We start from the raw sequence: 144,179 nt of genomic DNA on the forward strand, positions 1-144,179 counted from the left end.
ATTTGTTAACCTACTCCTCGCTTTCTTTACAAATTGGTGCCAGAATTCCTATCACTGTGAGTTGTGATCTAACATCATAAATTAAAGGCAGGGCTGGCCCTTGTCAAGTTTTGGGTAAAACTCCAAGCAAAATACAGATGCTGTACAAGTTAAGCCAAAAAGACCACCTACTGAGTCAGTCCTGATTCTTCTTTTGAGTTAAGATGCAGAATGTTAGGACAAGAGCCAGTTTATTTCAAATTTTAAATCAGTTTCCTGATCACAACTAGTTGTTGATAATCATTGGCACCACTGACAAAAAAGTAGAAGAAAGCCAAAGTATTTTGTAAAACTGTATCCAAGCAACTTCATTTTACCCACCTGCTATATTGAAGAACTAATGATTCAGAACAGAAAATGAGCAATTTATGTGTGCTTTTTCTATTACAGCTAAACTAACCCTTAAGATTCTTTCAGTATTATATATATATATATATAGAATGGAACTATCTATTGTGGCAGGTCCCTTCAACCTCCTCGCTATTTGTGGCAGGCTCAGGCAGCCTCCTAATTATACTTGGCAGGTTTTCCCTCCATTTCTATGACTGAGCTGTTTTGATGGTACCGTATGAGGTGTTTAAAACTCATCTGCTCAGCCTAAAGAACTCCAGAAAGGTAAAGGGAGTCTATTTTCCCTATTGCAAAGGCACCAGAGAACTGAGGCAAGTTCAACAAGTTCAACAAATAGAAGTACAATTTATTGAATAAGCTAGATGGGACGAGGAGATATTTTAAAAGGGTGGAAATCAGGCAAGAGATAACAATATACAAATACAGTTCTTAATTCCAACTTTATATGTTTCTTCAGTTGCTCTGATGTTATGAGAGGTTCTTTACTTAAGATGGTTTAGATGTTACTGGCTAATGGATTCACATCACAGGCGGAGCGAGGAGGAACTGCGCCTGGGGTGTGCGATTGTCCTGCCCCCTTGGAACGCCCCCACCCACTCCTGCCCCGGAACGCCCCACCACGCCCCTGCCCTGTCATAGCCACACCCCCACAAGGCATGTGCCCGAAGCATCACGCCCCACCCGGCCACTGATTCACATTACCTTTGGTTATAAGAGGTTGGTACCCTTTCACACAGTACACATAAAGCCTTGTCACTGTTAGCTATCCACTTTCTCTTGAGGATACTTTAGCAGAACACTTATAGTCCAGACTGGGAATCCACTGGTCTTTTATCATTCCTATTCTAATTGGTTTAGAAATTCTTCTTCACCCAGAAGATATATTCCCATCCCTTTTATTAATGGGCACCTGTAGAAAGTCTCATTACTATTCCACCTTCAGCTTTGACCACTAAATAAACCTTATACTATTCCAGCATTGACCACACATTGAATCCACTATATTTCAAGGCAGATCCACTCCCTGTCTGAAATTCTCTCAGAGTAGATATTTAACACACAGTTAAGGGACTTGATGTTAAGTTGTGGAAATCCAAATCCAAAAGCTTAAAAAAATGTCATAGAGAGATATTACTCTGAGTCAGCTGGTTGTTCCACCAATTGGAGCACACGTCAGCTTACCCAATTGGAATCCTTTCCTGTTCCTAGGATGTTTTTCCCCACTTTGTTGTGATAGCACCTTGTTCCTTTGACTGACTTGGACTTGTAAACCTCTTTTTTTGTGTGCAGTCCATCACATCTATCTATCCATTCATCTAGCTTTCAGAAATAGCTTGTGTCATTCAGTTAAAATACTTATAATTTAAAAATCAAAATAATAGAAAGGATGGACCTATGCTGAGATATGGAGGAGGGTCAGGACAGGAAGTGAAGAGCAGTTTAGAATACTGAATTGAAAAACAAAGTAATAAAAAGTAATAAAAAGTAAACAAACTTCCCACATGTGAAGAAGGCCTAGTTCTGACAAAGACAGAGCCAGCATGATACAGCAGTTAGTGTGCTAGATTAGGATCTTGAAGACCTAAGATCAAATCCTCACTCTGCCAGGGAAGCTTGTTGGGTGATACACTCTCGGCATAACCTACCTATCATAAGATGGTTGTAGAGAGGATAAAATGGAGGGGGGGGGGGAAATGGTGTTGTAAAGTAACTTGGGACTCCATAGAGGAGAACAATGGGATACAAATATTTAAATAAATACATTAGATGGAGGAGGAAAGCAATGGAGGTGGCACCTCTAAGTTGAGAGTGGGCATGTGAAAGTCTCTTGTTTTGCCCTTGTTTTCCTGGTTCTTTCACACAACAGTTAGTTTACCCAGTGCTTAACTGAAAGCAGCTATTGATCACTCTTGCACATAATGAAATGGGATGGATCTAAAATGTGAGCCTGATGGAACGCTGTTCATTTTTTAATTTCACCTTTTTCTGCAAACCTGGACCCGATTTCAGGCTTGTAGAAAGATATGTCTTGCCTAAGATTCCCAGTCACCAGATTTAAGTATGCTCAGACTTGGCTAACTACACTATTAGCATATAGACAAGTGGGGACCTGCAAACAAACTTGTGAAAAGGATGTATCTCTTTGCTTCCCACTCTCTTCCTATCCCCTATTTCCCCCTTTCTCCCCTTCCCTTATCTGTCAATCTACCCCATCTCTTCCCCTTTCTCCCATACCCCATCAATCTGCTCCACCTCTTCTTTACCAACCTAGCTCCCATTTCCCCTTCTCTCCTTTCCTTTATCTGTTAGTCACCCTACCCTATCTCTTTCCTCCTTTTCTGTCAATCTGCCCCTCCTCTTCTCTGATGACCTGTTTCCCCTTTCCTTTCTCTAGCAACCTACTCCATTTCTTTTCTCCCCTTATCTGTCAACCTACTCCCATCTTCCCCTCTTTTTCTTTCAATCCATCACTCCTCTTCTCTGTCATCCTACTCCCTCTCTGTTTCTCCTGCCTCTCTCTTGTCAATAATTTATCCTCAGCACTTGTGGTGTTGGGAAGCTGCTTTAGGCCTACCAAGCTAGATACGGCTCTCCTGATGCCCAGTCAGGTGCAGTTCCAAGGCCAGTTATTGATATTGATATCTGTGGCAGAATTGACATCTGTAACTAGCAGAGAAGCCTGAAGAGGCTTCTGGATACTGACACAGCAAGGCCCAGAAAGGCTCCCAGATGACACCAGCGCCATGGCTGGGTCTGGAAAGGCTCCTGGATGCAGCTGCCACCAGTGGGGAAGGAAAAGGTAAGTTGAACTTTGGAGGGAATTTAATTATGCCACCCCAATAAAAACATATTTTAAGTATGTCAGATTTTAATGCAAACTTAGGTTATCCTCCAAAGTTGCAAAAACATCTGTTTGGGGTATGTGTGTTTCTGATTCATGGATTTAGATATCTGCACATAGGGGGCATACTTGGGAAATAATATATTGATAATATGCTGTGCCCCAAGGGGCCTTGTTCGCTGGTAGAGTATGTGTTTTACAAAGATCTGTGGAAGATCCCAAATTCAATCACTGGTACTCCAGTGAAAAAGTATTGGGTGCTGTGGATCTTTCTCTGCCCGAATTCTGGAGTTGCTGCCAGAAGGGCAGACAATAATGAGCATAGAGGAATTAATTATTTGACATGGCATGAAGCAGTTTCATATATTAGATACTATATTAATCTGATCCAGAGGACTCCTCACTCTAACAGAGCTTGGCCTGTGCAATACGGCAAACTCAATACACACAATTTGGCTAGTTGCACAGTTCATGAACTATATGAAATGAGTTATCTCACCTTGTGCTAAAAATCGAATCAATCTTTGCACATTCACAATGGTGCAGTCAGTGTATTTGGCACATATTTATCTGCAGTGAGTATTGAACTTACCATGTTAAATATACCATATGGAAGAATGAATCAATCTTGCCACATCCACAGTGGTGCTGCAATCAGAGGATTTGGTACATATCCAGCTGCAGTGAGTGTTGAATTCACCATGCTAAACATACCATATGGTCAGGGTTAGTTTTCAGTCTCATGACATACTTAAAAAAAAAAAAGGTATTGCAGGAAACTTAGTGCTATGGAGATATGGAGTCCAGAGGTAAAATAACTGATACAATGATGGACAATGCCCTGGCTTTGTAAATACCACTGTAAATAATTATTCCGCCTCTCCTAATTGGTCTTTCTGCAGCAGATCCTCAAGAGGCAAGCTTGCTTGATTGACCCAAGAGTGGCAAGAAGCCTCAATCTAAGAGTGGAAGTTGGTCTGCTTCCCCAGTCTGCACCACTGAATCAGAGGAGTTATTCTCCCACAATCTCTCCCCCATCAATGAGGAGACCATTCAACCCAGCAACTTCTAAGACCCAGGTAAGGAGGACCACATCTCTCCATTTTATTTCAATGTTGCATGTTGAGGCTTCACAACACACAGGGAATGTTGTTTCTTTTATTTTCCAAGAAGAAATTCCTTCAACCAGCTCATGGCCAAAGGGGGCCACTGAGCCTGAGGAGGAGAATGATACCACCCAGATTCAAGGATGGGCTGATGAAGGGGCACAGGAAGGTAGGTTATATTCTCATGTCACATTAACTATGTAAACTTCCATTCAACTGAGACACATTTATACAGAACATTGCAAGGGTAAGCTGGAGTTATCTTGGGATCACAGCTGATTTGAGTGTGAACTGTGTTACCCAGCTTTCACAGGTTGTGAACTTCCTTTTAAGGAATCTCCACCAGCTGCTAAGAGTGTAACAGCACACAACTATTTTAAGTAGCAATGGGGAAAATAACTCGGCTTGGCAATGCTAGAGGCAGGCTGGGTAGGGATCTTTTAAGACTATGTATACCAGAAACGGCTTGAAACTTATCTGCAGAGAATTCACAAAAGACCAAACTGCCGTTTAAATATGTTTATATAAATGTTGTTTGCAAGCAATCATACAGTAAGAAGTCAAGGCACATACACACAGTTCCTAGTATATAGATAGGGAGGAAAGATAGGTGGGAAGATAGAATGGGATTTGGGAAAGCAGGGAGTCATAAGTTACCTAAATCAGCTGAAGAAAGTCTAGAAGAAGGCAAGGATTCAAATGACCAGCATCTGAATCCAGGCGAAGGACGAATTCGTGTCTCACACCAACAAGACCAAGGGAGGTTCAAGTTAGCAATGAGAACTGGAGTTGGGGTGCACAGTACTTTTATACCCTTCTGCGTGGATAGGGGCAGGAACAGATAAGTTTAAGTTTCATTTTCCTAAATTCTCTGGAATTTCCCATGCTGGTCTTGCTGGCTTGAGGTAATCAAAAGCTCATTTATTGTTCTAAGAACCCGGGACAATGGGGGTCAATTGCTCTCTTAGATTAAATCACGAAGCACAGAATGGCTTTATGCAGAGTAACTCTTTGGAGCCTCCACTTAGGTTATTCAAATTTGGCAGAGGCATCAGATTAGAAAGGAATTGATTGGTTTTTAGGGAGATTGTATCAATAGGTTGAGGAAATGCAAGGAAGCAACCATTTGTTGCAGACCCATTTTCTGAAAAGGTGTAGTGAAATGTAGCATCAGATACCAAGGAGGTTTTCAGTGTCTATTGTGTCAAAGTAGTTCAGTGAGGTGTGGTAATCAAGATCATGTCCATAGTTAATGAGGCTTCCAGATTCACTGGAGTAACTCATTCATTGATTTTATCTTGCTAAACAGACCTTTTGCCTGTGGCCTGCTTTCAGCTTGGACACTCTGCTATCCACCCATACAAACAAGGAAACTGGCATTTTGCAGCACATAGCATAAGAAACAATATGAAATCCAATATTTCATAAGGCAGGGTATACAGGCCAGGGTTACAACTGTTTGTGTGTGGGGGGGGGTAACATTGGGTTTTTCATTTCTGTATGTTGTGGTGGTGGGGGGAGGTGGATCCTCTGTTATAGGATCCTGTACCTGTCTAGCTGATGGATCAGTCTCCTTTACACATTGTCCCATGGTGTGGCCAGGGGGGACGGTGAGAAACTTGCTGGATGTTCTGGTCTCAAATCCTGCACCTTTCCAGGTAATGCATCAGTCACCTTTACACAGTTGCTGCCAACTTATTCCTGTTCTCACTGTGTGTGCTGTTGTCATAACAGCATTATTAGAGAATTATTCCACTCCTCAATTGTACGTCAGTGGGCACCATCTGTGATTAAAACACCAAACTCACTTTCTGGTTTTCCCAGATCCTAGTTCAACACCTTAACCACTATTCCATGCTGACTCTCTAGGAAGATTTAAAAATATGTAAGTATAATGTGCAAAAATACTTCTTATTCCTTACATAGCAAATACTTCTTACTCCTTACATAGCAAATAACCTGTAGGATAGGAAAGGTTAAAAACAAAGGAAAATATTAACAATGCAGTTGTTCAGGACCTATAATTGAACAACAAGCAAGTGCTGTGTTTTTTAGACTCTCCAAAGGAGAAATGCACGTATTTGGTTATAAAACAAAGGTGGGAGGATAAGGTCTCAAGACCTTGCCATTATAATGGCAAATAAGCTACTACTTTTTTGTTGCACATCAGAGTAGAGATTAAAAAGAACTTTATAAAGTATTTATGAGGTTTTGATTTACCACAATTCTTTTCTCTGGCTCTTTGAATCTCTGCATAGTATCATAATGCTAGATCATATATTTTAACAATAGAAAACCAGATATACTGTAATGATTTGGCATTCTGCCTTTTGGAATAAAAGCTAAAGCTAGTGAAATAAATCATTCCACAATAGCAAGGAGCAATGATTGCACTGTAAACTTTGGATAAATCTGTGATATTACAGAAAGCAAATTGCAAAGAGGTGGGCGGGGGCGGGGGAGGAGAGAAGGGGAGATCCAACTTACAGAAGAAACATAAGCATATTGTTATGATTTAAAATAATCTTCAGTCACCCCAATCCTAAAATCTCAATACAGGAAGCCACAATTGCACTGTAAACTAGGGTTTCCAGGCTCAAAATGAAGCCTGGGGATCTCCCCAAGTTATAACATCTCCAGGCTTCAGTCCTCTGGAGAAAAATGGGCCAAGCTCAGAAGAAGCAGCTTGTTGCAAAAAGGAAAGGAAAGCATTGTTCTTTGCTTCCCATAGCCAACCATGGCTGATTCCGCACAGGGCAAATATAACAGGTGCAGGATGCTATATAACCTGTTTTGGTGAGGGGGGGGGCTTCGCACAGGTCCTGCCCCCCAAATGAACTTCCCCGTTTTATTTTTCCCAACCCGTTTTTTTCCAAAAATTGCTAAACTTGCAATCCTTTTGAAAAATCCTGGGTTGGAGTCACTCCTGGGTTGGATTAGGGATGGGTCCAGTACAAAGTTGCCAGCTTCAAGCTGGAAGACATCTGGAGGCTGAGGAGGGCAGGATTGAGGGTGGGGGACAGACTTCAATAGAGGCCACTTTCCAAAGCAAACATTTTCTCTAGGTGAACTGATCTCTGTCACTATCAACAGTTGTAATAGCAGATTTCAGCTACCACCTGGAGATTGACAACCCCAGACAAGGTGTTACTTTTTTTAATCTTATAATTTTTTAAATCTTTTAAATCTTATATTGGAATATTATAGTAAACAGATTCTACAACCTGATCACCACTCTCTCATTAACAATTTTTAAAAGATGTTTTTTGGTCCTTAATAGCTACGCCACATGCTAATAGGCATTATGTGACACATTTTGTGACTTTCAAGAACTTCCACCAAAGATGAAAGTATAAGCAAGCTGGATGTTTGATAGTAGATAGTAAAGTCATTAACATAGTTGGCACTTGATTATATTTTTGCTTCATTGATGACAGCCTGTTATGATGAATGGGGGAAGCTGATTTCTCTTGAAGCTATTGTTTTAGTGATAGGTTGCTGACTGCACGAGATGAGTGGACTTCGTTTACATTATAAAGGCTATCTTCATGAGCCAGAAGTTAGATACTTCCTTTGTGTATGAGAAAAGAAATTTATTGGTTGCAAGAAATTGTGTGTGTGTGTGTGTGGGGGGGGAGTACAGGAGTGTCTGTTGGATTTTATTTTATTAATTTTTTGCTTAAAAGTCACAGCTGATTCTTGGTGACCACACAGGGTTTTCAAGCCAGACGTCCTATTTCCAACAGTGGCCAGCAACATGTCTTTTCGAAGTTTGCAAATATGACATTCAGACAACAGCTCTCCCACTCTGTTTGTCCTTCTGGCAATTAGTATTCTGAATCAACCTGCCCTTGAACATTCAGCTACTATAAAAAATGTCATGTCCTTTTATTAGAAGTTGAATGGGATATTATTTGCCAGTTGATTTACCTGCACACCATGAAAAATTTCCACTGCCCTTTTCCATACATTAAGTTTCTATTAAAAGGAAAGCCCTTCTTTTTTTCTTGCAGGCTGCTGGCAACCTTTTCGACTATACTAGCTGCTGTAGATGACCTCAAGCCAGTGCTAGACCTGTCCTTGCCTAAGCCTTTTCTAAAGACAGCAAGCGGGGCCATTGCCACATTCTGTGACACGATTTCATAGCTATCTGTTGAGATTATTGTAATTCCTTCTATCCAATGAGAATTCACAATCTAAACTTCCACTAGGTGACCTCAAGCATTAGGAGAGAGGAGGGAAATCATACAGTTTTTATAATAATTTTATAAACCTTTGTCAGGCTTTCCCCATAGTAATCTTTTTTTCTGAGCTAAAGGTATCTGAACATTTAACCTGTCCTGGAAGGTTACCAACAGACTTGGAAAAACTGTAATGTTTGGAAATCAGTGACTGAAGATTTTTGTGGCATACAGTAAATAACATCCCATTAAAACTCTATTAAGGGGTCAGGAATTTTTTTTCTTCTGATCTGTTTGCATCTACTTCTTTGACAGAGAACTTGTTCCAGTCCTGTGATAATACGTCTCCTGCAGTCATTCTTACTTGCATAATTCATTCTTTTTAACTGTTACATGTTTGTAACTTGCCTTTCTCTCTGCTTTATATCGATCTCCTTCATTTTATTCATACAACACCCCCGTGAATTACATTAGAATCTGTTACAATTGAACTATTAATGAATCTGTTACAATTGAACTATTAATGCAGTATGTGAACTACTGCAGGATTAGAGGCTAGCTACTGTTAGTGACTGTAATATTGTTGACATACAAATACTGATGCTCTACCTCTCTTATCTGTATCTTTTACAGTATTAGCAAAGGGATTTTCAGGGGGGGAAAGCATGCAAGATCAGCTGAGTTCTTTAGGGTACTTACAATATAACTAGGTAACTCTGGGGAGCTATCAAGTTGTCTGTCTTTGGTACTGAAAGCATAACACTGGTTTAAGAACAGCAATTCAAAGGGAATCCAGTTACAACTGGATTATGTTACGAGTGAGCTGAAAATCAGAGGGAGATTTAGTCACAACAGCTGAAGAGCAGTATCCCAATTTTTTGCTGAAATGTTGACATCAAAATTGTTTTCATCCAAGTTTTATAGGAAATGGATACACTGGTCCCTATGCACAGTTATGGCATTTGTTAAATCATGTGCTGTGTAAAGAGAAAGAGATTTTGCATGGCAATTAGCTATCTCCACACTCAGTTCCATATAGTGGTATTTTAAACAGCTGCTTTAAAACTGAGCTTTGATAATTCAAGTAAAGCATTTAATTTTACAGCAAGTATCTGCATGTAAAACTATTTCTTTGCATGGATCATACATGGGGTTGTAGGCATTCCGTCAACCACAAGTACTGAACAATTCAGCAGCAGCTTATGAGACTGATACTTGTAAAATTGTAATAAATTGTGTCATCGTAAGTGGAAAGGAAACTTGCAATGCAATCTTGGGTATACTTATCTGGCAGTAAGTCCCACTGAACATAATGGACATGTAGGATTGTGCTATTAGAAGCACAGTATAAAATATAATGGAAATGCTAGTGTGCATAAAACTGGCTAATAATTTGTGTTCCCAAGAAATCTTTAGCCTGTCAATTTTTGCAGCAAATGACAACAGTTGTCAGTGGCAGTTTCCTCACAGCACAAATATAATAGGCTGAGGAAACTATTTATCCCATTTTGGGGAAGAACTTTGCATAGGGCTCTTCCCCAAAACAGGTTCAACCAGTTAAATTTCCCTCAACCCAGGTTTTACAAACATTGCTAAACTAGCAATCTTTTCTGGAGAAACCAAAGGAGCCACAGCAACCCGGACTGTTTGCAATTACTTTGTGGAGGGGTAAACTCTCCAGTGCAAAGGCAAAGGGTTAATTAATAAAATGTTACACACATTATTAGTGTGCTGTGCACAACCACCAATAGTCTGGAAGAGATGGGGAAAGACTTAATGTGTGGAAATGGACTATTGACACTTTTTAGGACATGCAAGTCTAACACCACTTTGGAAATAATATTCCATGAAGCTTGTGTTAAGGGGTCAGGACATTTTTTCTTCAGCTCTGCCAATAGACTAACATGGGTGTCCCTCTGGAATTACTGAGACCTTCTTTGTCCAGTATTCTAAAGGATCACAAACAAGACTGATACAATTGTTAATTGTCCTCTAGGTAAATACAGGCTTTTATAGAATATTTCCCTGGCAGGAAGGCATTGCAATTTATCAGAAGCAGTGATATAGCAAAGCATAGGGATTAGGCAGATCCTATCTCCTTCCACATTGGAAGCTTGCCAGATGACCTTTTGCCCATTACAGTCTTTTAGCCTAAATTACCATCACAAGGTTGTTGTTGTTGCAAGTATTAAGTGGAGCAGGGAGAACGATGTGACTAGTTGCTTTGGCTCCAGATCAGGGGGAAAAGCAAGGTGAAAAGATAAAAATGATAAAATATAAGAAAAAACAACAACAAAAAGCATAAATCTAGTCCCAGACACATTGGTGGATTCCGCACAGCACAAATATAACATCTTCAGGATTTTATAAATAGCGCTTGGGAGAAGAACTTCGCACAGGTCTCTTCCCCAGAGCTATTTAAGCTCGTTAAATTCCTCTCAAACCAAGTTTTTTTAAAAAAATCGCTAAACTAGTGATCTTTTTGCAAAACTTTTTGAAGGCATACCTGTGCAAACACAACAGGCAGGAGACACTTCATTCTTCCCACCCGCTAGCCGATTCTTTCCTACCCTTCCACACTTTCACTTTTGTGTCTGCTGCTGTCTGTCATGTCAGCAAGATTCTGCCCACCCACCCATACAAGTCCCCCAAGCATGTCTTCTCTCCATGGCAGTGAGTATGACCTCCATTTCACACATAGATCTACAGTAACACATTCCTCATCACCTGGCCAGGGCAAGACAGTCCCCTTTTCTCTCTTTTTGTTTATTTTGTGTGTTGAACATGTGAAGCTATGCAGGTGCAGCCAATCGGATTGTAGGGGAACTGGCTGTTTCTTTGCAGCTGTTTCTTTGCAGCTATGCATGCATTGACAAAAAATAAATAAAGAAAAGCATTTCTGTGTGAAGGCACAAAAGCAACCCAGATTGTTTCCATAGCCTCAAATAGTTTCTTGAATCGTTTCTTAAATGACACACATGTGAACAGAAAAAAAGAAAACAGGTTCATTTATAATGACTACAATTTGTTATAAATATACTGTGAGGAATCCACAATTGTGACAACACCATCACTAAGTAGGGATTTTAACCACTCAATTCAGATCAGCTTTGGACCAGATAGATCTGGTGTCTCATCTGTGAGGAAATAGTGCGAGGAAATATATTTTTAAAATCTGATATCAAATGCCTACCAATTTTAGATGTTGTCATTGTCTGAAGTTTCTGCACATATTGTTTCTTCATTGTATTAGGCTGAGAAGAAAATTAATTTTAATGTGAAAAAGGGGAACAACAATGTTTACATTTCAATAAGTAATTGCACTGAAGTACTACACCAAATCAGAGTCCAATGCTACGAAGCACTATGAGTATTACATACTGATTCCTGAGAACAACATTAATTATCTATCACCTATAACATCAGAAAAGACATAAGGGGTACTTTAAACCAATCACATTGCATCTAGACAACTAAGAAAAGAAAATCAGGATGTGAGTTGATGAGAATATTATTATTCCTCTCAAAACCTGCTAAACGGTTAAAGCTGCTCAGTTTAAGACATCACTTTGCATAGGGTTGCCTGGAGAAAAATATCCTGTCTCTTTAATACAGGCTTAGCAAGATGTTACTTATCTCCATGCTATTAAAAGCTTCATCTGTTTGTTTCCATGCATTAAACCTCCCTTCAAGAGATAGGACTTTTCCACTAGGCAACTCAAGTTGGCAACCCAAGTTGTGAAGTGGTGTATAATATGAAAACATACTTCCACAGCCTTCTGCCACATTCTATATACTACCCTCTTCTTGAAGAAACACTGCAGGACTTAGGTATGTTCCAACACTTGCTAGTTTTTCTCTTAACTACAGACACCAAAGATTGGATTTGGGACCTTCAACATTCAAAGCACGTGCTCTCCCACTGAGTCATGGCTCCTTCTTTTCCAGCCTGCCCACAATCAGTTCTTTGCTCGGCCTGCAGACTTCATCCGCCCCCCCACCCCACCCCAAACTGTCATGAGACCTGACAAGTGCACTGTGTGAAACTAAAACTTAAAATACACTGTACCTGTTTTTCCATTAAACGCAAATAATTGCTTAAAAAATCTTTGCCAAGACATTTTTCTTTAATATGACATGAACATCATATACATGTGAGGCTAAAAGAAAGTAATGATTAAAAAATGTGAATTATCTGGAAAAAAGTTATTTCTCTGTAATACAGTATCACTGTGACTAGCGGAAGAGGCCAAGGTGTTTTATGATACCATGCAGTTGCAGTAACAATTGGCATACAGCCCAATCAGCTAGTTGTGGCTTTCCGGCGTATTTCTGCATCAGGCTTGAGCTTGAAGTGCCCACAAGAGATTTAGATAACTAAACCAACACTTTTTTTTTTGCAAGAAGAGAATGTTAATATAATTTTAAAAGTCTGTTGTTTTCTTCTTGCCCATTACCCTATTCTGTAAAAAAAGTAAATAATTAGGAAGCTCCTTCTGGTAATACCTTGTGGAATTTCCAAAGTGGGCTACACTGAAGTCTGCTCAATAAAGTGTTAAATAATTGAATCCATAATTTTGAAATGAATATATAACATATTCATTCTACCTTGATTCAGTTCACTAGTCAGCACTAACTTAATGATCATTGTTGACCCCTATCCTGAACACATTTCGAATTTATCCATTTGCACAGCATTTTTGTATTATTGTGATGATTTTGATTTTGTTTAATATCACACCTGTCAGTTCTTGAGCTGGTTGTTGGCCTTTCATTACAATTTGAGCCGCATCCAGAGGCCTAGGAAGTTGTAATGTATTGGTGCTGTTATTCGTGTGGATCCCAGCAGGGCTGCCTTCTGAACCTGACAGATGTTAATGTTGTCAATTTGAAGATGTTTCAAGGATCTTGACCTTCTCATCTTCTCTGACTTTCTCTGGACAATGTTCCTACCCATTTTAAGCTTTTCTTTTGTTGTAATTCTTGCATAAATTCCAGTGGATCATCTTGGCCACTGAGTTGTGCCTCTGGGTGTACTTAGTCTGGGTGATCTTTTTGCAGCAGCTGAGTATGTGATCTACAGTTTAGTCAGCTTCCTTGCAAAATCTTCACTTTGTTGTTTATGGCCTGCCTGCCTGCTAACACAACAAGCTGTAAAAGGTCAGGGACAAACTCCTGACAGTGTGCAAAGAAGAGTCTCTGTGTTGCCCTCACACATGCAAGCAGTTGCATGCATACAAACAAACACCAAGCTATTGGTGCAATTCCAGCCAAGGCTGATAGTGCACTGGCTGGGTAGCCTTCCTTCCTTTCCCTCACACCCAATGTCACCATCCACCTTTCAAAGGGACTGGGAGGTTGCCTATGGAGATTGGGAGAACTCTCCTCATCTTCACAGGAACCCTCCTGTCTCTCCCTCCCTATTTTGCAAAGCCATGATCCACCTTTGCAGATGGTCTGTGGGATTGCCTATGGAGATGGGCAGAACTCTCCCCATCTTCATAGAATTCTCCCCATCTTCATCTGGTGCCTCTCCCTCATCTCCTACCAAAGCTGGGTTCCAACTTGCCAAATGTGTACAGGGGCTATGGAGATGGACAGAACTCTCTCCATCTGCACAGAAACCCTGCTGGGTTACCTTTCACAAAGCCATGATCCAGCTCTCTAAGTGGGGGCTGCCTATGGAGAACTCCCCCCTCCTTTCTACAGCCCATTTTATTTTCAGTTAAAATGGGCTTTGGTGCTAGTCCTGAATATAATAACCCACAATATAATATAATAACCCAAAGTTATAGAGCATCAAATGTTGCAATATCATTTGTGCACTCAAATACGACATTATAGAATGCTAGCTAAAACTAGAACACTGTGTAACGGACCCCCTAGAGTATCACAATAGCCTATTGACTTTCCTATGTGTTCATCTTACTGTGAGTTTTTTTTTTCTGGCAAGTAGAATACACAGAATTACCTTCAGGGTATTATTTAAACAGGTATTCAATGATTCTGCTATCAATATTTTTTTTTTGCAGAAGGTGTGCACTGTTTCTTAGTGTTAAAAAGAAGAAACTTGAACTTATGCTTTGGCTCAAACATATACAGCCTTCCTCTCTGTCAACCACCCCCACAAAAAGAGTGATACATCAGCATGGTAAAGTGACTTTCAATACATTTGGCTGGCCAGTTTTTCTCTTGTACTCTTTCCCCAGGAGACAAAATGAGAAAACCAACCAATCAATATTGGTGTCCCTAAAATACATAGGGTTGCCAAAAGGTCTGGATGAAAATATCCTGACACTTTAATAGCAGTTTAATGTGTGGAAATGGCAGGTGAAGCTTTTCATAGCATAGAAGTAAATCATATAACCTGATAAGACCCATTTAGGCCTCAAGAGATTGAATATTTTTTTCCTCCAGGCAGTTGGTACCCTTAATTTTCTTTACATTTCTTCAGTTTAGTTTCATTTGGAGAAAAATCCTAAGTAGGTCTACTTGGAATCTTACTTGGGTCTATTCAGTGAGAATTTCTGCCAAGACAGTATTCTTAGGATTGCACTACTATTTGCTCATTAGTCTGGTATTCTACTTGTAAGAGAAAGTGTTAAGAAGAAAAGAATTATCATTCCCCAAGGACTGTCCTTTGTGCTCATTTTCTCCCAATCCACTTTCCTGCCCCATGGCCACTGTTCCCACTGAGTGGAAAAGTCATTGGTTGCATGCTGAGAGAAAGCATTTAATGAAGCACAGAACACTACTATTTTTCTTGTACATATCCACATGGCACCACTAGCCATTTATGACAAAACAAGAATGGGCAGGAAAATAACCACATGAGTAAAAAAGTATATGATACAGTTATATGTTTTTATAATACTAGTTTTATACTGTACACCTGGGTAGTGGCTTTTTAGTAATTGGTTTATGGCATATTAGAAATATTTGCAACATTGTGAGATAGCAAAGACAGCTGCTTCCTATTTCAGCCAGTTTGGCTACAGTTCTCTTAAGTACAAAGGTACATTCTAGGCCTGAATCATGCTAGATAATATGTCAAAACGAATGAGACACTGGGAGATCACTTCACATCATTTACATGCATACACAGTACCCTAGTTGAACCACAAATTGGGGAGAGGGGGTTAACATCTTGCTGCCCTGTTGAATCTCATTGATTAAAAACTATCCACCAACCGATGAATTGTTATTAGCCTCAAATGAAAAAAATATATACAAGAGCCCTCCTTTTTATTTTATTCTTTGGCTGAATTTGATATGTAGTGATTGGGGTTTAGGGGAAGGGTTAAATCTTTCTTGGTTCCTCTCAAACCTATTATTTACATTTTAAAACTTCTTCATCCACCTTGTCTAGCATGACTTAAGTTTCGCCTGGATCTTGCAAGTATCAACCATTTTTACTGCACTCAGCCATTGGCCTTTAGAATCTACAAGAATTTCAAAACACATAAAAATCTAAAACTTGTATACTAAACATTAAATCTGCTAAAATTTATATAATACTTGAACATTTTACTGATAATGAAGTTAGGAAAATTTTCATTCCAAAAAAAAAGGGGGAAAAACCCCCAGAAACCCCCAGAATTAACTTGAATAACTTTGAATCTCTATGAAGTCTTTGATTCAGTTAATTGGACTATTTAAAAAGGGTATTAACTTTTTATGAATTTGGAAATAATTTTAACAATGTAATTTCAGCTATTTATTCAGCTATTTATTCACCATATAGAGCCAATATAGTTCTAAATAATTGTGTTTGGGTCAGTAAGTATTATTGTTGTACCAAACAAGGATGCTGACTGCTTTCCATCTTAGCTGTGGAATCACTGGCTAAAAGATTAAAATTTAACCAGGATATTAGAGGAATTAAACGTGTAGAAAAAAAACATCTGCTAATGATGTAAACAGATGGTATGCTGTGATCCCTCACACATTTGACAGAAGGTATACAACCTTTAAAGAAAGAACTTTTAAAATTTAATTAGGTTTCTGGCCTTAGGGTAAATTTTACAAAATCCAATATGCTTTGCTCCAATTTCGCCCCTATATTTGAATTCAGAGCCTCTCATACCAGAAATATACCATTAGTATATAACATTTTTGATACCTTGGAATATCCATCCCTAAAAACTTAAATAGAATGTATCAACACAATTATTTAAAAATGTGGAGACAGATTAAAAAAAGGATCTTATTAGATGGCAAAGCAGAAAACTGTTGTGTCCACGCAAGTTGCTATAATCAAAACGTTTGTTCTTCCAAAATTATTCTGTTTTATCTGTTACCACTTCATATTTCAGAAAAAAAATTCTAAAAGATTGGCAGTTAAAACTAGACCAATTTATTTTTAATTCTAAAAAGCCAAGAACAGCTAAACTCCCAAGGTATCACTCTATTCAAGAAAGAGGATGAGGCATTCCAAATATTTCTTTCTATTATGATGTATATCAATGGGACATCCTCAGCCCCATCCAAACAGGAGGCGGTGGCATGCAGTGCTGATGCAGCACCACCCCACTGTTCCCATAGAGGCTTCCTGGTGGTGTAGGGAGGCTGGCAAAGTGTAAGTCACCCCACCGCTTGGAAGCCTCAATGGGTCCAAATAGATGTATGCCATCCAAAAGGGTGGATTAAGTCTGAATTGCAGCCCACTGGTGTAACGCTGGCAAAGGCCAGGGGAGAGCCAACTAAGGCTCTGTATCTGTATATATTTAATAAACCATTTTTAAAAAAAAGAATGGAGTCTCTGTTATGGTGTTTACACTGCAATCCCGTGTAGAGTTACTCCAGTCTAAGCCCATTGATTTCTATGCCCTTAGACAAGAATAACAGCACAGAATTGTTTCGTAGGTTGCTGCTAGGGTCCAATGAGGAGATATTGATTTCCTGATATTGTTTGTAATAGGAATTTGCTTCCCTGTCTTACCTGTGATAGCAGTCTTAGAATATCAGTTTGAATCCCAGTGCCACAAAGAATGGGAGAGATAGCATTTGCAGACAAGAAACCACAAGGGATAAAGTAACTTCTGAGATTGGTGGAAAATGTTTTTACTACCTTGACAAAATTTCCCTGCTAATGCAAGCCAATGGATACAACATTGAAGTTACTCAGATGCTTGAAAGTCATTGCACTAACTATTGTACTGAACCAGATCTGTGAGCTAGAAAAGCAAGCTGAAAACAGCACCAAGGAAGGAGTGTGACTATTGAGGTCATGGTCCTATAATTCAGATGAGAGGATTGGACAATTAAGAGCTTGAAGAAGAATGTGGAAAAACTGACTCTGGAGCTCAGCAACTTCAGTGAGAACAACAAGAAGCCGCATCCTGGAAGAAACCCCAGAAAGCCAGAAAATAATTCCAGTCAAGGGAAAGTTGGTAACCCAAATAGAGATGGGTGGGACCTGGGATGAATCAGCCTATATTCCAAAAGAACAACTCTGCTGGAAATGCAATAAATTAGTCCACTTTAAATTAGACTGTCCGCACATTTAAATCAATTTAACAAGCATGGCAAGAACTACACAGAAAATCCATATGGGCTGAAGATAGCAGGGTTTTTTGTTTTGTTTTGTTTAAATTGTAAGGGACTTACAGTCACTATGGAACTGCATAATATTCTTTTACCAAGATGCCTGTTTGGCAGTATCCTAATGATTCTCTCTAGTAAAATGGAGCAAGATCGTATGATCCCCAGCATTCAGTGATCTAAAGAGGCTCTTCTTCCCTGTTTGCCTACAGCAGTAGTAGCCATATCTTTGCAAGTGAGGAGACTAATCCTTAATGATATTAAATAACTACTATAAGCCATTCATTTGGACTGGTACCTGACAAAATGGATTTATATCAATGGAATGAGACTCCTCATCTCTTCCTCCCACCCCAGCCCCAAATGATCCCTAGAATGCTGCTTCTGCAGTACTCCCAGAAACAGCACGAGGTGGGACTTAGAGGTCCACAGTGGAATGTGGGAAAATGGTCCCCTCTTAATTTCACAAATATTTTCAGCAGACTTTCAAGCCTTTGCATCCCATCCTTACTTCAAATTCAGGATGATGCACGTGGCTTTGTCATTCTCTGTTTTATAACATTCTTATTGGATGAGAGTGAGTGGCTCAAGATCATCCAGTGAGCTTCATAGCTGAGTGGGAATTTTAAACCTAAGCCTCCACCCACCACCCCACCCCACACGTTCTACTCTGAAAGGTTAACGACCACAGCATACCAGTTGTCAGCTACATAAAGGTTCACTAGGCAGACATGATGCTAATGGCTGTTTCTGCACAGCACAATTATACCGGGTTACAATCGGTATCTTACAATCCGGGTCTATTTTATCCCGGTTTCTCTCTTCACATGGCTGCCCATTTCTGTGAAGGAATCAAGTGAAGACTTGGAGGAAATACCCCACCTTTACACCTGCTTTGCAGTTTTTGGGTAGGAGCATAAACCCCTTTTTTCCCTAGTAGATAGGGCCTAGTACAGGCCTCAACACAGCAAGTGGCAGCAAAAAACGATGGGGCACAGCATCACATCCAATCCCACTCACATTTTCATATTTTTTGTGGAAAATATGCACCTCACCCCTCGAGCCCTTCGGGGGTGAGGCGGCTTATAAATCTCATTATAAATAAATAAATAAATAAAATGAAAGACTTCCCCCACCCCCCACCCCATGATATGCCCACCAACATTTGGCCCAAAGTGCACATTTCTCTAACTATACGTACCGAGCAACTAGCACATTTACAAAAAAGAAAACAGGAACATTTTGGGACTCATCCCCTGGAGGTCGGAGGACAGTGTGGGCGGGGCTGTGACGCCCTCAAGGCAGGCTTAACGCAGGGAGACGAGGGGCTGTGACGCCTTCTCGCAGGCTTAATTTCGAGAGGGTAGCGACACCGCGGAAAGTGGGCTGGAGATGGGAGACAGCTGCCGCTGCAGCTGCTGCAGCAGCGGGCGCTTCGTGGGTGGACGGGCGCCTGGGGGCAGCCTTACGCTTTGGCTTCCAGGTCAAGCCGCCATAAATGGGCCAGGGCAAGGAAGCGGCCTAAGAGATTACTACAAAGGAAACAGTACTTCTTTGCATTGCAGAGGATGAAAAGGTATCCTGGAAAAAGCAGAAGGTGCAGAAGTGATGCATCAATTTACTTCTGGCTAAATACTGAAGCAGATAATAGAAAGCAAAATGCTGTGAGATGTTCAAAGGCCAAGGCTTTTGATAATTGTTATAGATATGCAGAGACCTTCTTTTGACAAATAAAACTGTTTGTGATTTTTCAACCCAGATAACTGCCTTTTCAAAAAAACTCTGCCTGATTGAATTGCTGGATTTGATTTCAAGAGTGCACAGCAGAACTAAATCCATCTACTTTTGTAAGTTCAAGTGAACAGTATTATTTAAGCAAAATATTGATATAAAACACTATAGAGAAAAACACCTTTTCATTTGTATTGATACTTGGCACAAGGAGGGAAGGATGTGATATTTTATGTGAGGAATTAATTTCCTCAAAGTAAGTTACAAAAATATGCAGTTAGAATATATTTTTGAGCTGACTGGAAAGTAATCGTTAATGGATAAGTAAGCATCCAAGGAATCAGGAACATATTTAACAGCCCTGCTGTGAGAGCTTTACCCTTTCCTTCCTTCCCTTCCCACCCATGACCTCAGAGCAAGATTTTCCCTACAAATTTACTTGGCATAATAGGTCTTGACTCGGGCATTCCAGTCTCCCCCTGTATGTTCACAGAGCTTGTGCTAATGTCAGTAGGATACAGACTGAGTTAAACTGTGTTAACAGATACTTAAAAATCCTTCTAGATCGAATTCTTGAGGGTAGCAGAATTCTCCACAATGCACAAAGCGGATCTGAGAAGGTGCAGTTTGTCCTGAGAAAGGATAAGTTTTCAAGGCATGTGGTACAAAAAAGGAGGTGGTAGAGAATTTTCAATTCCAATCCACCCATTCCGGATGAGAGTGTCTGAGCTAATACCCTTGAGTATGGTGCATGCATGTAGCTATGGAAGTAGTGTTAAGACTTGCAATTGTTTGCCAGGAAATGTTTACTGACTATGTATAAAACGCCTTCAAGCATGCCTCTGCATTTCATGTCATGTGGTTTTATTTCCTAATATTTGGAATGCAGTGTTGCAAATATCAATAAAGGAATTTTTAACTGCAATATAAAACAAACAAGCTGTGCATGCCCATGTTTATAGTAATTAGTGGGAAATGTTTGGATTACAAGCATTTTGCCCACATCTCTGGATCCATGCCATTTCTGACATATCAGCAGTGAAATGTATGTCCTATTTTTAGACTCAGATGTTTTCATCATCAAGTCAAGGTATATTTTTAAAAAAGAATCTGGTTACCGCAGCTGCAGTGAAATGTTTAATGAAAGAAGGGTACTTACACTTTTAAAAGACTAGGTATAGAGCCTTTGGCAACAGGATGTGGCAATGTGTGTGTACCAAGGTAAGATGACAACTCGTTTTCTATTTCTTTTTACTGCAGTTTAAAATCTAAGAACTCTTCTGCACCTTATATCTAAGATTTTTCATCACGCAGATAACTATGTATCCATGATAACATTGGGATTAATGTGCTCAGGTCTCCTGTACGACAGCAGAATAATGAGATGCTACCTTCCAATGCCATTTTGATTAAATTACTGCCCAATCCAGGGAGGGGGGGTGTCCTTAAGGAGTGGTGAAGGGCCACACTGATGTGTTTTACCTGCTGTTGGACATAATGAACAACCATGTTGGAGCCGAGCCACCCCTCAACTCCGTGGCAGCAAAAACCCCAGAAGTCAGGACTGCTGCTGCAGAGCAACATGGGCATCTGATCAGATGTGTGGGGGGGGCAGTGCATTCCCAGGGGTGGAGCCAACTTTAGCCAACTTCCAACTGGGGTTAATGGCTGCGAACACTGTGGTTCAGGGTTCAGAGTTATGCCACCCAAGTGGCATAACTCCATTAAGCCCTATGGAGGCTTCTGAGCAGTGGGGCTTCTTTTTTCTTCTAGCTGCCCCCAAGCACTGCCTGGAAGTCTTCTGGAGCAAGTGCGGCAGCACAGCAGTGGTGCCATTCCTAGCCATCCTTGGGATTTGGATTGGACTGTTAGTCATGTAGATTGCATGGATAATAACAGGCAGTGCAATCCTGACTGGGGGGGGGGGGAGGAGCATAGTTGCACTATGACCAGGGATGGAACAGCCACACCACCTCCAAAGAGGCTTGCTGTACCACAGGCAGCAAGTCAAGAGCAACGCTTCCACTTTCCTCATGGAAGTAGCCTATGCAACTCAGTGGGCAGTGCCAATTTGCCAGCGTATGTCTGCACCGGCAAATGGGGGCATTCCTCAGCTCAAAGGTCTCAGGAAGTCAACTGAAGCTAGTCCCGCCCCAGTCCCACTCCTTTGGTGCTGGCTTGCACTGAAGGAGCACTAGCACCATGGCAGCACTGGTGTCCAGGCATCACACCGCTGTGCAACATTAGTGTGAGTGCATCTGCACTGGCATGAATGTCCCTTACACCAGCACAAATGGCATTTATGCTGACACTTAGGTAATGCCACCTCCTGAGCAGTTTTGCTCCAATCAAGTTTGCACTGTTATTCTATTACTATATTTTCAGTTTTTATAAATGTGATGCTTCTTTCTTTCTTTCTTTCTTTCTTTCTTTCTTTCTTTCTTTCTTTCTTTCTTTCTTTCTTTCTTTCTTTCTTTCTTTCTTTCTTTCTTTCTTTCTTTCTTTCTTTCTTTCTTTCTTTCTTTCTTTCTTTCTTTCTTTCTTTCTTTCTTTCTTTCTTTCTTTCTTTCCATAGCCAGCCTATCCACTCCCCATGTGGATAAAATATTTCATGCTGGTTGAGGTATAGGTAGATGATCTGTCTACAAACCTAGAGGAAACCCAGTTTTGCAGAAAAATCAAATATGAAAATGAAGGGGATATTAAAAACCCACAAAACTTCTGAAGTGATGTCTATACTTATGCAGACATAACAATTTAAAGAAGAAAACAAAGATTTCACAGTATTATGTTGCAAGATCTCAGCAATTATTTGGGGAATTGCCTAGCAATCCAAATAAACATTACCACTGTTTTGATAGTGGCAGGAAGTTTGGTGAGAAGGTGGAGGCGAAGTGGAGAAAGAATGAAGTACAAATGGAGGCTATGGTAGAAAGAGGTGGCAACATGGGGAAGGCCAGAGGGGAGATGGATTTTTTCTCCCCATGAGTTCCCTACAGGTGTCCCACTTATAATAGTAAACAGTAGTTTCTACATCATTTACTTAAATATTCCCTGACTTTGAGATATCCTCAGTATTCACAAAGATGGTTTATAGGTAATATGTGTCTCCTATCACAAATAATACAATTACAATATATTTATATGTAAACACTGGTGACTACATTCAGTATATTTTCCTGCTGCACCAGTGTATGAACCTCCACTCACATACTACGCTCTTATTTGGTCAGTATTACTTTAAATACAAACAAAAAATGTTTAAATAAAATAAATCTAAGTACTTAATTTTAGCTGGTTGTGGATGGGGCCATAAACATTATTTTTGGATTTATATGGATTTTCCTTTAATAAAGATATGTTGCACTCTGTGGGCAGTATTTTGTAGTTAGGTTCCATAATATTAGTTGTACACATTTTTTTTCCTTGATCTAATTTAAGCTACTAAATTGAAGGGAAATATAGAACAAATGTTGCAAAAAAACAGGTAAAATATATGGTATATCTTGCTTACATAGTTTTCAAGAAAGTCTGATTTATAACAATAGGACTTCAGCTACAGTATGTGGTAGAAAGTGTTGTCAAGTCACAGCTGGCTCACAGAGACCAGCACATAGGTTCAAACTCAGGCCCTCCAGAAGTTCATGGACTACGATTCCCATCAGCCCATGCAAGTAGGGCCAATTGGCCATGTTAGCAGGGGCTGCTGGGAATGGTAGACCATGAACTTCTGGAGGGCCTGAGTTTGACCCTTATGTATGGCATGGGGTTTTAAATGCCAGAGACATTCAGAGGTGGTTTGCAATAACCTGCCTCCACATCATGCCCCTGGTAGTCCTTGGAGATCTCCCATCTAAATACTACCCACAGTTAAAGTTCAGAGTATGTGACTGGCCCAAAATTACCCAGCAAGCTTCCATGGCATGAGCAGGGATTTGAACCTGGTCTGACAGCTTAACCATTAGCCCATTCTGCCTCTCTCCAATATTGTATATATAAATGTAACTAGTAATTTTTGCAAAGTGCAGATATATTATTAAATAGTGTTTTCAAACACCAATTCATTCAAACTCTGGTTTAAACTCTGGATAAGCTATTACACATTGAATTATAAATAGGTGTTTCATAAAAGTATTTCAATCTTCTACCAATTTTTGCTAAAAACATCTTTTTAAACATTTACATCTTGAATTATTTATTAACCCTGACCTGGATTGTCCAAGCTAGTCTGACCTTTCTAGCTATTGACTGCTATACAGGGCTAGCCCTGGTTAATATTTGTATAGGAGACAAGCAGGATGGTGCAGGGTTAAAAAGCAGAGGCAGGAGATGGCAAACTACCTCTGAATATCTCTTGCCTGGAAAATCCTATGGGGTTACTGTAAGTTGACAACGACTTGACTTTACCCACATACATTGTTAGTTAAGAATAAAATATGTATTAAAAAATAAAAACAGTAGCATCATGATACTTCATATTTTCTGGACAGAAATGTCAAGTTTTTGGGCCAACTAAAACAGCTCACATCAACACATTCATTTTCATTTGGTTAAATATGGCCCTTTCCACACGGCCAATAAACCTGGGATAACAATGGTAAAAAAGCCATTTTGGGAGGGAACTTTAACATGGATCCCACCCCTAAAGTGAGTCTGCCCTGTGTTATTTCCCCCAAAACAGGGTATTCAAGAATCGCACTATCTGCGATTCTTTTTAAAAATCCTGGGTTGCAGCCGCTTCCGAGCAAACGGCCAGCCAGGGAGGTGCTTTTTTCTGCCACACATTCCTTTTAAAAAAAAATCCCAGTGCCCATCTGCGAAGCTACGCAGGCGCAAAGGGTCATAATATCAGACAGAATGGCTGTGGGGGTTCACTCGTGCATGCCTGTGTAACTATGAATCAGTGGGAAGTAAATTAAAAGTAATAATATGCACCTCCATGTGAAGGCACATGCCCCGGCTAATTTGCTCTCTGACCATAGGACGACCTGCCATACAAACTGCCCGGGGCCTCACTGGATTCATTTATCCTGGCTGCAACCCACTTTATATTTGCTGTGCAGAAAGGGCCTGTGTGCCATTTGCAACTAGTCTGCTCTAGGGGCATATATGTTTCAGTTTCAGAAGGTAGCCATGTTGGTTTTCAGTTGAACAGTCAAATTTAATGGTTTGATCAGTCAGCACATACTACAAGTCAATCCTGCTTGGTTGTACATTCTCAGAATTGTCATTTTGAAATAGCCAAAAGAAAGGAAAGGTTTTCTCTTGTTTTATTTTAGTTTCTCATATGGAAGTGTTCCACTATCAGTAACATGAAATATTAACACATTAAAATTCATAGATATACTGCAATTAAAATACACACAAGAACAGTGCTCTTCAGCAGTTCATGAAACATTTCCAAACACATTTGGATCTCTGAGGGTTTTTTCTGTTTTGTTACATGCATCTTTTTCCTAGAAACTTGCAACTGCACTTAGAATTATAATTAAGAGTTTCCTCATATGGACCACAAAGACATCAACATCAGTGGCACTATTACTGCCTAAAAGTGAAGTCATTCTGTAACAGCAAAACTATCAAATAAACCTGTGACATGTTAAAGACTAAAAAAGGGGTTTTTAGCCCACTACTAGACCACTACAGATATAGCATTATGTAAATCCTGGAGTATACCTTACAGAAAACTATATAGCTTCCATGCAGTCTAGTATATAGAGAAGAAATTAGAGCCAAACATGACTTCTTGTCAGCCCTAAAGAAACCAGAGCATATATGAAATCTCCATGTTTAGATGCATTAAAACCTCTGAATACATTTTTCTGGAACAAACTCTTATTGGATCTACAGTGTTACTGGATTCAAATCTACCTGAATAAAACAGAGAATAGTCTATAATCCTATACCTTTATAAAAGCACCCTCTTCAATCATTCCATTATACTACAGTTCCCACCCTATATAAAAATGCACTTCTGAATATTTCTGTTTCACACTATTTGCACAACTGTGGCAAAACCCTTTGTGCATCACATGTTGGAATCCAATTGTCCAAACCAGTTCCTTTTGCACTGCTTATACCCAGTGGTGGGATTCAAATAATTTTACAACCGGTTCCAGTGGTGGAATTCGAATAATTTAACAACTGGTTGTTTACAAGCACCATTTTAACAACTGGTTCTGCCAAAGTGGTGCGAACCTGCTGAATCCCACCACTGCTTATATCTCACGCTGATTGCAGTATCCATGAATTCCTGTACAGCATTCCCTGTCCCATCCCCTTCTGTCCCTATACAGTTCTCCCCATCTACCGAGATATCACCCCATTTATTTATCTACATTTATAGCCCCATCATTCTTCCCAATGGGGACTTAATGCACCTTACATTGTTCTTCTCTCCTCCATTTTATCCTGACAGCAAAGCTGGTATGTAGGCTAGGCTGAAAGTTTGTGATTGGTCCAAAATCACTGTGAGCTTCCATTGTAGAGAAGGGATTCCAATCAGAGTGTCTCAAACCCTAGTCCAATACTCTAGCCACTATACCATGCTACCTCTATGGGTAGTGGTAGACATGAAAATTGGAGGCTTATAACATGTCCTGTAAACAAAGCATGTGTAGGATCAATTGCTGGAGTGCTGTTTCATCTCACCTAAGAACTTTTCAAAAGTACCTTTAAGTTGTTTCATATCAGGGTTTTTAAAAATATACTTTTTCAGGTACATTTTGGTGGAATAAATTCTCCCTTTAACTAGTATGAATACAAACATGGCAAAATGCTTAAGAGGCTACTTCAGGCAGAGACAGCCAACTTTTCATATCCAGCCTAGAACGGCTCCAGCTGAGTTGTGCGGGATAACTTCAAAGTCTCTACACAATGCAAGAACCAGCTGTGAGTTGCTGGCAGCCAAGAGAAGTGTGCAACTGTGCATGTCTAAAGGACAAGCTTGATTGTGGCTATAGGATTTTGAGGAAGGACATTAATACATTCTGTTTGAAAAGCATGCAAGATTCAGTTCTTCTCCCAGCCAGTTTTTAAAGATCTCAAATACATAGGGTACAAAAGACACTTACAGAGGTGTTGCTATCAGAGCAGGAAATACTAAACTAGGTGGACACATCCAGAATAGGTATAAGACAGCTTTATATATTAAGTTGATTGGGGTAAATTGCTACTTCTGGAATACAATTTTGCCAGAGTACTGGAAATTCTAAATATAGTTTAAGAATGACTGAAAACACAGTTTAAGAATGACTGAAGCTTGAATGAAATAGAGTGTTTTATTTAGAACCAGGGGAACTCTAATATCAAAGTTCTAATGGAGATCAGACTCAAGTAAATATGAATATGGAGAGATAGGTATAAAATACTAATCTTGTTACCCTGTTTATTTTTATGAAAAGGAAAAAATATCTTTAATATTTTCAGACATTTAATTTGGAATCTCAGCAGGATCTTGAAAGAAGATTTATTTTGGCATTGTTAACATTTCTAGGAATTTTTCCTTTGATTTTAATGGAAATTGGTATGTATTCAAAATACTTATATAAAAATAGTATTGCTTTACAAATAACCCAGTTCATGCAATGTGTGTTCAAAATCTAAAACCAATCTAAAACCAAGATCAAATCACATGATTTGGGGAAAAAAACCCATACATCTATCATGCTTGGAAATATTACTTAATGGAACTTTGTGCAAATGTTCAGGAGAGATTGTTAGAAACCACTAGTCTGAAAAGGTTTAACACACCATTGCATTTTTTTTTCAACTGGTAAATACGTTCCATTGAAATAAATTACTATTACGGTATTCAAGTAAAATGTTATTCAATGTTCAAAATCAAGATGCTTTATACTGTGCCTATTTATTAATTTCATTTCATAGTGCAAAAATAACAGCATTTACTGAAAGAGCTTTCTACTGTCCTATGCTGTTTTATATATGTGTATTATCTGACACAGACACACATATATTCAGGTTCACAGGGGTTTCTCTATCCACTGGAATTGTAAGATTCCATTCTTAATGTGCATCACTATTCTGTAATACAGGCTCATCATAATTAGGAAATCTGTACTCTCCATGAGTTGGATGAGTGCACCGGAACACTGCAGATCTTCTATGAAGAGTGTTGCAGATATGCTGAAAGTAATGAGTGCACCGGAACACTGCAGATCTTCTATGAAGAGTGTTGCAGATATGCTGAAAGTAACTAACACTCCGCGAGGGATGCAGTATGATATAGCCAGTGGTGGGATTCAGCAGGTTCACACCACTTCGGCAGAACCGGTTGTTAAAATGGTGCTTGTAAACAACCAGTTGTTATTTTTTTTTAAATCCCATCACTGGATATAGCCCTTTCTTATCAGATCTTGGAAGCTAAATACGGACCATATTTGGGAGAGAGTCCATCAAGGAGGATGCAGAGGAAGGCAATGGCCAAACACCTCTGGTTCCCCCTTGCCTTGAAAGCTTTTTGCAGTCCCATGGGTTGACTGTGACTTGATGGCACATCACACACATTTATATTCATAATTTAAAAATGGATACATTCATAATATAAAGATAGATATAATTGTACAATACAGTAGATATGTTTTGTTCACCTAATACAGTCTAAAATGAGTGAAAGAGCGTAAGGTTAATGCATAAGGGTAGACAACATTATGACTGTTTACTAACGGCATCAGCTTGTGAGATATATAGAAGGAAATAAACACAGAACTTATGTGACCCAAAATGTGGAAAACCCGAAATGAAATACAACAGCAAATGATGAAACATATTACAAAAAACTCAAATTCATATCACCTAAAAGTTTTCACTTAATTTTAAAGCATCTTAAGTGATTAAACTAATGATTTTGAGTTCTGTAAACTAAGAAAAAAGATTTAAAATCCAGAAATGGACAAACAAGTTTTTTTTTAAATCCCATCCCGTTCTGACTGCTGCCTCTCGTGGTTCATTGGAACCATTCCAGACAATTTCTCAACTTTCCATCATGTCTTTAGGAGTGGACCATGATCACACTATGGTCGGAAGGTTGCCTCAGAAGCCCCGGTGAATGCAACCAAAGTGCAGATGGAGTTGCTTCACATGGAGAAGTTCTGCCCATGATTCTTTGATTACAGATAGCAGATATTCTATTCTTACCAAAACAAAAATCCAGTCATGATCAACATCGAGTCTTTGTGTTTGATAAAGCAAAGATTAAAAACGTACACAATATTTTCTGTTTCAATCACTATGCATTACAATAACTTATGTTTTATTATTACTATTATATACCAATTTGTTTCATTAAGTCTTGTGTCAATTCAGAGTTACAGAGGTCAGATAGCCCCTGCTGAGGTTTTGATAGCAGTTCACAAAGACCCACTGTTGCATTGTATCCATCCTTTCCCCCAAAGATACCCTATTTAAATCATCAAGATATTTCACCCCAGCAATTATTGTTTTAAATAAAAATTAGAAGAAAAATAATAAATGATTTTTACAGTTATTAGATAAAATTTGATCGTTTATTTATTTCAGACATAAATTCATTTTGAGCTGAACTCAGTTCCAGTTTCCTGATTTCAGTTTGTATCTGGTCTTGGATAACTTATAGCTGAACTTGTGAGTGCTTTGCAGAAGGCTGCTGCTGTACCAGCTTTTGAACAGTACAAGTTAAGCGCATCCTGTGCACAAATAAATATAAAATAAACCAGCGTTAATTGTGAGTTTGGTTATGGAATAAAATATTTATAACACTCCTTAAAAAAATAGCTACCTATGCGTGTTGTACTACAGGATCCCATCCCCAGGGAAAATTGTTTGTCCTCCTCTATCATTATCTTCTGCCAGCAGGTAAAGATCTAATTGTTGCACTTGACATTTCATTAGTGACATTTCATTACTTCCTGTGTATGTTTTTAATTGTCTTTTTATACAGCATTATTTTTTAAAGTTGATTTTTAGTGTGGTTTAAATGATTCACCACCTTGAGGATGTCAATTGGATGGGAAGGTAGAATTGAAATATTTTAAATACATAAATGTTCTGTGATGTCAGGTTCTTTTTTTCTGTACAAGGGTGCTCCATATCCCTTAAACATGAACACTTACTGTTTCAACGTCTCCTCTCCTTGTCATCTGTAAACACATCTCATTTGTACAGGCCCTTATGCAGTTAAGTTGCACTTCTATTTTTGTAGCAGTGCAAACATCTTGGGTGTTTTGTTGTATTGGTGTGTACAACATGATAATATGAAGTACTGTCGAAGGTTTCACTGCCGGGTTCAACTGGTTGTGGTGGGTTTTCCGGGCTGTGTGGCCATGGTCTGGTGGGTCTTGTTGTTACACACTCTGTCCTGTCTTTCTTCTGTAACAGACTTCCCACAGTAATACACCTCTGAAGATGCCAGCCACAGATGCAGGCGAAATGTTAGTAACAAGATCCACCAGACCACGGCCACACAGCCCGGAAAACCCACCACAACCATAATATGAAGTGTTGTCTGGTTGTATTGCTCCACCTCATCCCAACCTTGAACCACAATGGAAGGCAAGATGTACATGGATGGATGGATGGATGGATGGATGGATGGATGGATGGATGGATGGATGGATGGATGGATGGATGGATGGATGGATGGATGGATGGATGGATGGATGGATGGATGGATGGATGGATGGATGGATGGATGGGTGGGTGGGTGGGTGGGTGGGTGGATGGATGGATGGATGGATGGATGGATGATATAGTTTTGCCTTGGACAGAGGGTCATAGGATCAGGCAAAAGGCTCTAACCCTAAATAGGCTTATCTGAAAGCAAGCTTTGTTTAAATCAGTAGGACTTATCCCCAAATAGATGTATTTGTCAGGAGGTTAGATGAAAGCTAACGCTGGCCATATAATTATGTTTTCATTAAATTACAACATGCTCGTAGAAGGCTACATATTTCACAGTGCAACACAATAAAGCCTTAGTAAGATAGAGAAATACACTTCTAGCAGGAAGTAAATGTCATGAAATCAGCTAGCTGCATAATTTTTTAAAAATCACACTTTTGACTAAAAAATCACTAAGTTTTGACAGTAGCCACTGGCTGTTTCTGAAAATGAAACATTAACCATAGCTAAATACAAACCGCACAATAAAATTATTGTTATTTTGACTGGTTATCCTTTATGGCAATGAATACAAATAAATAACATGCCTTAAAATTTACTGTTAAAAAGATCTATGAATATAAGATTTGTTAGATAATTTTTTATTAATAAGTTTTCAGTACTTTAATTGAGATGTCAAAGGTATGACACAGAAATTAACCCATTGAAACTTCTGTTATCTTAATACATCATGGGGAACACCCCCTCTGTTTAGAATTTTTGTTTCAAAGCTGGACTAAAATCGCAATGATTTTATTCATTAAAACATGCATTCCATTGGAATGATTCCAGAAAGACAAAGTATGATTTGCAGTACTCAGTAATTCTGAAGTTATTCTGCCATCATTATTCTGCCATCTAGAATACTACAAATGTCTATTAATATATTTTTATTAATAAAGTGAACTATTTTGTAAAATTGCATCAAAAACAAAAGATAATGTTGGTTATAATTTATTGGTATACCTGGATATGACTAAACAGCAATTACAGAATAAATTAATTTCTCATGTTTTATTTAATGGACCAGCAGCCATACTCCTATAGGAGATACATAATTCTGAACACGATTGATATGGTGACGTCTAAGAGACAGTAAACTCAAACAGAAACTACTGATGATGAAACACACTTTAATCTGTTTAGCATACAATAATTTTATTTTGTAAAAAAGAAAAAATCTCTCCCCATAATCTTTAGAATTTTCCCCTGACCCCTTGCCAAACAAGTTCATTTGTTCAGCTTTTTGTTTTTCTTAGACATTTCATTTGTGGACTCTCCTTAAGTCTTTTCCTTAAATAACAATTAGAGATCAAGTGTGACAGTATCCTTCCCATCTATAGAACTAAAAAGTCATATTTCATATTGTCCTTGAACTGGAACATTAACTACTCTAACCTTTTACTCAGCTGTTGAAGCATTTTATGGCTCAAACTGAGTTGTCCCCCTCCTTGCCTAGTTTTTTTTTGCTTTCAAGACTTCTTGTCCCACATCAATGGAGACTGATTGACAGCAACAGGTTGAGAAGAAATTTCTGGGCACGTCAACATCTGACATTGGGGGTGGGGGGGAACTCAGCCCAAACAGTGGGTGCATTAGTGGAAATCACACCTATTAGAGATGAAAGTTGGTCACTGTTTATTATTTACCTGAAACAGACTGAGTGCTATTTGAATTTGTGTCACTATTTAATGCAAACAATTTTGGTCTAGTTTTTTTAAAAAATAGCAGTCCGATTCTCCAACTGTATAACATGTGATAAGTAAAATGGAAATAGCAACTTTAAGTAGCTGAGAAAAAAGTTCAGCCATTGTTTATCCTATGTATTATATTATTAAGAAAGTATATTACAGCACATATTAAAATGGTAAACACAACAAAAGCACACTTTTTTCCAGTAACATTGTAATCCAAATTTCTTTCTTTTCTCCCTGAATGAAAAAAGGATGTGTAGCTTTGAAGTGGCCAGAAACTATGACCATCATTTGCTCTTCCTTAATCTTAAAATTGGTTTAAATGCAATTTATACAGTAAACAAAAGATCTCACAAACTGTTAAAATAGTCTTACCGGCCATAGATCTCTGCAGGTTCCAGCTCAATCTAAAACTGCAAGGCGTACTGAAGCAGCTGCTGAGCAAAACTTGTAGATTTTTTTAAAAGAAAGTCTGCAAAACTAATTTCCCACAAAATAGGGCTCAATTTCCGTTTAAGAAACTACCTCTTGCAACTCTCATACAAATTCTTGACTATTTTTTCCCAGTGGCAAATGAAATGACTCGTGTGTGTGTGTGTGTGTGTGTGTGTGTGTGTGTGTGTGTGTGTGTGTGTGTGTGTGTGTGTTCACTCAGGGAAGAATTCATAATTCTACTGAATGGAACCAAAAGTCCTGGATTTGGTGAAAAACAAACTCGCACAAACGTGGGCTAGAAGGAAAATAAAATAGCCCCGTTCTAATGATAAAAGCACTACTTGTATCCAAATCTGGCAGCCATGGCACATTTTGTTCTTTTAAAGGGCATTCGAAGTTTCCCCAGCCACCAAAACACAACCACCAACCACTACGAGTACATGAAACGTCCTGATGCTGAGAAGAGGGGGTAAAAAAAAGAGCAGAGGCGGGTGGGTTTGTTTTGGTGGGACAACAGTCTTCAAATTGTTTGTAAATGTATCTCTTTGTTTTCTAAGATTATGGGTGGGGGCTCACAACCTTCTAAAATCAGACTTGTGGCGGAATGCATTCTCTGGCTTTAGCTGGATCCTTGCTGGACTGTTGAGGTCGTCCAGCGCAGAAATTATGATCACTTCATTAATGGCACTGATGTGATGAAGTCACTCAAGATCGTTGCCCGCAAGGGACTGTTGTAAACCAACGGGAAGAGCAGCTAATTGTTTCGCCCTGGGCCATTCTCTCAGAGGCTCTCCCTCTGTGTCTGGCGTTCTTTCTTTGTCCCCCTGAACTGATCTCGAAGAAAAGTAAAGAAGGCAGTCGGATTATGGGTTCCCTTGAAGTGCATTTAGGCACACTAACACCCAGCTGTCAAGCGGCAAGAGACGGGTAGAGACCAATCTAGTGCAACGAAAGGGGTACTTTTGGCGGCAACGTGAAGCGCGCGATAGCCGCTTGGTCCATCTAATTGCTCAGGTGAGGGACTCTCGCTTGCTGCTTAGCGCAGGAAGCGTCCGCCTCGAGGTCACCACGGCTCGCGCTCTTTCTCATGCACCAGGTCTCGCTTATGACGATTTCGTAGTCCAACCTTAGGAACAACAAAGTTCATTGGTTTCAGCGCTCCCCCCTCCCCTCCCCTCCCCTCCCCTCCCCTCCCCTCATAGGACTGGAGCCTTAGAAGTTGGATTTGGGTGTCATCAAAAACTGATCCATCACTCAGTCTTTTCTTATAAAAATCACTTCTCCAATTTTTCCTGCTTGAAGGGCGGGGTTTCAAAGTAAAAACATTTTTTAAAAAAACCTAGCTGTTAAAGTCAAGCTGGTGCAATTAGACTTTGTTTGTGGCCAAATCTGATTATCTCTCAGCCAGTCAGTACTTTTAAAAAAGTATCCAGGGAAAACTGGAAAACTGGGAGGTAACCACCCAAATAGCTCTATTATATATGTTCCCATCTGTTGTTGTTGATGTTGTTGTTATTGTACTTTACCTTTAAACCCTTTAGTAGTTATGCATACATCTGTTAGGTGGCATCATTACCTGACAGACTATTGGATATTCATCTGGATTAGTAGGGAACAAGCAGATTTGTAAGAGTCCAAAGAACCGAATCCTGTCAGTGGTCACTCCACTATGACAGCCAAGCCATTTAGTCAGAGGTTAATTCTTAATGATTACCAGAACTTGGAATCCTTTAATAGGGACTGCATTTTCCCCAGAAATCAAAGTATATGTTTGTATATCCCTTTTTCATGCCATGACTGAATATTCACTTGTAATGAAGCCCATACTTTGTCAAGATGACAATCCAAGTAACTGGCATTCCACAACTGTAACTGCCAAGTAATAATACCTAAAACTCATTAAAGAAATATTTCCTTTAACTAACAGACATTTATATGAAGCATTTTTCACAGCTGAAGGTGATCATTATTTTGAATTAGAACATGACCTCGGGAATGGGAGTGATCACTTATACTGAATATATCACAGACCTCTGTGTTTATATTTGTGGCAATCTTTGTATCCATAGGGTGAGAAAATTCTGTACACATCCTTCTGACTTGAATTCCTTCAGTATATGCTGTACAAAGAGCACTGGCTATAATAAGAGGGAGTGTTTTATCCAGAAACAAATCACTGCTTACAATTTATACAGCACTTTCCAGAGTTGATAGGGATTCAAGGTTAACTGGGCAAGTTTAATAATCATAATCTTATGATTGCCAAAGCTGGGATATTTTGAGGACCATCTGTAAGAGAAGGAGTTTGACTGTCCTTTTTGAGGTTAGGAGTGGGAGAGGGTGCTTAGCCCAGAGATTTTTGTCCATCTAATAACTGCAAGGCCTAGGCAACAGCTGAATCATTGACTTCACAGTTTACACTCTTAGCCAATATCCTGCATCAGTCTACCTAGCTCCTGTTAAGAAAATAAGGCAGAGAGTATTCTGCTTGCCAGTGGATGAAATCATGACAGTTGCAATATGATATGTTATTATGGGAATCTCCCCCCCCCCCCCCCCCCCCATCTGAGAGAGATCTGTGCTATAGGAAATATTCTCCTGAGCTACTGGGTCCAGTGGATCTATATTTCAATACAGGTCTAGAAATATTGGATTCAAGACCCAGACTGTGCACATTACAAACACTAGAAAGGCTAGGAATTGAAAGCCAGGAGCCTAAGAGGTGCTTTTGACTAGTATATATTCAGTTCAGTTTTCTGAATTTCTGTCTTATTACCAAGATGCTTTTTAAAAGCCCCTCAGATTCCAAAGCAGACTGGGGTATGGTTTCTGCTTGAAAAATGTAAACGCCAAACGTCTTATGAACCTTCCCTCAGTGCAATTTGTAAACTATGGGTTGCCACATGTGGTGATGAAATGGGGATGCTACAAAACCTGTGCGCTTGGCCGGGATGTTGCATTTGGCATTCTTGTGAATGCAATCTGCAATAATACAATCATAACAAGTAATGAAGAAACTGACAATGTGAAGGGAGGGGCCTTAGGCGAGGAGGACTTGCTGAGCCTCAGTCTGCCAGTTGCAGAATGGAAATAAAGAGTCACCCTCTGAGAGCGGTGCCTGGAGGGGAGATAAAACGAACAGGAAGCGCTTGGCAGGGGGACAAGAGTGGTTGCGGTTGGCTCGTTCTCTCCCTCCATCCCGGCGAGCCCCCTCGCTATCCCCTACGGAGCCTGGCAGGGCGAGGCTGAGCCGGGGTCAGGGCGAGGGGAGCCGCGGGTCGCTGGTGGGGTGGCTGTTGGGCCGGGCGCTGGGGAGGCAGCTCGCCTGTGGTCAGCGCCGTGCAACTAAGCCAGCCCCCGGCTCACGTTACACACTCTTGTATTTATAACCTCGGCGAGCCGCTTCCCCCTCGGAGCACTTGTGCGGGACCACCTTCTTTTCGGGCGCCCGTCGGAGCGAGGCCGCGCGCGGGCAGGGCGAGTTGCGCGCGAGGAGCGGAGAGCTGGATTCCTCGCGCCCTTGCGCCACCGCCGCCACTCGCAGCCGCTCGCTCGGGGGGGTGCCTGGGAGTGGCCGGGGGCAGAGGGGCCTCTCGCCGTGGGGCTTGTGCCGCCGTTGCATGCCATGGATCACACGCTCTTCGGCTGCCTGCGCAGCCCTCACCATGCCCCCGGGCAGGGCTTGCACCCCTTCTCGCAGTCGGCGCTGGCCCTGCACGGCCGCTCCGATCCCATGTCCTACCCCGAGCTCTCGGCTTCGTCCTCTTCCTGCATCATAGCGGGATACCCCAACGAGGAGGGCATGTTTGGCAGCCAGCATCACAGGGGGCACCATCACCACCACCACCACCACCACCACCATCCCCACCAACAGCCGCAGCCGCAGCAGCCCCTGCAGACGAACTGGCACATCCCGCAGATGGCCTCGCCGCCGCCTCCCCCGCCGCCTCCGGCCTCGGCCAGGCACAGCCTGTGCCTCCAGCCCGACTCGGGAGGAGCCCCGGAGCTGGGCACCAACCCTCCCGGACTGTGCTCCAATTCGTCCAGCCTGGGCAGCAGCACCCCGACGGGGACGGCGTGCGCGCCGGGAGATTACGGCAGGCAGGCACTGTCGCCGGTGGAAACCGAGAAGCGAGCGGGCAAGAGGAAAAGCGACAGCTCAGGTAAGGGCGGCGCGCAGCTCGGTGGCGGGGAAGGAAAGGCGAGTCGGGCGGAGGAAGGGGCAGTGGCGGGTCAGGCGCTGGCGGGGCCGAGGAGCGCGCGGGGCGGCCGCTGCCTCAGGCGGGAAAGGGAGCGGGTGGACCGCCGCGCGCTCCCGGGGCCAGAGCAGGCGAGAGTCAGCATGAGCGCAGCATGTGCTTCTCTGTCACCTGGTTTTCCCTCCAGCCCTCTTTCCAAACATCTCGCGCCGCTTGTTCCTCTCCACCGAGGGAGACTGTGCACTTCGGCGTACTTGCCTAGTCCATGAGATGTTCCACTGACTATTCAGGATCGATCATTTTGACCCATTGCTAAATAGGAGGGAAGCCTGTGAGAAACTTGGAGAGTATTCTTCTTATGGGTTTTATAGTTGAGGACATGTTGTATGCAACTGACATTTTTAAATGGCAGTAGAAGATATGGACCACTGCCCAGGAAGGCACAGCACCATGCTGCATATCAAAACATTTCCACATGTACTGTGGACTATTTTGTACTACTAAATATCCGTGGGTTTTTTCAATGCTTATATAAAACATAGATATTCAAAACATAGATAGAAGAAGATGTAAATACCAATTCATTGAAGTAAATGACACAGTCGGAATTTTAATTTTAAAAGCATCTGTTTCTGAGACATTTACATTAAAGTAAGTTCAGTCAGTTTCGTTCTTTGCCATTCTGATGTTGAGCACAGTTACATGGAGGTTCATTGGATTCCAAAGGTCAGAGATTTTATTCTACCATTAATGTGGTTTATCTTTTTAAAAGTGTAAATGAAGTATGCATTTTAGCTGTAGAGTAAGTATTTTACAACAAATTAGTATATTTCTATGAAAGTTTAGAACAGCTTTGGTTATGAAAAAATTGGTTCCGGAGTAAAATTGATAAAATCAAAAGATTAATGACCAACTGTATTCCTCAAGAAGCAAAACATATTTCAGATATTACTAAATGCTAACAGCGGAAGTAATGACTTTTGAAAACAATATATATTTTAAAAATATTTCTAACAAAATACATCTAATTTTGAAAGCATATTTCCTTCTTGATGAACTTTCTTTGCAAAATTGTCATTTACATCAGGAAACCAAGACTACAATAAAGTAGGTTAGATTCTCATGATTCTGATGACTTGATTTCCTACAAAAATGGTCGTGAAAATTTTGATTTTTAATAAATAGCGGTTCTACTGTACATAAACTATGATAAATAATGCCTTTTTGAGTCATGTCATACAGCGTTTCAATTAAAAACAATAATTGATTAGTCCTTACTTCTAGAAACAAATTATCTTTAATTGGTGAAGGATAGTTATCCAGTTACACTTCAGAAAGCAAATTGCTAATTCAAAGAAAATATAATCGTTCATGTTTTATTGTACACTAACTGTCAGAAATCCTGGAAATTAAGAATGTATTGCGATGAATTACAGTATGATTCACATGTTAAGCTTAAGTGCACCCAATTAATTTGCAGGGATGGAAATCCTCTTGATTTTAATAGGGTTTTTTTTCCCAATGTTTAGGATTTCAGCCTTATATCCACATCCTATGAAAATCACAGAAACTGACTTGCCAATATTGAGAATAACATTGGACACTAGTCTTGCCAGAAGAAATTATCTCAAAAGCAAAAGCTTCCAATTTCAATTTGTATTATGCAAAAATATTGCTTTCAGAGGACAGTGCAAGATTTATTACTACTGTAGATGTCTGAAAAATATATTTAACATTTGTATAACAAGGCTCAGTAAGCTCTCAGGAATTGTGTGCCAGTATTTTGTAATAAATTATTGTGAATAGTATATATTGGGTTTCTGGTTCAAATCACCATCGGTGTGATATAATTTGAATAATGAATTTTTTGGGGAAATCACTTTTCCATACCAATTGTGAGCAGGTTTTGAGTTACTATTTCCTTTTCCCTGAAACATTTACTTATGCACTAATACCTACCCTATGAATAGATTCATCATACTTGCATATTAATAATTTGTCACATCAAAGGTGTAGAGTCTTGTTGGCCAAATGCTGAGTTTGTTAAAAGTTTTGTGTCCCAAGGATATCAATGCAGTTTTCCACAAAAGATATCTGTGTGTTTTCTAGAACTGTGTTGACTCTAAACAATTTTATGTTCTTCATTTGGCATCATTGTTGAACAAATCTGTGACCTCCTTTGTGTTAACAAAGCAGTTCGATCTCTAGGAATAGGAAAAAATGGTTTCTCTGTGTTTTGTTACAATTTAATTATAGCTTATACAATCACCTGAAAATACTTTTTGCAAAGAGATAAAGTGACTTATTTTTTGCTCTCGTCTTATCATTGCTTTTTAGCAGGTTGAAAGGACATCGCTAAACATGACTTGAATTGTAGCAGAATCATAGAGAAACTGTCATCTGTTTCCTACACGATTTGCGAATGATATCATGATGGGAAATACAGTCATCCAAACTAGCGGAAAACTGCTGACAGTTCCTCCATGTGCTTGCAGCAGCTGTATTTTGATATCCCTCTCTGCTTGAGTATTTCTACTTTTTGTGAGGTAACCTAGCTTGAGAGGAACAACAGTCATTTAAAAAAAATTAACTTGCTTTCTCTTAAATAATATGCATTATCCATCATCATTACACATCTTTCATATCAGTAACTTTGAAATGTATTTCAGCATAGTACTGAATATCTGTATAATCTTTGTACATATGGTATACTTTATCAATACAATTTATTGTGTGTTTGGGATGCTAGAAGCTTGTTTTTGGTGTGTATATCATTAAGTTAGTTTTCATTAATAAAATGTGAGTCCTTAATAACGGTACGGCAAATGTTTCCTTGATTTGCCGTCAACTTTGTTTGCAAAACTATAGTTTATGATTACGAAGGAGCTCAAGCAATTGACTATCACAATGCTACCACAGTAATTAACATCCCGCCCTTAGGATGTACTGTTGTACAGTTACCAGTAATGTAATTAAAACTTGTACAGGAGTCATCATAAACTTCCAGGCTCCATAGGATTCAATGGATCTTGCAACAGTAAAATAAGATAGGGACTGAGGTGTAAATTGTTGCACCTTGTGTTATATGTTTGCCTAGCTAGAAGATTCTTCTGAGATCTTATTAAATTTCATTAACTGTAACAAGCATTTGTTGGAGAGAATATGAAAGGAAATAATTTCATACAAATGTAAAAATGCCTGGAATCATAATTAGGAAATATTATTCAGTAAAATTTTGGAATAAAAATGAATATACAGCTTACAACCACATTTTGAGTTTCAGTTAGTAAATTATCAAAACAAATGCTAGACATTTTGTAATTGAATAATGTCTCTCTCTTTTTCTGTTTCACACACAAACACACAACTTTTAACAATCCCATTAATTTTCTGTGTGTGTGTATGTGTGTGCTGTCAAGTCATAGCTGATTTAGGGCAGCCCTGTACGGTTTTCAGGGCAAGAAATGTTCAGAGGTGGTTTGCCATTGCCTGCCCCTGTATAGGCTTGAAATAATTTTAATAGAACTGTGGCGGGTCAAAGATTGCCCAGCAGGCTTCATGTGGAAGGGTGGGGAATTGAACACAGTTCTCCAGATTGGAGTCCAGTGTTTTGACTACTGAACCACACTGGCTATATTAACTTTCTAACTAATTTTAAAATTCAGTCACATACAGACTGCCAGTTGCAAAAGTTACCAGAATTTTTATTGAGACACATCGTGTCTTATATATATATATATTTATATATTAACCTGCAATTTAAAGAAAAATATGAACCTTGTATTAAGTTGGGCCTATAAAACCTTTTGTGTCAAAGTTTTCCTATAGCTTTCCTATACTTTGATGGTAAACTACTCTATTTAATTAGTTAAATGATACATTTAGTAGCAAATTCTCCTCACCTTTATAGGATAATTTAAAATATACACATTTAGGAATCATTTATTAATTACCCATTACTTATGCATATAAAATAATTTTAATATTTTAAAGAAATTTTGAAATACTTTGTTCCATCATAAATGGTCACCTCTTAGCTTGATCTTAAATGTTTTGAATACGAACACAGTTAGGTACGCTGAAATGAATAGGCTACTTTTCTATGGGTTTTGCTCTATATTTTTCTTCTAGTGTTTGTTAAAGGGAAGCACAGAATGTGATCCCCAACCTGAATGGCCCAGGCTAACCCAACTGTGGCAGATTTCAATAGTTAAGGAAGATCAGCCCTGATTAGTACTTGGATGAAAGATTCAGGGTTGCTGTTCAAAGGCACACAGTGGCAAACCACCTCTGTTCATTTTTTGCCTTGAATCCTATGGGACTGCCATGACATAACATAGCTGCATCTTCATGGCACTTTCAACGCACAACAAAATGTGAGTCACGCACTGCTGCTTTATTATTACCAGTAATTTAACTTGAACTTGTATTGTATTGTATTTAGGTCTTGTCTAAACTCCATTACTCAGAGATTGCCCAGAACAGTGTGTGATGGATTATTCTCTATTTCATGTTTTTTTTCAAAAAAGTCTTAAATATTGCCTCTCACCAATGTACTTATTATAAAAAGATCACCACAGAGCAAATAATTTAATAAATGTGTGTTAATAGAATGTGTTCATTAGTTCTAAGACTTCTGATTGCTCTACAAAACATTTCAATAAGAAAAATGGGCTACATGTATATTCAAAACACACTGAAACAGATTCGTCAGTTAATTTTTTCAGCACGCTGTTAGCCCATGAAAGAAATATATGTGCGCCAAGATGAATGTTGTTTTTCCTGGACAGAACTAATTTGTTAATTATATTTGGGTTTTAATATCAAAATATAATTTATCAGAAATGAGCATGCCAAAACAAACAGACTGATATCCAAAGAGCTACTTTAGGTTGTCCAAGGGTGTGTCTGGTACTATTTTCCTTGGACAGTAGATGCCCTTACCTGTCATTTCACAACCTTTTGAAACTCCCTTCAATTTCAAAACCAGTTTTTGTATGTAGCAAGGCAGGCAGTTGCTTTTCAACAAACATGGCCAAAGTTCCTTACAGGGCCTGGCACTAGTAGCACTATTCTCTGGATCATGGCCTTTTTTTGCCATCAAGTCAAAGCTATCTATGGTGACCCCATATGATTTTCAAGTCAACAGATGTTCAGAAGTGGTTTATTACTGCCTGTCTCTGAGCATCCCTGCATTTCTTGGTGGCCTCTTGTCCATATACTAACCAAGATCTGCTTGGCTTCTGAGATCGAGTTATCCTGGTCTATCCATAATCTGTCTTTATTCCTTATTGAAATAAGTTGTAACTACAGTACATTAAAAATGATACCATGTGATAACATAGCACATAGGATATGTCTTAGAAACAAATAAAACCATAGTTATCATGAATTAAAGCTTTAGTAGATCACACGTTTACTTGAAAAGGAAATACTGTTTTATCTGATCTTAGGTCTAAGCTTGCACTGAGGGCATAAAGGCCATCAGTTTAAAAATAATTAACTTCCAGAAAGGTGGTTCGCTATATGTTTTGGAGAGCATTAGTATGAATGAACTGCTGCAAAACAGGTGAGCATTTTACCATTCAGCGTAGTGTTAAAGATAACTCAGCATGAGCAGTCTCATTATGTGTGGGGAGCTGCCCCAGATATTTCACTGAATAGGAATCCAGAGGCCTCTTTGAACTTCCAATGTATAATTGAATGCTTGTGGAATTTTGGATTAGGTTGGGTGTGTTTAGAATTAAAGCAATAGGTTGTGAGCCAAAACACACTTTCATGAAAATATATCTTTGTAGAATGAGTGAAATATTTTATTAAATTGGCTTGCAATTAAGGTGGCAGGAATTAATTAATATGAAAATTAGGCAGACAAAATTTATGCATATTTACAAATAATGTACTCTATTTGCCGTCTTTGTATCCCACACTTGTTTTTCCCTGATCGTAGGCTATTTCCTCTGGCAGAGAAAGAAGGCAGGTGATTTCCGCTGATTCCTATTTTCCATAGTGGATTCCTACATTGTGTGAAGTGCTATTCCTGTATATGTTGTCTAAATCTTGGGACAGCTTTTCATAGGGGCCCCATAATATACTACAAAAGGGTGAGAAAGGCCTGTTCTACTACGTTCATGATTCTGATTGGATATATAAGCCTCTATGATTTCTAACAGTAGTTATTACAATCATGATTATATATTCAAAGGTCATTACTATGCCTATATCTAGTGTTATAATAGGCTTTTGTTTTAAAATCACTACGTTATTCACATTGACAGCACACTAATTCTAATCCTAACATTTAGAGAAGTTAGATTAGCTCTTAATTCTAAACTCTGTCGTTTGACCTAGTTACTAGGGACCTGTTTGGAGGTGAGAATGGGATGTAGATATGGGGGAAAAAACATAGCAATTCTTTCTTTCTGGAATAAAGATCAATTCCTGATGCAAAGCAAGTTAATATAGATAGTCCAATTGATTTCAGTTGTCTTTCATATAATGGTCTCCAAAGGTCAGTTCCCGTGGAGAAAATGGCTGCTTTGGAGAGTGGACTCTATGCCATTATACCCTGCTGAAAGCCTTAGGGTTACGGTGGGCTGCTAGGTCTAACAAAAGATTATAAAGAAGTATATAAATAAGACAGACTTTTGTAGTGTGTGTTCAATTCATCCAATTTGATAGAGGAAATATTTTAAAATTTGCTAGCAATTATATACAGGCAATAGTACAGGGATCATTTCTGTAACTCAGAGGTTTGATTCTTTCTAATGACCATGAAATACAATAATCCATGGCTGTTTGCATTGAAAGCAGCGATGTATGGAGGGGTTCTTGGGTAGGGCCACACACCCACCTGCCCCTGGGAGTGGGGCCACACCTCCCCAAGTCCTGCCCCCAGCCTCAGTGCTTACAAAAGCAGCTCTCCGAGGCCAGGGACGGCAGACTCCACTGCCCTGCACATCCCGTCCCCCCCATTGGCTGGGCTATCAGCTGGCAGCCAGCAGTCCCTTCTGCCCTCTCCTCCAGGCAGAGGTGTGACTAGGGAAAATGGATCCCGGTGCAAAATCTTTGCACCTCCCCCGCCCCCCCCATGGGTGGCTGCTGTGATGCTGGAATCCACCCCCAAACAGAATCACTTTCAATGGTGTTTAAACTAGGGAGCCCAGTTTCTCCTTTTAAATCCACCTTAAAGGGGGAATCTGGGGTCCCCAGTTAAAACAACATTGAAAGTGATGGTGTTTGGGGGTGGATTATTCCCCACCCTGAAACAGCATCACTGTCAATGTTTAAACTGGGGACCTCAGATTCTCCTTTTAAATCCATGCTGAAGGGGGTGGATTTAAAATGAGAATCTGGGGAAATTTGGGGGGTGCCTGCTGTCAGGGGTGCAATTGTTATGCTAGCAGCACCAAACTTTCAGGGTATCTTTAGGAGACTCTCCTGATGATACCACCCAGGTTTGGTGAAGTTTTGTTCTGGAGGTCCAAAGTTATGGACCCTCAAAGGTGTAGCCCCCATCTTTTATTGGCTCCCATTGAAAACAATGGGAGATTGGAGGCACCCCCTTTGGGAGTCCATAACTTTGGACCCCCTTGAACCAAACCTCACCATACCTGGGTGGTATCATCAGGAGAGTCTCCCAACAAATCCCTGAAATTTTGGTGCTGCTAGCCTAAAAACTGCGCCCCCTGCATGCCAAAACCTGATTTTTTTAAAAAAAAACCACGAACGGGTGGAGCTTCGGACATGTAATGGGGGGGTTTGAACCTGAGAACCCCCCCTTACCTACATCCTTGATTGAAAGAATCAACCCTTCCATTCCAAGAACACAGATCTGCTTTAAATATGCTGTCTTCCAGCCTGTCATAAAAGTGGTCATTGTCCATTTGGTGTACTCAGTAATAGAACCCTTTTGAAATAGGTAACCCAATGGTATGAAACTTAGACTTTTTCCATTATGTTTAAGTGCTCTTTACCATTTTGATCTCCACAGAATTTTATGCTACTTTTTAATGGCAAAAATAATTATTAAAAAAGCAGAAAAAGAAGTCTCACAGGAATGAATCAAATTACTGAATTAGGAAAGAACAACATGTTTTACTAAAGTAGTACAACCAAATGAAAACTTACTTGAAGCCAAATAAACAGTTAACATTTTGCTGATAAAAACCTCTTTCTGCTTTTTGAGGAGAAAAAGTTATTTTATACAAATGTCCACACATGAGTGTACAGTCACAGAGAAATAAATGTGACTTGCCCCTTAATTTTGTTGCTTTCTGCTTTGCTGGCTTTTTCATATCAGATATCCACAGTAATTTCAAAGAGTGTTATGGCTATTCTTGCCTTTCAGAATGGAGTGTATATCAGATGACTGAGCACTCGAATACAAATTCTGTTCATTACTTTCGGTGTGATGTGCAACTGCATCAACAACTAATACAAATATTGTCCTTTGCATTTAGTGGGATGGACCTGTGGATTATGTTTTCAAATTCTTAAATCCTGAGTTAAATTGCACAAGTGTGTCTAATTGCCCATGACAGAAAACAAATCTGTTCGAACTTGGAGAATGTGGGATCAAGCATAATTATCTGCATAACTGGAACTATAATGCCTGCATTGGAGCCTGCAACATTATTACAGTATGTATCTAGACCAGAAAATTTTGTCATTAATAGGTAATCCTACTCCAAGTATTTAAAGAACTCTAAAGTTGAAAATGGAATTTTTTTAAAAAAAATGATGTAAATAATACAATTAATTGTTGGAAGTATAAAATGTTCCCCACTTCCACCAGTGAATTGTATACTTCACATCATTTTTCAAAGACATTAATTTATATACAATGTTGTTTCTGCCTTTCTCAAAACATTCAGTACAAGCTGGACTTGGAAAACTGGAAATAGAATTAAACTATGGTTGTCACAAATATATAGAAACATAATGTATTCTGTGTAACACTAAAGTTGTTTCAGAAACAGATTATCAAATGCACTAAGAGTTAGGCTTGATCAATACCCTAGAAATTCAGTAAAATACAGATTCGGATTTATTTGAGCATAAAATTATCTGTATGCCCAAATAAGACAAATAATGTATTCAGATTTTTTTGTATTTTTGGTGTTTTTGTGTTTTGGCCTGCAGGGGGCGCAATTTTAAAGCTAGTGGCACTGAAAATTCAGAGTATCTTCCAGAGACACTCCTGGTAGTGTCTTCCAAGTCTGGTGAAGTTTGGTTCAGGGAGTCCAAAGTTATGGATCCCCAAAGTGGGTGCCCTATCCCCCACTGTTTCCAATGGGAGCTAACAGGAGATGGGGGGGTCCCCCTTTGAGGGTCCATAACTTTGGCCCCCTGAACCAAACTTCATCAAACTCAGGCGGTATCCTCAAGACAGTCTCCAGATGTGATTCTGAAATTGTGGTTCCAGTACCTTTGAAACTGCATCCCTGATAGGCACTCTAAGAAATTGCCCAAGGTTCTCTGCTCTGCAGTGCCTTGGCATCATTGTACCCAATGGGAAATTTCTGTGTAGGCTGCACATTTTTGAAGATAGAGGCGCCAGATTTTCAAGGTAGCTCCAGGAGACCCTCCTGGAAATAGCATCCAGGCTTGGTAAACTTTGCTTCTGGGGGTTCAATTTTATGGGCCCCCAAAAGGTGTATTTTGTTTCCCCACTACTACACATGAAGCCTGCTGGCTGAGTTCTCTCAGAACTCTCTCAACCATCCCCACCACCGCCCCCAGAAGCAAAGTTCACCAAGACTGGATGCTATTACCAGGAGGGCCTCCTGGAGCCACCTTAAAAGTCTGGTTACTCCATATTCGAAAATGTGCAGCCTTCACAGAAATTCACCATTGGCTACAGTGGAGTCACTGCAGAGCTCAGAATCTGCCAGGCTCTCCAGCAAGTTCTATGCTGGGAAAAATCAATTATCTTTTCCCACCATAGACTTCAATGGGGCTTGCCCACTTCTGCTGGGGTTGCTATCCCTCCTTCCTCTTCATTGGTGGCTGTTGGTCCAGTCTCATTCCCATTAGTCAGGGAGGGGGTGGTACAGCTTGTCAGCCTACAGAGCCACAGGGGTGGGCCTTAGACTGGCTCTCTAAGTCTGCCTGGGTGGGATGTCACTGGCCCTAGCTGTGGGCTCAGCCCCAACCCTTTCTCCCTCTGTGGTTCTCTTCCTATCTTCCTGCCACTCTATCTCACTCCCTCTTGATCTCGTTCTCCCTTTCTCTCCCTGTCTCTCAGTTGTTTCTCCACTCTCTTCCTGTTCTCCCCTTGGCTCAGCTTTCTCCTCAATCTTATTCCTTCCCTCTCTGTCATCCTCCCATCCTCAACTCAATATTGGACCATGGGCCATCCATCAGGCTCTGCCAAATCCCTGGGTGGCTGCCTGGCCTGCAACCCCATCCCCTCTCCTGAGCAGGGGCGTAACGAGGCAGCCCTGGACAAACTGTAGCCCTGGGCAAAACCTCAGTTGGATGCCCCCCCCCCCATGGGCGGCCACTCCACCATGACCAAATTTATTTTTGCACCAGGACATTGGTGCAGGGGGTGCATTTTTAGACATATCAGCACCGAAATTTCAGCATATCATCAGGAGACTGTCCTTGTGCTACTCGCCAAGTTTGGTGAGGTTTGGTTCAATGGGAGCTAATAGGAGATGGGGGTACAGTTTTGAGGGTCCATAACTTTGGCCCCCCTGAACCAAACTGCATCAAACTTGGGGGGTGCCATCATCTCCAGATGATACCCTGAAATTTTGGTGCCGATACATCCAAAAATGCACCCCCTGCAGGAACATCCTAGAAATTTGCCCAAGAATCTTTGTTCTGCATTGAGTTTTCTGCATTGCTGTCAATGGGGGTTGCAGGCTGTGGGGGGGCACATTTCTGAAGGCACAGTCTCAAAACTTTCAGGGTCTCATAAGGAGACTGCCCTAATGATACCCCCCAAATTTGATGCAATTTGGTTCAGGGGGGCCAAAGTTATGGACCCTCAAAACTGTAGCCCCCAATCTCCTATTAGCTCCCATTGGAAACAATGGGGGATGGGGGCACCCCCTTTGGGAGTCCATAACTTTGGACTCCCTGAACCAAACCTCACCAAACTTAAGGGGTAGGATAAGGACAGTCTCCTGAAGATACGCTGAAATTTTGGTGCCGCTAGCCTAAAAACAGCGCCCCCTGCAGGCCAAAAATGGAAAACCACTAAAATACCCAAAAACGAACCCAGCATTTTGATGCCCCCCACAAGGTGATGCCCTGGGCAGCTGCCCACCTTGCCCAATGGGCATTACGCCAGTGCTCCTGAGGCAGGTGGATTCCTTCTCTTGTGCCACTGCTGGGCAGCAGTCAGCTGGTTGGGCAGGGAAGGTCTCACCATGTGACCTGTGACTCACCTGGATGCTTTCAACAGTCTGGGTTTCTCTGCCACTTTTCTGAGCTCTCCAAGGCTGTGCTCCCCAGCTTAACAGTGAACGAACATATTTTTGTAGAGCAATGGGGAATTACTCGGCTTGGCAATGCTAGAGGCAGGCTGGGAGGGGATCTTTTTAGACTGTTATATCAGAAACGGCTTGAAATGTATCTACAGAGAATTCACAAAAGACCAAATTGCAGTTTAAATATTTTTATATAAATTTTGGTTGCAAACAATCACACGGTGAGATGTTGAGGCACATACACACAGTTCCTAGGTATATAAACAGGGAGGAGAAGATAGGTTGGATGATAGCACAGGGAGTTGGGGAAGCGGGGGTCATACGTTACCTAAATTCAGCTGAAGAAGATCTTGGAGACGACAAGGATTCAAATGACCAGCATCTGAATCCAGGCGAAGGACAAATTCGTGTCTCACACCAACAAGACCAAGGGAGGTTCAGGTTAGCAATGAGCACTGAGCTTAAGGTGTGTAGCTCTTTTATAGGGTGGATTGCTGGTTTGGCGGGAACTTCAAGCTTAGGTTTCGTTTTACTTGGAATTTCCATGCTGGACTTGCAGGGCCTGAGCTAATTAACAGCTCTATCTAGGTTGAGGAAATGCAAGGAAGCAACCATTTGTTGCAGAGCCATTTTCTGAAAGGTATAGTGAAATGTAGCATTAGATACTAAGGAGGTTTTCAGTGTCTATTGTGTTAGTGAGATGTGGTAATCAAGAGATGTCCATAGTTAATGAGGCTTCCAAGAATCTGTTGCTTGGAGTAACTCATTCACTGATTTAATTGTGCAAGCAGACCTTTTGCTTCTGGCCTGTTTCTAAGTGGACACACTGCTACACACAGAGAGATATGAAAAGTTGGCATTTGCTAGTACAGTTTCACAGGAAAATAATATGAGATCTATATTTTAATAGAGCGGGGTATGAAGGGCAGGGCTAACAGCTGGGCCTGGTGTTCTGACCTGGCATGGTCCTGTGCTGTCGTCCCCCACCACTCTGGTGAGTATAGGATGGGGCACACAGGGCGACTGCAGCATTGCACAGGGGCTTGGGTGGGGTGTGTGGCAAGTCCATGGTAGCAACTCTGGAAGTCCCCAAACACAAGTATATGTGGAGACATATAAGTTTGCTGATGTTATTCTGGTTATTAGGGGGCTCTGATGAGGGGTGTGTGTGTAGAAGAACCAAATTTGGGTAGAAGAACCAAATTTGCTGCATAGCTGCTAGTGACTCCCCTCACAGGAACTAACTAAGTTTGTTGAAGTTTGGGTGGGTGGGGTCCAATTCTATGGGCACCAAGTTTTTCTTCACTTGGCTGTCCGTATACCAACCAAACTTCCACAAACTTGGTTGGTTCCTCTGAGGAGAGTCTCCAGCAGCCTTGTGGAAAATGTGGTTTCCCTACACAAAGACCCCCACCAGAGTGCCCCCACTCCCCCAGTTCTCAGGTATTACCAAAAGCTAACTTGCAGATCTAAATAAAATTTTGTAATTCTAATGATAACTTGTATAATTTCAAATAAGTGGTGAAATAAAAATATAGAGAAATATAAATGGAAAACTGCTTTTCTGCAACAACATGTTTTGTTTTTCTTATTGTACCAAAACCCTCAAAATGCCCTGGCCTTTGTAACCAGCTTGGATGCTTTGCTGGGTTTAGCTTTGGACTGTGATTCTCATTATTTAGTAGGGAGGACTGAAATGCACAATGCCTAGATTTTCAATTGCTTGGCTGAACTGATCCAGAGAAGGTCAACACAACTACTGCTTTAGTGAAGTGAGGGTATAGAGGTGGCAGGCATCCAGTAAGAGGAGGAAGATGGCATGCTGAAAAGCATGACAATACATATAAAGAAAAAAAAGATTTTGTGAAGAATAATAGTCAGAGATTTTATTCATTTTTTCACTCTACCTTTATGTTATGATTTTGTTTTCATCTTGTTTCAAAATATTTTAAATATTCTTATCCTATTGTATTAAAATTACTATCATTTATTGTTCCTTAGTATGTGTGCTGCTTTAATATTTTAGGCATTAAGAAGCAAGGCATCTTCAAGAACTTGTGGACTTATTATTCCTTTGTATCACTTCCCCCTACTATTTCTTTTTTCTCCTCCCCTGGTTGCCCGTTTAGCCTGTCCTCTTTCACTGCTTCCTTTTCTCCCTCCCTTTCCTGACCACCCAACATATCTGCTGTCCAAATCTTCAGTGTTTGCTCTTTTCCTCCTCTCTGACAGCCTCCCCCCTCTTCTATCCTCTTCCAATCACCTTTTTCTATCCTCCCATCCTTTAGCATGCATGGTAGAAAGAGGCTTATGTTTGCAGTGTGGTGTTGCGCTATGAGTTCTTCCTCAAAGGCAAAGCTACCCTGGAAATATTCCTGCACCTTCTCCCTTTCTCTGACCAACATTGGAAGGCTGGCAATATTGTTGTGGTTGCCTAGCAATGTCTGCTGAGGGCATTTGTTTCTTAAAACTACAGCTGCTTCTTCTGTCATTTTTGGAGGGTTTTAACATCCCAAGGGATTTGTTTGTCTGTTTTGGTTTTCATTTTGGATTTCAGATATTTCTTTAAACCTGTGGTTTTTATCAGGTTTGTGGAAAGATCTGTCTTATCTCTCCTAGACCCAAGGATTTAAGTATCCATGGATGGGAGCACATGGAAAATTTGGTATGTTGCTGAATTGATTAATGATTTTGGTTTTGTTTCTATTTTTATACAAATTGTATTCTGTTTATTTATTGTAAACCTATCTAGGTTTTCTTTGGAACGGAAGGCAAGGTAGAAATTAACTAACTAAATAAAATGCACAGGTATGTTGTAGTGGCATGCTATGCACACGAATGACAAACATGTTTTATTTGGATGCACCAACTTTTAAAAAACCAACTACACTTATGAAGGTCTAAACTTTTTTTTAGAAAATTTCCTTTGGATTCAAACCATGGAGAAGATGCATCCACACTATTGCCCATATATATATATATGCGAGCGGCAGTGGGTGAAAAGCAGCATTCGCCCCCTACCTTCCCCGAATGCCTTCCCTTCTTTTCCTGACTTCTGGCACATTGGAGAGGCCAGGGGACACACACCTCTGGCCTGCGACTCTAGAGCTGTCGGTCAGGCCAGGGTGGTATGTCCCTGGGCCTCTGCGATGTGCCGACAGCCAGGAGAAGAAGGAAAGGCATTCAGGGACTGCGCAGCCTGAGTGAAGGCTGCACCATTGCCTGCGCCCCTGCCGGGACCGTCTGTGCAAACAGTCCCGGGGGGCAGCGTCGGCTTTGTTTCTGCCGATGCTGCCCCGCTCAGCGCCCATGCGGAAAGGGCCTTAATGTCAAAGGTAGATTCTGTACAGTAGAAATAGAATGGGTCAACAAAGGGATATATCCCAGTTTTGAGGAAGTATTTCACATGGGTCCCTTCCCCAAAGCGGGATTGGCCCATTACATTTCCCTCAATCCAGATTTTTCAAAAAACACCAAAATTGTGATTTTTTGAAAAATCCTCAGTTGAACCTGCTACTGAGGGAATAGCATGGGCACCCAACTACTTTATTTTTCCCACCCCACCGACTGTTCTCCTGCCTTATATCATGTCAGCTTTGTTTCTGCTGCGCTGCCAACCAGTGTGATATCCCACCATTTCAGAAACGTCCCCCAAGCATGTTTTCTCCCCTTAACAGTGACTGTGAGCATCATTCACCCAAATGAGAAAAGCCACAGATTTGCAACAAATGGGGCCATTGAGAGCAATGGTCCCATTTCCTTTAATTTTTAATTTTTGGGTGCTCAGAGCATGTGGCGAGGCAGATGCAAAACTGGATATGGATGGGATGTATTGCTTTGATTCCTTTTTGGACAGATTTTTTTATTTTCTATATATCACAACATTTTGGGGGGTGAATGCTTCATGTTTACATGTCGTGGTTTCAAAGCCCTAATTTTTTTTTTGACACTGTAGAAATGGGAGGGGGAGGTCCTGCTTGGGTTTCCAGGGTTGCTGTAGATTCTCCACCAATTGGAAGCATTCACTTAGCAGAGGGCAGGAACAGGTGGAAGGGGGACTGTGGTGATGGATCAGCCAATCAGAACACAGGAAAAATGGGATGTTTGCACCTGCACAGCTCCATTAGCTTTGTAAAAAAAATAGTAGGTTCATGCAAAGGGGCAGAAAGAAAACAATTTGTGTAGAAATTGTCCATGTGCTTGTAGATTTCAATGGCTTTTCTGTGTAGTCTGATGTAATGACTGTCAGAGTGGTCCAGAATTTCTGTGTTTTCAAATAACATTCTGTGTTCTGCTTGGTTTATAACATGCTCTGCTACTGCTGATTTTTCCAGCTGAATTAGTCTGCAATGCCTTTTATGTTTTTTGATTCATGTCTGGACACTGTGTTTCATGGTCCCCATGTAGACTTGTCCACAGCTGTAAGGTTTGCGGTAAACTCCTGCAGAAGTTAGAGAATCCCTCTTATTCTTTGCTGAAAGTAACATTTTTTGAATTTGTTTGGTGGGTCTGGAGATTGTTTGGAGGTTATGTTTCTTCATCAGTTTCCCTATTTGAATAGTGATTTCCTTGATGTATGGTAAAAACTCATTCCCTTTGGGAACAACTGCACTGGAGCAGCTCTGGCACCCAGGTGTTGCACTGCTGTGAATCTCACCAATATTGGAAAAAGTGCCTCTGCCCCAGAGTTAATGCCCCTTCTGCCAGTGAAAGTGGCATTTATGCCAGTGTCAGGGACACACCATCTCCTAAGTGGTCCCCCCTTTGGATTACACTGCAATTCTTCCTCCAGTACCTTTTCTTCCTTAGGACACCTTATTTCTGCTCAAATGGTCCTGTTGGAATTTTCAGCCTTGCTTTGCATGCGGCAGCAGCAAGAGCAGCATAGAATTCTGGGAAGCTGCACAAACATTCTAAAGGTGACAGTTAAAATCCGTTGGTAGTGTTCTGTTCCCTCACACACACACACTGAGACTGCCTGACTAACTGAAAGAAAGACGCTCTGTATACTGTTGGAAACCAAATGATATAGAAATGTGCTCTGACTAGACTAAAATATATTGTAACGCAACCAAACTGTAACAAACCATGAGCCTTGCATGTAACTATTATTTGTGATACTGTGTATATAATGTATATATCTCTCTCAGGTTAAGTACAGTTCTGCTTATGTTTTCATGAACTTCTGAGGTAAAATGGCTGGTCTTTTGACAGATAACTATTCTAATTTGACGTGCCGCACAATCCACATTTCCGCCCGCAACTTTGCTTGACAGGATTATATACACCAAATATACCTGTTGCCCTTCACTGTTTTGGTGAAGGAAAACTACCGACTTTCCCCCTTAAGTCGTCTCCTCTTGCTGTGCAGTGCTCAGGAGCTCAGAAGACATTTTATTTTTCCCACCCAACTGTTAATGACTCTTGTCAGTTTCCTCCACTGCTGGTGCCTGGCATTTTGTGCTGCAGGGATTCTCCATGCGTGTAGCTCTTTTGGTGAAAATTACCCTGGACATTTGCTTTGCAGGCTTCGATCCTGGGTGGGGTTTTTTTAGCCCAAAATGTACATGGTTGTATTTAGCAGGTCCTGCCGATTCTGGCAATACATAGCTTTCCCTTTTTATTTTCAATGAGCTGTCTTCAAAGACGTGAACACACGATATAAAAATTGGCATGGATTTTCATACTTCGTGTTCGTGTCTTTGAAGGTAGCTCATCCAAAAAATTTTAAAAAGGAAAAGCTATATATTGCTGGAATCGTCAGGATGAACAGAGTACAACAAGAGGCTTTAACATTGAGATGGGGGGTGGGGGTGGGGGTGGAAGCCTCTTTCTCCTGTGATGCCCTTTTTGTCTGTCCTGTCCAAATAAAAAATGAGAAGGTGGCTTTTTTATGATATCCCCAGGATGTCTTATTTGTGCTGCGCATAATCAGCCCTTAATCACTACACCACACTGGTTTTTGTGTGGTGGTTACTGTTGAATAGTACAGAGCAATTGGGCCAGGATGAGTTGGGTCTGGAATTTATGAGGTATCTACTTGCCTGGAGACAATATATCCTTTCTCAAAAGCCAAAACAACCCTGAGAAGAAAAGTTTGGATTTGTACCCCACCTTTCTCTCCAGTCAGGAGTCTCAAGGCAGCTTTCAAACTCCTTTTTTCTTTTTCTCCCCACAATATTCACTTCGTGAGGTAAGTGGGGCTGAAAGAGTTCTATGACAACTGTGACTAGCCCAAGACTTCCCAGCAGGCTTAATGTGTAGGGCCAAGGAAATGAATCCAGTTCAACAGATAAGAGTTCACCACTAATATGGAGGAGTGGGGAATAAAACCTGGTTCTCCAGATTAGAGTCTACCTAACCTTAACCACTATACCATGGGCCCTGCCCATTTCCCCTGCCTTCTATTTACAAAAACCAAGGCTGGAAGGCTGGCTATACTGTTATGGTTGACTAGCAATGGCCATTGAAGGCTTTGATTTCTTAAAACTACAGGCACTGTTTCTTATGGGAGAGAGCCTGCATCAGCATTAATCAAGCAGATGCAGACTCTGAGGCCGATCGCACAAACGGCTCCATGGGATGCGCAGCTGTTGGAGCAAGCTCCGCCCAGCCATGTATTCCCCTCCCTTCCCCTCCCCGGCCCCAAACGCCTCCTTACCTTCTGATGGCAGCCATCGCTCTGTCGTCGCTCTGAGGAGGGAAGGGGGACACGCCCCCATGACCAGAGCAATGGCTGAAGCACTGGAGGCCAGGGGGCATGTCCCCTTCCCTCCTCAGAGTGACGACAGTGTGACGGCTGTTAGCAGAAGGTAAGGAGGTGTTTGGGGCCAGGGAGGGGAGGGGAGGGGAAAACACTGGCTTCTACCCGCTGCCGTTTGCATGGCAGCAGATGGAAGCCTGCGTTTGCAGGAAAACTCGCTCTTCAAGCGAGTTTCAAAACCACCGCTTGGGCGGGCACAGAGCACTGCTGCATCGATTTGGCAGCGGCGCCTGTGCGAAGGGTCCCCTCCAAAACGGTGTTTTACCAGGCTGAAGCCGTTGCTTTCAGCCCATGAAGAAACTGCCTAATGTTTGGGAGGGTCAATCCACCCTTTCTTTTATGTCAGATTTTTCAGGAGCTCTTCTTCGCTCTGTAGAAAAACCTACCCTGTCTATTCATGGCTCCAGTCTTCGGATTTAAGTATTCACTGATTTGGTCACACTGAGAAACTCATATATTGCTATTGTATGGTGAAATTTTGGATATGCCATTTTCAGTATTTTCTGCTGTTCATCCTCCTCAGCTGTGCCTATGTGGCATCAGGAACAAAATCATCCTGGCTATTTTTTATTATTAATTTTAATTATTTGAATTATCAGATATGCCCCTGAGCCAATCTGTTGCTTCCTATCTGATGGCCAAAAATTCATGAGATCATTAGTGCATTAAAAATATTGGAATTAAGGTAATTTCATGAAGCAAAACCATTATGTAAGAAAACACTGTTCTGAAACTTCTGTATGTCGAACTAATTTGAATGTATTGCTTTGATTTGCAATTTTTCTTGCTACACAAGAAGAACACCAAAAGAACTACTACAGGATGTAAACATCTCTGACCATTTGAAATCCTGAACATCTTCCCTTTGACTTCTGAGAATTCACGAACGATTGTTCATACCCTTTCAAAGTTACGTATGTGAATGTATGAAACTTCCTTATACCATCAAAGCATTGGTTCATCTATCATCTCCTTTAACTAGCAGCAATTCTCCATGGTCTCAGGCAGACAAAGGTCTTCTCAGCAAAAGCTAACTAAGATCTATTAAACAGAGATGTCAGGAATCAAACCTATAATTGATGCTTGCAAAGCAAATCCACTCTGCTGAGTTAGGATCCTCTCCATACTTACTCCAGCATCCATTAGGGCTAAATACTTCTGTATTAAGAACACGAATTCTGAAATTCTGAGGATACTCAACTTGATATTCAGTACTGGATTCCTTACCTTTATTATTAGATTGATATGACCAAAGATTTTGAGCATAAACAGATACATAAAAGATAAAACAGCATATAATATTATAGAATCTTAAACATAAACCTGTGCCTAAAAGGTAAAACAGCATTATAGCATTACAAAATACAAAACAATAAAATACACAACTCCTAAAATAAACACACAGCTAAAATAGACATATAACCTATACAATTCTGATATAACCAATGTTGTAACAAGACTTTAGAGACACCACTATTGCCAGATACTTTGCAACAAAGCTTGTTATTTCTGGAACAAAATCTGTTTATGATATAGCCTGCAATTGCTGAATATGCTTTAAATTTAATGAGAGATTTTGCATTCAGTGAGTATAACATCAAACACAAAAGATCTCCTAATTCTAAGGTTTTTATTTAAAAGTACTCCTAAATTTTGTAATGTCTTGCCTGTAACCTGCTTTTATTGTATAATGAGAATGTAGTATAACCCAGACTGGCATTACTAAATTAACTGTAGGTAAAGCCAGTATGCAATATAAGTAGAAAAGCAAACACTTTAATTTTTGAACTGTGCAAGATGACTGATAAAGGGGAAAAATGAAATTATTATGTTAGTCACAAATGTGATGCCCTAAGAAAAGTGCCCACACATTATTGCCATCGCCATCTGTATTTTGTTTAATATTGTATTGTGATTTTATTGGATCTGTGTATATTTTTAATTAATAATGGGGATTGTATATTATTCTTTGTTGTATGTCACCCTGAACCCTTTGGGGGAGGGTGACTCATAAATAGAATAAATAAATAAAAATTATTGATTTTATGCTGAGAGAACGATGAATTGTTCCAATGTGGCCATCACAGAAATAGTTGGTTGCTTAAATATAGTGAAGGGAAAAAGAGCAGTTAAGTCAATGGAAGTGACAGACCTAGCTGGGTTTCCAGTCTGCTTTCCATTTTTAAATTTCCTACGTTGCTATAGAACTGGCTTTATTTTCATCATTTTGAGAGCTCTACAATTCTTTCCTTTGGCTAGGAGACTTTACTTTCACTGAATGCAATGATTTGAGGTTTGTTTGAATTCCTACTGTGTGGAAATCTACTGTACTTTCCAGCAGGTGTGAGAACACCAAAACTCCTTCAGCTGCAGCTCATTTCCACTTACTGACTACTTTATCTCAGTGGATGAAGCAAAAGTGACTTTTGTGTTTCCTGGCAGTCTGCTGCTTCAAAGAATCTAATAGTGATTTGTTTATTTCAAAGGAAATGGAGGCCAGTCAGTGATGACAGATTTATTGGTTTTGTGAACATCACACACACACCAAAATTCCTGCTTACAGGCTAAATTCTAACCAGAATATAAGGAAACTGTAGTAAAAAGTGATGCTCTGCCTTTCTGAAATCAAGGATCACTATATGCATTTTCACTGTAATTTTCACACACTTTCTTGAAATTTTGCAGAAAGTACTGAAAAATCAAATTATAAAAGAACACTTTAGATAAGATAAACATGAAAACTCATGAAATCAGTATTAGATATTACGGTATGGCAAAAATATTTTTGTGATCATTTCAAGTGAAAAGCACTAGGCGTTTTAATTAAATTTGTATAAGCAACAGGGATTCTTAATTCTTGATTAGACTCCTTGGAATATGAGCATCAACAGTTTGTACAGAACTAGACAGTGGAGAATATTACACAGAAGCAATAAAATGAAAAATTAATATGAAACCTGTTAGGGAGCCAAGGTAAATTGAACAAGGTAAATTTAGGCTACAAAAAGCAAAGAGCAGACCTGTCAGCAGTTTTGAGGTGTTAAATTGGCAAAGACCATTTAAGGGAGGGGACACATATTATAGACACCAAAATGAAGAAAATGGGTACACTAAAGAACCAGCATAATGTCAAAAACCTTTTATTATAGACCCGAAGAATACTTTCACAGTTAGATCACTTCAAAAAGCTAAAGGTTGGAGTAGTAACAGTCTACAATATTTGCCAGTTTCCAATATACGTGAAGATGCTTACTGAACCAGGTAATGAAATCCAATGAGTTTAATAATCTTCAGCCAAACATCAGTACTGCATCTACAGATATGGTTAATGTATGTAGAACAATCTCATCAATAATAATGCAAATAGAATAGTAGGGTAATAAGAATGAGGCAGTAGAACAGGCTCTACCATTTCAAATTGCAAGTAGGAAAAGAGTATATCAGGGAGCAATATTTTAGGCTAGCCCTTTGAATGCTGAGATAATTTTCTACTTTCCAAGAATTACTATTGTTTGATCTTGCTACTGTGATAAATGTCATGGTGAAATGTAGATAACACACTTTATGTATGGTGGCCCTTGAAGAGTATCTGGAAACAACACCTGGTACAGAATGCTGCAGTGAAAATTCTTACTGAAGTGGGTCATAAAGACCATATCACACCAATCTTGTTTCATTTACACTGACTGGGCAGAATACAAATTATTAGTATTGACTTTTAAAACCTATATAGCTTGGGACAGGTAAAACATTTTTTCATAAGCTGTTCATCCTGTGAATCAGAGGCCCACTCTGCACAGGCCTTAAGAGTGACAGTGCACTAGCATACTTGATGTCGGTGCACCCCAGGGGCTGTTTTTGCACGCTTTTGTGTGCGTGGCTCTGGAGCCACTGCAGACTGCAGAGGCGCTTCCAGATGGAGGCATGCCACTTTTTGTTTTTACTTACCTCCTCTTCCCTGCATAGCTCTGCGGAGACAAGGGGACATGCCTTCATGGCCATGGTGATGCCTTGGGGGTCGGGGGCCAGGAGGCGTGTCCCCTTGCTCCCACAGAACTACACAGGGTAAAGGAGGTAAGCGGGGGGGAGGGAAATGGTGCACTGAAATACAGCGCCTTCCACCTAGTGCCATTCACTCAGCACCAGGTGGACACCACTGTTTTTTAAAAGACTCGCTCATTTAAAGAGTCACTTAAACACCGTTGTGAGGGAAATGGGTCATTGCGGCTTTGCTCTAGCAATGGCAGCTGTGCAAAGTCCTCCCCCACAACGGCGTTTTTACCGGTAGCACACCACTCTATATGGCCCAGCTGCATGCCACTGTACAGTAGCACACCACTCTATATGGCCCAGCTGCATGCCACTGTATACTGGCTGTACACCACATGTATACAGCCAGAAACACTTGTAGGGATCATGCCCTATAAAACCCAGCTAGGTACCCTGATCCTCTATCCTTTATTAGGTACAAAGCTACAAACAGAGATGTGCCACAATAGTTAAGTAATATCCTTTCTCAGGCAAACAGGTCTATTCAGCGTTGCTTGGGCTGCTTCCATCCAGAATTTTTAAATGCCCTACATCCAGAGGTGGGATCCAATCAGTTCTCACCATTTCTCTAGAAGTGGTTACTAATTTTTTCTGTGCCGAGAAGGGGTTAATAAAGCAACCTCCCTGCCCAATAGGGACTGGAGGTGCGTGTGTGCGGCGGCACCACTGTTGGAACCCCACCACCATCGGAACCTGTTATTAAAATTTGGATCCCACCGCTGCCTACATTCACCCTATTAACTGAACAATAGTATTTCACTGCAGTTATGTTGCAAGTGACCGTTAGCCCTTAGAAAGTGGTGTAGCTAGCAAGTGTAGTGCTATAATGAGCCTATATTATATGAGTGTTGTATCTATGTGTGGGAAAACAGAAAATAAAATAATATACAATATTAGCACTAACAGTGAACCATATTTGCTTCCTCAGTAGCAATGTGAATCAGCTATGTTCCAGATTGATGGGCTTAAGGACTGTAAAGTGAGGAAGTGAACAAACAGTAGGAATGAAAAGCTTTGTAAACATGTCAATGTTCCTTTCTACCCATAAAGACTTGAATATTTAAGCTATTACATTTTTGCTAGGTCTTTCTAGCCTCTCCATTATTTAATAACTGAGGTGAATAAAAACATTATTTCAACAGTATGTCCTTTCAGAGTTTTCTTTACATTTACTATTTCTTGCCTATTAGCAGACAGCAAGTTCAATAAGTACATAGGCACAGCCAATAACAAGCCATCCAAAGTAAGTATTTAAGAGGTATAACTGGTATAAAAAGTCTAAACCCACCTCTTTTGGCAAATGACTGCATAAGAATGTAGGAGCTGGGATAGACTGAAAAATCAACATGTAAAGAAAATGTCATAATTACTAAGAGGCCAGTGAAAATCCACTAAGACAGATAGATCGAAATGTCAAAATAAGGCATAGTACAGTGTCATTGCCTGCAATAAAGACCTTGAAGGGGAGCTGTGAGACAATCTTTTAAAGCAAAGGGGAGTGGGCTGCCATAAAGAAATGAAAACTGAAAGATATTGTAAAGCCAAAAATTTAGGAGTGATTTTGAACCAGACTGTGTTATAAGATACAGACTTATAGAGGAACAGTACCCATTCAGTTAATGCCAAGGCAAGGAGCTGGATCAGGAAAAGCAAAAGGCCTAGAATATCCACTCTCTCTAACCACTCCAGGACATCCATTTCTCCTAGAATACCAAAATGTATTTGAGGACACTGCCATTTCTTCCAGAGCAACTGATCTCTGTAGTCTATCAATCATTTCTATGCCAATAAAATTCTAGATCCCACCTTGAGGTTAGTATCCCTTGCTGTGGATGAAAGGTTAAAAATAAAATATATTAACTGAAATTTTAATATGATAGAGCATAGGATGGGCAAAAAATGCAGTTGTATACCCTTTGTTACACACACACACACACACACACACACACACACACACACAAACACACACACTTTGTCACACACACACAGCCATATTTGTGCAGTCTGAGTACTGTTAACCTGAAAACAGCAGGCCTTTATCCTTCATGTTGCTAGAGTTTCCAACTAAGGAATGCCAGCCTCCAGGTGAGAACTGGGGATTCCCAGGAACTGTAACTCATCTCCACAGAAATCAGTTCTCCTGCAGAAAATGGCTACTTTGGAGGGTGGACTTTATGGCATTATACCCCTCTGAGGTCCCTGTCCTGTCCATCCCCTATTCTGTAGGATTTTCCTAATCTGGATCTGGGAACTCTACCTCCCAGTCCCCTGCAGTGGCCAGGTGGGAACTGGCAATCCTATGTCAACTACATTTTGGGAAATTTCTGGAGATTTAGTGGTAGTCCCTGGTAAGTGAGAGGAGCAGGGATATAATGCCATAGAGCATTCGAGTCCATGCAACATAGCAGGTTAGGCTAAAAAAAAATACACATTTGAGCTTTTAATCTTTTTAGTGGGATAATTCACACACCTTGTGTTAGTCAGGATAGATATAAAGCCATTGCATAGAAAATCTCCAATAAAAACAGCATATTTACCAACACTGATGTTTAAATGCATGGTTAAGAGAAAATGATGGACAAGTATCATGATTTGGCAGTCAGTTCTCGAACAAACCTGGTCTGGTCTGAATAAAATTATCCTTGAGTTCGTCCTTCAATTACTTCCCTGTTATTTGGACAAGGTGTCTACAAGAAATCACTGCAGACCTTAAACATCTGTGAAACCCTTTTATTGTCTTTGGATAATGTCTTGATTTACTGTCCTAGGCCAATCCCTGTAAGATTATTATTTTACTTCACAAAAAAACCCCTGAAGTTTGGCTTTTATATGTAAGATTAATTTAGCATTCATAAAAATTAGGTGATTTATTCCTGGCTAGAGCCAGGTATAGCTCAGACAAAAAGCTGTAAAAATGTCTCCAAAAGAACTCTGAAAATGTGTCTCAATCCTGACACTCAGTTCTCCTTGCTATTTCTGTCTTGGAACAGAAGCCTCTTGAGTTGAGACCTCAGTATGTGCCAAACTGTGTGGCGGGATTGTGAAATGGAAAAAAGTCCTCTGGGGACTAGCAATAGAGTGGCCAATTTATAACTCATATGATCTGATTCTCATTTCAACTAGAACTGAGACTCTAATACTCTGATCCTAAATAAATTGGCCACTTAAGTCCCAGTGGAATCTATGGTGTTTAAGTACTTAGAGAAGTTAGAGGGTGCTTAAATCTTACTGAAATGAGATGTAGGTTACAGCCCAATCTAAACGTGTACAAAGAAGTAAATCCCACTAAACAAAATTTGGTAGTTAAGCACATACAGCAGATCAAAAGTTGGAAATTCTGAATTAGGATTGGTGATTCAATAAAGCCAAATGAGCAAAAAAAACCCAAAAATCCAATTTGGGGTTTTTTGGGGGGGCGGGGGGGGGGGGTTATTTGGACCCAAGTACAAGCTGTGGGAAAACCCCTGAGCCGAATACTTAGAAAACCCAATAAGATGAATTACTATTCACCTTATTGGGTTTCGAACAGTTAAAGTTTACAAGGATTCTTCCACAGTAGCTAACTGCTGTGCTGGTGCTATCTTTGATGTATTTTAGGTGTTTGGAGAAGATGATGTTATTTACTCTTGCTTTTAGCAACTGATTCATTAACTACTACTGCTGCTGCTGCTCTTTTAATAATTCTATTGGTAGGAATGTTTGATATAACGGTTTTCATTTTTTTCTTTCCTTAGAAGTTTTTAAACCTGAAATACATGGAATAAATATTTTAAGTAAAAATAAACAAAAATAGCACTTGTTAGATGCCAACTAACTGATGCACTTCTTCAAATCTTTGAAGAGCAGATATGCTTGCTAAATGATGAAAATAAATAGATCTTTTTTTTTTTGGATAAGCATCACTGCAACAAAAAAGGTTGAAAGTATGCTTCAGATATTAGAGAAATCAAATTCAGGAACTATAGAGACAAAATTTCACATGATGGAAGCAGACTCATCAGGACAAACTCAGACCTGCCCAGATCATTTAGCTGGGCGAGAAGTGGCAGATCTGGTTTTTGGTGCAAAAGAGGAATTTCAATGAGAGGAGTCAAACTTTTTCCATCACATTCCCTGTAGACTTTCGAAGTCCTACACTGACTTCCAGGATTAGAACTCTGCCATGATGAAGACACAGCCCCACCCATGTTCACCAAATCATAAAGCTTAGTGAATGGATTTGACCAGTTGCTTTGACCCAACTATAACCTAACTCACAGGTATGTTGTGCAAATAAAACATAAAAGGAAACAGCCACAAATATGACCAGGAACTAATTGTGGGAAGAACAGGCTAAAAACTAATAATTTAAACCTGACAATTCCCCCCCCCCCTTTGATCTGTAATTGAGGCATTACTGGGTTTAAACAAATTGCATACTCCTTGTATCTTTTTTGGCCATAATATTTGTAAAGTTCTAGAAAAGCCTGGGATAGCTTTTTCTTCTAGTTAATATAACAAGGCTATGAATCTACTTGTATATGTCATTTTAGTATCTGCTGAATATTAGATTACTGAATGGCTTCATGTTTATTAGTTTAAAGTTATGCAGTCTTTCATTGTAAAGATATGCAAGTTGAGTAGGGCATCAAAACATTTGGTACTGAGATAGAAAAATGTTACACCTGATGTTCTGAGGTAAGAATACACTGAACACACATATTGTTTTAATTGAGCATCCATGCTGTCAGTGAAGCATAATGCTGAATGGTTTATGTGCATGATTTCATTGTTTTGGCATTTTCTCACTGCATAGATAGATCCACAAGCAAGTATCTTTGTTTCTGTACTTTTCTTTTTTCCTCCACCACATTTTACTGTGTTTGCTGTAGGATTTTTCAAATGGAAATAAAATTATTCCATGCATATTTTCAGACCTTTAAAATGGTTTAAAAATAAATATAGAAAAAGGAACAAAGAAATCTAAATAAGCACAGGTGCACTTCTCAGGAAGTATGAAAAAAGATCTTTTAAAGATTTTGAGCCATGTCCTTAGATAATTTATTTGTGTAACTGCTAAACCACCTCACTGCAGGAAGGAAGAAAAAATTGAAGACTATTAAACACTTAGAATTACATTTTATGAACTGCAGGGGGTCTTGACCACCTGACAGCTACAAAGGAACTGCCAGAATTTCAAATCTGTACATAACAAAACATTTAAATAATATCATTTTACCACCAGTGTGGCTACTGAAACATCTTTACATTTGTGGGATGAAAAAAACCAGTACTTAATCCCAAATGCTTGACCAATGGGCAACAATATTGATGAATTTTTTTCTGCCAGAATTTGTGTGTAAGTTGAATATGTTTGGCAGCCACAACTGTGTCCCTAAATTAAAACACGCCACATACTTGAATCTCCAAAGGTTGAATCCAGGCAGTGACTGCTCTATAATTTCCAATACACCATATTTTAAAATCTGTTTTCCTAATTTACAGTAGAATTGACAAACTTTGTTAAATATATGTACTTTTTACCTGCTTTTAAAAATACCTGCATTAGACTTATTAGCCGCTAACAGTGCTAGTAGGATTATATCCTTCTGAGTCCATTCAAGTCAATGGACTTAGATCAGGGGTAGGGAACCTGCGGCTCTCCAGATGTTCAGGAACTACAATTCCCATCAGCCCCTACCAGCATGGCCAATTGGCCATGCTGACAGAGGCTGATGGGAATTGTAGTTCCTGAACATCTGGAGAGCCGCAGGTTCCCTACCCCTGACTTAGATAGTTATCACTTTGTTTAGGATGGTACTGTTAGTACAATGTTTTTTGTCCAAATTTCCAGTTTAATCCAAACTGTCCTCCTAAGGAACCTCTTCTTTAGACATGTTCTGTGTTTGGGATATATACACATTATTGTGTATAAGTAATGTTAGCATTCATGAAGAGGTGGGAGACACATAAACTGGTGTGGACTGATTTCCTGACCCTAGAAGTAGTAGGAAATGTCATGTACATGCATGGAATGTAGTGGGATAGGGTTCTAAAGGTAAATTCCCTGAACTCAGTCAGTTGCTTCATACATGTGATAGTTTCTTGTTGCATGAGACCTCAGCTATGGGTGATGCTTTTTGTTTACATTCTTCATCATTGTCCGTCCCTGCTGGGAATGGGAAACATTCCATTTGAGGTAGACCCCAAATTGGTATTCATGCTTGATCCCTACCCTGGGATTAACTTCCTGCTTGCCCTCCCATGGCTCTGGCAATCCTTCTTCAGGTTTACAGTTTGTCAGTTTATGTTCCACCAGCTTCTTTTGGAGGCTTCTTGTGTCATATGGAAGACGCTGGATGTCTTTCTGGATAATTTGACATCTATTCATGCTGGAGTTCTGCTGTTACTGTGCGGGGACTTTAATGCTAGATTAAGGATAAGGGATGAGGATCCATTGGACTGTAAGGCCCCTTCCGCACAACAAAAGTACAGTGGGTTGTAGTTGACATAAAGCAGCCCACTGTTCCGTTGGTGTGTTCGCATGTATCTCTGTGCAGGCAGTGAACAGAGCCCATGGAAGCAATGCGGGTTGCTGTCGCATCTTTGTATGGAGGCATGTTTTTTTTTCTCATCTTCCTCCACTGCGTAGCTACGCAGACAGGCAGGCATGGACCACCACAGCCATGCTAATGCCCCTGTGTCCCTGTGTGACTATTCAGTTGCCAGGTGGGACCTTGGAAAATGGAGGGAAGCGTGGCCGCTGAAAGTGCTTCCTGGCCACTGTTTGCTCACTCATGACTGCAAGCCACATCAAAACAAAAGAACCACAGATAGTGCAATTCTTGAAAAACCTGGGTTGGGAGGAAAACAGGGGCAGACTCATGTTAGGGGCAGAATCCATGCAAAGTTCTCCCCCAAAATGGGTCTTATACCGTCGCTAGCCCGTGTTTATTGGCCTGTGCGGAAGGGGCCTAAACATTGATTGGGAGAGGTGAATGTGGATTCCCCTTTTTTCTAGAGGTGGTGGTTCAAAGACAGAAAGGTTAATTTAATGGCAGTAAGACTGACCCACTGTTCTTGGGCTGGTTGTGGGCTAATTATTATTAATGGCTACAGGACTAGATGATTAGACTATATTTTTCTTTCTGTTCATGGGTGAAGTGTTATTGGCTATGTCTTAGTTTCACAATTGGTTTGGGGTTTAGTGAAGAGTTTTAAAGCGGGAGAATATTGTGGTGTTGGTCATTTCCTCCTCCAGTTAGCAGTGGATCTTCTTCAATTTGATCATCCAATCAGGCCTACTGGATCACCAGTGGAGCTATATAGGAGCATGATTAAACCAATTAATTGGACTCAGCCACACTCTCACTGGGCTAGTGCTCTCCCATTTTCCTCAGTCTTACTTCTAGATGAAAGCTATTATTATTGCAGCCCCTATAGTGGAACTTGGGGGTGCAGAAATGTGTGATGTTATCAAATGTTTTCTACTCCTTTTATATCAAAGACTCAAGGCTCCTCTTTTCCTGTCTCTCTAGGTTGGATAGTGGCTGGTTTGACAGTGAGTTGTGGGGTTGCCTATCTGGAGATCTCCCAAGATTAAAACTGAACTCCAGAAAACAGAGATCTATGCCTCTGCAGAAAATGACCGCTTTGAAGGGTAGACTCTATGACATTGTATTCCATAAAATGATCTTTCCCCTTTCTCAGACTGCTCCACAAAATATCAAGGAATTTTCCAGCTTGGAATTGGCATCCTATAGGCCTGGCCATGGATGTAGGTAAGGGGGGGTTTCTCGGATTTGAGCCCCCCCATTCATATCCGAAGCTCCGCCCCTCCTTGTGGGTTTTTAAAACATTGTAGTGCTTTTTTGGTTTCTGGCCTGCAGGGGGTGCATTGTTTGGGCTAGCAGCACCAAACTTTCTGGGATTGTTTGGAGGACTCTCCTGATGATACTACCTGGGTTTGGTGAGGTTTGATTCAGGGGGTCCAAAGTTATGGACTCCCAAAGGGGCTGCCCCCTTCCTCCATTGTTTCCAATGGGAGCTAATAGAAGATGGGGGCTACACATTTGAGGGTCCATAACTTTGGACCCGCTGAACCAAACTTCACCAAACCTGGAATGTATTATCAGGAGAGTCTATTATTAATACCACCTAGGTTTTGTGAAATTTGGTCTAGGGGGTCCAAAGCTATAGACTCCCAAAGGGAGTGCCCTCATCCTCCATTGTTTCCAATGGGAGCTAATAGAAGATGAAGGCTACATCTTTGAGGATCCATAACTTTGCACACCCTGAACCCAACTTCACCAAACCTGGGATGTATTATCAGGAGAGTCTCTTATCAATACCACCCATGTTTTGTGAAGTTTGGTCTAGGGGGTCCAAAGCTATGGACTCCCAAAGGGAGTGCCCCCATCCTCCATTGTTTCCAATGGGAGCTAATAGGAGATGGGGATACACTTTTGAGGGTCCATAACTTTGGACCCCCTGAACCAAACTTCACCAAACCTGGGTGGTGATATTAGGAGAGACTCCTAAAGATACCCTGAAGGTTTGGTGCTTCTAGCTTAACAATTGCACCCCTGACAGCAGGCACCCCCCAAATTTCTCCTTTTAAATCCACCCCCTTTGGCATGGATTTAAAGGGAGAATCTGAGGTCCTCAGTTTAGAAGAAGAAGAAGAAGAGTTTGGATTTATATCCCCGCTTTCTCTCCTGTAGGAGACTCAAAGAGGCTTACAATCTCCTTGCCCTTTCTCCCTCACAACAAACACCCTGTGAGATGGGTGGGGCTGAGAGAGCTCCGAAAAGCTGTGACTAGCCCAAGATCACCCAGCTGGTGTGTGGGAGTGCACAGGCTAATCTGAATTCCCCAGATAAGCCTCCACAGCTCAAGTGGCAGAGCAGGGAATCAAACCCGGTTCCTCCAGATTAGAATGCACCTGCTCTTAACCACTACACCACATTGAAAGTGATGCTGTTTCAGGGTGAGGGATAATCCACCCCAAAACAGCATCACTTTCAATGTTGTTTAACTAGGGACCCCAGATTCTCCCTTTAAGGTGGATTTAAAAGGAGAATTTGGGCTCTGTAGTTTAAATACCATTGAAAGTGATGCTGTTTGGGGATGGATTCCAGCAGCACAACAACTGCCCGGGGGGTGCGCAAAACTCAGATTTTGCACCAGGCTCCATTTTTCCTCTATGCCTCTGCCCGGAGGGGAGGGGCAGGGGAGGGCTGGGCAGGGGAGTCTGCCATCCCCGGCCTCAGAGAGCTGCTTTTATAAGCGCTAGGCCAGGGGCGTGGCTTGGGGAGGTGTGGCCATGCCCTGGGGCGGGTGGGGGTGTGGCCCCACCCCTGAACCCCCCCTAAAAATCTATACCTACGTCCCTGGGGCTGGCCCCAATGAATCTTCCCACAGAGATCAGAATAGGCCAGGAAAGGGATCTGCCCCCTACCTCTTGTTTTTACTGGCAAAATCAAATCTTGGAATGCAATGGTTGCCTAGCAATGGCCACACAGAGAAACTGTTGCTTTAAGACACAGGTGTCAAACTGGCCCTCCAGATGTTCATGAACTACAATTCCCATCAACCCTTGCCAGTATAGCCAATGCTCATGTTGGGAAGGACTGATGGGAATTGAAGTTCAGGAACATCTGGAGGGCTGTGAGTTTGACACCCCAGCAAGGTATAGACACTCTTTTTATAATTTTGGGATTTTTAATCTCCACCCCCATTTTTGTTAGATTTCACATTTTTCTGCAAGCCTGCGGCCCTTTTCAGGTTGACAGCTCCACTCACCAGATTTACATTTCCAAAGAATGACCGACTTCACTATTAGAATATAAGATAAACCATATGGTCTGTTTTAGTTATGGCTTATTTTAACAATGTTTAATTTGTTAAACCATCTTATGAGTTCAGATCATGGTATAACTTGATGAATGGCGTTTTCAACACCATCACTCTTTATCTGGACCTGCAGTGAAAAACCTAGCTAGTTTTTTGGCCTTCTTTGTGGTAAGGGTGGCATTAGGGAACAAGTCAGAAAGCAGCCAGGATGCCCACATTTGTATGCATAAGCTAAGGCCTCAACTCCTGTCCCAGATCAACATCCTTTGGGGGGAAGTCTGTCGGCTCCCCCCTGCCCCAGGCCTGCTGCCATCCAGCTTTGTAGGTGTCTTTCACCCTTTTGGTCTTGCCACAAAGGGATTATAATAAATTTGCCCTGGTTCCTTCTACAATTCAACACTTTTGTGTGGAATTCAACACAGCTACAATTCAACATTTGCTCAGAGGAAGAATCTAAAATAGAAGGGTTGAATTGGAACTGAGCAAGAGATTAATGCTACATCACCCCCTAATTTAAATTGAGACTTGGATTTCCTAATTTACTAAATTTACAGAGAGTTCAATAGTTCAACCCTATCTCTTCATTCATTGTGTAACTACCACTATTCCATTCTGTTACACAGGGACTCACATTTGAATGGTTTACAACAGGATTTAGAAGTGTCTACAGGTCCTCCTCCCCATATCTTTTCTGTGATTTTGGTTATACCGCTGTCTGTAAAATAGCATATATGTTTGAAGAAGTGAAATCTGACTTGCCAAAGCTATGCAAGAACAAACTTCATTAGTATTTAAGGTATGACATTATTTGTTTCACTAGGATTACACTGTGACCATTTATATACTTGTGGTCTCTTTTGCTGGGAGTATAGATCCCCTTCAGGTTTGATTCTTGGTTACATACACAGTTTCCCTTCTTCAGAATTCACTGTGCTTTCAGATCTGAGAATCCCCTCCCCCCAAATTTCTGAAACTTGTTAAAGTGTGACTTTTTCTCTACCTTCACAAGGAAAGCAAATGATATCACTGTGAGTTAAAATTTCTTTAGGTGTTCTTGCTCCTCCCCACCCTCCCCCACCCACACCAGTGCAGTTTCTCCCACTCTTTGCGCCACAATTTCAGAAGGGCTTTCTTTTTTATTTTCATGCTGAAGGTCTGTAGCTGGAGCAATAGATCTAAAAATTGACATGAAATTCACATAGCAAAGAATAAACATGCCCTCCCCCAAATCGTGGGCAACTTCTCCAAATGCAGGTTACATGGAAAGAACAAGGAAGTTGCAAAAGGGAAGATTGGCTTGGCTAGAAACAATTCATGGGGCAAAATGTGGGAAAACCCCACTGCGAAGCAAACAGTAAGTAGTGCATACATAAATGGCCTGTAACTCTTTGACTTGGATGTGGAATGTGAAAATGAAAAGATCATCGCTAAGTTGTTATGGAAGTCTTGGTATGTCTCAAAGCTACATCTGTCTGATCTAGATATCCTAGTGGCTCTATTTCTAAATTCATGAGGGCTGGTTGTTGTTATCCATTGGTGAATGAAATGCCCTTTCTTCTTTTTTATTACATCACATGATTTAAGGCTGAATTTGTCTTCTAGAACTAAAGACTCAGAGTCAGCCCTGACATAGTAAGTAAAGCCTACATTCAGTGGGAAACTGAGACAGAGAGCAGATACAAGAGTTGATGATGTTGCCAGGCAGACTTCTGCAGTTCTTTTTTATCAGCTGAAACTTTCCCAGCATTATTCCCAGATGTGTGTTTAAATAATGAAGCCAATAGTAAATCCTAATTACAGATGCTGGGCATATGTCCAGAGGCATGGCATGCAATAACTTAGAAATGAGACTTCTTTAGTGCCATGGCTATTGGGGATCCTGGAATTACCACAGAATCCCTGAATGCTTCAAGAGTAGGCATGCAGCATCATTAGAACAGAGGCTGCTCTTTGTTCCCCCATTCACATCATTCTTGATTTTTCCAGCAGTTCTTTCTTCCTGATTTTTACCAGCTGAGGAATCTGAGGGTGGGGTTTCAATTGAGTTTTATATAAAAGCCATGAAGAACAGAGTAGTGTGAATATATCCAGCAATTCAACAATTGAATAATTTAGGGAAGGGAGAACTTTGTAAGACTCAGCTAGCTACAATTTCATCATGCGTCGATTTGAAAGGAAAGACTTGATGTTTCCAAGAATGTCTGTTCATCCTGCAGTTTCTTGGAATGAGATCAATATGTGTATTGTATAAAGTATAATAAGGAGAAATACAGATGGTCTTCATCCATCACAGTAAGGTCTCTTTCATGGTGCCTTGGACCAAATCCTGATCAAGAAGAACCCTACATGTTGGTCATTAGCAGAGCAATTTTAAACAGAGTTACATCTTTCTAAGCCCATTGACTCTGAAGGATGTAGCACTGTTTAGGGTTGTACTGCAAGAGACAGAGACTATAAAGCAAAGCAATTAGGAGACATATTCAAATGAAATATTACGCTGAGTACTTCCTTTTAGAATATAGGTATGATGTAACAAAAAGCAGAACAATATTCTCTCATGACTTATCTTAAAAATGTTATTCCTCATTTGATTTTAAACTGAGATGCTTATAGCTGAATGCTACTTCTCTAGAGATTTCATTGTGCTATTTTTAAAAAATATATATGCACCTACTTTCTCCTCAATGGAGGCCCAAAGTGGTTTACAACAACAAAGGAAATCTAATCTTTTTTCCAGATTGCCATTAAGAATCAAAAGGGATTATTTTACAATTGCATAAAAGATTTTTGTTCATAATTATTTTAGCAAGACTATTTTCTGTTTGAGTAGTTACCATAAGTTAGGTTGAAAGACAGAGAATACTTGGTCCAAGGTAACCCAACAGGCTTCTGTAACAGAGTGAGGATTCAAACCTGGGTAACTCTAGTTAAGGGCCTCTAACATGGTGCTAATGGGTGCCATGACACCAACTGACACCTTTTCTGGTTTCTGCCAAGCTGGGTAGTGCAAGTTAGAGCTTTGCCCAACAAGACTTCTGATTGAGCACTGGAAATTTGATTGACTCTGCAGATTTTTAAATATATTATTTGGTAGCAGTTGCCACCACATTATAAGTATCATCACTATGTGACTGAAGGTGACCTGTGGCAGCTATTTTGTGACTAGCTCCAAGTCCTGCAACAGCCATTTTGTGCCTGTGTTTACCATGTGTGTCAGAATTTCAAAGGTGCCCACAGGCTCAAAAAGGTCGAGGACCCCAGCTCTAGTAAGTATAACAGATTTAAATATCTAAATCTTTATTTGTTTGTAAACCTTGTCTGTCTGTTTCTCTCCTCCTGTGTGCTGCCCACAGTAAATATTTGCTTCTGTCACATCTGTGAAAATGGTGTGGGGGTTTGTAGGCCAAAAGGAGGGTCTCTGATTAAATTTGGATTAAAGTTTCATTAGCTGCAGAAAGACAGTGTTTTATCCTGAAGGTGTAAGAATTTTTTTAAAATCCATTTGTCTTTAGAAGATAAAGAGGATTAAAGTCTGAAAGGTGCTGGACTCGAAAAACAGTTTAAGATATATATGAAAATAATCCAGCCCTTTTGACTAGTACTATAATAATACCTCAGTTTACCATGTTTGAATACCAAAATGGTAGCTGTGATACAATACAATCCTAAGAACATTTTCCAGAGAGTAAGTCCCAAGAATAGGATTCAGGACCTCAGGTCTTATCAGAAGCATCGTGAGGTATACTCAGCTGGAATTCCTAGGAAAGTGTTCTTTGGATTTTACTGCTGCAGCCAAAACAAGAAGGGTCTTGTAGTATCTTCAATGCTAATACATTAATTGTGCTATCATCTGTGGCCAGGTGAAAGCCAACTAGTGTCAGCTCCTCCCTCATCTATGCCTCTGGACCGTCCCTGCCATGGCGGCAGCATCAGAATACTGGTGCAGTGCTCTGCACCACATCTGAGTGCTATGGAGGGCCATGGCAGCCACCTAGTGGTGAATCTGCCCCACCACCAAGGCAAGTGCCCCGGGGAGGGAAAGTGCACCTTCAGTGGTGTATTCAGCCCCCCCTTGATTAGAAGTGTTCAGATGGACAACTCCAGAATACCATAAATGACAAAGTACAACATTTTTTAAAAAAATTAAAAACTTTCAGATTCAGTCTTTAGAATTTTATTAATATTCATATGTTCTATGCCATATGGATAAATTATTTTAACTTGTATTACTTTATATTATATAGTACTTTATTAAAATTTAATATGATACTCATCACTGATGTGAGATTTTTTGGATTGTGTATTTGATTTCCATCATGGTGGCTTTATGCTTTCAATTTCACATGCATAACATTTCCTTAATTTGTTTTGGCTCATAGCTAAAACAAGCGTTCTAATATGATATACTTTAATCAGTTTGTGAGGTGTTAAATATCAGTATTACAGTATTTTGTAATGATTGGTTTCAGATTAATCATGGTGAAATAGCAGGACTTTGCTGCAAAAATCTTAAATCAACATTTTATACCGCACACATTTTTAAATGTTCTGAGTAAAAAGTCTTTCATGCTTAGTGGGTTGTCTGTTTTCTTGGAGGGATGCCAACTTAGTTCTGGTCCTTTTATTCTGATGAAGAAGGCATGTAGACCTATATGTACTCATGGACTCGGTTAGGATTCTGAGTAAATTTGGGAAATATTCCTCAACAGCAATTCCCTAAAATAATGCCGAGAATATCTCTTCCATTTTTCCTGGATTTCTAGTCTGTGTAGGTATCCCTTGGCAGGTGATTACTTTAGCTTGGATTCCATGCAGCCTCAGGACAGCTGTCTATACAAACAACATTTTCACTTCCCAATGCAATCTGCTAAGCCTCCTAGAACTGTATTGTTGTAGATTAGTGGACCCCCCATGAAAATCATAGAAGTCAATGTGTGTGGTGGGGAGGGGCTGCAATGAGGGTATGAATGGGAAGAAATGCCCCTCCTTCCTTCTGTGACCAGAAAAGAGTATTGTATGTTGTATTATTTCATTAGTACATTTTTTCTTTCTGTAATTAAACATCATACATTGTTAGAACAACATAACGCCCTCTCCCTGACAGTGATAACAACTAGTTGATTGAGGTACATTTCTAACTCAATATAAAGAGTACGTAATATATGGCCAGGTAAAAGCCAGCTAATGTCGGCTCCTCCCCCTGCCATTCCTCTGGACTGTGATTGTATCTGGGTGATTGAGATACATTCCTATCAATGTAACTGCTTTCAGATATATGTATATAGCCTGCCATATGTTACCACTCCTGTAATGGAAACATTATTGCCTTGATCTTTTTATGTAGTTTCACACACTTGGTAGATAATTAGGCTTATCCCTGGCACTGTCTACTCCCACGGGGAAACAGGATGTTTCCATTGCTCCATAGGTGTAGGAGCCCAGGTGGCTTTATCTCTATCTGACCTTGGGGTGCTTAGGCTCCGAAGTAACTCTTTCTCACATTATTTAGGAAAATGGGAGAAGGGATTATGTCTGAATAAAGCCAGGTTCGCCAGAACTGGCTTCTTGCAAACTGGGTGCTTCGTTACTTTTCCAACAAATGCTGCTGATCAACTATCCAGAGTTCGTTTATTGATTCAAGGCTCAAGACCTAACTTCCCCCACCCCCCTCCAAATTTTTTTTTGTTTCTGATGAGATGAACAAAACAAAAATTATGTTTGGAGTGTATTAGGCTGTTTCTGCATGGGGCCAAAAAAAGCTGGTAAAAGGATGGTAAAAACAGTGTTATAGATGGAGATTTCACAAGGCTATCATTGCAGAAACAATGCTGCAGCGATGCAGCGACGCTACAGTGGGCCCACATCAATTTATAAAAATCGCTCACTGAGCATGTCTTTTCAACAATGGCGCTCCGCAGTCAGCGCTGTGTGAAGTGCCCGCCAGGAATCGTTGCCGCAAAGCCCACCCCCCACAATGGTGGCCCACACTGGCCAATCCTGGTGCTGAATGCTTGCGATGTCTACCCTGGGGAAAAAAGAACACCTTTTGCAAAGCGCAGCTGTGCGAAGCGCTGGGGTTCAGCCAATGTGCTACGGAGCACCCGCCCATGTGAACTCTCCATTGCTGCAGTGTTGCCAATAACACCAATGGCACAATGCTGTAATTGGCTGTGCAGAAACGGCCTCAGTTATGATGCATTTATTCTAGCAAGCCACCACTTATGCTGCAAGTGTTGGGAAATCAAATAATAAGTGTTTAACTGGTGAATGTGTTTCCTCCCTGATTTCTTGATGCTGGTTTTATTGTGGAAAACAGCTCTCTGGAAGTGCCATGGTAAAATATCAGGACAGACTATTGTATTAATATTTTTATTTGCATCAGCAAAAAGAGTCATTGCAGATATATCTATTGTTGTAATTGTTTACAAATCCTGTAGTAAACTGAATTTTGCAAAATAACCCTGTATAATTGCTCAGCAAGTACCAGCCTTGTGGAAGTAATATTAAAATCCAAACAAAAATCTGAAGAAAACTTGGTTAAGTCATAATATGAAAGAAAATGTGGTTAAGTCATAATATGAAACTATTTTATCTTGATTGTGAAAATTAAATGAAAGCCAAAAAACTTGGTCACACTCTGATTGTCTCCTCTGTAATGTCCTCTTTCTCTTTAAAAAGTGTCATTGTCAATGTGCCTTTCCTTTTATATAATAGGATAACATTGGTGATACTTAAAAAAAATTGATCATATGACCAAATGGACCTTCTTCCTTTCCTGTTTCCATTTGCCGGAAATTCCACTTTACTACCAACTCCAACCCTAGCTTGTATTAGATGTTTCAGACATTTTGATGGAAATGTTGTTCTATAGAATGCTAGTCCTTCAGGACAGATTTGCTTCCTTATCCAGATGAGCTGGACTGACTGTAACAGTATTCAACCAACTTAACATTCCCTAAATATCTGAAACTGGTTCTATTGAGAGCTTCATCTCCAACCTATTCTATTGAGGGCTTCATCTCCAACCTAAGCATTTAAATATCTATAATATTCCACACTTCTGTTTTTATTTTCCTTTCTTGATCACTGCCATCCCAGCAACCTATTTGTTTTTATCCCTTAATCCCTTTAGTCATTTCATTCATGAGTTGTGTGATGAAAGAGAGAATGAGGCATTGGGGAACAAGAAATAAGATAGCCAAGATAATATACTGTACTCATCTTTTGTACAACTATAGAAATGAATTTCTAGTCAATTTATTTGATTGTTCTTTCCTTCAATATATTTTTCCAAGTGCCTCAGAATTAGTTTGCTTTTTTGTAGGCTTCAGGGTGAAAGGTTTTTGTTTACTTTGGGAATGGGCAAATTCAAAAAGCATCACCTTTACAGAGTAGTGACTGAGACTCTCTTCAGTCACTTGCAAGATAGACAGAAGTGCTAAACAGGAACAGCCAGTTTATGAACAAAACTCTTGTTCAAACCAAATAACCTGATTTGTTCTTGAGCACTCAGAGGAACTTCACTGCAGGCTGTAGAAACTGGGGAAGTTGGAGACTTAAGCAAGCCCAAAGGCTCCAGGCATGTCAAATGAGCTGGTTAGCAGTCCTGAACAGTTATTTACATGATCAGTCATCCTGAAATATCCTTTTTAACTCACTCAGGTCTAATTTGTTGACATATTTTAGTAGCTAATCAGAGGCTGGAGTGAGTTTAAAGAAACTGAATTATACATTGAGTGAACTTCATGTGGGTTGATTGGTGCTGTGCCAAATCATGATTTGTGCTTGTGATGATTGATTTAGATGACCTCTTTGCCACATACCATGTGTAATCTATGCTGAAAGAGAAAGTCAGTCAGATTCACGACATTGACTATGTAAATCTGTTCTGAACTCTTTCAGGCTCTGAATATGCCAGGTAAAAAGAATACTACTTTCAGTTAACCGAAATGCAAATTATTTGACTAACTGGTACACAAATGGTGCAATGCTGGGAATATGACTCACTGAATAGAACTGTGTAGGACTCTGAGTAGACCTGCTTAGGATGGCATAGTTGTTGTTGTTGTTGTTGTTGTTGTCATCGTCGTCGTCATTGCCGCCGCCGTCATTGTTTGTTATTTGTTATTTGTTGTTGTTATTATTACATTTTGTTTGATAGCACATCTGCCATTTCTTTAGCTGGTTATTGCCTTTCATTACAATTAGAGCCATACTCAGACACCTAGGACATTGTAGTGTATTGATGTAGTAATTATGCATATCCCAGCAGGGCTGCCTTCTGAGACTAACAGATGTTGATTTTGAAGATGTTTTAAGTGTTTTCGGAATGGTGCCCAGGGTGCTGATTACCTCTAGGTTGCTGTTATTGTTGTTGTTGTTGTTATCCCACACTCTTTACTCATATGGGTAGTTTGCAATAATAAAAAAGTAAACATGAAATACACTTTATTAATATCTGATTTAGTAAAAAAAATAGCCTTGCTAAACCCATGTTGGATTGTAGAACACAAAATACTTCAACCAGACAACATAGGATAAATAAGTATGGAACTAAGATTGCACAATTAGAAAAACCACTTGAGCAGCAAGTTGCCTAAGGCAAGGTGTGAAGAATTCAGAAAGTGGAATTACAATGCTGTAAAGCACAGTGATACCTATAATAACCTTATTCCATTATAACAGATGTGCCTTCCCTGATTGTGTCATTGAACAATGCACCATCCTGTTGTAATGGCCCTGAATAGTTTCTTCCATGACAACAGAGGTGTTATACTATTCATAGTCATGATCTGTGGCCACTGACATCATGATAGAGCTCATTAAAACTGCTGCAAGGGGCCAGTTCTGATCAGACCCTTCAATGCAGGCTCCCATGATCTTGTCTCCCCACCCCAGCATTTTCTAGTACCAAAATGCTTGAAAGGTTGCGTGTGGAGGGAGTGGGGAGAGAGATGTCCTGATCCCACTGTACTGTGGGGTAATTGAGAGAAAGTCTTTGTAGAAATTTTAAATGGCTGAATTCAGCTCTAAAATGGTGCTGGTGTCCATGGGTCAGAGCTATGGCCACCATCACATCTAGTTTGGTCTGAAGTGGCAGCTGCTTTCTGCTTTTGGGGAGGGCACTATAACTATTGTGCAGGTGGACACTATTTAACAGTTGTTAGAGTTATATAATGGAAAATGACCTTAGTGTCATTTTCTTCCCCAAGAAAGGTGTGGGCATGTGGAAACATGAATATTGCAGGTCCTTGGATGGTGGAAATGATGACCTGGTTCATAGAGTTTCCAGGTGCCCACTAACATTGGGCAATCACCCGCTGATTCTTATTGCTGCCGTCTGAAACTCAGCAGGCTAGCTGTTAGCAGGCAAAATCAGGCCATCAGAAACAGGGAGCAGTCACGATGACATAATTTCTGGCACAATGCGGAAGCCCAGACATTGGAAGTTTTGCGGCAAGTGCTAGAGTGTCCTGCTGGTGCAATGCTGGCACTTCCACTTTGTGATGAAAATGATGTTATCATGTGTGGCCACAGATCCCTTCCCGCTGTACCTGCCTCCCCAAAGCTTCCACCAGTTGCCGGAAGGGACATGGCAAACTTATTGGATATCCAGGTACACATGTGCAGGCTTGAGGCCCCGGCAGATGCCTGATGCTACTCACAAAGATTTCCACATCTTTTTCATTTACAATTGCCCTTGGCTTTGACAGCAGTTCTGGGGATGTAACATTTGAACATATTAAACACACATAACATCCAATTGTATAGTCTGGAACAGCATGACTTTTATCCCTCCAATAATCCAGGAACTAGCTGTATAATTTAGGCAAGGGTTTGGGTCCAGACTAAATTTTATGTTGACAGAATTCAACTTTTTTGCCTCCCCCCTCTCTCCCTCATAGACCACTGATATCCACAAAATGTTGCTCCTAGGGGGAGAGGGAACTCTTAGGAACAAACATGAGGGGGGGGGGGAGGAGAAACAGGAAGTGGAAATTGGTGGAAACTGCCAAATAAGTCTGAATCAAAATTGTGATTTAGATTTCATATACATACATCTTATCTAAATAACGGCATTAGAGTCAGCTAGGCCGTAATTGCGACAGGGTGCAGGGCACATGTTGAGCTCCGGAGCAGTGAGCATGCGTGCCCTGGGCTGGCCGGGCGGCTGAACCACACCTGGCCTGATCACATTGACGCGCGAGCGCAAGGGGTGGAACACGCTCCCTATATATTAGGCAGCATGTGGTTGCTCCGGCCTTCTTCAACGCCTGGAGCAAACTGACCCACCCTCCCTCCCTATTTGGGCAGGGTTTTTTGCTGCTTACTTGTCACAGCCTTGGCAGTTTGGGCAGAGGAGCGCATCCTTATGGGGAGGCCGAGCTTGCGCGCTGGACCTCCCCGCAGTTGGGGGCCTCCATAAGAGGCTTGGGATGGGGCAGGCTCATGCCGCATGCCGTGGAGGCCTCTTCAATCGAGCCCGACACCCCAGCAGGAAGTGGGCCACATCGGGCAGGCACTCAGGTGGCCCAATACCTTCTCTGTTCTCCCCAATATGGATTGGGGTTGGTGCCGGGGTTCAGCCATGGGTGGTGACCAGCTCCTCGGATGTTCTCCTCTTGCTTGCCCAGCTTCTGCCTCAATAAAAAGGGCTGTAGTCCATTTTAATTCCAAGATGTGTCCTGTGGTTATTATATTATATACAAATATTATAAACATGCATTCATATCCATAGTGGAATAGATTTTTGGTGGTAGCACAAGTCTGCCTAGTGAGTTCACATAGGAAGCTGCTATCTTGCTTCCCACTTTACACTGAGACAAATCTGAAGGGGTGGTTTACTTTAATGTATCTCAACTTATTGAGAAAAAATAATTTGTTCATTAGAAAGTAATCAGCCATATTCCACAAAGGCTTTAGCAGAAAACAAATGTGTTACTCTTTGACATGACTGTGGGCAATAAAACCACTTTTCAGATGTTTAAACTATTAATATTTTACAACCCTTTTTATTTTTGGCTTCTCCTGAAAGACAGGTAATTCCATTTAATTGCATGTGGGAAAGTACTTTCCACTGTTCCTTTTTCTTTTATGGTTGGTGTTACACTTCAAGACAATGCTGTAAAAGTAAACTGTGAATGAAATAGTAGAATATGCATGCTGGCAACCCCATGGATTTTTTTAAAAAAAAGAAAAACAGATAACGTCTGGGTATTTACTAACCTACATTTATGAGCACAGCTGGCCCTTTTTGGTTTCATTTTAATACTTTCAAAGGGGTAGTAAGATACATAAAATATGTGCATGAACCTCACTTATGGATAAATGCACACATATATGATAAACTGGACAGTGAGACAGATTATTTTCTAATATGCAAAGTTTAGCCAGAATTCAACAGAGGAAATCAAAGGAGAAAATCCATGTGTGGTTGTGAATGCATGTTGGGTTTATAGATCGTGTATGCTGCTAATATGTTTCATGAACTAAAAAACCCCCACATTAAATCAGTGATTTGCTACAAGGAAGGAGAAAGTAATTGGATGTGGAAGTGTTGGATTGGAGTTAGCCCATTGCTGCCTAATTGCTGCTGCAGTAGCCCCAAGATTGTCACTTCTTCCAGACTTTGTGTTCATGTCAGAAACTACTCCATGCATTTTTTCCTGATAGCATGATCCCTATTTTATGACTATCATAACAGATTCTCCTCTTTCTCACTTTCCCAAATATTTCTCAATCTATTTGGGGAAGTGTGAAAGACTTCAGCACTTAGCATGGTGGGAGTAAGTGCTGAATTTGGTTGTACTAAGCAGATCTATAGATGAAAAAGGGAAAGAGGAGAAGAATGTATTTGTTTGAAGAAACACCACCAGCCCACCACCATCATCCCTAATAAAAGAGGCTGATTCCGCATGGGCCAAAAACAGCAGTGTGAAAACAGTGTGAAATGGTGTAAAGTGGTTTAAAACGGTGTAAAAGGGTTTATACTGTTTTCACACCATTTTCACACCACTGTTTTTGGCCCATGCGGAATCAGCCAGAGGCCCTTTCCGCATGGGCCATTTACAGTGCCCTAGGGACAGCAAAAACACTGTCCCAATGGAGCTGTTCGCATGGGGGGCACAGCTGCATTGCAGCCACGATGCCCTCGCTCCCCCCAACGGCGCGAAGCCGCTGCCATGCAAATGGCAGCAGTTGGAAGGCACCATCCCCCCCTTTCCCGATCGACGTATCTTCCCTGCGACCTTCCGGCGCGTCACCCAGGCCCCCCCAGAGCTGTCGCGCAGGGCAGGGGGGCATGTCCCCTCGCCTGGGCAATGCGCCGGAAGGTCTCAGGGAAGGTACGTCGATCGGGCAACGGCGCAGCACTGCGCTATCTTCCCTGCCCCTACCAGGACCTTTCGTGCAAACGGTCCCGGGGGGTGTCGGCTTTGTATACGCCGACGCACCCTTCAGCATGGCCGTGCGAAAACGGACAGAGTGTCATGTTGTTCTTTGCTCATGGACCTACTTACTTCATTTATACCCTAGTGTTTCTCTCAATAGAGAATCCTGGGAGTCACTTTCACCCAGTGCCGCTTATATGATTCCCCTTGCTTCTCTCTTATCCTCAGAAGAACCCTGTGAGGTAGGTTAGGTTGAGACTGTGCCAGTGTCACTGATTAAACTTCCCTGACAGATCCTAGTTCAGTTCTTCAACCACTACATCACACTGACTTTTTAAAAAAGCTTCTCTGGCCACCATGCCATAAGCTATGCAATGTTCATCCCTATCTTTGTAGTCATATAATACTGTAGCTGAGTACAATGACGTTGTGGAAGCACAAACTGTCATTATCCTTCATGTAACCCTACCTTGAGGGATGGCTTGTAGAACTAAAAAGCAAGGCAATAAAGGGTCTCTGAAGAAACTCAACCTGTGTTAAGCTTTGTGAGTGTTTCAGATTTTATTGCTAAGTATGGAAAACTTCAAGCTTGCATTCCTTGGCTTACATGCAAGCTATTTATTATTTTTGGTCAGACAGGAGCTCGTGCATTGGATGGTGGGGGAACAAACTTGAAAGGCAGCAAAGTCTGAATTAACTTATGTACTCATATTTTCAGGTGGGGTGGGGCTGCATAAGAGCCTAAGAAAATAAAACTTTAATCAATTCAGTACCATTCTTATGGATGTACAAAGAGTAAGTTTGAGTAAATCTTAAAAGGGCACGAGCAATTCTTACTCTGTGTCCAAGTATGAGTAAATTTGTTCCAGTCCAGCTATGGCACTTGGACTTCATTTCTAAACTTTTAAAGTCTCTTTGCCTGTGGATGAAATGCTGTGGTTTGTAACAGCTTGGTAGCAGGTGATACACAAGCGTCAACTTACACCAGGTGCTAGGCACAGTACTCTTGTGGAGTTATTTCTCAAAAGGTCCTATTGGTTATGGTTAAACCTAAAAATATCAGTGCGCATATTGATTGGCCCATGGCATTCAAGGAAATTAGAATGTTCATTTTCAAGGTCTGCAACCTCTTTCCATCCAAAATATGGTTTAATTCAGGGAAAGTAGAGTTAATAATTCTATTACCCAGTCATAGGAAGCTGTCTATGTGCCTTGTAAGCTGCCACTCAAGAGCAGATCCAAGTGAAAAGGAAGCACTGAGAGGTCCAAGTGAAAAGGAAGCACTGGACAAACCACTGCCCAGGAACAAATTACACTTTGCACCAAATGATTGTAGTAACAGCCTGACTGCCCTTTTCTGAAATGAAGAAGACACCTAAAGAAGCTGTTGAGTGCAGAGGTAGTCAGAGGTAGTGAGGCTCATTCTGCACATGCAGAATAATGCACTTTCAAACTGCTTTCAGTACTCTTTGAAGCTGTGCGGAATAGCAAAATCCACTTGCAAACAGTTGTGAAAGTGGTTTGAAAACGCATTATTTTGTGTGTGCTGAAGGGGCCTTAGTGGCCCTGACTGGAAGGAAATGTAGTATATTAATGCTGTAAAGGAAATTTAAAAAGACCAAATAAGCATAAAATCTGTAATAAGGGAAGTAACGTTGTATATTGATCATCTATTACAGCTTATTAGAAAAGTGTAGTGAATACCTACTGTATACCTTGGCAAAGGGAGAGGGTCAAAAAGGAAGCTCTATTGATTACAGTTATCTCTATACATTCAACTGACAATAGTTTAGAGTTAGAAAAATAAAAATAAAAATAGAAAAATAAGAGGACTTTGTTTGACATATCTAATAATTGAACATGATTAAATATTAGGTGTTGATCTGAATAGGTCAGATTAGGTTTTGCAAGATTCATTTGACCCAGATCTTGGAAAGCCATATTACATGTTACAATTAAAGTGAAATCCACAAATATGTAGTCATGTAGAACAATCCCACTTGTAACTTTTTTTGGGGGGGGGGCTGTCTACACCCCCAAAGAAGAATTTTGTGTGACAATCCCACGCATAACTTTTTTTGCAAGGGGGGGGGGCTATCCACACCACCAAATAGAATTATTTTTTTAAAAATGAATGAGATAAACAACAATTTTATTGACAAGTTAGGACTCCCCTGATATCATATATGAGAGAAACAAATTTAGCTTGCAGAAGGAATTAAATATCTAGGAAAAGATTGCAGAGGATGGAAGATTAAAAAGAGACTATGTAAAGCGCAGGTGATGAGTATGGATGATAGGAAATTGGGACTTTTGAAATATAGTGGTAGACAAGAATGTAAAATGACCAGTGAAGGGAGACCAATAAAAAAGCACTGACCTGAATTGAGAGGGTTAGGGTTAACTGATGCAACGTGTAAAGAACAGGCATTCAAATATGATATGGTACCTTCTAAGAAATTTATGATTTGTCCATAGTGGAGAAAATATCACACAAAGAAGACTACATGTATGCATATCATAATGTACTGTTCTATAGGAAGAAAGCATCTTTTCTTCATTGAAGTGCCTTTAGTATTAAAAAAAAACCCCTGATTTTCCCAAGGAAGGGGAAATAAATGCATTGCCCCATTGAAGAGTAAGAGTCGTGGCAAGTGCTTGTAATGGATCAAGATCCCATCATGACACAATGGCTTATTATGAAGAGTGGTGATCTAATACCTTGATTTAATCGAGGCGGCCAATATAACCTTGATGGAGCACAGGCTATAATCTCTGTATCCCTCAGTTTGTCATTTGTACAAAGTTAAATAATTTCCTAACTGGTGAAGGACCCATGTCCATTTGTAAACAACCACATTTTATTTCACTATGCCAAGCTAAATTGAAGATCTCTTCTGAGCTCTGTAGTCTGAAGGGGGAAAACACTTGGAAATAAGTTTGTAGGTTTCTCAACTGTGCTGTCTATTTCAGTTTACTTAGTTACAATGAATTAAGCTTTAAAGAACAAAGTCCATCAAACTATCCTTCACCTGATCACTCATCTACATTTCATAAAATATATATGTGAGTGGCAGGGAGTGTGAAGAACAATACATGCTATACATAATGCCTTTTTTTAACCTCAGATGTTATATACCATATGTTAATACTTAAAGTATTATGTGGGAAGAGGGAGTGTATTCTGAGCCCCTCTTGGATTTTCCCCCCTCTACAGCTACACCTACCATTTGGCATCAGCAGTAGAGGAAAACTGAGGGTTTTGCCTCAGTTGCAACAGCTGCAAAACAGATGGGAAGCTGACATGAAATCTGCCAGAAATCTCTTCCAGGTTTTCCACCCATTTTCCACCAAAGAGAAAACAACTCAGGTGACACTGAATACAGACCTCTAGGTCAAAAACGGATGGAGTCTCCCTGTCCTGACTGTTAGAAAGTGCTAAAAAGAAACATTCCAGGAAAATGAAATTTACTGGTTTGGAAATTAAAACAACCTAATTTCATTTGTCTTAATGCTATCCTGAGTAGCTTGGTTTTTAATTGAAAACAATGGGGAGATAGTGCTGGACAGGCCAACAGAAGGCGAAGACAAAAAGCACTTGGAGTTTAAAGGTTGCATATCTGCTAAATTCACTTTTCCTCAAAGTTAGTCTTTCAGTTTCCTTGCATTTGGCTACTAAAATCTATTTAACGTAAGTAGAAAGTAGAATATCTTGATCAGGTATGATGTGTCATGGTGTGTCATGGTGCCAGGGTTTGTATATGTCATGTGTCATGGTGCCAGGGTTTGTATATCTGTACAATTCTGCTTTGCCAAGTAGTTTACAGCCCAATCCAGGGGGGTGCTGAAAGGACTTGTGGAGGCAGCATGGGCCCATGCCAGCGTATTTGCCATTTCTGGGTCACTTACCCTGTCAAAGGGGCAAATATGCCAGCAGGTGGGCTCTGCGGCCCTCTGAAACAGCAAGATGCAGTGCTGAGAAATGCATGAGCCCTTCCATACTGCCTTCAGCACTGTTGTCACAGTTGGAGTATGGTGGAGGTTTGCAGCAATTGTGCCACAGCGCCAGCCCTTAGACTTACACCAGCCTTTTGTGTGGCATTACGGCATAAGTTAATTAAGTCCTATGGGGGACTTTCTAGTGGTTTGTCGTGTGTGGGAGGGTTGCTTTATTTTTACCCTCCCCACACTGCCAGAAAACCCTCTGGGGCTGGCAGGATGGCACATTAGCGGTGCCCCCCCTCCCAGACCTGGGCCTCTGGATTTGGATACCTGTCTTCCAAAGTGGACAAGTCAAGGCCAGACACACAGCATACACCACACAATGCAAAATTTGGTAATGGCTTTCATATGGTGAACATTTGTAGCATTTGTAGTCATATCTATTATATTGCATATGGTCTCTTATGAGAATGCTCTGTTTTCACCTAGTAGTTAGGTCAAACACAAAAAACAAAAATGCTTTTTAGAAATAAGAACAATATTATATCAGCTGAGAGCTTTTAAGAGCCAGTGTGATGTAGTGATTAAGGAATTGGACTAGGATCTGAGAAACACAGGTTTGGATTCCTATTCTGCTGTGAAAACTTTCTGGGTGACCTTGGGTCAGTCACAAACTCTCAGCCTCAACCCAGGCAAGGATTTGGATGGGAGACCTCCAAGGAATACCAGGGTCATGATGGCAGGCAATAGCAAACTATTTTTGAATATCTCGTGCCTTGGAAACTCTTATGGCTTTTAGTTATTAAAATGTATTGGTACAAGAGAAATGAGGAAAGGGAAGAAAGACTGGGGAAAGTACAATAGGGATAACTACACAGAAATACATGCAAGTTCTTTGGTTTCAATCCAGCGGCCTAACTTCAGTGGAACGAGGATTCAGTCAGTTAGCCTGAACTAGGACTGTACTGAATATTTCAATTGGAAATTTAAATTTCACCAAATGCCCCAAATACTTAACACATTTTGTGCTTCTTTGGATATCTTTTATCTTTTTCTCCTAGCAAATATTTTGATTTCTTTCTACTAGATCCATTCTTCTTGCCAACTGGATATTTAGAAATATGCACGCCAAAAATGGTAATAATTTTGTATACAGATTTTGGGTATGGTACATGTTTGTTAGGCTGTTTTTCTGGCAATGGTAGTTACTGGTTAGGGATTATCCCCCAGGTATTAAAAAAAATTATCACCACCACCACCACCAGGTAGCAGGAGCCAGGAGGAAGGATGAGAAAGGAAGGAAGCTAGCTCCAGACTTATACCAATGAAGGCTTCCTTCCACACCAGCAACAGAGGCAACAGAGCCTGTCCCCCACAACCGGAAAATGGTGGGTGAATCACTGGGCTGCTGCACTCCCATGAGACTTGGCTATTGCAGTACACTGAAGGCTGAAGAGCAAATATGTTCAGGGATATGCAGTTTTGGGTTATAGCAGTTTGTGTAACACTTTTTGATTTTGTAGATCTATGAAGTTCTGAGTAAAGCAAAAGAGTTGGTTACCACTGGAACTGTAACCTGAATTATAGCCAGACATTTGTGGAAACAGTCACTAAAATGTTTATAATTCTGTTGCATAAGCCTTGTTACTAGGACTTTGTGGTTAATGTCTAATATTTCTATGTACCTTTCCAACTTTAGAATTTATTTTGTTTGTACTAGTGGTATGACCTTCTTCTCTTGCCTCCTCTTGCCATCTTGAATTTTACAAGGTGCTATAATAGGCAGAAATTTTTCAAACTAAATTAAAGTAAACAGAGTTAAATATTTTAATTAATTTAATAGTGCCAAATATTCATAAGAATGTCTGCTTCTAATAAAGCCATAGATCCTAGTCAGCATTAAAATAAAATGGTCATCCTCTAGTCTATGCCATCATTTGCAGACAGATAGAACTCAATATTTCTGGTAGTGAGGTCAGCAGATAGAGTTATCCAAGTTTTAGCTATAATTCCACTGGGTTGTCCAAAGGAAATCACAACCTCAGATCACTGGTGTGTATAAAAGTAATGGTTTACCATCTAGGAAATGTGCAAGATAAAATTTTCTCTTTTGTACATAAATTTGACAGAGTAACTACCACTGAAAAAATGACTGAATATAAAAAGGAATGCATTCATTATATTTAACAGTTGTGCAAGATGTTGAATTGTGACCTACTGTTCCTTTTATTTTTTAAATTTTAGTACCCAACCTTGTAATATTTATTTTATGAAATGGAAACAGATTTGGTTTCTACTGTATTTAATGATTATCGCTTAATATGCAAAGGTGATCAGAAAAACGTGTAGAGGAAAATTTCATTGAGGCCAAATTAGCCATGCAAAACTCATAAGAAAGCAGAAGGCTAGCAAACAAATGTGGCAATGAGGGCACTGTGTGTAGAACAGTCCCAGAGTGGATCAGCCAGGGCATCTTTGCCAAGAAAAGTTTCCTTGTGACACACATACGTTCAGTGAGATGCTGTAAAACTCCAGCCCAGACTTTACCCATATGCCAGTCTGCTAATGAAGTCCACTGCTGCTGCCAGAAGTGTTTACTGCCAAAAAAAGTTACGGCATAATATTCATTTATACTTAGCATCCAGTAATGGCAAGAATGTCTAAGTGAGTCTTCCTTTTCTGCTTAGGTTTCATGTGGGATCTTCCTGAACTAACACAATGTGATCTGCTGTGCAGTAAAGTTAACAGTTTGTTTGCAATTGAGGACATTAACTGACTGCAAACCAAATGGTCCAGCTGGAGCTTCTTTATCATTAAGGTGGTTTCAGGCAGGCAGCCATGTTGGTTTGCAGTGGAAGAACAAAACCAGAGTACAATATTAGAGCATATTAAAGACCAACAAAGTTTCCCAAAATATCTTATGATGACAGTCAAGGTTCCCTTCATCAGATACCTTTGTATCCCAGAAAAAAAAACTGTCAATCTTTAAGGTTCTACTTTTTCATTAAGGGTATGCTAACATCTTTAAGAATTATTATAGTGCTTCCTGAATCACTAAGCTTCAGAAAATTGATGCTGTTTACATTTTTTTCCCTTGGGAAGTTTAGGGGTAGCCAGGCTGAATATACAGAACAAACTGTATATCTTATGGCAGCCGTAGATTTGACCCATGGCTGCCAACACCATATTGTAGAAGAACTTGACAATTTAAAAAATGCTCCAAATCTTGATCTGACCCATGGTGCAAGGAAAGTGGGTGATCTTTTTCCTCCCACAATGTTTCAAGAACTGAACAGTTTCGTGTGTGTGTGTAGGAGGAGATGGAATGGTGATGAAACAGGAGCCTAGCATGAGTGGAGGTGAGGAATGTTGTTTGCTGGGTCATAGATACACCACCATCTCCATCCCTGACTACTCTCTCTTCGCCCAGAAAACACTGTCCCTTATCTTTGCTGCTGAAGGGATCCTGCCTCTACCCTGTGCTGTCTCCTGTCTACATCATTTTCAGGTCTCGTCAGCTGGGGAAGAGCACTTTGTAATACTGGGGTACCTTCAGATAAACTTTCACCATCAGGCCTCCATGGCATTTTTGAAAGAAGGAAATTCATGCCATAAAATGACAGCAAAGTCCTCATGACAGACATAGGGAGTCATTTTGCACAGCACAAATAAGATGTCCTGGGGACATCTTTAAAAAAGCCACTGCCTCATTTTTTAATCTGGACAGCCTAGACAAAAAAAGGCATAAGAGGAGAAAGAAGCTTGCCATTTCCTTCTGCATGAGTTTAAAGTTCTTGTGCCCAATGTTTTATGGTGCTTCAGTGAGTCTCTGTGCCTGCAGATATTTGTTGAAGGTTTCCTTAAGATATTTACTCTGTAGGCTCTACTGCTGAGCACCTTTTCAACCCCAAAAGTACATGGTTGTACTAGCTCGCTACCAATTCCACTAATATATATGTTTTTCCTTTTTAAAAATTTGATGAGCTATCTTGGAAAATGCACATCCATTATGTGTGTCTTTGAAGACAGCTCCTCAAAAATAGAAAAAGGAAAAACTATATATTGTTGGAATTGGCAGGATCAGCTGAATACAACAATGTATTTTTGGGGCTGAGAAGCTGCCCAGTGGTGGAGCCTGCAGAGCAAACGTTCTGAGGAAACCTTTAGCAAATAGCTGCAGGCACAGAGAATCACAACAGTGCAGCATCATAAAATTCCGGGCACAAGTGGTAGAGGAAACTGACAACAGAGTTTTAATGGTCGGGCAGGAAAAATAAGATGTCTCCTCAGCTTCTGAGCTCTGCACAGCAAGCAGGAGTGGACTTATAGGAAAAAAGTGGACTTCAGGAAAAAAGTCCACATTCCAAAAGAGATCCCTTGAGCTGAAATAAAGTGTCCTGAGGACATCTTGAAGAAAAAAAAACTGTGCAGTTCCTCCTAAGATGCCTTTTTTTGCATCCTCAGGACATCTTATTTATGCTATGCAGAATGAGCCAGGGATGCTATCACTTCTAGTTGAGCCCTTAGTCAAGCATATATCCAGGATTAAGTATAGACTGCAACAGCTATTGCAGCTATAGGAAATGAGTTCTAGGAAAATATCTGTCTCCTTGCTCCAGCAGAGTTAACTGCTCCTCCTCCGTGTAGTATTTATTTATTGGTGGGCAAAAGTCTTAATGTAATGCTAAAGTACACTGCATAAAAACATTTTTAGAGACACAGAGCAGGACAATGTTGATATTGTTTTTTAATATAATGGCCTTGAAACTGGATGGCAGAGCTTTGCAATGGGTACCTTGGTTTTAAGAGGTAGGGTGGAACTGTCCTGCACTACTTTACTTGTTTCATATAGGATGCTGTAGGTGCAGCTATGTAGCAGTTTCAGATCTGAATGCCTAAATCAGAACTACACAGTTGTGGCATGTAGAAATCCTTTCTGAGAGTCTGGTCTATAGTTGGAACCACCATGCCTTGGTAGCCTGCCAAAGCATCTACTCAAAGCATTTCCTGGAAGTATAGTAAGCTTTCTATTTGTATATGCCTTTGGGTTTTTTCCTTCCTTAGGATTTTAGTGTTAGTTTGGTTCTGTTGACTTCCTTGAAGTGTCCCATCCATTATAATTTTTAGAGTTTTCTTTAAAACATTTATTTACCTTTTTTAAAAAAAATGTCACATATGTGAAGATAAGATTCTCATCATAGATATTTCCAAGTCTTCAGCACCAACAGCAATAGTTTAAATGCTGTTTTGTTTTAGTTTGTTTTTAATCTTCCCATTCGTACCCATAGTCCCCAAACAGATGGTTAACTTTGATTCAAATTGTTTTTATTGCCTGTTTATAAGATATATCTCTCATAATTGGAAGACTTTGCTGCCTGCAAGACAATCTCAGGCATGCTAATGACTCATCCTTTAGCAAAAGTCATAAAGAGGCTGCTTAAGGGCTTGGCTGCTAGAAGCTGATGCAGGTTTCTATTTAAACTATCAGCTGAAGTGTGAATTTATCTGTGACATTTTTAAGATGGTTGATGAAGCCAAAGGTTGACTAGTGATTCTCATGGTGAATGCTAGCTAATTTTGGATTTACTGCTTGCAGTATGCCAAGGTTAGAAACAAATGGCTGTATAGTTTGGGTGGGTGGAGTAATCTGATATTCAGGCCATAGTTTGATTTAGGGCCATTTTGCACATGGTGGTTTTCCTACATGGCTAAAACTTCCAAATACATGGCAAAATAGCTATGTCTGTGTTTATCACAAGTGGCGGAGGGCAAATATTTTCCTACATGGAAGTGATGTCTACATAGGAAAACCATAATGTGAGAAAATAGTACTATCATTCCTTTGGCATAAAAATGTTTGATGGAACAAGTGCATCCTGAAGAATTACCACATAAATGAGACGATGTAGATAATAGCACCTGACCTTTCATTCATTTCTTGGCTATTTTTAAAGACCTCCTTTCAGCTAGAATACCTTCTAAGGCAGTTCACAATTTTAAAAAAATTAAAAACATCTACATCTAAAACAATATCATAAAATAAATTAACTTTTTCAACAGAATTAGTCATTTGAAAAGCAAAATAGTCAGTCTTTCTCTCCCTGAGCCCTCTAGATGTTCTGGTTGCTGCTTCACAGAGGCCAGGGAAGGACTGAACCCCCAAGGCCAATCACTACTATGGCCTCTCATTACCCGGTCACAGATTATAACACATGTCTGGGTTTTTCTTTTCAAGCTATACTTGAAGGAGGAGGTCCTGATGGTATGTGATAGCTATCTCCCGCAACCTGGACTGTCCAGGCTGGATATTCTGGTTGTTTTCTTGCTTCAGTAGTCTCACAGCAAAGCTATGAAAAATAGCCTTTCTGCCTCATGGAAATGCACTGTGAAAGAGAACCAGTGTGTGTGTGTGTGTGTGTGTTGTTGTTGTTGTTGTTGTTGTTGCCATAAAATATATTTCATTATGAAATTATAGCATTTCAAAGAATTTAAATGAACAGTAGCTGTACAACAGTTACTTGAAATGTGGTTGCAAGGACAATGGATGCATGGTTCTCATGTCTGAGTCCTTGTACCCATTATTTAGAACTGTGCATGTGTAACCTCAGCTTGTGGGTTCTGTGGGGCAGTACTTGGAATGAGTTTGCAAAGAGCCAAATTTAAACAAAACAGTTTACTTCTCTTTACAAATAACACTTTTAAAACATCAACATTTAACGTTACAATTCAAGGTCCTGTTCAGGTTGCATTTCAAGTCCTTCTAGTTACAGTCTTCTGATACTGCCAAGTCCAGTTCTTCTTTGCAAGTGAGTTGGCTCCTGAAGACTCCAAGGGCTTGATGAACAGGATGCAACATGATGAAGGTTTCCAGGAGAACTCTCACCCATTACAACCACAAAAAGAAACCCTGAAACAATAAACTCCAACATTTACAACATAGCAAAAACAACTACCTTCCCAGTAGTTCCCAACAATATTTCAGTTTACCTTAACAAGGTGTTAAGGGCTTATAGAACCAAGGTCTGAGTCTGGAAGCCTTGTCTTCTCCAAAGAGCTCTCTCCTGCAGCCTCTTGCTGCTCTGAGTCTCCACCCCTTTCTGGGTCAACCCATTCTGGGCATGGGGGTTACACATGGATTCTCAAAGCTGGTTAAATAACCATGCACAAAACACAAATCCATGGATAGAATTGCTGTGTGACATTAGTTATCAAGCTAGTTGATCCCAGACTTTCCTCTTCCCATGGAGTGGCAAATTCAGTATGCCCACCACTCTTAGGCTGATTCCGCATGGGCCAAAAACAGCAGTGTGAAAACGGTGTGAAAATGGTGTAAAAGAGTTTAAAACGGTGTAAAAGGGTTTATACTGTTTTCACACTGTTTTCACACCACTGTTTTTGGCCCATGCGGAATCAGCCTAAGTAATCAGTACTGACCATATGTTGAATGTAGGTAAGTACAGGTAAGCACCTGTGGTGAAAAGCAGGCAGCTAATTGTTGCATGTGAATATTTCCAGATTAGAAACTTGGATTTTTGACATAATATATAATATATATCCATTGATCCAGTGGTGGGATTCAGCAGGTTCGCACCACTTCGGCAGAATCGACTGTTAAAATAGTGCTTGTAAACCACCAGTTGTTAAATTATTTGAATCCCACCACCGTTACCGGTTGTTAAATTATTTGAATCTCACCACTGCATTGATCCATAATTAATTAATCCATTGACATAAATATCCAGTTCATCTGGCTAACCAGATGTTTTTGAGAAACCAAAACTATTGCACAAAGGGTGGAGCTGTCCCCACAATGAACCCCAAGCAAGTGGCATTCTGACATTCAGAGTCTTTGCATATGGAGATTACATTCCAGGCTTTGATCACCCTCTCCACCTCCTTCAATCCCTCTAATCCCCTAAAATGCCAAGAAGCTCACTCTAGTAACCACCAGGACACATTTTACTTGATCAGTATGTATGTGCAGCTAATGTTAGACCTGGAAGATTCTGTTTACAGGGCAGATCTTGATTTTCAAATTTTCAAAAGATAGCATTGGAAAGGGCAGGAGCAAGGAGGAGTGACCAGCATTTAGAAGCTTCATGTTGACTTGTTCAACATGAAGACTTGAGTCTTAATCAACAGTTTGGGAAACATTGCTATATGTTCAATACTTTTTAAATATAGAAGTCCAATTTTTGACCCCTTCCAGTCCGGCTTCCGTGGCTGTTGGCATGGGATTCGAGACTCGTTCTCGTCGCCGCTCACAGACACGCCTCAGATTCAGCTTGACCGAGTATGCGGATCGGGCGCCTTTGCCAGTGTTGTTAGATCTCACCGCAGCGTTTGATGTGGTCGATCACGACCTTTTGGCCCACCGCCTGGCCGCCTCCGGAGTGCGGGGCACTGTCCTTCAATGGATAACCTCGTTTCTCCGGGGCCGGAAATCAGCAAGGTGAGGTGCGGGGACCAGGGCCTCCCCGGAAGTGCTTCCGCTTCAGCGCGGCGTAATTCTCTCTGTGGGGCTGCGCATTACTGTCCCCGCTGTTATTTAATATCTATATGCCACCCTCTTGCTCAGCTGGTAATCGGGAGTTTTGGGGCTGATTTGGCCATCAGGTACGCTGATGACACGCAGCTCATTCTGTTGATGGAGTGTGAGCAGCCGCCTTCTGCAGCCTCTACACAGCACTGTTTGGAGGCGGTCGCTGGTTGGTTGCGACAGAGCAGGTTAAAACTGAATCCATCGAAGACGGAGATCCTCCTGGCTTGGCCGTGAGGAGGGGTAATGGGCGGGACTCTTCCAGCCAGCTGTGTGGGAGGTGGGGTCATATTGGCACCGGACTCTCCTCCGGCCCGAAGAGCCTGGGGGTCCACCTGGATTTGTCTTTCTTCAATGGAGACCCAGGTGGCTCCATACAACCCGGGCTGCTTTTTTCCATCTCCCTCACTAAGCTCCGGCGGCTGGCTCCTTCCTCTCCTTCCCGAACGGATCTCTAGCCCCAGTGCGGGATCCAGCTGCAACGGTCCATCTCCAGATTAGACTATTGGGTAACTCGGCTTCTACGCTGGCCTTCTCATGCTTGATCCGGAGATTGAAACTGGTCCAGCATGCAAGGCCGCATCGCTTGCTGACAGGTAGCGCCTACCTGGGGAACACATCCAGCTCTATACTACGCCAGCTGCACTGGCTTCCAAAGTGGAGTTCCTCGATCATCTTCAAGGTGTTGGTGTTGACCTTTAAGGCCATACGCCGCCTGGGACCATCGTAGGATCTTCGGTGACCGCGATCACCCCATATGTCCCTGTACGGCCTCTCCGATCGGGCGGAGGCCAATCTACTGGTGGTCCCTGGCCCTGCGGTGATGCGGCTGAGCCTCTCACATCGGCCTACTGTGGGCCTTTACGCCCTGGCCCCAGCCTGGTGTGGAACGCCTTCCAGCATTGTCCGGCTCCTTATGCGACCTTGGGAGTTCCGCAAGGCCTGTAAGACGGAGCTGTTCCGCCGGGCCTTTGGAGGATCCAGCCGCTAATTGTGCCCCCTCTCTTGGCCCCGACATCTGGGCCGCCTGTCACCAACTGGGACTCACCATGCCTCCCTTTCTGAGGGGGGAGGGATTTTTATTATTGGAATGTTGGACGCCATTTTAACCCACTGAGCTTTTATATAATTAGAACTACAGCTATGTAAATTTTTTATCGCTGCTCTTAATTGTCTACTTGTTTTTATATTGTATCCTTATATATTGTACACCGCCCAGAGCCCTTCGGGGATGGGCGGTATAAAAGTCCAATAAAATAAATAAATAAATAAACAATTTTCCTTTTTAGTTTATCATGTTTATCTGTGATGAAAGCAAGCTGGTGGATCATACATGCTATGATTTCTGATTTGATTTTGTGTTTATTTCAGATTCTCAAGAGGGAAATTATAAATCAGAAGTCAACAGTAAACCAAGGAAGGAAAGAACAGCTTTCACTAAAGAGCAGATCAGAGAGTTAGAAGCGGAATTTGCCCACCACAACTACCTCACCAGGCTGCGGAGATACGAGATAGCAGTTAACTTGGATCTTACTGAAAGACAGGTAAGGAAAAAAAATTAATGGAGTTTGGAGGGTAGACAATTACCTCAAGCCAGATCTATCATATCTACAAATGCACATGATATTGTGTGGAATAAAATAAAATTATAATGGGACATTTATATTGTGTATACATACTGAATAAACTCAACCTTATCTTTGAGAGAGATACCCAGAAAATCAGTTAACACATTGTAACAGTCATGGAAAATTAATGAGTTAAGTGCTGTGTCCAACAAAGCAAAACAAATGCATTTTCAAGTTGCACATTTAACGATGTATTTTAAATGTTATAGGCATTTACAGTATGAATACATTTTATTCCTTTGTCCTTTGACTAAATCTCTACCCATCTGCACACTCTATTAATGCTAACAGAGCTTGGTAAAATGACATAAAGTAATACAGATAAGAGATCAGAAAATACCCTCCCAAACACAAAGATAAAATAATGAAAACTGTTACCAATGCATAACCCACCCACCAGTCCCATGCCTATGTTCCTGTCTTCCTGTCTTCCAATTTTTTAGTGTTCAAATATCTTCAAAACTATCTCCTATATATAGTCATATATAAATGAATTAAAATAACTGGATTAACCATGTGAACTTCAGTACTGAATTATAACCTTGGTTTTGTTTAGTACACTCATTCCTAATCATTTTTTTGATTGCAGAAATAATGCCATTTCCTAATTTGTTTAACAGAATAGGATTCAGGAAAGGTTGCATGTAGAGAATCATACATTAGGTTAAAAAAAGATTGAATATTTGAAAAAAATAAAAAATTTAATTTTAATTCTGCACACTCACAATTAAATTCAGTGTTACATGCTCTGTTAACCTCTCAATTGGACTACTGTAATGCACTCTACCTGGGGCTGCCCTTGCAGATGGTCTGGAAGCTGGAGTTAGTGTAGCATGTGGCAGCTAGTCTGTTAGCCAGTACATCTGGCTGGAGGCCATCACACTGGTCCTTAAGGGACTGCACATGTTCTCAGTTCACTTCCGGGCTCAGTTCAAGGTGTTGATGTCTTGGCCCCTGCTTACTTGAAATAGCACCTGTGCCCGTATGTATCTGCTGAGGCACGGAGGTCACAGGGCAAGACACTCTTGGTGGTACTCCCCCCCCCCCAAGACAGAACAATGCAGGAAGATTTTATCCATGATTGTCCCCAGACTTTGGAATAATCTTCCCTTAGAGATCCATCATGCACCTACCCTTTATGGGTTTAGGCACATGACAAAAACCTACCACTTTGTCCATAGCTTCCCTGGAAATTCCCTCTACAGCTACTGGTCTGGAGAGTGGGGTGGTGGGATTATTTTATTGTTATTTTTATTGTTGTTTTAATCACTATTTTATGTTTGATTGAGGGTTTTTATTGTGTGTAACCTGTGGAAACCTCTTAGAGACATAGGTATGAAGTGGAGTATAAATTTTTATAAATAAACAAATAAATTCTCCAAAACTGATGCTCTGACACTAGATAGAATTCCATACATAGTGTGAATAAATATTACATTATTAGATTGCTACATTGATTTAATTAATATTAATAATCAGATATGTATTCGGGAAAATCTCAGTTTATAATTTTAATCCTCACAAAATACACGGGCATGATCGTAATTACTACTACAAGGTAAAACTTAATACACTTTTATTTCCCAACAGTTGCTTTTTACAGGAATAAATAGTTTCAGTTTAGTTGTTCAAAGACCAATCCATTAGACAATCAGACTGCTTTAAAAATCTCAGCATTCCATTCCGTTTACAAGCTGTAGCATATTATGCCAAATGAAACAGAAATAGATCATAAGGAACTTCCTTCTTGGGCCACATTCCAATGCAAACTCAAATTCATTTAAATCCATTGAAATCATTGGCTATAAGTGCATGTCATTGAGAACTGGGTTGTGACCGTTATCTATAATTATGTTGGTAATTTACAGGCACAATAATATACTATGTATGATCACTCACTCTTTTGAAAGGAGAAGTTTATATGTTGAATATCATGTGAAAGATGCTGTAATCATAATATTCAGTGTCTGTTGTCTTGTGATTCTTTCATATCATACAGAAACTTTTCACAGCACACAACTCATAGGCCGATTACCCATGGGGTAGCTGGCACGCACTGTCAGCTGGAGCATGTCAGGGCAAAAAATCTTGTCCTGACACGCTTCCACCCTGGAAGCATGTTGGAAGCACGTTGGGGCAAAAACTGTCCAATGCACTTCCTCTCCATGGTGTGCTGAGAGAGGAAGCATGTCAGGGCAATATTTCTCATTCCGATGCACATCCTCTTGCTCTGCCTGTGCTTCTTGCTTTGCCCGTGGTAAGGGAGAGCACTTTTGCTGTGACTTTTGCGCCATAGTGGGGCAAGGGCAGGGCACAGATGGCCATGGGTAATCGGCCATAGTATCATCCATGCCAAACTGTCCTGTAGTATGGAAAAGCTATCACACATTGAAAGTCATTGAAAGTTTTTTTTTATATTGATCCCAGATAGCATATAGAACAACTTTAATTCACATTTACCTTCTCCCAAAATTTCCTGGCCATTAATTAGCTGGTTGTCTGATGACTTAGGAACGAACTTGGTGGTTGATTTTATTGGAAGAAAGCATGACAATGATTTGGAACAGAATGCTGCCCTTTTTCAGATCTGTTTTTGTAAAAGATACATTGCATCATAAGTGTGATGAAATTATTTTTCCCAGAGGCCGGTTTTCAAAGGCTCCAACTCAATGCACTGAACATGAGCAAATGGTCATATTGTGGGAACTGAATAATCTGAGATATATCAGAACTTTAGGAATTCTCAAGGAGAAAAAGCAGCCTCCCAAACTCTGAAGTTTCTCAGATTTTCTTTGCGGTACGGAAACCTCCAAGGAAACCTGGAATGCAGAGAGTTTTCTTCCTCTTCCCATTGTACAATATTAGTTCAAATTGTTGTGCCTTTGTCTTTCTTATTCTTTCTGTACTGGAAACTATTCTGCTTTTTCCAGTGTCCTTAAATCATTACATATTTTGAAGACATCACACTGGTTTCAGCAGGAGTCTTCTAGGGAGAGTAGTTTTGAAAATTTAACCCACAGAGAATGAATTAGCTTCAAGCTGACAGTCTTGTTTCATTGCTATTCCAACATGTAGTGGCTGTTTGGAAAGCCTGCCCATGTTGACTGCCAGGCATATGAATCTGTTACTGCAGGCAAGATGTGGATTGTAGCATGTGTGGTAAAATTACGGGGCGGGGGGGGGGTGTAGTTTATGTCACTTACCAAGATGTCAGATTTAAAAGTGATATCAGCCATGCAAGAAAAGCATATGCATCTGGCTTCACATTTAAATCATTGGTCGTATACCCTTGGAATGATGATGCAGAACAAAAGAGGTTGGATATAGGAATGCCACAGACATGCGAGTTTTTCTTGTGCCTTAGTGTCAACTTTAAGTATTTGTGTGATTGGGTTCACCACAGGTGGAGAACAGCTGGAACCCAAGGAAAGCAGTTTTTTTCCACATGACACTTGCATTGAAATAGTCAGGTGACAAGACCCTGAATTGGTTGTCTTTTAAAATAACAAATCCCAGATTAAATATTGACTGTAGTAGGGTTTATACTATAGAGTTAGATCATTCCATTCCTTGGGACATTCTTTGAATGTTTCTAATGGCTGGATGAAAATACTGTTGCAAGTGTTCTGCAAACAAACAAACAACTTTATAGGGAATATACAACATGAAAGTACTATATTAGAATTCACTAGGAAATTAAACATTTTTTGACCCATTCCCTGGGGGGAGGGGTTGAATTGCCTCCCAGATGTGGTGCTGACCTATACCAGCAGCTTTGCCTTTCCTGGCACTCTTACTTCAGCAGAGGGGCAAAAATGCTGGGTGCAGGCCAGAGGCATTCCTGGGAATAAAGCCAACTGTAGTTGCTTTCCACCCAGCCTTTAGTGACAGGAATGCTGTGGCCTGGGCCTCAAAGTTATACGACCCAAGAGGGTAGCCCAATGGAAGACTTCCTTCAGCCCTATGGAAGATTTTCAGGTGACCAGAGATTTTTTTCTTTTTGGCTGCACCCCCACACTATTTGAAAGCCTTCTGGAGGTGGTCGGCAGCAGAGCCCTCCCTGTCCACGGCACCCGCTGGATTGCCCATCATCCTTGCTGAAACCAAGGATTGGATTTTCTCATTCAAAATGTCTAAGGATCCAATTGGACTCAATTTTTAGAAACTTGAATAGACTAAAAATATCTTTATTGTAGTTTCAAAGAGAACAAAGAAAAAATGACATATAAAACAACAAAAAGGACTAGATACACACATAAACCATAAAAAACTATTAAAATGACTCATGTGTTGCATATGACAGTACCTGTCTAGAGCTGGGTCTAAATTTCATCATATCCAAAATCTGGCTACCAACCCTGAAATACTGGCTATGCCTCCATTTTAGAGCTAAGTATGACAGTCTAATACAGATCATGCCTGCTGACCCTTTCCGTTCCACATGGGACCAGCTAATTCTTAACAGAATCAACACTTTAGGGGTTTCCTTGGACTACTATATGAACTCTGATGAACACCAATCTTTTAAAATCTTAAAACAAGAGTATTCGATCTGGAGAATCAAATACTGTTATCACAAGCAAACAGAGTTTGTTCTTCCTTGAGTTATTGAATCCTTCCTTCGAGAGGAACACTGCAAGCATATTTCATCAACCTCATTTCACCAGCTATGCGACAATCATTTATGCAGGCCCGGCTAAATGTCCTTCCTTCAGCCGTCACGTGGGGAAGATTCTCTCAAGTCCCTTTACAAGAAAGACTAGGTAAATGTCCCTTCAAGCAAGCCAAGTCCACCGAACATATTCTATTGCACTGCATTAATCATATCAAGCTGAGAACATTATTCATCAAGCCCCACATAAATAGATGTTTTCCCATCTCTGATCTGGATAAGATCCAGCTGCTTTTAAATGACTGCAACACTAGATGAACTGAAGACATGGCAAAATGTTTAGTATCTATTTCATCAAGTACATGTAAACCAAATAATTGATTTAATTACCTTTGAGCTCTTTTTTCTTTTTTTTTCTTCTTCTTTTACCTATGTCACTAAAGGTGATGATAGATAGATAGATAGATAGATAGATAGATAGATAGATAGATAGATAGATAGATAGATAGATAGATAGATAGATAGATAGATAGATAGATAGATAGATAGATAGATAGATAGATAGATAGATAGATGATGGATAGATGATGGATAGATGATGGATAGATGGATAGATGAGAGAGAGAGAGAGAGATGAGAGAGAGAGATGATGATGATGATGATGATAGATAGATAGATAGATAGATAGATAGATAGATAGATAGATAGATAGATAGATAGATAGATAGATAGATAGATAGATAGATAGATAGATAGATAGATAGATAGATAGATAGATAGATAGATAGATAGATAGATAGATAGATAGATAGATAGATAGATAGATAGATAGATGATGATGGATAGATGATGGATAGATGGATAGATGAGAGAGAGAGAGAGATGAGAGAGAGAGATGATGATGATGATGATGATAGATAGATAGATAGATAGATAGATAGATAGATAGATAGATAGATAGATAGATAGATAGATAGATAGATAGATAGATAGATAGATAGATAGATAGATAGATAGATAGATAGATAGATAGATAGATAGATAGATAGATAGATAGATAGATAGATAGATAGATAGATAGAATAATTACCATTGGTTATGGCAAAAATAAAAAGAAAGAAAGAAGTGTCTGGATCACCAGAAAAAAATTGGCAGGATAAGGTGACACATTTCCATGTTGAAGAGCAGAGGAGAAACAGGGAAATTGCCATTTCTACCTGGCAAGCCTGCCCTATTTCCAAAATTCCACATAATAGTATAACATTCTTATGGAATCTACATGCATATAATCCAGAAGGGTATTTGATTTATATGAATGGATACTAAAAAAAGGCCAAGAATGGAACTCAAATTTCTTGATAATGCTGAGTTATGATGGAAAAAAGTGGCCAGTCTCTAAAGTCAAAGGCACAATCCTCACTTGGTCAAAAAAACCAAAGAGAGAGAAAGCTGGAGAAACGAGTGAAGCAGAAATGCAGGGGGTTGGACTTGATGGCCCTTGTGGTCTCTTTCAACTCTATGATTCTCGAAATGAGGTCCAAGGTTTAGGTTTCTTGTGATTTCTTCATTCTGATTTGGCAGGGCTTGACTGGTACTTAGCCTGGAGTGTTAATTTAAGTGAAGTGCAGCTGGATACTGGTTCAGTAAATAAAAGCAACTGATGGGATATGAACCATACTTAAATATTTGATGCCCCAGGTAATGTAGAGCTCAGAAAAAGGAAATAAGGGGAAAAACGTTAATTATGTCTAAAGGTAAAGAAATATGCTAAGGAGTGCAGAAATGTAAGCCCTGTGGCCACTAAACAATGTAGACCATGTGTAAACCCCTTAAAATAATTAAGTTCACACCTTTGTTATTCACTGAGACCCTTTTTTTCATCAGATAGCACTTGTATTTGGGCTGGCAACCTTGTTTGATGAAGCAGTCTTTAAAAAAAAGAATTCAATCCAATAGTAAGTGTATATCCCCTGTGGATTTGTGAGCCTGTCTTTTATATTCTTGACTTCTTTATCTTAAAGGAAACTGCATCCACATTTTTACTGTCCTACACTGTGAAGAACAGCAGAAACAGCTGCAGTGAGGTACAATGAATGGCAAATAGAATTTTGCAGGCTTCCAAGTACAGAAAGTCCCAATCTCACATGATCTTTTGTGAAAGAAAGTAATAAAAAGATTGCAGCTCGCCACAATAGTTAAGTTCACCAAAGAAACAACAGTGTGAAATTCTTTAATTTGCTAGCTTGAAAAGAAAATTTTACTATGTTGCTATTTTCTGTTTCATGACCATTAGTTATTTAGAAAATATGTAGAATTAGTGTTGCCTTTAATGAGCAAAAGTATGCCCGCAGAGAAAATTGGATTTTCTTGCTTAATAATCCCTTCAGTTACTTATGGGAGGGAGGGAGGGGGAAGTACCCCTCCCCCAGTCTCACAGAATTATTTTTACTTTAGGATGAGACTCCAGTGAACTTGAGAAACATTCACTCACTTTCAGTAATACAAGATTTCCCTGACCAGGCATTTCTGTTACTTTGGGATCATAAAATCCTCACTTGGTGACAGGCTGGATATTTCACCTGTTCCATCTATATAGGAAGCTTTTTAAAATGTTGCTGGGATCCCCCCTATTTGAAGGGCAGGTCACAAAACTTATAGGATATGGCTTTTAAGTTTAATTTTTATATATATATGGTGTCAATTTCCTGCAATTTTGACTGTGGAATGTGAGACCTGATCCCGTCTATTCCCTGCTGGAACTGTCTTTAGGAGAGACTGTTAAACCAGGTAGACATTCACATACACAAATATGTTATTTTTTCTGGATTTTAAAAAAGTTATTATTTTAGGAAACAGTAAAACCATTGTAATTTCTTTTTTGAAAAAAAAATACCATTTTCATTTCAGAGCATTGAAATAAATTCTCCACAGACGTACAGCTCATGCAATTTCATTGATTCTAGGGGAGCCACCTGGGTTGAAGTGAACCCAGTGTTTGACCCTGAGTGGAAATGCTTTGATCAGACAGTTACCTTTGTGCTGCCTGGACCCTTGAAATAATACATCTAGTCCAAGTGCTCATCCTATATCCTGTCCCATGATTACTGTGGCACATTCCTCAGACAGGGTTAGAGATTTTTCTCCAGTGCCTGCTCCCAAGGAGATGTTCACTAGGAGGTCATGTATTCTTCAACCTATTTAAGCAACAGCTTAATCATCAGTCTGGGAGACCTAAATACTAACGGAGTTGTCAACTAAGGGAAACGAAGCTGCTCTCTCATGCCAGTGAGCAGATGTGCCTAACAGATCAATCCATAATTGGTTATATAGAAATGGTTGCTGATGCTGTAACAATTTATCTGGCATGGTCTTTAGAATGTATGTATGCTTAAAAGAATACCAGAATATATAATGATAAACCATGTAAGACTTCTCCTTCAAAGAATTGTTAGAAAGAACTTAAAGTTTTCTCAGTTCATAACTACATCAAATCCACAGAACACCTGCACAGAAATATTTAAGTAACTGCTAATGTACTCTTAAGTTTATTGTCTTAATCCAGAACATCGTGTAATTAATGGGTTTTATAAAATTCACAAAAATGTTGGTATTGTAAAAAATTCCAATTGTTGCTTGGTGCACATGAGTTAGTTTTTCCTTCCTTCCTTCCTTCCTTCCTTCCTTCCTTCCTTCCTTCCTTCCTTCCTTCCTTCCTTCCTTCCTTCCTTCCTTCCTTCCTTCCTTCCTTCCTTCCTTCCTTCCTTCCTTCCTTCCTTCCTTCCTTCCTTCCTTCCTTCCTTTCCTTCCTTCCTTCCTTCAACTATGGTCAAGTGTTGATCTGAACCATTTGTTAGAAACACTGATTCCAGTTGGTCATACTATGATTCAAGTCATTTGAGAGCAGTTTGTCATAGCTTACAACATTTTCTCATGACAATTAGCTTTTTATACACACTGCTATATGGGGAGCACCCAGTGATGAAATAATAATATTAATAGAATAAGCATAGGTATTTAGAAGTTACTTCTATTGAAATCACCAGGATAGATTTCCAAGAAAATGCATGTGTCGGGCTTGAAACACTTCCAGACAGCAGCTGTCCTCAGCAACAGTACTGCCAATACAGGAAGCTGAATAGGAACTAAAGCATTTAGATCGCTGTAGGGACCAAATAAACCAGTAGCTCAAACAAGTGTCATTTTCTCCATAAGGATTGATTTGGCACTACCATCATTGTGCTGCCCATATTGATCCTGTTAATCTGTTTGACATAATAGCAGACAGCGCAAGGTTGGCTCAACAGTTCAGCTTACAGCAGTTCAGGTGTGCTGACTTGATTCACCTAACTGTGCAGGAACTTCAAATGGGATTGTCATGCAATTCAGTGATAATTAATATACATCAATTTTTACAGTGCAATCCAATGCAGAGTTGTTCCAGTTTAACCCTGTTGACTTTAGTGGGCCTACACTGGATTATGTGGACTTTGATGATGATGATGATGATGATGATGATGAAAAGTTGGATTTATATCCCCCCTTTCTCTCCTGCAAGGAGACTCAAAGGGGCTTACAAACTCCTTTCCCTTTTCCCCTCACAACAAACACCCTGTGAGGTAGGTGGGGCTGAGAGAGCTCAGAAGAACTGTGACTAGCCGAAGGTCACCCAACTGGTGTGTGTTGGAGTTTACAGACTAATCTGAATTCCCCAGATAAGCCTCCACAGCTCAGGCAGCAATCAAACCCAGTTCCCCCAGATTAGAGTACACCTGCTCTTAACCACTAGACCACCGCTGCTCCTGACTGGCAATAATTTTTATGAAACATTTTAGAAAAGCAATTAATACATTTTAACATGAGCAAATAATATAAATATAGTTGATTTATGGGAACTTATTTATTTTTATTGGTTTTAATGGTTTTTAAGTTGTGATTTTATTTTTTATTTTTTATTTGTCAGCCATCCTAGTGGCCTTTATGAGGGCAGAAAGGTGGAATATAATTTTGTTAATGAATAAATAGTAAAAGTCACCAGGATTTCAATGGATTTGCAGTACAGTCCTGGGTAGAATCACACACTTCTACATCCATTGAGGTCAGTGGGCTTAAGAAAAGTGTAACTCTGCTGAGGAATGCAGTATTGGAAAGCAAATACAGTCAGATTTATATTGATTATTATGCAGATCAGGATTTTCAGCTGCTAAATTCCTCTTTGCCCCAAACATTATGCACGGTCTAATGAATGGAAATAAAGCATCACTGTTTTGTTTTTCTGCAGTTATTGTTGATTAGATTCTGGCAATTCTCTTTCATCTCAGCATATCTATTAACACTCAGACTTCTTGACAATTTCAGACATACAAGGTTTTTACAGGATGTCAGAATAATTCATTTTCAGAGTTCACACATCCTTCATATTGCTAAAATGTAGCAAGATCATGTATCACTTCCATTATCAACATTTCATGAAATCCAAAGGAAGTTCAGATTTCATCTCTCCGAATTTGATCTCTAAAGGAAATAGCACATGAAACATCCTCCACAGGTTGTTATATTTAGCACATAAGAGATGAATGCAGCTCAATACAATTTTTTTTCAAACGACAGCATTGTAAGATGTGTGAATATGACAAACTAATGGTATTAAGTGAAGCTGGGTTTTAAAGTGATGTCTAGCTATCCTGAAATAAAACATGCAATTTTAAATATATTAGCTAGCACATTAAAAATAACACATACAAAACTTTGACTTGGAAAAGGGAAAAAAAATTGTTTCTTTGCGGGGAGTAGCTGATTTCCTCAGGCAGCAATGCCAACTGAGTTAGACTTTGGGGCAGGGCCCCAGCTTATGGGCTCAGCGGGGAGCCCCCAAATCAGGCTGTAGCTTCCCATTTGAAATATGCATTATCATCTAAATGGGGCTCTTCATAAAACCATTAAGCCCAGAGTCTAAAATAATCGATTACACCACTGAATCAGATTGATTGGATCATTTTTATTTATTTATTTATTTATTATTTCGATTTTTATACCGCCCTGTCCCCTGTGAGATCATATTCACAAATGGAATTCAATTCAGTTTGGTTGGATTTGATGAGAGAAGTCCATACATTTAACAATACACACCATATACTTCTACACGTCCTTCAGACACACACATACACAAATGATTTTGTTTTTGACCCACGTATGCGTATAGGTGGTTCTTTTACAAAACCGACTGTCATACTGAAAACAGAACATGCAATTTTATCTAAGGCCCCTTCCGCACAGGCAAAATAATGTGTTTTCAAACCACTTTCACAACTGTTTGCAAGTGGATTTTGCTATTCCGCACAGCTTCAAAGAGCACTGAAAGCAGTTTGAAAGTGCATTATTCTGCATGTGCGGAATGAGCCTAAGTGAGGTGCTGTATGGTTTCTGGGCTGTATGGCCGTGTTCTAGCAGTATTCTCTCCTGACATTTCGCTTGCATCTGTTGAAGTATCCAGGGTCGGAGAAAGAACCATTGTCTGTTAACAAGTAAAGGGTGTAATTTGCAAGCTAGATTTACATGTGTTGAGTGGGATCCACCCATTAGCATGTGAGTAACAATGAAGATAGCAAGGTCAATAGGTGAAGTCAGCTGAATAAAAGTAGCCTGGCCTTTGTTCCCTTTGATTGTTTACTGTCTATAGTCATCCTGTGTTTGTGTGGAACTGATTAGTCACTGTCTTGACTCTAGTGTTTTTCAACATTGGTAGCCAAGTTTTCTTCACCCTGGATACTCCAACAGATATATACTCCACTTGCTTTCCTACTATCAGATCCTCTGACGATGCCAGCCACAGATTCAGGTGAAACGTCAGGAGAGAATACTGCTAGAACACTGCCATACAGCCCAGAAACCACACAGCACCCCAGTGATTCCGGCCGTGAAAGCCTTTAATAGATTTAACTTTATCTTTTTTTTAAAAAAAATATTTTTATTGTATAGTTTGAAATTATCGTTCTATTTACATCTTTCTGATATAATTTCCAAACAATACATTTCCCCTTTTTTTCCTCCCACCCTCCCCTAATATTGTTTTACTTTTCTTTAACCAAACAGAAGTTCATTCGTTGTTGTCTTCTTATCCATATGTCTTCTTTGACTCCCGTCTCCTTCATCCAATTCTCATAACTTCCATGTCCATATCTTCATTATTTCATTCTGTTTTTCTTGCCATGTTTTATTCTTTGATAATATTTCAAAAATGTCTAATGTCACTCGTTCGCACAATCTGTGATTTCTTCCCATTGCTAAACATCTTTAAACATATAGTAAAGTTGGAAAGGGCCTTTCAGACCACCTAATCTAACATCCTATTCCATTCAGGACATGCTAAATTAGTGCATCCCCAACAGTTGATCTCTAGCCTCTGCTTGAGAACTCCAGTAATGGACAATCCACCTCCCTCAAGAAATATCCATTGCCATTACTGAACTACTTTTTGTTTGCTGTTTGCAGAAAAATATCCCCATGGTAGGTAATTGCCACTGAGATCCAAATCAAGCTACAATAAAAAGGAAAGCTGTATTTTAAAAATTAATAAATGCTTCCTTTTTATCTTCAAATATATTATTCATCTTCTTATATATACAGGTTTACCAGGCACAAGATGGAGCCTGGAGTTCCCCCAGAATTAAAACTGATTTCATGACTTCAAAGATAAGTTCCCATAGGTGAAATGGGAGCTTTGGAAGATAGACACTATGGAATACTATAGACTCTAGAAGTAATGGGAGTCCAAAAGTGGATGCTCTAAGACTTCTACTTTAGGAATACCCTAAAGATTCAGAAAACCAAAGACAGAACTGTGTCTCAACTTTGACCTCATATCAGTAATGGGACCAAAGTTCTGAACATTTCTTCTTCTACCTATATACAAAATGTAAAGGTTTATGTAGTTGATACAAAAGTCTGTGTGATGTCATTAATTTCTTTAATAGTCTGTGTAACAGCATGCTGTTAGGATACAACACAAGGTATGCAGCATATATTTCCAGCAAGTATGTATGTATGTATGTATGTATGTATGTATGTATGTATGTATGTAGGTAGGTAGGTAGGTAGGTAGGTAGGTAGGTAGGTAGGTAGGTAGGTAGGTAGGTAGGTCTTGTGCTGACTTAGACCATTGGTTCATCTGGCCCAGTACTGTCTACTTGGACTGGCAGCAGATCTGCAGGGTCTTCCCTAGCCCTGCTATCTGAGATTTGGGAACTGAGCCCTGGGAAATGTATGCATGGCCATTGAACTATAGTTTTCCTTTATCCTTTTTTCTTTGACCCATGCAGTGGTGAATCAAATGAAGAGTACAGTGTAACACATCCAGAGTATTTATACTGGCGTGCTTGCCCTTATGTTGCCTTGATCTTAATGAAACCAGTTCAAGGTCACTATAGAGAAAACAGACAAATTGACTTTTGTCATTCACAGTCAAAGTGTAATGGAAATAGAAAGTGAAGAGAAGGGCTTAGAGAGAGAAGGTTGTCTCATCTTACATAGACTACTTCTGAATTTTGCCATAAGGCATCTAAATTTAGAGGAAGGCTCAGATGGTTTAACTTATGCTGTCTTCCAGCCCTCGCTGGCCAAAGTAGATTCCCTTAGATTGACTTAGACTCCCTCAGGCTTACTCACTTCCTTAGACTCACAGGCTCTTGCCAATTTACACCTCTTCTTACATATGACCTTTGCAATTTGGGCCTATTATGTTTCAAGCAGTTTTATCTATTTTTCCATTCTTGTTGCCATTCCACTGTAATCTAAAATAAAATACAATTACTCAAACATACGTAGTCTCAGTTGCAGTGAGAAAATAAGAGTGCTGTTAGGATTTTACGGTCTCATTTTTCCCTTGGTAAAATATTGCCTTAAAGTGTTTTTTTCCTAAAAAATTATCTAGACTGCTATCTTGTTTCTATAACATTAAAGGTTCATTCAGTTTTCACCTTTTCGTTGTCCTGAAAGGCTGGATGTAGCTATCTTACAGTTCCATTCAAAGCAGAATTCATCCATTTTAAATTGATGAATGGCCGAGGAAGGAATAAGACATGGAAGATATGGGGGTTGTCAGGAGGGCAGAAAGAAGAAGTCCCTGAATGTTCCCTACTACACAAGTGGGCCTGGCTCAGTAGATGGCACCACACAACTGACCCACAGTTTACCTAGGTATCGCCTGCTTGTGGTGGGAAGTTTAAGACAGAGAGGGCAGATAAACATAGTTTGGCTGTTGGGTGGGAAGAAGAGAGGCTTACCAACTCCTGGTTCAATAAATACCTGGAGATTTGGGGGTAGAGCTTGGGGAGGCTGGGATTTGAGGCAGGTTGGGACCACAAGAGATATAATACCATAGACTCATCCTCCAAAGTGGCCATTTCCTCCATGGAAAGTGGAATTGCCAGCCTTCAGGTGGTGGCTGGAGATCTCCTGGGATCACAACTGATCTGCAGATGACAGAGGTCAGTTCCCGTGGAGAAAATGGTTGCTTTGGAGTGTGAACTCTGTAACATTATACACCCCTCCCCATATCTTATCTTCTCAAGGCTCCACCTCCAAATTTCCAGGAATTTCCCAACCTGGAGCTGGCAAGCCCCGGGGGAAACTATTCTTTATAGTTGGGAGTTCTGTTGTGATTTCAGAAGCTCTCCAGGCCCCACCTGAAGAATGACAATTCTAGAAGGAGAGAAGGAAGCAGGAAAAGGAGAGAGGCTATGGGGGCTTTCAGGAAAGGGAAAGAGGAAATAATGAGGAAGGGGAGGTGAGATATTTCCCACAAGTCATTGCAGGTTCCCTACTTGTTAGATCTGTATCTTCCCTTGTCTTTCAAAATGAAACTCCGGATGATGTAATACGGGACTCCTAAGATGTTCCTTATCAAAATGCTAACTAGATCCCAGATTGACTTAGGTAGTTTATCACAAGTCTTTCAGTCTTACTCTGGGACCAAATCTGAAAATAAGTGATGTATACTTTTTGCACTGGGCACATAATTTTTGTATTGGATCACAGTTTTATGAAATCTTACAGAAATTCTTCAAATACATCCTCATGGCTCCATGTTCTTTCCAGTTATAAATTTCATCTAATTATCTAATAATTAACAGATTTGTCCTACTTTGTTAACACTTTTCAAAATTAAATTGCTAAATGTCTTTGAAATATTTAATCTCATAATTTTTTCTTATGTTTTATGTTCGTTTGAGAGAAAGAATAACCTTCTTATGTGTGGCACATTCCGCACAGTATATTTATAAAGGAAAACGAATTCATTTATAATGATACGAGAAAACATGTGATACTATCTTACAAGTAGATAGACTAATCCATAGTTTATTGAACTTCCCACATTTATATCAGAGCTGGGCAGCCCCATTCACAAGCTAGCTGCCCGACTGCAGTGCTGCAGCTGCAAAAAAGCTTCCCCATAGTGTGGGGAGGCTGCAAAAATGCTGAAGTCTTCCCTCTGCTAAGCAGCTTCTATGGGGCTTATAGTGGCAAACCGGCGTACAGTGGCAAATGGCCAGAAGGAAGTCAACCATGCCCCCAGACCACCCTTGCTATGCCAATGGAGGCAGAATAAGTGCAGGAGTGCTGGTGTTGCAATCGGTGCTGCATCCCAGTGCTGGGGAAGGGTGGCTGCTGTGCACCAGTGAAATTGTCCATATGCCAGGGTAAGTCCCCTGGGGCAGGCGAATCTGCTAGCATGGCACAGCAGATTTGGGTCCTCCCCCTATGGATGGGGCTCGTCGCCTCAATTAATATAATTCAATTCATTGGCACTGTCAGCAGTCAGACCCCTCCTCCTGCTAAGTAGTGTCACAAAGGCACAGGGGCAAAGACTAGGGCCCCTTCCACACACACAAAATAATCCATTTTCAAACCACTTTCACAACTGTTTGCAAGTGGATTTTGCTATTCCGCACAGCTTCAAAGAGCACTGAAAGCAGTTTGAAAGTGCATTATTCTGTATGTGCGGAATGAGCCTAAGATAACAGCAAGACACTCCCACAAAATGAATGCCTTTCAGAGAGTTTTGAAATCCATCTTGTCTGTCAAGCCTGGGCAGGAAGGCAGTTGGACACTAAAGTTTTCCTCTGGTCCTGAGGTGTGCCTGGCTGGATGATGAGGCTAGCTAGTTTCCACTGTGTCACCCTAAGCTGATTTAATCAGCACTCTGAGCAGATCATTACTTCCCCTATCTCACCAATCAGTCAGTATCAAGACAATAGTCCAGGCATTCTCTTGAGTCCTCATGGCTTATCAAGCTTCTTCTATCTTTTTGTTAGAACCTCGGAAAAGCGATCAGTTATTTGTCTCTGGCTTTATTTTTTTCATTTATTCATTTCATCATATTTTTATTCCACCCTTTCCCAGAGGGCTCTCCTACCACCTTACCTCATACCACCTCAGGATTCATTTTGGGGTAAAAAAAATTGGTCCTTTGATAAGATAAGAAGCATTTATTGTCATTGTGCACACACAACAAAATTTGCATGCATTCCCCAATGCACACTATTTCAGACCTCACACCCCATCCTCACATTCCCCTTTCTCCACCCATCCCTACACAGCCCCAACCACATCAACATGAAACCATGGAGTTCAGCATAGCTACAGCTCTAGAATAGAAGCTATCTCTAAGCCTATTTGTCCTTGTTTGGCCATTTATAGTCTGTGCGTGCATGCGTGCGTGCGTGTGTGTGTGTGTGTGTGCGGGCGTTCTGGATCTGTGTATGCACCCTCACTTACATGGGGGCTCTTCCCTTTGTTCCTGAAAATGCTGATCATTTTCCTCTACGGTGCGGTTTCCCAGAACATTCCTTCAAGACTAGTAACTATCACCCATCCTTGAAACCTTGTCCAGCTTCCTCCTGTCTTAGTCAGCTCTTATATGCTTTGTATGCGCATGTTCATTGCTTAAATACATTTCTTGTATTATGATTTTTATTCTGTAATAAAACCAATTTTAATTGTACAACTGGCTGCTCATTTGAGCATTTTCACCCAGGACATCCTGGCATGCATAAGTTACCCCTTTTTGCTTTCTGTCGTCAGATAATAAAGTGGAGACTTCCTATTCAAAGTAACAGCACCAGAAACACACCACTGTTTTACTAGGGGAAATTCATAGTGAAAAGTGACATATATTATTTACCACAAAGAACTGGATGAATAGTACAAACATTATGAGCCCTTTGACATTGTTTTTGTGAAAGGTTTTGACAGATGGCGTAACAATATTTCCTAACATCAGAGCAGCTAGCAATAAATACTTTCGTTCTTATATTAGTTTTATTTTACTAGTCTGCTTCTTTAGCTCTGATGAGCTGTCTAGCAGAAAGGATGTGCCAGTTTAACATTTTCTAACAAATCTGGAATTCTCTTGCCCTGCTTTGATACTTTTAAATGTAGTTTTGTTATCATAGCAGTCTGAAAACAAAACAAGTCAACCAATCTGAACTATATTTCTTACAGTATTCATCTTTATTTTAAAATCTCTTTATTGATCTGTGAAATTTTATTTTGAGTTTTAGCTTGTGGAAAAGTCATAGCTTTATTAACTATGAAGCATAGTGTCTCGTGCTGTGATTATGCCTAGTATTTTAAAGAGCATAAACAAACATCATCAACCATACCCAAGAACACACCCATTCCCCCCTTTTTTCCTTTTCCACATTGTAGACTTTTCTATCCAGCTTTCCTTTTAGAAAGCCCCAATAATGACATTGCAGGCCTACGGTAAGCACAATGGTGTATAAAAAGAATAATCTCTTTCTGTTATTCCTGTTGTACAAAATGAATGCCTTGTATGTTGCCCACTCTGTCATTGAATGAAAATCCAGTAAACTTCATACTCTACGGGCACATTAGTAAGTTCTGGCAGATGATCCTATAGTTTTGTAAGCTCCAAAATCTGCTTACATGTAATTTATAAAATACTTGGTAATATATACAGCTGGTACAGAAAGGGACGTTGAAATGATCCCAGTAGAAGCCCACAAAAATTCACATAAGTTTATCCATATTGGCATATTCTATGTTCAGTTTTTCAGTACTGGTTCCAGGATTTGCGGGTCGGGGGGTGGGGAGGAGCTGTCTGGCATGAAACTGCCTAAAGAATTCAGGTTGCAATATTACTTCAGTTGGCTGTTTGCCCCAGAATGCCAAATTTTACCAATCTCTGTCCCTCATCATCCTCACTCTTTTACCCTAGAAGCACACACCTTTTCTTCTGTCTGCACTTTTTGTGAACTTGCTAATATTGGCTAGCTATTTTTGTAATCAAGCCAGTATTAAGACTGCATATATTTAAATGAATCATTGTATGCAAATTTACCTCTAGTCAGTGGTGCTACATGACACACAAATGACTCTGTTTTGTTTTGTTTTGATTCAAAGGTAAAAGTTTGGTTCCAGAACCGGCGGATGAAATGGAAGCGGGTAAAAGGGGGGCAGCAAGGGGCTGCCGCACGGGAAAAGGAACTGGTGAACGTGAAAAAGGGCACACTGCTTCCCTCAGAGCTTTCTGGCATTGGTGCAGCCAGCCTCCAGCATACAGGGGACTCACTAGCAAATGATGACAGCCACGACAGTGATCACAGCTCTGAGCATGCACAGTTATGATAAAGCATGAAAGAGTCACAACTCCATTCTCAGGAAAGATATGCTAACACAGCAAGCTTTACATGGACATTATGGACCTATGCAAGTGACTCCAGCAATAAAACAAAATTGGATGTATGGTTTCTGCTTCTCTTGGAACCTTTTTAGCTAAATTCAGTAAGTGCCATGTCTTAAATGTGCCTTATGAGCTGAAGCACCCCCAATACCTTGCTTTTGAACATTCCAGTTAGTTTGTCATTTCAGTGACAATGGGCAGGTATTTTTTGCTTTTGCTTGCACTGAAAATGCCATTGTTTTCATTAAAGTTAATATTCTGGGGAAAATGTAAAAACCGCAGTGCCAACAGAAACACTGTCTAGTGGATAAGAAATATATTTTAACTCTGTATATATCTATTTTACAGCATTTGTACTTTTCACTCATTTTTAGCAATGCAATCATATTAGCTGATGGCAATAGTCACTCATGGCAATAAATGGCTTTTTATCTCTATTCTTGTTTTGTTGCCCCACAGATAACTATAATAAGTGCAGACAATTGAGTTTGGAGAGTGAACAATGCACAAGAGTCTGCTAGGCAAAGTCCTTATACCACAGACAAAACAAATCTTATGTTGCATTTACTATCAATTGCTGCTAATCGGAATTTATTAAACCTTGCTCCTCAAATCTTCTTATTGTATAATAGCAAAGTTGTTCTTCTATGATCAAACAAGATCTACCATCCATTCAATTTTTTTACACTTTATATATTTTTGACATTTTGGCTCACAGCAGCTGCTAGCCACATGCCATGTGTTCCAGAGTAGCTCTGATCCGCTTAGTATCACTGTCTCAAAGGTACTGAGTGGTAGTGAGTAGCTTGTGTACACAAACTGGACACTTTTATCTTCTGCACCATCACTCAGATCTCTTTAAGCCATAAGGAAGATTTGACTATCCCTGGTAACTGTCAAACAAATTGATTAAACAAAGCTCTGTATCAAAATGCAAAGGTCAAGGCATCCTTTCTTTTCCAAGGTTGTGTGTAAATACAGTCCAAACTTTACACAAACCATTGATTGTACTTTGTAAAGGAAATCTTTAATAAATGATGCTTTTGAAATACTCACATTTTCCTTTGGAGTTTTCATAAGTTATTCAAGCAAACAAAGTCTTTAGCCAAGAACAAGAACCACATTACTATCGTGTGCAAATCATGAAAAAAAAAGAATGTTCAAAATGTGATGCAATATAAACAATTGTGCAATACAACATAAAAAATATTTCCCACATAAACAACTTAGCACAAAACTAAAGGCAGAGATCTGATAAGTAGCAAATATATCCAGTTGGTCACTATTCCCATAATCTTTTGCCACTCACCTTTGTTTCTCTCTGGCCATTAAATAAGTCTACTTTCAGGCTGTGGCAGAGCAGAAAGGAGGAACAGATATGAGGTTTTGTTATGAGGAATGGAATTGCCAATGGATACCAATGCAGCTGGGGGTGGGCTGGGGGCATTTGCATGGAAGAATTTGCTGACTGATGCAGAATTGCATACATGTGATGACTGTGACGAGGTGGTAAAAACGATTCTTGGCTAATTTATTTGATTGACTGGTAACATTTTTGCAAAACAGCACATTCAACAAGGCGTCAGTAGATGGGTGTGGTTTTTTACTGTTAAGAGACATGAATCTGTATGCCTTCAGAAGACTAATGTCGTATTTTCACAGATATGGTAATATGTAATGCCAGATGAGAAGTTGCATATAATGCCAGATAGAGGATTCGGTTAGATTGATCATGACCATTGATTCTTTGACCATTGTCAAAAAAGGAAGGAGGGAAGGAGGAAGCATAGCAACCCCAAATATGTATTCAGCACTTAGTAGGCTGACTCCATCATTACATGTATGAGCCCAAATTGCAGCTCAAACAAGGGCAATGCTCACACCTCTGTCTCGGCATCTACAATGATTTGACTCTTGCATGAAAACAGCAAAATCATGGTTATAAATATAAAATGTTACAGGCTTTGGTAGGATGCCTCATGCCTTACCCCTTATAGCTCTCTATTCAGTTGCCATAATAGGAATAAAAACTGATATTTTGCAAGGTGATGAACAATTGGCTCAAAAGCAGTTGAATGTTTTTGTTCAGAAAAGGCTCACAGTGCCCCAAAAGGAAAGTTGCAAATGAAGATAAAACTTTATGCTCCATTAAAAAATGTAAAGTCTTCAATATTTGTATGGAGCAGTAGCAACAAAAGATAAGGATTTTGCTCTAAAAATGGATTGGAACATCTTGCATTGCCTAATCATAGACTATGAAGCTAGTTGGGTAGTAGAACTTTGAAAAATTGCAACGCGAACTCAAGTGGCTCTTGATATATGTTCTGTTGTGTGAACTATGTTCAAAATGTGGGATGGTGTTAAAGGGGATGAGGGTCAGCATCAGTTAAGCCAGAAATAAGTTCTCTGGATCAATAGGAAATAGATCTCTGTGTGCTGGAAGTGAAATAAGCAAGAGGTCTGCAAGCTGATGTGAACCTGCCTATGCTAAGAGGAATATATAAGGAATCCTCCAAGCTTCATTGGGGGGCTGAAGCTCACTGAAAGTGGAACAGGAAGGCGTGGGAAGAATTAGTTCTCTTGCATGGCAACACAAGCATCTTATACTCCTTTGCAGAAAAGAATGGGAAAGATGGAGGGCATGGTCGGATGCAGGTTAGCACCTCCAGTACTGAAGGAGAAGGTGGCTGGGACATGAGGAGGCACATGAGCCACTAATGTGATGCAATCATGAAGGCCTTCATGCTACAAGGAAGACAACTTCTTCTAAAAAAAGGAAAACCGGTTAAGTGAGGTTCAACAGTAATAGGGTTTATGTGATGAGATAAGCTTTCTTCTCATTAGAGAAAGCCTGGTTAGCCATGAAGCTGCAGACCAGGGGATGGGGTTGTATTTACCCTCTGAGGTCTCCAAAAACGTGGTTGGTTCCTGAGTTCAAAAGTGGCACTAGGCAAACCTTACAACTATAGCAGTTTCAGTGACCTAGCTGACAATTTGATAAAATCTCTCATTGGACTACATATTGGCAAGATTTACTTTACAATTGACAGGTGCAGATCAGAATCTATCACAAGATAGGACAGGAGAGAAATGAGAAAGACTGTAGAAGAACTGTTCCACTTCTAAGCAACTAGCCAAACATCTTGTGTCTCCCAGGCAGTGAGGCTGACTGCTTGTTTCCTTTCTGAACAACTCATACTCCAGGAACCTAAGAATGAGACTATAATTGTTTCCAGAGGGTTCAAAGGAGACAGAACAGTGAAGTCTTCCAATCCCACTGCATGAGGAGCTGATCCAAGAATTGTATTGCAATCTCTAGGCACGCTAGTGCCAAAACAGTTGTTGTGTCAGCATGTTACTCTGATCTCCTTGCTCGGTTACTGGCTTTTTCTGAAGAATGACTTGGGAAAAGGTGTGGGTTAAATCAGGTTGGTCTGTGAAACCTGATTCAGTATTCTTGTGTGTATCGTCTGTGACAAGTGGCTTACTCATGCCATGCTAGTGGAATGGGAACGACAGGATTCCGCCCAAATTGTCCAGCATAATAGAAGAACTGACAAAATGGATGTGTCAAAATCATGTTTTTCTCATGTTCACCCAACTCCCCTCATTATAACCCCCATTCCATAAGGCCTTTATTTATGCATATCCTAGGATCCTTAGAACAGCCTTTTCAGCAGTCAAAGGGGATTCCTGCTTTTCTTTTTAACCAGCAGAAAAAACTAGTTGGGTCTAGCCCAGTTCATGCAGTTGTAAACTAAGGGATGGTCTCGTACACTGCAAGGCCGGGGGGGGGGGGGGGCATGGAAAGTATTTTGCTCCCATCTTAAGTCTTCTTAAAAATCTAGGAAATGGTGATCTTTATGAAAAGAACAGAAAAACCTTTAAAGCAGCAGTTCAGTTGTAAGATGTTCAGACTTCCCAATGTAGGCAGCTGTAATAAGGGAGTGGTTTGGTTTGGCAAAGGTCAGTCATCTGAAGCACTTTGTACAAATGATACTATATTCTCTTCAGCTGTATAAAAAGAGAGCTCATTATCAGTCCATGGTGTGGAAGAAAGCAATAAGTGACATTCCAAAGCCTACTTGCACCTCAGAAAATGTCTTGTAAAACTCATTCCGAATTTCATCTCACTATCTGATGTTGTGATATTGTAATGAACTCGTGACCTGTGTGGACACTCTGTCTATGCCAGATATTTGCAAGCGCCAGAAAGAAAAATGGCAGTGCACCACAGAAGGTAAATGTAGAACTGATGCAAATGTTTGCCCTACAGAGTACATTATCACTTCCAACATTATAATTTCAATTATTTAAGTAGTAATTTTTTTGAAAGTATGAAGCAATAATCTTTATGATGCAACCTGTTGCTAATTGTTACTTTAAAATTATTAGATAAGCTATGTAAAGGAATGTTATTTCATTGCAGTGAACAAGTAAATGTTATTAGTTCAAAATTAGTCCATTGTGAAGAAATGTAACATTTTCAAAGGCCATTTTATTCTTTTTTTTAAAGGAATGATTGTCGAGAATTACCAACATGTAATTGGAAAATAGCATTTTTGAAGTGAGCATCTTCAAAATATTTTAAATTATCAATTTACCTCTCAAATATATATTTAATATTCTTCCAGAAAAGTTGTCACCCAAGAACTTGACAGTGACAAAACTGAGCATGATGAACAGCATTTTAAAGATTAGGACACTATAATTGGGTAGAAAAAAAATGTGTTTACTAAATTTTCACCAAAATTATCTCTTGCCTTGTTCTTTCAGATTATGACACGAGCCCTTCTCATTATCATTCTGCCTCCAGAACAGAACAGGAAGCCAAAACAGCTATGGCAAAGGGCATTATAATGGCTCCCACACACTCCCCCTCCCCCATGGAGGAACTAATGCTGACAAGACAGGATGGACTCCGGGGTGGATGGAGACCACTGGTCAGCCAAAACAGAAGCTACAGTGCTGGGGCCAGATGATATTGGGCAGAATAGAGATGGCTGCTTCCATGGAGAGAGGGAATGAGACAGGAAGGCTGTAGGAAGAGCAAGGGGGTCTCTGGGAGCAGAAGCTATCAAGGACACTGTGCCAACAGAAATTTCCCAGGTACCACCCTCCATGCCAAGGAAAACTAAGAAAGGAATTATGGGGAAGGCTTGTTCTGTGTTAAAGTAGGAATAGCCAAGTCAGATCCTTTTTAAAGAATGGCTTGGACTTTGGATAGGAAGATCTGAATTATATCCAAGAGCAGATGCAAGGACTGTGCATCATTAGCACTGTGTTTCCTGTGAATTCTTAATACTGTTATAGCCTTCTAAGTCCATTGAAATCAGAAGGGTATAGCTCTGTTTATGATGACACTGTAACCCCCAGCCCCAATTAGGTTTATGTCCCTTTATAAGTTAAAACAATTTTTCAAATGCTAGAAAGCATGCTGTAGGGAAATTAATCAGTACAAGTTAAGAACAAATATCTGTTCCAGACTTCATTTTGAATTTTCTCTCTTGGGTAGATATGTATTTTGGACTTGTGCAAACAAATGTGCACATATACAATATAGTATCCGCTTGACAGGCTGGCGTGAATGTTTAACTACTACTTTGCTGCAACTGAATATGTCAGCCATATATCTGTATTTTTTGTGGGTAATTAATCTACATTTCCAAGCTTAGCATAAACATGTGTATAAGTCCCTAAAGTAGATACTAGTTTCAGAAGCTGTGGGAGGGATGTTTCCAGAGCAGTTAAAACAGAAAAAGAGAAGAGGTGGGTGGAGTGTGATCCAAGACAGAGTTGCTGCACAAAGCTCAGGGCTTCCATCTGGATGACCTTTCCCCTTTGTTGTTCCTACAATCCCTTTGTGTATCTCGAGGGACCTACTAAGTTTATAGGCACAGTCCATGTGCTCAATGGAAATATCAGGGAGTACCACAAAAAGAAATTCATCCCACTGGGTGAGAAGACTCCTTATTAACAGGAAGTTTCCCATCTGGAGATAGAATTACTATCACAGAAGGTATTTAGGAAAGGGCTTTACCAATTTTTCCTGATAGAGATATTAAGGCCTGAACCACTTCCCAATGGTTGGATTTAGTTTCGTATATTTTTGAATTGTCTGCTTTTTGCTTTAGCTGCTTTGGAGGCCAAATTGGGAAATAGTGTGATAGAAATATTTTAAACAAAGAGTTGAAACTTAAGATGAAACAACTGAACGCTTAAATTATTATATTTGCCTCGCTGATTATTCTTTTAAAATGTTGTTGTAATGGTTGTTCAATACTGGTTGGTGCTGTTGTAGAAATGAGAGCCCCTCGGTACATGGCACCAGAAAGCTATTTTGTACTGCTACAATCTGACATAACTTTTTCGAGATATCTGAGATCAATGTCATAATATCACTTTCTTCTGTGTAAGATTCAAGCTATGTTGGTCATTTTCATTCTCATGTTCAAATGGAGTACCCAAGCAAGATAGGCTGTGGATCATTATAGCTGGTGGCAATTCTGTGCTCAAGGCAGTTTTTTCTTCAGGCCATATCAGTCACAGAAATCACTGCAGTTCATGCCTCCTTCTCTCTCTAAGTATTCATTCTCAGCACTGAATGGCTCAGTGGAAGGTGAAAATAGCCGTGTGAACTGGCTCTCATTCATTATATATCAATTTTCTATTGTGCCACCCTTTATAATAATATGCACAAAACAATGATTATTCATACCTCAGTCAACCTTTCTGTCTAATGGGTACCCTCCCCTCCCCTCCATTTTTATCCTTATAACAACCCTATTAGTTACGTTTAGTTGAATGTGTATGACTGCCCCATGTCACTCAGCAAAACTTCCATGGCAAAGTGGGAATTTGAACCTGGGTATCCTAAATCCTAATGTAACACTGTAACCAGTACATCACATTGGCTGTGTACACAATACATCAAGTTCCTCTCTTTTGTAATCCCCATTACAATGAAAAAGATTTGCTGAATGAGTGCATGAGGGGTTTGTGTGTGTTGGGACAGGTCTTCTTTTTCAGACAGGCAGCTCCGATAAAAAGCTTTACTCTATACATTACAAAAACAAACCATTCAAATGTTCCAATATCTTTCCAAGACATTTCAATGTTTTAAGCCATGAGGAGCACTAATGTACTGTGTACAGGGCATGAGCAAAGAACTAAGTTGTCCCTGGATGGAGTTTTGCCACAGTTACTATCTTCCTGTGTCCTGTATTCAATCTTCCCTCTGTGATATGGGAATGGTCAGTTTTACAGGTTGTTATTTTAGGTCAATACATGTGCAGTACTTTGAACATTAAGTGCCATATAAATGCTACAGCAGCAGCAGCACTCCAGCAAATCCTGCCACCTGGAGGCTAACTTAGGTTTTTATGTTTAAAAATTACACAACATGAGCAACAATTTGCATTATAAATGTTGCTTCCTTCCACATCTTCAAATATTTAATTTTACCATAGGTTTAACAATTATGTTACTGTGGAAAACCTGTTGAACAATTTAGTTATTTATGTTGACTTGTGGACTGCTGTTTTTTAGTTTAAAGATACATCGGAACACAGATCATTTTATTTGCTAAGAAAGTCACAAATTCAGCTGGCAAAACACTGATATATGTTGTTGCAAAAGTACATTTTACTTTTAAAACTACCTTCACATAGAAAAAAAATCCATAGGAGTATAGACATTCCAATGAGGAAGGGAGCCAAGCCTAAATTTGACCCAACTGTAATAGAAAACCAGTATTTCTGTGATTCTTATGAATGATGCTTACATACAAGCAATTTAGAGAGGAAATGTTTGCATGACCTTTTAATTCATAAAGCATTCCAGCTGCAAGTGAAAACATTACCCTGTGCTTATTGCTTTACACTAACATAGTTGCCTAAACTGTTTGATTGTACAGTGCACACAAAAACTCCCAGAAGTAATTTTTGCAAGAACTTGAAACTCAACAAAAAAAAAACTTCAATGTGCTTTGAGTCTGGCACAAATTGGATACATGAGTTTACGTTCATTTGCCCTGATCTGACAATTCCGCTTGGGAGCAGGAACTTGGATACATGTGCTGAGACTGCCTTTCCCCTCATACAAGGACTTACTCCTTCAAATCTATGGATGGAGCTACAAAAAATGCTCATGGAGAGCTCATCCATACAATTGAATGGCAAAGCCTGCTCACACAGAAATTTCATGTAGACATTGGAGCACATTAGTCTATGTAGCTAGAGTGAAGTGTAATATGTTTTCAACAGTAGTCATAACTACCTGTGTCTTGCATCTCAAATATTCAGCCTGACTGAACTCATGTTTACACAGAAATAACAGAGGTTTTAAGCAGGTCTGCTCAGTATCTACTAATCAATTCAATACTCTCAGGAACGTATTTTTTTCAGATTGTACCTGTGTAGTACAGTCATTAAGAGGCAGACTATAATCTGGAAAATTGGGTTTGATTCCCCACTGCTCCACATGAGCAGCGGTCTCTAATCTGGTGAGCTGGGTTTGATTTCCCACTCCTACGAATAAAGCCTGCTGGGTGACCTTAGGCCAGCCACAGTTGTCTCAGAACTCTGACAGGCTCACCTACTTCACAAGGAGCCTGTTGTTTGGGGAGAGGAAAAGGAGTTTGTAAGCCACCTTGAGACTCCTTAAAAGTAGAAAAAGCTTTCTTCTTCTTCTTCTTCTTCTTCTTCTTCTTCTTCTTCTTCTTCTTCTTCTTCTTCTTCTTCTTCTTCTTCTTCTTCTTCTTCTGCTGCTGCTGCTGCTGCTGCTGCTGCTGCTGCTGCTGCTGCTGCTGCTGCTGCTGCTGCTGCTGCTGCTGCTGCTGCCGCCACCACTTTTCTAACCTAATCAACCATAATGGATTCAGAAGGATACAATTCTGTTTAAGATTGCAGTGTAAACCTTACTGAATTTAATGAGATTTATGCCCATAAAAAGTGCCTGCGATTGCAGTTGTAAACAAATTTAATGCAAGTAAGTCCTGCTGATTTCAAGGGGCACGTCTTCAAACAATGCTGTAAGCCTTAGCACAGAAATCAGTAGCATATCACTCCAGGTAATCACTGGGCTTTCAGAATCATTGCCTTGACTTGTGGGGTCATCTAGCTGGCATACAATTATAAAACAGGCAAATTTGCTTAAAATTATATTAGCCAAATATCAATTTCACAAGCACACAAAATGAGTCTAATGTCATGCCCATTTTGTTTTAATGTATGGCATCCGATAAGAAAGAGTAAATTATTTTACATTAAGGCATCTGATAAGAAAAAGTAAATCATTTTACATTAAGGTAGGCTTTAAACAGATGTTCGCGTATAATTTCAGGGGGAAAAAGAAGCCGAGCTCTCTTTCCACTCAGATGTCTGTCTTGAATTTCTCACAGTTTTTGCAGACAGTTTGGCTAGGTTCCAACATACATCGTTGGCTGTCTGGAATGAAAAATGCCATCTGTAGTATATGGAAGTCCTGTTATTTATTTTTTTTTAAAAAAAATGTGGACTGCTAATTATTCTCTGGGCAGGTGTTGTTAAAGTGAAGTCATGTGTCGAGCATGGTCTAACCTTGGAATAGCCTAAAATTGCAATATTCAGTTGGGAAAGCACAGCATACTAGAACATAAAATGGAATTAAAGCACGAGTGAATCGGAGGCTTTTCAGAAGGCTAAAATGACATCCAGCAAACACGGAGCCAGGAACTATATTTAAAAATATTAATAAAGGTTGAGGATGTGGGTTGCCTCATATAATGTAAGCTTTTCAACATGGGAGGAAGCTTCCCCTTCATTTTTACATCCTCAGTTTCAGTTCCCTTGAATTCTAGCCGAAGCCTTTCAAGGAATTTCCTAAGCCCTGAAATAAAATCGCTGCCGTTTTGCTCCAGGTGGCTGTACTGATTCCCTCAAATGGGATATTGCAGCACTGGGAGGTATGTCCTTTTCTTAACATTCAGGTCCTGGGGCTGAGGTTTTGTTTTTCACTAGCGCTAACTGGCTGCTGCTTGCCTTGTAGCCTGGTACCTTGAACACCACTGAGAGCTTTGGGCAAAGCATGAAGCACAGAGCTTTGTCTGCTGCTTGTGTTAAGAGTTTGAAGTGGTCTGGGATCCAATGTTGTAGATGAAAAGACTGGTTGGAGCAGTTACTTGGAGGGCATTGATTCATTTTTACTTCATTTGCAAATTATTATCCCTACTGGACAAACCTGAAGTACTTAAACTGATCCATGATTTCTGTAGCTTCTAGACTGAATACTGCTAGATGCTGTACATGGGGCTGCCCTTGAAAATAAATTTGGAAGCTTCAGTTAGTGCCTATTCATTAATTGTTCATGTATTTATTTTATTAAACTTCTATGCTGTCCTTCCCCTCGTGGGCTCAGGGCATCTTCCAACTTATATTACAATTTAAAGCATAGAATCATTCAATACAATCAGTAAAACCCAGATGGTGATTAAAATTATTTTAATTGCCATTGCCCAACATTGAGCTGTCTGCCCCCAACTCCATGTGGAGTTGAAGGAGGCACAATTCAAGGTTGGGCTTGACTTACTCCAGCTTCAAACTATACACTCTACCTCCACCTTGACCTGCAGACTCTGCCCTGGTTGGGTCCAGCTTTATATTCTGGTTCTACCTCCAAAGCTCTGCCTCCAAAGTCACATGGACTTTGGAGGTGGAGCCAGAAGTATCTTTCCCAAATCTGTCCCTATCTGTCCCAAACCAGCCTAGCCACAATGATCCGTGCAATGGTCACCTCTAAACTAGACTACTGCAATTTGTTCTATGCAGGACTACCCTTGGGCCTGATCTGGAAACTTCAAGTAGTCCAGAATGCAGCAGCAAGACCTCATGGTGGGAGCATATTCAACGCACTGGCTCTAGGTGGAGTACCAGATCAGGTTCAAGGGTTTGGAGCTAACCAATAAAACTCTACATAGTCTGAGCTAGAGTGTACCAGACCATCTCTCCTGGTATGTCCACCAAAGAGCATTACGCTCAATGAATGGTAATCTACTGGTGGTCCCTTGCCCTAAAGACATGCAGCTAATTCAACCCTGACTCCAACCTAGTGGAATTCTCTGTCAAATGAGACCCAGGCCCTGCAGGATATAGTTCAGTTTTGCAGGGTCTGTGAGATAGAGCTGTTCCACCAGGCATATGGTAGAGACAGACACAGTATAACATCTAAGTCTACCTCTTTCCTCTCCCCCGTTCCTTCCAATATATGACTTCCATGAAAGGGACTAGAAACTTACTGAAAACTAAAAATTCAGAGAACCTGATACAATGATGGTTATAATGTTATAACATTATAATGATATTCCAACTCCTGATTTTTAAAGCGCTCCAGTGGCAGGGAGAAATGGCTGCCACCAAAGACCTGGGCAGGAAATATGATGCCAATGTGGGCAGGACTGGAAGATCCTGAGTTTTCCATCCATATGATGCCAGCTTTGTTGCAGTCTTTTCTAAACCTACAGTAAAGTAGGTTTGGGAATGATTGCAGGAAAGATCAGAAAAACCTGGGAAGTCCACAGACGTATCACAATGCTGTCAAGATAGAAGGGGGAAGCCATTTCCCTACAGCATCCAAGTTGAGGCAAGGAACCTATGCTTTCATTTTTTTTTCTGGATTACTGACTATTATGCCATATTGAACATTGCTTTTCAAATGATCTTAGATGCTGTGCTATTTGAGACAAACAAGCCTCAAGCCCCATTGGGTTCATGGAATGTCTTTTGTGTCTTGTTAGTTCCTGGCCATGGCTGTACACAGGAAACAGTCAGGAAGTTTGTTTCAGTCACTTCAAATCTCTAGAATCTTTTTCACAATACAGGCTTTTATTTTATAAGGTTAATTTTCAGCTGCGCATTCACAGCAAATTTATTATTTGTATAAATCAACACCTTTTTTATAATATGTACATTAACTTTTAATGACTACATATTTCGAGCATTTTTACACTTATGTTCAGAAATATGACCAGGATATAACTTCTCTAGATTTTATGTTAGATTACACTGTACATAAATCAGTCTTGTCATTCAGTCAAGGACAGAGCTTCCAATTTTTCCTGGCAGGCCTTCTTGAAACAGTTGCAAATCAGTCATAAATTGCTGGCGTACCCAGCAAATATTATACGGCAGAAACTTCTAAGTCAAATTTCTATTTGCTGTGAACAATGTTGTTCTTGAAAACACAGGAGATTAAACAAAAAAGTGTTGATAATCTTAGTCAAACAGCTCATGTGTTTCTCATTCTTCTAAAAATGATGCGAATTTGTATAAGGGAACAAATAAAAGCAATCTAGGATAAAATAACATCATTTTTGTGAAACATTTCTAAAACACTTTCTCCCTCTTACATAAAGGCTAGGAACCCCATCCAAAGGGGGGAGGGTCTGCCTAGGGGAGCAGCACACAGCTGCACTAGCAGATTTCCCCTCCCTGGGGCACTTGCCCCAGTGTAGGGACAAATTCACAGCCACAACCCTCCCTGGTGTCAGGACGCAATGCTTGATGCAGTGCCAGTATTCATGCACTCCCACGGCCACCACCAGCACAGCAGGGATGGTCCGCAAGCATGGTAGAGGGAAAAGCTGACATTAGTCAGCTCCCTCCCAGCCATTGCCACTGTTACACCAGCAGTCTAGGCTTGGGACTTAACGCCACCAAAAAGTCCATTAAGCCCAAAGAGAGCTTCCCGGCAGCAGAAAGGGGTTTTTTGCATTGCAAGTCTCCCCACACTGCTGCAAAGCCCCCATGGGAGTAGCAGCCTGGCTCAGCCATTGCCTGGATCCTGGTCTCTTGAATGAGGTTGTAACACAATCACACTGAAGATCTCACAGAAAACAGAGCTTAGCAATGTTGATGTCATTCTTCAGTAAGCAGCTGTGCCTATCTGAGCTCAGGCAGTGCCAAATGCCCCATCAATAGTAGAATATACCTAGGCACAATGTTGGCATAGTTATACTCTAACGTCCCATGATCTTAGTGTAAGGACACATGCACCAATTTTAAACAGTTTGATGTGATAGTCTCTCTGCTCTCAAAATCAAGATGTCAGTAAAAATCTAATATGAAACTGGAGGTAGTTGCTTTGGCACAGCCCTGTTTCCTAAGTATTTATATTTGATTGCATGATGCAATTGAGATTTTTATTTCTGCTAATGAGATGCAGACTTATCAAGTCTCACCTGCGCTTGCAGTCCTTAACAGATGTTAGTTCCTTCTATGCCTCCCTCACTCTGATCAACATCAAAAGTCCACAGCCATCTATCCCAGCAAGCTTTGCTTCTCAGTAACCTTCAGCACTAGAGCACTTAGCTCTTATGCTTCAACAGAGGGGGGAAACTCTAATTAACATTCTCATACTGTAACATCCTCTATTAAACTCACTGATGGTGGGCAGAGGTGGAATACAGATACCTGTTTGATGGTGCTATCTTCTCTATCTTGATAGCTAACAGCACCTTTGTGGAGTTCTGCAGAACAGGGAAATAGTACACTGATTTTATACTGGTTGTAACCTTTTGAACTGGCTGGGATGTCTGAGGCAGATATCAAAGTGCATGAATAAACCTCTCCTAATCTCACCCGTATCCCTCTCTTCCTCACTCAGAATCCACAACAAATCCGTGTTGAAGGAACTCTAGTAGGTGGGATCTTCAGACAAACTTCAGAAATTCCTTCTCACTACAAAAGGCAACAGTGCTAGGAAAAGTGGAAAGGCAGCAAGGAAAGAGGAACACAACATGAGATGGATTGACTCTATAAAGGATGTCATGGTCCTCACTTTTCAAGACCCAAGCAAGGCTGTTAATGAGAGGACATTACAGGGTTGCTATAAGCCAGAAGCAACCTCATTGCACTTAACATACACACACACAGCCCCAGGCTTTCCTCCTCCCTCCCCTCCAGGAATAACAACTCATCTCCAGGGTGGACTTTACGGCATTACATCATGTTTAGATCCCTTTCCTTCTCAAATCCCAGCTTCCCTCGGGCTCTGGAGCAGCAGTGGCGTAGGAGGTTAAGAGCTCGTGTATCTAATCTGGAGGAACCGAGTTTGATTCCCAGCTCTGCCGCCTGAGCTGTGGAGACTTCTCTGGGGAATTCAGATCAGCCTGTGCACTCCCACACACACCAGCTGGGTGACCTTGGGCTAGTCACAGCTTCTTGGAGCTCTCTCAGCCCCACCTACCTCACAGGGTGTTTGTTGTAAGGGGGGAAGGGCAAGGAGATTGTCAGCCCCTTTGAGTCTCCTGCAGGAGAGAAAGGGGGGGATATAAATCCAAACTCTTCTTCTTCTTCTTCTTCTGTCCCCAAATGTCCATGAATTTCTCCTCCTGGAGTTGGTGACCCTGCTGGAAGTCATACCCCTCAGAGGACAGAGTCGGGCAGCTTTGTTGGTAGCACTTCCCAGTGAAAAGAAAAGTGGAAGGCACAGCGGGGATGGCCTGCAGGGTCTCTGCACAGAGTTGGAGGAGGTTTTTGCTAGTGGCAAGTTGCAGGCAGAGAGCTGGCTAAGAAGGATGGCAATTGCAGTGGGGCTGGGGCACAGCAAGCATATGTGGGGGCTAGGTGCTTTGGTGCCCACTGGCCTTTGTGAGGTGTCAGACAAGCTCAGCGAGGCCATAGTGGACTTGGCTGTGACTGGGCAAACGGGTGCATGGCATGCATGCGCAGCTCACACCTTCCAGTGGCTTGGGGGATGAGGTGTGCGTGCAGCTTGGAAGTGCTGCTGCAGTAAGCCTGCAGCTGGCCCTAAACAAGATGCTCCAGTTGGCCACCTCCTCACAGCAGCTGGGAAGCAGTGTCAGCCCACATCACCCCCTCCTTGCTGCCACCTCCTCTCTTCCTGCACCTGGGGAGGCTGCCCTCTCAACCCCCAGATCCAGCCCAGTTTTCAATGCTGAGAGAGCTGGATTTTTAAAATGTATCTCATGAAATGTTACCAGCTGGTCTTAGAGTAAATTAAAATTAATTCTCCCACTGCACTAATTCTCTTTCTCTCACTCTCTCTTTTTCCTTGGAAGGAAGAGACACCAGCTTCAATCCTTATTCTGCTATGAAGCTCCATGTGAGACCTTAGGCAATCTCTCAGTACAGCCTGCTTGACAAAAATGTTGTGAAACTGAATGGTCATTGAAGCAATTTGGAAGATGAACAGAAGATGAACAGTATTTGAACTAGGGACACCTGAACACCCATCAGTCCAGCTCTCATCTCTCTCTTTCAAGCACTGTTCACTGGTTTTCTTTCTGTATACGCTGATAGTGGTCTACAATACACATTGATCTCCCCACAGCTAGTGCTTCACTGAACTCTACCATCAATTGTTAAAACGAAGAATAAACAGAGCCAGTCACATAAAAATAAACATTTTAAAAAAGGTTTACCATTTGGTGTTATTCCATGCCTGTCTGATCAGTGCTTAAGACAGCTGATCTGTCTGAATTTGCATGTGCCTGATTTCACACAGCACCCACATGTATTGTACCTTTGCACATATATATGTATACATGCACTCCCAACCATTCATTCATTCATTCATTCATTCATTCATTCATTCATTCATTCATTCATTCATTCATTCATTCATTCATTCATTGTTCCACTTATATACCGCCCTCCCCCAGAGGGCTCAGGGCGGTTTACAACAATAACAATAACCATCTATGATTACAGGACAGGGAATTGATTCCGCTTACTGTGCAAGTGTAAGAATGGTCACAAGACAGAAGAAAATGAAATTCTGCCATTACAGTGATTGCCCAGCCACAAAGTCACTCAGCATGAAGCTTGAGTCAAGTGCCAAATGGTGAAGCCAAGACAAGCCAGTCTGAGGCTCACCCCATGACTGATCCTGGCTGTCAAAAATGCTGGGTTTGAAGTGAAGTTCTCAGCATGCTTAATTTGAACCAGTACTTCAAACTGGTTTTGGATGCTAGGACTCAGCTGTGGAACTGATCCAGTAATATTACAGACAAACCCTCAATAGCCCTCATATTTATATTTCCCTTTACACCAAATTCAGGATGGTATACTCCATCCCCAGGAAAGAAACCCAGTGAGTTAGGCTGAGATGGAATGATGGCCTAAAGTCACTTAGTTCACTTCATGGACCAAGCAGGGACTCCAACTGAAGACCACCTCCCTCCAAATCTAATACTAACCATTATGCACACTTTCTTACCATGTGGGAGGGGGGTCTGTTTCTTTCAACTCTAGGCAAAGCTATCCAATCTTTTCTCACTATTTGCTGCATTAGGGATCAAGGCATGTAGACAAGAGAATGTAAAGGAAGGTGTGAGTCACAACACTTCTAGTTTTTCACAAATAAACCTCAGACTACTGTGTATAAGGTATGGCTTGATTTTTTCTGTAGCTCTTCCGCATCTGGACAATCTCAAACTGCTACCATACCTCCATGAAGATATTTTTTTTTTTGTGATGAAGGATTGGCCTTGGTGTTCTTAATATACTCAGCATCTGAACATTTCAATGTCTTGGGATAATGAGATGTACACAAAGCAACGGGCATGCTGTACTACTGGGATTGTTTCCTTTCTGGCAGTGCCAGATCCCTGTTCAAAGTTACTGTGGAATTTTTCAAAGATGAGCACAATATGATTTTAAAAAGCCAACATGTGTGGTGAGACAACCTGGCTAAAGCAAGAGCCAAGATCTTACTAAAATTAAATGCAGACTGCATAAGGATAAACTTAGCAAATTACTTCAGTGGTGTTGAATAAAACAAACCTAGAATAGTCCAGAGAATTGTTGGGTCCAGTTTTAAGACATATTTGGGAGTCTGACCACCCAGAACGTTAGACCATACAAATTGTTTTGTACATGTATTCAAACAGTGGATTCCCCTGGTGGATGTCGGCTTTTGGTGTGTCAAATGTACAAAAGCCATGAAATACCTTTTTAGAGGACTAGTTAAAATTACATTTAACTGTGCACAACCTTCCAGGCACTACAGACATTTTCACCATTGCATTTTTTAAAACATTATCAACTGAATTGGGTTGCCAACTGATAAAAGTTGCCAAGCGAATAGGAAAAAATAACTTGTCAATTTAATACATGTTTAATGAGTAGTAATAGGCAGCTGAAGTTTTTCATTTCATGAAGTTAAAAAACTCATCTGACAATTAACTGTTATTAAAGGGTTATTTTAAATGATGACAAACTTACATCCCATCTAGTTTAGAAACAGCTAACTTTAGTGTACCTAGAGGGATTTGTCAGCTGGGGGAAAATGTCCCAAGAGACCTCTAAGGGTATGCAAATGTATCTTGAAGATTACAAAAGTTGCTTTGTGTGAGAACTGAGAGTTCCAAGTTCCAGAGTAATTTTGCTCTGTCAAATAAACAATTTCTGTAGGTGGAAATAACAGTTCCCAGAGCTTGAGGGTTGCACAGATGCAAGAGTGTGTTAAGTTTATATAAACAAGTCCGTGGTCCTCCACAGATATGTGTTGCCTGGCCTTGGGTTTTATATCTCCTTTGTGAGATGTTCTATTGTTCAGAGACATGAGATCAATATTCATGAAGAGAAGAAGTGTCAGCTTTTGAATCTCCAAGCCAAAATGTAGTTCATCCTAACTTCTCCTTCTGACCTCCTTCCAGTTCCTTTCTGATACTTCTGAGCTTTCTTTCTACCTGGACTTTCATAGTATTATTGATGCTCAAAAGGTGGAGATGCAGAAGACCAGATACAGACATATGCTGACAGCCTCACCAATTTTATAGAATTGAGCAGTAACTTCAAATAAATCATGTGGTACAATAGGTTTGCTCTTGAACAAAAACATTAAACTACATGACTAGGAATGACTCCCATTCATTTCTGTGGAATGCACAAGAAAGAACATATCAATGTTTTCAAATGAGCCAATTGTGGGTCTTTACTATTCCCCATGTACTATTTATTGGTCTGAGACAGCTTCTTAAACAACCATGTCATTTCAGAAGTTGTTTCAAACAATTCAGCCTGTGAGCTAGTTTATGAGACTATTTTATTGCAAGCTATATATACCCAATAGTGGTTGAAGATTTAAGAGAAGAAGGAATGTCATCCTTCCTTGTGTTCTAATACTAACTCCCACTTGCAACTAGGCTGTAGATCCAGGTCCAAGGAGGAGAGCAAGTCTGGGGGGAGGATGAAAACCACATACACTCCAGTTTCAGGGAAATTAGGCCATAGCTTTTATTGATTATAGCAGAAGGTGTATGTGCAGCATGGGGACAGATCCTGAATTGGGTGATGTGCCTGTCGGTCAATATTACACCACCACTCCTAAATGAGGGTGGGCTTCCAGCACCTGGCTGGCTAAATAGCCGGGGCAGAGCCTAGGTGGAGTCCTGAGCTCCCTGCTACATGGCTTATTCTGCATAGATTCCCTAGCATGCAAAGCAGGTGGGCCACTGCAGCCCTGCCCCCCATGCTGATCAACCCCATTGCCATCACCCCATCCTAGCAGCCTCCCTCCTGGTTGTTCTGTGATTCCACACCAAAAGGCAGCCCTGGCTGAGTCTAGGGCATTTGGCCTTGATGTAGCAAAGGCATGGATCACCTTGAAAATGATCATATCTTCCAGCACACTCAATTCTCCTTTCCTCCCATTTTAGTTAAAGCACCACTTAGGAAAAAAAGCTTTGAAAGCTTTGAACTAGTTTCTAAGAACTGAATGTCAAGATTTGTGGAAATCTGCAAGAGAAAGACATGTGCAAACTGCAGAAGCAAAAACAGCCTGATAAGCCACAGGTTTCAATTTCTAATGAGTTGGGTCTGTGTTCTCTATGCCCAAAAAACTTTCTCTACAGCTGCTGTAGGGAATGGCATCTGAAAAGTCTGAAGGGGCCCAATTTGGCTTGGGACTGTGGCTTGGGAGGCAGACTCAGACATGACCTGAGGTTTGTGTAACATGTACCTGTCGGCCTGTGACAGTAGAATCAGTCTCTCGGATATGTGAGCCCCAAGTTGTGAAAAGCTTTATTTTACTTCTCTCTTCAATGAGACTTAAGTCAATTTGCAAGATCAGTTATTCTCACAACATTCCTGTAAAGTAGCTTAGGTTGAGAGATAGTGACTGGTCCAAGGTCACCCAGCAAGTTTCCTTGGCAGAGTGGTGTTTGAACTTAGGTGTCCCAGATCCTAGTTGGACACTCTAACCATATTTTAACCACTACAACGTTTAAGGTAATAACCAGAACTTCAAACAGAAACCAGAAACAAACTGGAAATCAGTTCAATTGCTTTAAAAATAGTACATTCTAAGCAGCCCGCCCCTGTAAGAAAATGGGTGGCTCCATTCTGCATCAATTGAAGTTTCTGAGCTACCTTCAAGTGCAGCCCTTCATAAGCACATTGCAGTATTCCATCTTTGTACTGTCCTGAAGAACACAATCCAATAGATTGGTAAGAAATCCTGGAATAAGGTGACTGGCATAAAACTGGTTTTCTCTCAGAACATAGATTATATTTCTGTGCACTGTTGTTCAATGTAAATTTCATTTATATTGGAGCCTGCTATTGTTATAAAATTTTAAGTCTTCAGGCCTTATGGAACTGGTAAATAAAAACATATAGAGACAAATCCCTTCACATTTTGGTCAAAATGTGCTTTGCTTCACTTGTCAGATTGATGCCAACTAAAAATAGTTTGCTGCACTTGTCAGATTGATCCTAACTGAAAATAATTGAATAAATTCCATAGCTATCATATTCCTTTCTCACACTATCCTTAATGGATTGGAAACATTCATAAATATGTGGAATTCTTTTTTGGAATGACAACAGAGAAGAAAACTTTGAGTTGTTAGACCAATCAGGATTGCAATCTTAAGCATCCTTACCAAAAAAATTCTATTGAATTGAGGTTATGGGGTTGCAGCTTGAAACATGGAACACTCTTTTTATTTTTAATTATTTCATGATTCTGGGTGATGCTGCCACCACTGTGTTGTCTGTTGTTGTTGTTTTTTTTTTGGGGGGGGGTTTACATTTTTACACTATTCCACCTGTGAAAGCAACCATGACTTCAATCTTGCCTCCAAATTTGTAGCGAGAACTCGCGTCACTAACAGCATCTAGCAAGAAACAAGACAAGTATCAGATCAGAGGTGCGCATGCAAAATATTATTGCGTGCAGATGGTGTAGACCCTTCCCTGGCAAATAATCACACCAACCAGAGCTTGGAAATAGACTGGGCTGCAGCCCAATTTATTAATTAACAAACATAAACACTTAAGAAGCTGGGCAGACAAATGGATTGCAACATCAACAGGTCAGCACCGTTGCTGACCCGACCATGCCGTCCCCAATCCCTATTGGGGCATTGGGCAAGAAGCCAGGAGCCACCGGGGTGGATACCCCTTGGTGTCAACCCTTCCTGCTGGGGGTAGCGGGCACCGGCTAAGCCTACCGGCTTGCCTACCGGCCCACCCCACCCACACCTGCTAAGCCTACCGGCTTGCTTACCGGCCCCAGGCTCTTCCTTAAGGGCACCAGCCATGGAGAAGACTGGCCGCCCAGCTCGGCTTCTCCCCACAGATGTTGTGATTCCGTTGCCAACCCGCCGGGCTGCGACAAAATACAGTTATACAATAAACACCGTTTACAACAAGTCAACTATTAACAATTGCAACTAGGGAGGGTGGGTGGGTCACGTTGCTTTTGAGCCTTGGCTACCCAAGAATTCCGAGGCTCGGGGCGTGGCGATTATAAGCGCCTTTGCTGCTCCCGCCTTTTTCAGATCAGGCCAATCATTGCAGCTCCCTGCAACTTCGCCCTATGAGCTGACTGCCCCCTTCTCTTTGCCTCATGTTGCTCACCTCTGCCGCAATGGCTGCCACCGGTGACTCAATGGCTGCTATTTTGCATATATCAATTTCACAAAATTGATACTAACATCATGTTATACTTTCTACAGTTATCTCTATCAATTCTTTGGGCCTACAAAATTTTTCCTCGGTCTACGTTAAGACATGAAATGCATTGGATTAGCACTGCAATTGGGATGTGGGGGAGGGACTGAATCCCTCTCTGGATGTGGCATGGTCTTCTGTCAGCATAGATGCCCTCTCCAGGGCACTTACACCAGTAGTGGAGAGGCAAATCCACCAGCACCGGTTGCTGTGATGCCTGGCCTTGCACCGGTGCTTGCATGCCACCCCCAGCTATGCTGACGTTCTGGAGGTGTTCCATGAGGGGGGCCAATTTTAGTCTACCTCTAGACCCCTCTCAGTTCCTGACGGTGCAGCTGGTAGCATAGATATACTGAGTTTTTTGCAGTGTATCTCTATTCTCCCACATATGGGAATTGGAGGTTGGTTTTATTATTTTTAAGAAACTTTTTTTGGGCTTCCCGTGCTGCAGGAGAGCCCTGTGGAGTTAGCAGAGCGGTGCTCAACTGGTGTTGCCCCCACCTGCCTCAGCTCTAGATTGTGCTGTAAATCACTCAGCCACATTTCTCAGCCATTCACACCTTACAGTGTAACTAATAATCATATCAAGAAGATAAGTGAAGTCGGCCTGCGGAGGTCGCAAGGAAGAGGCGAGACGCGGTGATATCATCCGGTGGAGAGAGCCAGCAGCAGGAAGCGTGATCCGTGGATCTGGCAACTCTGCCGTGTGCTAGTCCCTGGCACCTTTTATTAGGGTTTACAATAGGGGCGTGTATGGGAGGCGGGAGAGCGGGAGAATATCATATGATACATGACATCATGGGGTTGCCTACGTGCAGGAGGAAACGTTCGTGTCTGGGTCTAATCCATACCTGGGGGCAAGAGCCCCTTTGTCCCTTTGTCTGGAACACCTGGTGACCGTGAGTCAGGTAGTTCATGACCTGTGACTCACGGAGGTCTGGGGGATGGGTGAGCGTGTGCGCCCAGAAGGGCACAGGCATTCCTGCGCTCTCTCTGAGGCTCTGCTGGGTTCGCTGGGCTCATCCCTTCAATAAGCTTTTATAAAACAACTAGAATAGTTTTGCCACCAAGTTCTAGGTAATTACAAAGAATATTGTTGACTACTGCTGAATTAGGTAATGGTGCAGGAGTAGCTGCTAAGTCCTAAAGGCATATGATACAGTGGTGATTTCTGATAACTAGTCATATTGTCCTTGAAATCACAAGTATTGCCAATCTAATGAGACTATTAAAGAAACAAATGCAGGTGTTGTTCAAGACATGGTTTTGATTGGCACAAATGAAAACCCATCCTCCACTGGCTAACAAGGCTCAGGAATTAGAATAGATTAACCACCTCTGCTAGCAATATTGTCACATTTGTGGTTATCTACTGAACTAATAACCCACAACAATGTAGTTTTAATTCTTTTTAAAATCTGATTATTTATTAGTTTAAGCTATTCCCCATATTACTGTAGAAGTTGGAATCGTTCAAACAAACTATCCTTAGCTCATTTCTGGATACAATTTCATTTTGCAGCGAATTGCTGCCAAGGCAAACGGTATTGCCCAACCCATTCCAAATCTACCCCAAGTCCCTTTATGAGTTTATTATTTAATGCTGCTGCAGAGCTCTGAAGAGACCCAAACAGGAAGTGTCTGGGTGTTTTCTGCTCATAGAGTGGGTGGGACAGAGTTCTTCAGAGAAAACAAGAATAAGAATGGCCTGCAGATCACATTGGGCCGGTTCTTCAATTTCCTCTAAGAGTTTAGTTTCTTTGGTTTCTAGAGTCAACAGTAGAATATCAGCCTTTTCAGCCTATGCTCCCTGAATTCTGCTTCAGTTATACACGCATAACTCATGGAATTGGGAGAGGGGGAGCTTATCATCATCTGCACACACAGATCTCCCCTCCACAGACTGTAAATAGGATCTGCAGTGGTGATTCAAGTCCATATGCTCAGGGAAGGATTGCTAACTCCAGTTTGAGAAATTCCTGGAGATATGGGGGTGCAGCCTGAGAGGGCAGAGTTTGGGGAGGGGAAGGAGCACAGAAGAGATCTCATTCCACACAGTCTATCCTCAGAAACTGCTATTTGTTCCAAATCTCTGTCGTTTGGAGAGCTGTTGTAATACAGATTTCTAGGTCTTAGGCAGAGGTTGACAGCTTTGGAGCATTCAGCTGTCCAGGAAACCTGCAATTTCACACCATCTACCTAAATGCAAAGTAAAAGTTACTGGCTTGGATCATATAACTGAGTTCTGTGTACATTCTAGATAAGTCTTTACCTGTGCAGCCTGCTTCTTCTTTCTTTAAAACTTGTTTGCCAAAAGCTCAATAGAAAACCATCAATCTTGCACAAATGAAAGTTTTAAAGGAACAGGAAGCTTGCTCTACAGCACAGACTGTCTGGCACACACTGAACTCATTCATAGGATCCAAGCCACTATTCAGGCCAGTGATAACACCTAAGTCTGCCCCCAGCAAATTCCATCTTCCATTCAGCATAGCATTCTTGTTACATGGCTCTTTCAGCTTTTGTTCTGTGGATGCCGATAGAATTCATACACATTCAAGGAAGTGGGAAAGAGAATAATTCAGCAGATATGAAACTGAGGCACCTTCTGCACATGCAAAATAATGCATTTTCAAACCACTTTCACAACTGTTTGCAAGTGGATTTTGCCATTCTGCACAGCTTCAAAGAGCACTGAAAGCAGTTTGAAAGTGCATTATTCTGCATGTGCAGAATGAGCCAGGCAGTGATATTTCCAGCCTGCAAGGAAGAATCACACATTAGTGGCATGTGGCTGGTTGTGACTCTGGAAGATGCCTGTAAGCCTTCAGTACCTGATACAGAACTGTTCATTTCCACTGAATGTAGCACTTGATAACATGGCGTATGTCATTTACATATTATTGCATCAGTTGCCAAGCTGCTGCTTCTCTTGGTAGCTAAACATCTCCCTCTGCAAGGGAGAATTTTAATACCTCATGAAACTGAGATGATTTTTCCTCTTTGACTGAAATTTGGCAAGTTCAGATCCTTGAGGGAAGGGAGCACTTCCTAAGAATTTCCTCCCAGTTGGATGGGAGGGGTGAAGTTAAAGCCAGAAATGTGTTTCTTGTTGAAATAATTGGAATTGTAAAATTAATTGAATGTCTGAAATGATCAGTCTCATAACTAATTTATTGAAGCCAAATTATATTTTTAAATCAGGAAAACAAACCAAAAACAAACACAATTTTGTTGGTGTATACATCCTTATTCTCTTCTTTCTGGAGAACCATCTGACTGAACGAGGAGGCACAAATGAGTAAAATGTGCACTGAGATCATTGAGATTTACTCCAAAGTAAGTGGATTACGCTTTGGAATTCATCCAGGAAGCAACTCTATACATTGCTGTTTGTGCAATTTGATGTTAAGTGGCTGAATGACCACAAATATTTGAATAGTGCTTTATCAGTCCCTTCCTCAAGACAACAACATATCTAAAATGAACATTCTAGTTTTTGCATGCATTAATTGTACTAGTGGGGGTCAATCTGTTATTTATGTATCTCATGAATGTTGGGTTCCATGAACAATAACACCAGAATATTCTTCATACTTTAATGATTTCAAATGCTCCAGGGAAGATAGACACCACCCATTTTGTATACATCAGTCCTCTACTACTGGTCTGCAGCAGTTTTGTATCCAAGGAAGCAGCTAATAGTCAGTAATAACCTTTTATCAGTTAACCTAGAATAGCTTTTTCTAGAATAGCTATAAGAAGTATAATGTAATGGTCATACTGAGACACTCAGGTTCAACTCTCCGAAGCCATGAAACTCACAGAGACTTCTTAGAACTATATCATTCCAGTGTTGTCCCATCTATACTGACTCCCAAATTGTGTCTGGGCACAATTCAAGGTGCTGGACTTGACTTTCAAAGCCCTATCTGGTTTGGGCATAACTGAAAGACCACCTACTCCCTTATGAACCCATCTAACTGGTCATCTTTATTAGGTCCGTATGCCCATCTTTAAGTTTAGGTAAGTGGCAACCCAGAAAAGGATCTTTTTGGTCATGGTAACAAAGCACTGGAATTACCCAGGGAGAGCTGTCTGTCCCTTTAATTGCATAAAAGCTACCCAAAAAGCATAAGCAGACATTTTAAAAAAATTAGTACATTCATGAAACATCAGATGCACTGCCCAAATTTTCCCATATCATCCTTTGCCCCTTCATGACGTTACTAGATTTTGCCCTATCCTACAAGATTACTCTGTGATCTGCCACTCTTAGGGCCCTTCTGCACACGCAAAATAATGCATTTTCAAACCACTTTCACATCTGTTAGCAAGCGGATTTTGCCATTCCGCACAGCTTCAAAGAGCACTGAAAGTTTGAATGTTTGAAAGTGCATTATTCTGCATGTGCAGAATGAGCCTTAGCATCATATGGTACGCCCCTTCATCTTGAACTAGGTTTTACACTCTGCTAAAGTTACCTAGTAGTATCTCACATCCACGAGGAATGAAATGAGTACTATTTACCTTTTTCTGTTAATTAAAATATTTATACTCTGCCTTTTCTCTCAACTCAAGATATCTATGATCATTTTAAGTATTATCTTGCTCATATTGCTTTTTTGCCTCCGTCCTCTGCACTGCTTATAGCATTGCCCTGCCTTAGGCAGTTTGTTATTTGCAGCATCTTCTAATGTTAATCCTAAACCTGATATATTGGTTGTTCATGGTGATTGATTGCATTGGGGTTTTTTTCCTGCTTTTTCCTGCAATCCTCACTGTTTCATAATTCTGCAGTCCTGGTCGTATTGTGTTATTCACTGGATGTCTTGCACTTCCCGATACAATTTTTAAAATTATTCTGTGATTTGCCTCAACTCTCAGCAAGAAGGCAGGCTATTAAAAAAACAAAACACCTTTTAAAGTGTCTTGGCTCCTGTTTTATCCCGCACTACACTACACTACACTACACTAGGCATATATATTGGCAGGCTCATTGACACCAATGGTTACAAATACTTCACAGCCTACCAGAAGACGCTTCTCCCTTTTGCAGGGAATGCCACCAACCCACTATCTGCGAGGAGTCACGTCCCTCATCAAGAGCTATGGAATTAACCTCCCTCCCCACACACACCTGCTGAGGCGGTAAAATGGGCGGGCCGGCGAGCGGGGCTTGCACCTATTATCTCTCCGACTCATACCGTCGCGCCCAAGCACAAAAAAAACGCCCGACTCCATCTGGTGCCAAAGGCACACGCAGTCTAGGTTTCTCCCCTTCGGCCCCCCGGGAAACGCTCTTCCCTTCTTCCACTAAGGAGACAACCAGCCGCGAGCAAGAGCAGCTACGTGAGCCCCAGAAGCAAGCAAGCGCCTTCCGCGTGCACTGCATTGTTTACGCCGCCGCGGTTGCCAACGAGACCACCTCCCGCGACATGAACCAGGTTGCCCGGCCTGCCCAGGTGAGAGAGTTCGCAGCCATGCGAGGCGGAGCCCGCCCTGTGGGATGCTGCGCTGCCTTAATCGGAGAGGACCTGAGCACGGCCGGCAGCGGGAGAGGAGTTCAGCCGCTCGAGCAAAGAGCTCCGCCTTTCCATCATTTGCGTTGCCTCAGTGAGCCACAACCGGCGAAAGGGGGAGGGGGAGGGCTGCCGCAGCCATTTGTTCTTGTCGCCTGTTCATATGTGCAGGCCAATGAAAGGGGTAGAAACAGAGGCGTAGGCCAGTTTCCAGTGCTTGTATGAAAATCTACGTGCAAATGGAAAGCTGGCGTCACGGGGAAGGTCCTTCCGGTCTTGGTGCGCTTGTTTTCTGTTTGCTGTTTTGAGCACATTCCCGCGTGTGCTTTTCCAATTGCAGGTTTGAAATGGTGCTGATCTCTCTGCCGCCATAGAATCATAGAGTTGGAAGAGACCACAAGGGCCATCAAGTCCAACCCCCTGCAATGCAGGAACACACAATCAAAGTCTCTCTCTGCATTTTTCATTCTCCTGTATGTAGTCAAATTATAACCAAGCTGTCACCTCGGAAGCATTCATGGCTAATAGGAGAGCCAGTGTGGTGTAGTGGTTAAGAGCAGGCAGACTCTAATCTGGAGAAACAGGTTTGATTTCCCCATTCCTCCACATGAACGGCAGAGTGTTACCTGCTGGTGAACCAGATTTGCTTCTGCATTCTTGCATTTCTATTGGGTGATGATGTGCTAGTTGAACTCTCTCAGCCCCATCTATCTTACAAGGTGTCTTGTGGAGAGAGGAAGAGAAAGGAGCTTGTAAACTGCCTCGAGTCATTTTGCAGGAGAAAAAGGTGGGGAATACTACCAAATCCTTTTCTCAATTCATTGGCTATCCCTCCATCAATTTGTCTAACACTGATTTAATGGTGTCTTACCCAGGGGTCATCACTGCTTTTTGGAGCAATAAATTGTAAATGTTAAGCATATTTGTTTATTTGGGAGACAGATAAACTAAAACCAAGGCAGGGGACAAAATGAAACAACTGTATTGTGTTTTCCAAACAAGATTTAGTGAAGAAACCAGCAAAGAAAAAAGAATCAGAAAAAAGAAACCTTAAAGACAATTGGCATATCAAATATCTAACTACATTTCCCAGTTTTGTGTTTGAAGACAGTTTGAAGACAGTGGTATGTCTTTACGCAACTATCAGATTTCATGCCTGCCTGAAAGTTGTACCCAGTCACCTTTCTTTTGGGGGAAAAGGACCTACTTCAAGAGGTGTGCACTGGTTCTGTGGTGGAAGAAAGTTCTGTGTATATTTCCAGATCATACATTTGAATGTTGTTCCATGTGTTCTTGGCTTGAAGCAAGGGCTGAAAGTAACGAGACCTGAAATAACAAAGGACATCAATCAGTACATCACTCCCATTTGAGGGTGTGTAGGAAACCGGGTTCTTATTTGTTTGTCCTTTTTTGGAGGAGACTCCACATCTTTCAAGATTCATTCTGTGACGTTCTGCAATCAACAAAGTTAGATGTTGTTGTTGTCAGGTGTATATAAGAGTTGAATTTGGAAACTGAGTTGAAATCCCACTTTGGAAAATAAAACCCTAAACCTCCTCCAGTGCACTACTGATATGTTCATACAAAGGCAAGGGTTTTTTTCCAAGGTATGTCATAAAGACTGGAGATCATCTTACATTCACATACAAGTTAGAGTTATGTCCAGTAACAGCAAAAAGGTGTATAACATTTTTAGGAGACCATCTTACATTCAGGGTTGTTTTCTTTTGGAGTAAATACAGTAGTTTGCAACATGAAATGACTTGTTCTAACCATTGACATTTCTACATAAGTAATTTACAACGTATCTTTCTGCCAAATGCTGTGTTTTTTCTTTGATTTTTTGCATGTTTTTTCCTCCATTGAGTTCTTGAAACATTTTCTCTTCATTTTTCCTCCAATGTTTTTCTGAACACTTTAACTATGGCTGATTCTGCATGGGCCAAAAACAGCGGTGTGAAAACGGTGTGAAAACAGTATAAACCCTTTTACACCGTTTTAAACCCTTTTACACCATTTTCACACCATTTTCACACTGCTGTTTTTGGCCCATGCAGAATCAGCCTATGCTTTTTTAAAAAATCCATTACCAAGCCAACTTCCCTTGAGCATGTGATCACATTGAAATGGTTTTTATTTCACTACCCCAAGACATCTAGCTCGTATGCATGCCCCGTTCAGTTGACTGACCTCCCCTTCAGCCATTTTTTCTCTTCCCCCTTCACTGTTTTCAAAAACATTTTGTTCTGTTTGTCATATCAAATTAGTGATGTAATGTTAGAGCAGAGAACAATTTTGAAGTGGGGGCACAACCAGTATGACTTGTTTATTAAATCCTGTTGTTTGACATGTCCAGTACTCAAACACTGGGGGTTGTGTGTGTAAATGTGAAATATGCCACCTGCGTCCTAGAAGCTTTGACCTGAGCTGTAGCCCTTTTGCCCTCTTGATTTACTGCTTGAGGGGAATGCATACACTTTTGAGTGTCCGTATGGACACACAGCTAATCATTTTTAAATGCCCTGATGTGCGACTATTTCTAGTAAGTAAACTGTAGCTATGCTTCCTGATCAGCAGCAAACCACACTGAATTCAGTGGGTATTCATGGCAACTGCGTAAGGTTATCACAGAACACTACAATGAGAGAAGATAGTATAATAGTAAGTTCTTTTCTTCATGCTCCCTTTTCATCAAATCCAGACAAAGAAAATCTGACAGTATCTGCTAAAATAATATTTTACTGTATCAGGGGAAATCCTAACATAAATCATTAACAGCTGAGGCTTAGATTAATGTACTACTGATAGTATCCTCTCCTAGGAATTACTTTTCATTTTCTCAGCAAAATTTTGCCAGTTGTTTGCAAAGCTTGCAATTAGTATTAAAACAGTGTGCTGCGATACATCAACCCTCCAGTTACAATACATTGTCACATCCATAATCAGATTTTTAGATTCACTGGAAGAATTTGAAGCTGCAGATAACAAATTTAAAGATTTTTAAAAACTAGTCTGGAACTAGGGAATACTATAAAGGGAAAATAATAGCCCATGTCAACAACAGATGAAATTTACACTTTGGGGGAAATAAAAGCGCTGAGTGTTACTTGAAAAGATATCACTAGTAACAGAAACTTGTTGGAGAATTCTGGAGAATTTGAAAGCTTGTACACTTTTCGTTGATTTATGTTGGTCTTAATAATAAAAGGTATTTTGCAGCTTTTATTTTTTTTTGTTCTTCCCATTCATTTACTCTGTGTATCTGTTCATCTAAATGCTTCAGTGCAGCTTGCGTGGTTCTTCTTCATAGCAACTCTCATATGGGTATAATGCCATACAGAGGCGTAGCTCCAAGGGGGCGGGATGGGGGGTGCGCGATGCACTGGGCGCGCACCCCCGTTTGGGTGTGGTGGGGACATGGCAGGGGGCATGGCATGGCAGGGGTGTTCCGAGGTGTGGCGGGAGTGGAGGACGCATTGGTGCACTGGGCGCTTTCCCTTCTTGCTATGCCTCTGATGCCATAAAATCCATCCTTCAAAGCATCTGTTTTCTCTACGTAGTCTGGTGATCAGTTGTAATTCAATGAGATTGCCAGGTCCCAATCTGAGAGCCAGCGTGGTATAGAGGTTAAGGGCGAATTCCCACTTGAAAATTGCAAGCGGATCCAAACCTGTTCCTTGCGAATCCGTGTCCTCCTCATCGCAGTTTCTCCCTCCCCACCACAGCGAGCACACAGCAGACACTTGCGGGTGCAGGCATCGTTGCAATCCCCACAGCCATGTGATCGCGCTTCATTGCCCTAATCTGATTGGTCGGTGTTCAGTTGGGCGGGACCTGTTAGCCACTTCAGAAACACTACCCATTTTTACCCATTAAAAAACCTGTGCGAACGCTGAAGTGCAACCACTATGAATACTTGTCATTTACTTTAAAGCAACTATTTTCTGAAAGTTTTACCATTAAATCGGTGAACAGGCGATCCTTCACTGGTATTGCACATGCTCAGAAACGTGATCGTTC

At 40.7% G+C, this 144,179-nt stretch overlaps 1 protein-coding gene and 1 long non-coding RNA gene across 2 annotated transcripts; both read left to right on the plus strand.

Annotated features, from left to right (window-relative positions):
* Nucleotides 1-35,993: 35,993 nt before the first annotated feature.
* MEOX2 (mesenchyme homeobox 2) lies at nucleotides 35,994-114,732 on the plus strand. The gene is made up of 3 exons (XM_048510283.1): nucleotides 35,994-36,741; nucleotides 95,110-95,282; nucleotides 113,401-114,732. The coding sequence occupies exons 1-3, from the start codon at nucleotides 36,204-36,206 to the stop codon at nucleotides 113,623-113,625; spliced, it is 936 nt and encodes a 311-aa protein (XP_048366240.1). The 5' UTR covers nucleotides 35,994-36,203; the 3' UTR covers nucleotides 113,626-114,732.
* A 25,027-nt stretch (nucleotides 114,733-139,759) lies between these two features.
* LOC125441022 lies at nucleotides 139,760-141,160 on the plus strand. Its single transcript, XR_007245777.1, has 2 exons — nucleotides 139,760-140,102; nucleotides 140,500-141,160. It is a non-coding gene; the product is annotated as an uncharacterized LOC125441022 (long non-coding RNA).
* The last annotated feature ends 3,019 nt before the right edge of the window (nucleotides 141,161-144,179 follow it).

Source organism: Sphaerodactylus townsendi, linkage group LG11 (assembly GCF_021028975.2).
Source record: "Sphaerodactylus townsendi isolate TG3544 linkage group LG11, MPM_Stown_v2.3, whole genome shotgun sequence".
Taxonomy (NCBI): Eukaryota; Metazoa; Chordata; class Lepidosauria; order Squamata; family Sphaerodactylidae; genus Sphaerodactylus; species Sphaerodactylus townsendi.

What these genes read in the sequence shown, in the direction of transcription:
- MEOX2 (XM_048510283.1), top strand. Translation starts at nt 36,204, where the DNA reads ATGGATCACACGCTCTTCGGCTGCCTGCGCAGCCCTCACCATGCCCCC. An exon ending in GAGGAAAAGCGACAGCTCAG is followed by an intron (nt 36,742 to 95,109) that starts GTAAGGGCGGCG and finishes TGTTTATTTCAG; the next exon opens with ATTCTCAAGAGGGAAATTAT. An exon ending in TGGATCTTACTGAAAGACAG is followed by an intron (nt 95,283 to 113,400) that starts GTAAGGAAAAAA and finishes TTTGATTCAAAG; the next exon opens with GTAAAAGTTTGGTTCCAGAA.